At 41.5% G+C, this 121,896-nt stretch overlaps 2 protein-coding genes across 2 annotated transcripts; one reads left to right on the forward strand and one right to left on the reverse strand.

Moving 5' to 3' along the window:
• The first annotated feature begins 10,658 nt into the window (after window positions 1-10,658).
• On the forward strand, window positions 10,659-93,264 carry LOC308130784 (metabotropic glutamate receptor 7-like). Its single transcript, XM_080497238.1, has 10 exons — window positions 10,659-10,903; window positions 46,783-46,999; window positions 54,428-54,563; window positions 55,147-55,301; window positions 61,978-62,115; window positions 63,973-64,173; window positions 73,560-73,699; window positions 79,731-80,666; window positions 87,433-87,685; window positions 92,139-93,264. Exons 2-10 carry the CDS (start codon window positions 46,888-46,890, stop codon window positions 92,186-92,188), a joined length of 2,121 nt encoding a protein of 706 aa, XP_080353364.1. The 5' UTR covers window positions 10,659-10,903; window positions 46,783-46,887; the 3' UTR covers window positions 92,189-93,264.
• Window positions 93,265-105,463: 12,199 nt separating this feature from the next.
• On the reverse strand, window positions 105,464-118,036 carry dag1 (dystroglycan 1). The gene is made up of 3 exons (XM_080496333.1): window positions 117,836-118,036; window positions 110,641-111,219; window positions 105,464-108,805 (listed from the first exon to the last, which is right to left on the reverse strand). Exons 2-3 carry the CDS (start codon window positions 111,073-111,075, stop codon window positions 106,496-106,498), a joined length of 2,745 nt encoding a protein of 914 aa, XP_080352459.1. The 5' UTR covers window positions 111,076-111,219; window positions 117,836-118,036; the 3' UTR covers window positions 105,464-106,495.
• Window positions 118,037-121,896: the final 3,860 nt, after the last annotated feature.

The raw sequence follows: 121,896 nt of genomic DNA on the forward strand, positions 1-121,896 counted from the left end.
TTATTTCACTCTCTGAAGCTTTGGGAACTCTGAAAGGATTTAAATGCCCCTTCAGTCCCCATGTCTTTCTCCCATTGGCTTTGATTTATAGATTTGATTTTCAGCTTGAAAGCAAGGAGGGAGAAATTCCAAAAGGAGAAAAAACACCATCATGACACGGAGGAGCTTAAAGCGAGCTGAAAGGTGGGGAAATAGGAAGGATATAAAACTCCCATTGCCAGCTCCACGGATGAAATATGAGGAATTGTCGGAAATCATGTAACAAAACGTGATATGGAGCAAATGAACTGGGCTTTATTCAATCCCAGAGCAGCCGTAAGAAGCCCCATTCTGCTACGTATGTATTGTGCTGTGCCCTGTGTCGACAGGACTCACTTTCACTTGACACTGTCGGGCACCCATTAAATGTTACAATACACAATCATTCCTCCTCCAAACTCTGTAAACATAGCACACTCCCTGCTCCTTCCTTTCACTCTGAAATCTGATTCCTCAGCAGGAGATGACACCCTGACTTAACTGTGACTCCCCTTATCTCCGCAGCATATCTTAAACAAGCCGTGGCAAATGTAACCGAGTCGATGGCTTTGTATGAATTTATGAATTTCCTCACCTTTCCTCCTCTATATGGGAGAGATCAGCTGGGATCCTAACCCAAGGAACCCTGTGTGCTGACAGTGTATCCACCCCGGGGAAAAGGCAGCTTCTGTTGCCCACAGTTGCAGCCACAGCGTTCCTGTGGGACCACTGGGCCATGGGGAGTCTAACGGGAGACAGACCGAGGCCAAGAGACAGGGGAGGGGTAGGGGGGGGAGGGGGGGGATGTTGGTGGGGGTGGGGGGGACTTGGGGGACCATGGAGGCGTTGAGCTCCCCTGAACAGATAAACCCTGGGGATTACCGTCAGGCTGCCTCTCATCAGGCTCGCACACGGTCAAAATGGGAAAGGGTTTAACTTGGACCTGTTTTAATTGTGTACGGCCTCAAGCTAAAGGAGGTGACATGAAGTGTGCAGCCACTAAACCCGAACCCTAACCATATGGCTTTCAGACATAAAGGCAGTGATTTATGATCCCACCTTATGTTATACTCATGCACAATCATTTGTAACACCGTTAATTTCCACTTAATGAGTGAGAGAAATTAATTCATGTGCATGATGAATTGCACAGTTGCAAGCATTCAGACTTTTTCTCTTTGAAATGTGTGTGTGTGTGTGTGTGTGTGTGTGTGTGTGTGTGTGTGTGTGTGTGTGTGTGTGTGTGTGTGTGTGTGTGTGTGTGTGTGTGTGTGTGTGTGTGTGTGTGTGTGTGTGTGCCTTTGTGGATGCTTTTCATACTCTGGTGAAGACTGCAGGGGCACTTATCTGAAATAAGTAGGCCTGCCCTCCACCGTAGTCCTCGCTAGCAGCTCCATATGGTAATGAGCTGTATAAGATGAAGAAAATATGTTTTTCTTTTTTTTTTGTTTTGTTTTTGCAACCCAAACAGCACCAGAGTTAATTCAGGGAGCAGAGGCATAATCCACTCTCACTGGTTTAATTACAAGAGCACTCTTTCAAAATGTAAAGTTCGTGTGAAAAATGGAACAATGAGCTAATTTGTCCAAAATGACATTTCTCAATCCAGGAAAATAAAGTAGTTGGATGTGAGATGTGTGCAATGCAAATATGCCGCACATTATCTGTCTGTACAGGGCTGTGACCAGCTGCCAAAACATAAATTGAAATGAATAAACGAGCTGGGAGGCTCGTCTGGCAGAGTAAAAACGCTGATGATGGGGTCATGACGTCCATCTGCAGCATGTGCGGCGTCTTCATTTACATGAAGATTGTCTTAATCTACCAAAATTGGCCTGTTTGAACCAGCTTGACGCTCAGCAGCTCTGCCGCTTGTTGAATTCAGAGAAAAGGAGAGCGAAGATTCAAAGTGTAGCTCTGCATTGTGTCAACCCACAAGTGCATTGGGACAATTTATTTAGAGCTACTGTATGTTCTTTAAAGAGCGCCTGTACTGCTGGACAGTGTTTACTGCAGGGAGAGAAATCAATTTCAAACAAGGACAAGCCATTGTTGAATACAAATGGTAATCATAGATCAAAACAGTGGAACCACACTCTTTGTACTGAGGGAATGTCCTGGTTTTCATCCTTGTGCAGGTTTTATGTCTCGCTCTCTTATCTTTTTTTTTTTTTTGCAGTTCTGTCTATTTTTTATTTGTGAAGAAACAACAAAGGAATCCCACGAAGAAAGGATGAGGCGTTAAACTATTTAAAAGCCACCAGAAATGGTAAGTAATTCTGCAGTGAGAAAGATATGAAGGAACTTTTATCTGCTCAGGAAGTCACAAAATAATGATTGGTTATCGGCTAATTGTAATTTATGAGTTGGAGTTATCGGTTTCCTGTCAGTCAATTATTGATTCAGAGCAACTTCGGAAATATTTAGTTTAACAAGCTTCAGTCAGTACGTTGATTCCACTATGATAATGAGCTAATTATGAAGTATAATGTCATTCAAAAATTATTCAACCTCTCACACTAGTTAACTTTATTGCAAATGAGAAGACCAGTGATGAGCATCAGCGATTGGTACCCGACTTTAAATTGCAGCTTTTCTCAGTCCACACACACTTTCTGCAAAAACACATCAGAGGATACAGAAATCAAATGACTGCAGTCCAAGACTGGAGACGCTGTGCTTTAACCCTTAAACTCATGGATATTTTTATTTTCAATATCTGAATGCGATTGGTGAAGTTGGTGAAATAATTGACAAATAAAAAGACAAAAATTTCTGTGCAATTTAATTTTTAGTCTGAATGCTCAATTGAATAGTTAAACAGTGTTGTTACAAAGTCCATGAAATGAAAAATACTAATATTAATTATGACCACAGTTTTGACCTTGTCTCTGTGGTTTCATTGTTTTGTTTTGTTTTAATTTCTTAGTTTATTCTTTATGAGAGAGGCTGTTTTAGGATCAGAGAGGACTGAAGACAATCCCTGCTGACCCTGGATGAAGGCACAGAACAACCAGTGAAACAAACGTCAACACACACTCACACCTAAAGGCAATTTCAACTCACTATTTAACCAGAAACATGCTTCTGGAGTGTTTTTTTGGCAATCTCTCACACAGAGAAAATCCCCCCCACACACAGGAGAAACAGACAATATTCTCACTGTAAGGCAGGAGCGCAAACAATACCACCAATGTGTGAACATACTGAGTCAAGTATCACTCTGCTCTTTAAATTGTGTATTTTTGTATTTCAGGGGATCATGGAGATGTTGTTTCGTTAACAGAGTTTAGGTTTGTGAACATTCAGATGAGTGTGAATGGATCCATTTGGCCGTGTTAACTAGTTTATGTGGAGAATCCTCTCCAAACACGGTTCTGGTTTGAGAACTGAAATGAAGATTTTTGTCAGCTGGAAGAGGCTTGTGTTGTCTCGCTTCCATCTGCTTCACAACAGCTGACTCCCAAAGTTTTCCAACAGACTGAGTAAAAGTCTTTTGGCTTTTCACTCACAACTCCATCCATCTTCTTTACCTGCGTTAGCCAGAGCAGGGTCATGGTTGGCTACGGCCTGTCCCAGCCAACCCAGAGTACAGCCTGGACAGATCGCCCGTCCATCGGAGGTTTAACACACTATCACACACACAGGGTGCAAACTGCTGATGTGTGGGATAAATCCCTTTCTGGTATGTGTATTCCCTCTTCTGCTGAATTGGTTTTACTCAGGGGTGCATGGTGGTTAATGGTACTTCACCATCAGACGGGACAAACATTCATCGTATATAAAGATCTAAATGAAATAGAGCTGCCACCTCATGCAGTTAACTCGAAACTGAAATTCACTACATGCAGTCAACTTTTTTTTCTTCCTCAAATAAGCATATGGGTATGATACATACAGTATTCTTATATTGTACAAACATTTTGAATACCAGCTTAGTAGGAAAATTAAACAAAATGAAACAATAAAAAAGACCTCTCCATCCTCTTCCTCCTCCCACCTCATATTTCTCCTATTAATATAGTCTTTTGTCTTCAATAAAATTACCTTCTCAATTTACAATTTACAAGGCGAACCCTCCATACAAACAACCGCTCAGTATTGAAGGTCTGCCAAAAATCCTCCCTCCAAAGAAGAAAAGGAAAAAACAGAAAGAGAAAGATGAATGCCCTCAATATCCTTCCTATACTGTGTTTCTACTGATATATGTATTTATTTTTTCTCCCCCTTTCACAATCTGCCCCGGCACCAGATACCAGAAATTTTGAAATAATGTAATGAAATGCTACTAAAATAAATCAGATTAATACAAATATAAAAGGTAAATACATTAGTTACATGAGTTCAACAAACAAACAAACAAAGATATAATTATTAATACAAATAGCTAAGTAAATAATCAAACAATATGTTAATTGTGGTGAGGTTTATTTTGTAATCTCTATTACTTTTCAGACTTGGCACATCTCTGATGCAGTTGGCGCTAAACTTATACTCACATGCATCATGGCAAGTAGTTGATATTGGTTAAGTTCTGTATGCCCTGTATGTTCAACATGAAATATAATTGTATTGGCTGATTATAGACAAAGAAAAGCATTTTTGTTTCACGTGAAACTTACATTCCAATTTTAAAATAAAGGCTACATAAAGTGCCTGCAACTGACTGACCTGTAACATATTTTATGGACTCACATCTTATATTGTCGGAACTTCATCCTGACACCTAGAACATGAAGTGGTTAAGCTTGAGTGTAAAATTCTCATTATTTCTCATCCACCTCATCGAAAACATCCCCCTTCATTTTTTTTTTTTTATCACACATTGCACGCTGCCCACACAGCACAGTTCACACCTACAGATACTTTATATGCACTAATTAATCCAAGAGACATGTCTTTGGTTTGTCACAGAATGCTGACGAACACAAAGGAAGCCCATTTTATACCATTTATTCAAGAGTCAAAGTCAGGAAGGCCGTCATGTTAAATCCTGGAACATTCTTGATCTGATGTGACAGTGCAAACCACTTCTCTACCGTGTTGTTTTCCAAGAAATTTGAAATAGCTGTTTGTTAAAGGAGCATCTTGCTTCGTTGTAAATAGTCTTTAAACTGCTGCCTGGACATTATCTTGACCCTCGTAACATCAAGAGGAACTGTTGCTTTTCTTTTCATTTTGTGCTTTTAATCAGTAAATTAATCAGTGCCATGAAAACTATCTCCTCTCCTGTTTTAAAATGCTCTTCATTAACCTAACAGAAATGTGCATGGAGTACAGAGAAGTTACAGTGTAAATAACCTGATATCAATATTTTTTTTTTTTTACCAATTTTTGTTACTTGATTGCAGGACAATGTCCCAGTGATGAGAAGCCCAGCAGACAGATACCCTTAATCTGGAGAAACAACAAATGAACTTGTTTTCTTTACATTTCAGCTTTTTGTGTGGACAAAACAAATGAGATCCAATTGTGTATTTGTCAGATTAAGTGGAGCTTTGGGACTTTGTTACCTTTGGACAGAGTCAAACTGGCTGTTTCCAGATTTCATGTTGTGCATAGATGGTTTCGTGTTTCAGCGTACACACTCAACAACAGTATCGACTTTCTTATGTCTTAACAGCAGGTAAAAAAAGGTTATTTTAACTGAGCATCTACTTATTGATTAATAGTTTATGCACCATCCTCAATTTAGAGCTCTCTGAGATTCATAGATTTGTTTTAAATTGCCATTCAATACCTCAATTGCTTGGTAACTCTCATTGTGTACAGTTCAGATTGTTAATGAAATAAATGAAAACGGTATATGCCATTGGCGCATGATAGATATCTTTGAATATTGCTTCCCTTTTCCTTTGTATATAAAGAGCATGATGATGGATAGTCTGGTGAGCAGTCCTCATCGCTCTGCCTTCATACGGCCATGTCAGATCATCCCCGCTCACACACAAACACACACTGGGAGGAATTCAGCAGGACTCTGGATAAAATCTCCTCCCTCACACTGCACTGTGGAGACACTTGAGATAAAATAATTCGCAGTGGTTCAGGGCTGCTCAAAAGGTCAGCTAATTAACAGACACAAGGCGGGAGGCATTCTCTATCACAATCAAATTTGTGGCTAAAGTCCTCCTGGCTAACTAACACAGCTGCACCCACTTATCATGTGTGCCCGGTGGAGCGCGAAGTTCGCCATCAAAACAAAGACCCAGTCACCCTCTAATAGGGTCTCTGGAAAATTCCAGGACTGTTGGGTAGGAGGTCAGCACCGTTGGGTCCATTACTGTCATATATAATACCGCTAATCATTATCAGTACCCCAGTGGCTTCCAATCAGGAGCAGGTACATGTCAAGTCCATCGGAAAGAAAGCCAACAGCATCTCTGAGGTAATATTTTCTGACATTTCTTTTTCCCTCTTGAACTTCTTTGCTTGTCTCAAAGGCTTCATCCCCCCCATAACTTATAATCCAAGTGGACTCTTTGTCATATAACCCATGCATTTCAAAGATAGCCCGAAGAGGAATAACCTCTTGTTACCAGGCTACCCTCTGCAGTTATGTATTCCAGTGGTCACTCGTGCATTATCTATCTATCTTTCACATTTCAGAGTGTGAATGGGGACTGGGCTCACAGCAGCAGCTTTACAGAGACATAATTAGAAGGGAGAAGGTATGACAGATGGATTACAATCGTAATTGAGAGTGTGGAGAGTCTATCGTGGTAGCTGCAGTGCACCTGCTTTGTCTCTGGCATAAACAGCAGAAGAGGTAAGAATTTGTCTTCCCATACAAGCATGCCCATGGAATTACAAATGCTTCTTTATTCTCCTCCTCACAGACACGATTCTGCTTGCAGATAAAGAAAAGCTTCGATAGCTGATTTTATTATTCCAAAGCAGATGGTACAACATGAGACAAGGGGGCCCAGCAGCTCACTGACCTTCATGTTACTAATCTAACATTGCCCCTACATTGATCCAACATTAACTCTTCACCTCTTGCAGAATATGCATGACTCCAAACAAGCTGGTGGCCTGTGCGGCTTCGAACAAATCACCTCGACATGCAATTACCTCCTGCTCCGAAGTTATTTCTTTGCTGTGGATACACCCACCTTTTCATTTAAGTCTGGGAATTAAACAGGTTTCCAGGTTAATTAATTTGACAGACAGAGCCTATTGTGCCTAGTGTCAGCCCAAAAGGAAACCTTATTGCCTCTTGTCCTGCAGGTTGACTTTTTATTGTTGGCTGATGTGTCGTTCTTTAAAGGAGCTCCCAGTGCCAGCCCTGTAATTGACTTGAAGAAGACCGCATCGAGTAGACATGTTATTGAATGCTTGAAACAAAAGGTCTGGCTCTTTCATAGGAGACCATCATTTATCTAGCAGGGTGCCTTTAAATGCTGCACACCGCTGGCATATGGAAAATATGGCTGTATTTGATTGTTCGGTCAGCCTTAGATTACAAATGAACGTCTTGCCGGGTATGTCCTCACTCCTCCTTCTTCTGCTTCATCACATGATGAGATTGAAAGGGAATTTCTCCGACTGTGTGTGCGCACGCGTGCCTCCGTATCAGAGTGAAAGTGAGGGAGGAGAAAGAGAGAAGACCCAAACCAAAGTGTAATCTCAGTCTAAATCAACCGCCTCCCTGGGGGAAAGGCCCCTCTTCCTGGGGTTAGTCAGTGAATTAAATCATGGTGAGGGCCCCATTTTTCAAAAGTAACCTTTCCGTTGACAGTGTAAGTGGGAGTCAGGCTCTCGCTGCAGTCCGAGAAGTGGAATTAGTGTTGTGCGTTGCGACACCAGTCTCTCAGGGTGTCATTTGTTGGGGGCTGTTGCTGCATTTTTTCCGGGCCTGCCTGTCTCTCTCTGTGCGCTCACAGCGGAGGTGGCCATCTGCCTCCCTCTCCTCTCACGTCCCTGATTTCGCTCCTCAGCAGTCTCTTCCCAGCAGTTCCCTCACACTTTTCAATGTATTTTTAGAGCATCTCATGAATTCTGGCCCCAGTGTACAGTGTGTGCGCCCAAAACCATATAATCATGGTTTGAGTTGGACATGCACGATTCGCCTGTTGAAAGATATTCATGTACTCAGTGTGGCTAATGGAGATAAATACAGTACATGGTAGGATTAGGCTTGAATTAATCTCTATTCAACTTAATTAATTAGAAATTTGTCCATCCAAGCCTGTAATGTCAATAGGACAAGTTTCAATTAGAGCTGCATCGCCTTTTCTAATCTTTTAATTGAACAGAAACTAATGAAATGAACATGTTAATAAAATGGCATTTCTATGCCTCACAATCATTTTTATGATAAAACTACTTTCTGAGGCTGCTTTTATTCAATGATCAAGCAACCCAGATAACTTATAAAGTAATCCATGTTCTGTTTCCTGTTTGGCTTTTCCCAGGGTGCATCTTCAACAACTACAGTGTGATGAATGTGATTGTTAGATGCATTGTTAGATGATAAAACTCCTTTGAGACAAAGTCTTGTTATCAAGACTTGATAAAACCTAAAATCTATAATCCAACAATAAAGAAAAGGTTCAAGTCCAAGTGATCTAAAGACAATGTAATATTGCCAGTTGCCACTAATTTCAGCTGGTCTACTGGCAGACTGAGGGGGAAAAACATTGTGTTTGCTTTCAGTGATTGTATTAGCTGCTCTGCCTCTTTTGTGCTCGTGTTCAATCATAGTGGGCATATAGGCTTTCAGAAATCGGCGCTCTGAATCTGTCATTGAATGAAATGTAGCAACATCTAGCTTAAAACAGTTCTGCGGTTGTTTCTGGTGTTTATCTATTGGTGTGGAACATTGTTCCCTGAAATTAGGTCAAAGCTTCCACAAACATTAATGTAACAGCGGCATAATTGAGGAGATGAAACAAGTCCGGGATGAATTCAATGATAGCAAACTTCTTTCAGATCTGCGTCTGATGTGCAAATGTTTAATATTAATAATTATTGTTGTGTGGCTCTGTGAGAAGCACAGTTTGCTACAAGTTAAATGACGTACACAATACACATCCAGCTGTCTATTTTTTTTAAAAGATATTAAAGATACACACGTGTTTATCATGGGAGGACAATTAACTTAAACCATATATCCATACTGCTTGACCCAAATTAGGGTTGTAGGGCTCTCAAACCAATCCCAGTGTACTGTGGGCATGAAGGCAGGCTGTAGCCTGGATTACTAACTGCTACTAAGTAACCTGTCAGGAAGATTTAAAACAAGCTCACATTCCCTGTTAGTGAAACACACTGACACAGTCATACCATAAATCATTTATCTTCCAATAGTTGTAACCACTGGACAGTAGAGGTGACATTAAGAAACACTGTAACAGCTGATTAATTTGACAAATTCTTACCTAAAATAATTTCTCATTTGTATTTGTTTGTGCTTCATTTTTCATTTTTTTTGGAGTGTTTTTTATGAATTTTTTTTTTTTTTTTAGAAATGAACAGTTTTTATTTTTTTAATTTTTTAAGATCTGGTCAGTTTCTAAGGATACATGAAAATTATGGCTTTCTCATGAATTATGTGTTCACAGAAAGCTCAGCTGGCAGCTTTTCTCACACTGAAACAAACCCACCAAACGTGTATTCATTAGCACACTGACAATGATCATTGTTTCTTTATTGAATATGATCTTTAGTTTGCGTTACAAGCAAAAACTCACTTCTTAATGAATGCCTCAAATTGCCAAGTGAGTCCCTCGTTAATGCATGCCCAGGAATACAAATTATCATAATCTGCTTGTTTGTTAAAGAACCATCTGTGCAATTAAATAGTTCGGTGATGATGGTGTTTTGTTTGTGAGATGCGAGGACTCCCTGCTCCTAAAGGTGTGGTAAATTCTCACCGAAACCTGTGTGTGTGTGTGTGTGTGTGTGTGTGTGTGTGTGTGTGTGTGTGTGTGTGTGTGTGTGTGTGTGTGTGTGTGTGTGTGTGTGTGTGTGTGTGTGTGTGTGTGTGTGTCTTCTGAAGGTGGGTTGCCTAGGAGACCAGTCTGGACCCCTCCAAACGAGTCTGCTCTGCTCCCTCCGTCAGTTCAGTTCTCTCTGGTTTAAGGTGCATCAGTAATCAATCGAAAACTATTTCAGGGGGGGAAAGGCACTTCATTCTTCATACCTGCAGCTCCTCTTCTGTTTGCATAATGTATGTAAGGACGACTCTGCCACCACAAAAAGCACAAAAAAAGAGAGAAATACTCTCGACTTTTTTCCCCACTGTGCTTGTGTTTGAGGGGAATAAAGGAGGGAGGAGACAGGGATTATAGAGCTGAGATGCAGCACGCTGAGAGGCACTCAGAGGAACGATTGTCTTTATCATTCACGTCTGTAAGTGCATTTGTTCCTCTTGTTTACCTTCTCCCGTGTCTCCAGATAGAGTGATAACTTCCTGGAAACCTTGCCATGAAGTGGTGCTCATCTCTTTTCTCCTTCCTACCAGCTGAATGACGTCTGGCTCTGGAAAAAAGAAAAAAAAAAAAACGGGGGGGCTGAAACTCGGCGCACACAGTGAATCCTCGCTGTGACTCATTCATTTTGTATAAATGCGACCGGTTGCGGAGGGAGAGAAAGAGCTGGGGATTTAATTAGCTTGCGTTTCTCAGCTCTCTGCTTAGTGGTCGCACATTTGCGTCCTCGCTAATCGTTTCTTTTTTCTTCTACCTCCCCCTTTTTTTCCCCCTCTCCTCTCTTTTGGGACTGTGGAGATGATTTGCACCCCAGGGAGACAGACAGACGCCGTCCCTACGTGCGCTCCCCCGGAGTTGTTCTGGACCAGAAGAATGTCCCCCACTTCTGCCGGTCCTAACATCTGAGCATCGTTCGGAGTCGTCCCTGTGATTTGCTTCGTGTTTTCTTGGTAGGTGATCGCGGTGTATACGGCTGTGAAGATATGCCAGTTCTCAGCAGAGGCTTCATTGTTTCCTCCCGCTCCGTGGATCGCGCTCTAAATGGACACAATTAGGCCAGTTCATCTGCGGCGGGTGTTCGTCTTTTCTTTCACTAATACTGTCTGACAAATGGATGTAGCCTCCCTTTTTCGGGGAGCCGAAATATCGTCGGGGGCTTCACCATTCAACAAGCTGCACCGCTCACTCCTGGCTGCAAGACGATGGGCGCAGTTTCCCTGATCCTTCTGCTGCGTCTCGGTTCTCCCGCCCCGCTTGTTGAATCTGCTCCCTGTTGACGAGAATGGGTTCGTTTTAAACTAACTTTGTCGTTTTATTTTTTATTTTTTGTCATTATTATTTATTTATTTTAATTTTCTACACTCGGCGGATTGCGCGTTCCCATCCTTCCTTTCAAACTTGAGCATGGCTCATCCCGGTGTACGCGTAAAGCTGAGCTCCGTGTGGAGGCTGTTCTGGCTCATGAGGACTGTGGTGGATTTCGCGCTGCCTCAGGAGACTTATGCGCCTCATTCAATACGGACAGAGGGACACCTGACCCTCGGTGGACTCTTCCCGGTGCACGCCAGAGGGGCGGACGGCACACCGTGTGGGGATCTGAAGAAGGAGAACGGCATCCAGCGGCTTGAGGCCATGATGTACGCTTTGGATCAGATTAACCAGGACGAGCAACTCTTACCCAACATCACCCTCGGCGCTCGGGTGCTGGACACTTGTTCGAGGGATACGTACGCGCTGGAGCAATCGTTAACTTTCGTGCAAGCCCTGATCACGAAGGACACCTCCGACGTGAGGTGCACTAACGGGGAGCCGCCAGTATTTGTCAAGCCTGAAAAAGTGGTGGGAGTCATCGGAGCCTCGGCGAGTTCAGTATCGATCATGGTTGCCAACATCCTACGCCTCTTTCAGGCAAGTGTTTGAGCCCCTGCGCGAGTTTGCGCTTTTAAAATAGGCACGACATTGTGTCGTGTGTGCGTGTGTGTGTGTGTGTGTGTGTGTGTGTGTGTGTGTGTGTGTGTGTGTGTGTGTGTGTGTGTGTGTGTGTGTGTGTGTGTGTGTGTGTGTGTGTGTGTGTGTGTGTGTGTGTTACAAAAGCTCCCGTAAGAGCCAATAAAATGCTTTAGGGAAGAGTGAAATTGTTGCGCCTCCTCATTGCTACCCACCCAGTGTCAGGAAGCAGGCGCAAAGGGCTGCAAAAAGTATCGAGGGGGGGGGGGGGGGGGGGGGGCAACTTGGTTCACATTCATTATTGGGGTCATGGATCTATTTCCAGACGATGGAATTCGATTTCATATGTGGATCCCTGAGTGTGTTTCCCTCAGACCTCTCTCCGTCTTAAGACATGCGGCATAAAAGAAAGGTAAAGTGAGTTTGGGTGTTTTTTCCAATCCACTACACTATGTGGATGAGACAGCTCAGTGTGCTGTTGCTTGTCCCCGGTGGTGCTGAAAGAACAGCTCCCGTCTGTTCCAGTCTCACTCCGGAGTCTGGATGAGTGGGCACTGACAGCCTGACACAATCACACCCAAACTCAACAACCCCCTCTTGAGAATAACAGGCCTGTTCCATGTGATTGCACATGATTATATGAGCCTCTTGTATGGTGGAACTGCGGGGCGATTTTCATGAATTGTTTCGAACCTGAAAGCCATGATTTATGGTCCAGTTGGCCTGCCTTCCTCTACAGGGGGGCCCTCTCTGCAAAATCAAACTTGTTGAAAGTCTTTGTAACCTAATTGAGACTCATGGCTGCAAGTAGATTAAATCAATCTGCACTCCTTATATGAAAACGTCTAAATTTGGGGTCATGGGAACTCTTTTCTAGTCTTGATGGCTGTGAGTCAACTGATACTTTTGGCCTACTGCTGGTGGTGCAGTGCAACAGGCACACAGGGCACCAATACAGCAGATTAATTATTTAAAACACATCTCCATTGCAAAATATCTAATGACTTGAAACGCTGCGTGAATGTTTTTGTAAATGAGCAGTTTTCTGCACAGCGTCCTGTCATGTGAGGACAACCCGAGCTGCACTGTGTTGCTGATAATGATTTGTGGTTTGCTTGTAAGTCACTGTCTTGTCATTAGTGTTCTGTTTCAGTTCAATTAGACGAACCATGGTCCTTGCTGTAAGTAGCTGTTTAACTGCAACTGGAAGACCATCAAAGTACTTAACAAGCTTTTAGCCTTCCTCCTCTTCCCCCTCTTCCTCTTCTTTCCACTCAGTAACACTTACACACCGCACAATTGTTTATTTATTCATTTTTCTTTTTTACGACAGTTATGCTCTGGGGTTTTGTGGCTCCATTGGCTCAACAGTTATACTGATTGGCCCGCACCACAACCTTCAGCCTGGCTTTGGTTCCTATCCACTCTTTGTAGGCTGAGTTAACATATTAAATTTTCATTAATCCAAGTTGATAAAAAAAAAAAAAACCTTCCAGTTATGCTTTGAAGCATCCTCACTACACTCATTATTTTGTTGCAGAATGCAAGCGTTCTAAGGCCTCCTCTTTTTCATGCAAGCCGTGTAACATCACCGTGTGTGCATTGACAAAAATTCAGGAGGTTTAAGGAAGGCGAGATTAGCCCTCAATTCTCTTTATTCTCTCCTCCTCGCACCAGCTGTACCAGCATGTCTGTACGTGTCAAGCTGTCAGAGTGTAGGTGTAGTTCATGCACAATGTGGTGCTGGAGCTCAGGCGTAATCAAGCTAGAGGAATCTGTGGATTGACAGCAGTTGTCATGCGGCTCTGTCCATCACTCTGAATTCCTTCTCATTTTCCCCAAAAGTGCAGAAAGATAGATTTAATCACTACTTTCAAATCTGCACACCTGAGAGGAGATACATTCAGTCTTCATTTGAGCCTATTTGCCCCCCAGGCACACTCAAGGTTTTCAGTGATGGATGTGCTGATGGTATTACTGATAGTAAAATTACAAAATTAAATGTGAAGCCGCATGATGGTGTGTGATCAATACATATCAGAATCCAGAGCTCCCAGCCTATTCACCTCCATTATTTTGATTGGTGTGCAGCAGCAATTACAAGTTTCTGAGGTTGTTTTCAGCTGCAATCTGTCAACTTTCAAACTGCTCCAGTCAAACGCTTTAAAGAGAACACCTGGTTGGACATAGTTAAAGAGAGGAATCAGACGTTTCTTTTCCTCAAGTGAAAATGAATAGACATTCGAGGGCTTTTGGGCAGAGTGTTTAACTTCTTGTCATAGCCTATTATCGGATATGCTCCATAGTGAAGGAATTCAATGGCCATTGACGTTGAATCATTACACTTGAAGCCTGCAGACAGTGACCTCTCCCTGAGCTGTCCTCCTGGCCTACTTCCCACATTGTTCTCAGTGAATATCACCAGGTCATTTCGTGTCTCTCTCCTGTGATAAATGAATCATCAGGGAAGCTAAATAACGATTATCGCAGTTATTCCCTTATTCTAAATATCATGGCTGTCTATCGAAGACATGAAGAGCTGCTGAACTGTTAATGCTGGGAAATTGACACGAGGGATAGATTTTTCTGAGGACCCAGGAGAGTTGATCAATACCGTTGCCATGGTGAGGCCGATTTGCTGCTAAGATGTTTTTATTTCAGTGCCTCTCATGCTGTGTTGGAAATGAGAAGCAACAATGCCACAGGAGGGGGAAAAAAAAATCAATCAGCCCAAACTTTTTGAATAGTTATCAGGAGCCATGATGTGGTGCAATATTTTTGATGAAGCATCCAGTCGTCACCCTCTGTTTATGAGCAGGAGGAGGAAAAGAAGGAGGCAGCTGCTAAGAAGATCAGGGAACTTTGTCCATTTGTACATTTGGGACTCTCAAATGTATCATAAATTGATTTTTTTTCCAGATGACATTTACATCAGGGAGTGTAACCTGGTATTCTCTGTCGCGTCTCTTCTCCCACAAGGCGAGGCAAAACTTTGTATTGAATGCAGGTGAACTCTGTCTTGTCCTCCTGTCTGGGGAAGCGGCCCCCTCAGACTAGCTGTCTAAGTGAGGCATTGACGTCCTCTGCTCTCACAGCCCTGACAGGCTCCGGTCGGCTTTTTATCTCTCCTTTCTCACAGAATCATCACTGTGACTGATTTGAAGGAGATTGAAGCCTTGCCGTGTGATCTATTCAGCTGACAGTGGTAAAGATGGACCCCAAAGGAATATGAAGGCTGCATGTGTGAGTGTGTGCATACGTTTGTGTGTGTGTGTGTGTGTGTTGTGTGTGTGTGTGTGTGTGTGTGTGTGTGTGTGTGTGTGTGTGTGTGTGTGTGTGTGTGTGTGTGTGTGTGTGTGTGTGTGTGTGTGTGTGTGTGTGTGTGTGTGTGTGTGTGTGTGTGTGTGTGTGTGTGTGACAGACCAAGCACTAAAAGTGACACAAAAAAAGGGGCTGTCATTTGTACATAGATGCATAGAGCAGCTCAGGTCAATTTCTCACATCCCTATGACTGCACTGTGATCAAAAATGATGCAGTCGCTATGTCAAGTATGCCGCATATGGGTAAAATCACACACATATCCACATAAACATATATATATATATATATATACTGTGTATATATTTATATATATATAATTTGTGCATGCACACAAATAGCCCTATTACCATTGCTGAGAGAGTGAAAACCCAACTGTCTTGCAGATACTTAATGATCCACACCAGTGGTTTCTGTGCCTGTATTTTCTTCTCTCCATCACTTGCTAATTGGCTTTTGTTCAGGCTGTGACATGGAAACCTAACTCACTGCATTTTAACTTTATAACAAGTAACTGAAACATGGATGACAAAAAAACCAAAACTGCACTTCGTTTCAAACTTAAATTCAATATCTGAGTCACCTATAAACTTTTGCCAACTCCAAATAATAAGGCCAAACTTGTTCTTGTATGAATATCATTGAATAGGTCAGCCGAGTGAGTTTTGTTGTCTCATTACAGCACAGCTTGTTATACGTGTGACTACTGAATATAAGACAGGAGACGGCAATTTCAAAAACTGATCCTTAAGAACATTTATAATCGCTGTTATCAGACAAGAACAGAAAACAAAACATTTTGGACATTCTGAACAACAATGTACAGATACAAATCAAAAGTTTGTATAATTCCTGTTTAACTATTTCAATTGCTTATTTTTGCCAACTTCCATATTTCACAATTTATTATTTCACAAGTAAATAACAATCAAAAGAATACATAAATAATTGAAGTGCCCACAAAAGTCAAGGAATTGGTGTTGGTTCCATGTTGTGACAAAGTTTTGTGGCCATAAATCTTATAGGATTTTTTTATTTCCCTGCCAAATATTTAAGGAAGATGCATTTGTGGGATGAGGAGCAGAATTTTGTTATGCTGTGGGATAGATCCCATTTATCAACCAGTATTTGTTGCCAGTCAGCCAACATGGAGGTGTTGGTCACTCTGCCATAAGCATCACGGCCAAGCTGATCCTAAAAGTGTTTAATGGAGTTGAGGTCAGAACTGCTGGCAGGACATTCATCCTTTTTCACTTCCAAATCCTGCAGCTCGTCTGAAAACCTCTGCTCTGTAGGGGCGAGCGGCATCATCTCAGAGGAGAAAGTTTGATTGCTTATGATGAAGATATCCGTTGCAAAATATCATCTTGACACTCTTCTGTATTGGGAACTAACAATCATACACTTGATTGTCAGTATCTGCCGGCACCAGAAGCCTCAATCAAGAGTCGACAGCAAGAGGAAAGAAAACCTGAATGAACCCTGTGGCTTTTCATCAACTTTGCTTTGGCAGAACATCTTATTCCCACCTGAGTTCACCTGACTGATGCGCTTCATTGAAAGGACTCATATTAAGGGTGTTTTGTGGAAATAAAGCATGTACAGTATATTATAGGACAGAAGGACCAAGCCATGCAGAGGATGATGCAATAGGACTGTAAAGCTTTTCTGGAAATCCAGTATGAAGAAAATTACACTTACAGAAAATCAAATTTGTGGAAAGTTGCAACTAAACCAAATGCAATAGTTGGGCTTTTCCATGCAAGTGCCTTGAGACCCTATGAATACTTTTATTGTACATATGAATGTCTCACAATGGTAATCATTTACCAATGCAATGCATCTTTAAATGTTCTCAAAAGTAGAAAAAACATCCAGTGAGTTTTTTTCAGTTAGTACCCTGTAAATAGTTAAATAGGCTGTTATACAAACCAGAAGATGGACATTTTCTTTAAGAATCATGAATTATTGAAAAAAAAAAAAGAACGTAAACAACGAATTGACCACTTCTGCTACTTCTTCTTCGCAAGATGTATTTTATTGCCATTGGCAACACTACGGTTAATGGTCATGCAGACAAGATGGGCAACAACTAGTTGGCTTTGAAAACTGGGAAAAAGTACCCGGATATAAACACGCTGTTCTGCTGCAGATAGCAGAAGTAAATGCAACTCAAATGTCTAACGATGAATAGAAAATATTTTCCCTGAAAGAAGAAAAAAGCCCTGTCTTTATAGCAGACAGGCATGATGAGGGATAATAGAGAAAGAAATGATCCAAAACACTGTGACTGAGGTCCAAAAAGACTGCAACATAATTTTCAAATAAACTCAAAACCACAAATTAGTTTTCTTACAGCAAACTAAGACCTTCTCCAAAATCTCACCAACACTTTTCAGTGCCTAAATCAAACCAAATAGCAACTGTTGAGAATGTAATGAACATATTTATTCTTTGTTATTGACAAAAGTCCCGTACAGCTGTCACTGTTATGCTCTGCCAGTCATTAGGTGTAATGACATGTTGGTGCTGAAATGGGCACATATGGTGATATATGTCATTTTGACATCTATTATAGTGGGTAGAAATCGATCTGTTTTGTAGTTTGTACATTTAGTTGTCTCAGAATAATGATCTGTGTCTCTTTTTCTCACAGAAATGTACCCTCGTCTCATTAATGCTTGTAGAGTTGCACTAAATACAAATGCTATAAATATACAATTGTAATTCCTGTCCTGTGTTCGTTCACCTGATGGACACAAGAAGCCATCTTTCCCTGTAGAGTTCACCCACAGTGTGTGTGTGTGTGTGTGTGTGTGTGTGCGTGCGTGCGTGCGTGCGTGCGTGCGTGCGTGCGTGCGTGCGTGCGTGCGTGCGTGCGTGCGTGCATGCGTGTGTGTGTGTGTGTGTGATATTGGATGAGGATTGGCTTTCAGACAATGTGTGACTTCATGAATCTGCTTCCAGACCCTTAAAAATGAGACTCAGCTCAGAGCTCAAACGTTCCTCCCTTTCAGAAGACGAATGTAAAATCGGCCTCCCACTTTTAAACTCAGCACAGCGAAGCTCAAACACTCAACAGAAGGAACAAGGAGAAAAACACATTTTTGAGTAGAAACAGGACTTGAAGCTTGATCTCACATCCTCTCACCACCTTTTCATTGTTTATTGAATGTCGGTGTCGTTTGCAGTTGATGGAAATTTAAATCTGCATGGAAAACACGGTTGTATTTATAGATGAGGTGCTTGGGCACGTCTGTGAATTTAATCATTGATAAACTATATGTGACGAGAGTGCGTCTAATTATTCAGTCACTTGTCACACATGTAGAAGTCATGACAAGTTGCCTCAAAGAAACACTTCTTGGGTAAAACATGCCATGTATGTGAGGAAAAAAATAAGGATTAGTACAAATTTGAGGAAATATAACTATACCTAGAATATATAAATATTTCGTGTGGATCTTATTGTTTTCATTCAACACAAAGGCCTTCAGAAGAAGAGTGACTCTTCAGACATTTCCATTGCATCATTATAATTTATTCTTACTATAATATAATCCTTTAAAAAATAATGTAAATTGCCCAGCAGACTGTAAAGTGTTTGTGAGTCATCACTTACACAAACACAATTATGCAGATTTTATAGTAAAGTGCAAGTTATCCGGTTCATGATCTAAATTGTGAGTTTCTGTCTCACGTAAAAACAATGGAAAACAAATCTAAATGGACAAAAATGCATCTGGAAGTAAGTAAATGAGTTTATGCAGCATATTTTTTGGGGGGATAAAACGACACATATGAAGTATGTCTGCATTTGATTATCATTTCAGTGTTCAACAACGTCATTAGTAACAGCGACATGAACATGTGCATAGAGAATTGTGTAACTTGAACCGATTATGGGACATTTTTGATCTCACTTTTTTCCCCCGCATGAACATAGTGAATATATTACCTATTGTGGAGTGAATGTCTCCTCTGGTCCTTGAATGAGAGGCCTGCTGGTTTTCATTCCAGCCATGTAATCACATGCTGACTTACGGCCAGTTCAGACCAGAATTGCCAGGGTGAAATTTACTCACACGCTGAGGCAAAATGCTTGTGGGACGGGAAATAATGTGGGCAGGGTTGCTCGCATCAGCTGTGGGTGTTAACGTCACTGAAGGGCTAACAATAGCATTCCACAAGTTGAGAATGATACACCTTTTTCTTTTCTTTTCTTTTTTTTTTTCTTCCCTGTCCTCCATTCTTGCACTCGGGACCAGCCACACAACACAAGTCTGTTTATTGCCTCTGTTCTTTTAGCATGCGGTTATACAAACAAGGATCCAAACGATCAATATTTACTCAAGGAGAGGTCAATCCTACCTGCTCTTTCAAATTGGCTGGAGATCGGTGAGCCTTGCCATTTCTCTCCTCGGGGTTCTGAACACATTGACCTCTGGGAGAAGTGAGCAAGGCCTGGATCAATTTTTGACAAGGACCCAGTGTGTCTCATGTTTGTGAAATGCCAGGCGATGATGGGCGGTGAAGGTGATTGCAGTCACCTGAAATTATTTGTTTGAGTGGCAGCAGCTGGCGATGGAGAGCCGCCGCTTCTGCTGAACGACACTGTGCCTGGATTTTCATTTTAAAGTTGTATTTTCCCGCTCATACTGTTGTGTTTACAAGATGAACATAGGGCTGCTTTCAGAGAATGAGCTGTACTTGAGGAAAATGTGTCAAGCTGCTGTAAAGGCACAAGTGAAAGTGATAACCACACAGAGGAATGTTACCTAACAGTCTGACGTTCTCGAATCTCCAACTTATTTTGTTTTCCCCATTTGGAAGAAGCAATGTTTTGAGGGAACACTGTTCATTGGAGCGGCTATATATTCAGACACACAAACACAACATAGCATGAGTTACTGATGCAATATTAATAAAATGAATAAAATATCTGCGTTAGACAAGTCGTCATTGCTGTTGACATGAGGCCGTTAGGTCAGCTGCCTGCCACGGAGGGAATTTAAGAAGCCACGCACGCCTGTCTCTGTTATTCCCTCAGGCCTGGAGCGATGGTGCACTTTATTATTCCCTGACATAATAGTTTGCTCTACGCATAAATGTTTCTCAATGTAAACATAGATAACATATTCTTATTCCCTTCGTAATTTGCTTTCAGACATTCGGCATATTGTTGTTGCATTGTGATAAAATATATAAGCGGCAAATGTTGATTTGGTCCTTAATGAGGTGCTATCCTTCACCTAAACATATGTATGGGCTGTCTGATCCACAGTTGCTGCAGCATGACTCTCCGAGTGGGTTTGTTATCTTTATTTTATCAGCCTTATAATGGTGGCGGGGGGGAGAGGGCACCTGCTTAAAAGCTTAGCCCCGCTCATGTTGAGGTCACAGTCGTGTCTCCGGGACAGCTCATTGTCAGCATGACTGTAAAATGTGACAAGAATAGCACTCTTAGACTTTGCTGGAAGTTTTCTCCAGTTTATCTTGTGAGCAGAAGGAGCCATGGAAGAGAAAACCCCATTACGTCCGATCCTCTTACAGAGATGAGTGGAGAAGCATGAGGAGGTCTCTTCTCACTCATCCCAACAAAAAGGAAAGAAATGTCCTCATGACTACAGCAGAGAACAACTCAGTGAGGACCGAATGTCGTCAAGACGGGGCTTCAGGACAGCATTTTAGTTTGTTTCAACGCTGTGACCTGTGATCTGTGATCTGTCAGGTGGGATCTGGGATCTTGGACCTGGGATCTGTCAGGTGTGATCTGGGACTTGTGATCTCTGATCCGGGATCCATGCAGCACTGCAGAGTCTGAGTCACAGAGTCAGCCAGCCACGGTGGACTTAAGTGCTGCTTGACTAAATAACATCTAAGCCAGTTTCTGCTTCTGAAAACTCACACGAGCTCAAAATGTCTGCAGAGATCAATAAGAAATTTGCCTTTTAAATATGATCTGTTTTTCCTCGCCACTTGTCTTGCAGTTCCTCAAATCCTGGTAAATGAGTTAAGCGAATTTGTTAAAAGGCTGCCTTCGGTGCTGCCTGTGAGAGTGTCTGCCGCTTCAAAAGGAGGCATGTGTTGTGGTTCCTCCCAGGCCTGGATTCAATGCTTTGTTCTCTGTTTTATCGCTTTCTCAACACTTTCCCCCCATCCAGCCCTGAAATCACATGGCACCTTCGAAATTATATTGCACTTAGGACTAATGCCATGGATTTACTTGTCAGGGAGAATTCCCTCTCATCACATAAGGGATGCTCCATTTTAGGGAAATGAGTGCAAACCGAAGGTAGTGAGGGAGACACTTTTCTCTCAGTATTTGCTATTCATAAGCAGCATACAAGTTTTAATATATTCTTTATAGCACTCTAAAATCGATATACAGTGCTATATTTATGAATCTGTTCATCAAACTCTTCCTATGGTCGCCTATATGTATAGGGTCTTACTGGTATATAAAAAGAGGAAAAAATGACTGTAATAAGCACCTAAAATTGTCATTACATCTGCCCGCAGTGCATCTTGTATAGTGTGTCATAAAGCATTTTTTTATGATGACTACAAATAGCATATCACATCATTTAAAGTAGGAGCAGCTTCATATTGCTGGGAGCAGATTTTAGCCATGTTAACATGCAATCATTAAAACGAAAACCCACTGCTACAGAAGTAAAAAAAAAAAAACCATTAATTCTATTTTATCATTTAATACATGAGATGAAATGTATGTCATCAAAAAGGCTTTAAGAAGGATGAAAGGACTGTACCTAATGTTGTGCTACCATGGGAAGTTTTAAAGGGGCAGGACTGATTAAGTGCTTTAAAAAAAATATAAAAACAGAACTGCAACTTGTCTTGTCTTGTCTAACTAATCTTGACCTCAACTATTCACATCCATGTAGAGTGGGATTCAAACAAGTGAACCTCCCGGTCACAGGCTATTTTCTTTCACTTCTGAACATATTGGTGGAAGAACTTATCAAACATCTTAGTACTACAGCAAATATATCTGAATATTGGAAAAATATAAACACAATATGGAAGATGATCAGTCACAAAGTCAAAGCTGAAGGTAAAACTGAGAGCAAAACAAAAATCTTCAGACAGAGCAAGTCATATTGTATATTTTCTGTTCGCATGAACTCCTTCCAGACAGTCCACATGAAGGACAGCTCTCTTAATCAATAGTGTGTGTTATTGTATGATACATGTACATGGGTTATCAAGGTTGTGTTTTTATATGCTCAAATCTATAAAATCAGGCCCTTAATCTCATATCATTTACATAAGACATAAATGTAGAATAATCAACTTCCCTTTAATTCTTATACATACTATATTTATAAAAAAACATAAATAATTTATCATAATGAGCATTTGTATTACAGTACATGACTTTGTTGCTTTACATTGCATAATCACTTCATTATTTTCCATTCAAGTATAAATAAAGGATCCAATTAATTCTGCAGACAATTTCTTCTGTTGTTGTTCTTTAATGTTTCATATTAGTGGTGTCAACCTCAAGGTAAATCCAATATAACAGTGAATATTATGTAGCCCACAAAATATATATATATAAAAAAAAATCAATGTTCTGAAGCAAAGATATATATTTCCATAAATGTCTAAAAGAAAGATTGATGCAGAGGGAAGTTTAATCAAAGGCTCAAGAACACAGATATTACAATACTTTTATACTGACAATCAGTGAGGAGCTCAGCATCAGCATTCATTGAACAGTGACCAAAATTAATCTAAAAACCATAAAACAATACCATATTTATTGGCTTCGATTTAAAAAGAAAATTCAACAGTTTTCTGTTGAGTAGTTTTATTTATACAGCTTCTTTCTGTTGTGGCCACTTCTCTCTGAGGGGAATCATCATGTCGATGGTGTGATGTGTGGTTGACACCCTCGTTTTGTATGCGGTGAATGGACATGACTTCTATGGTGCATTTTCACCACTTGAGAAGCCTCAAAGTGCTTTCATCCATTCATGCCAGCACACACACACACACACACACACACACACACACACACGCACGCACGCACGCACGCACGCACGCACGCACGCACGCACGCACGCACACACACACACACACGCACAGACACGCACAGACACACGCACACACACGCACACACGCACACACACACACACACGTGCACATGCACACATTTGCTCGACCTCCATTGGGAGGACAAACTCAGGGTTCAGGGTCTTGCTCAAGGACACTCTAACATATGGGCTGGGGGAAATGGGGGATGGAACCACTGATCTTGAGATTGGAAGATGACTTGCTACACCAGCTGAGTCACAGCCACATTTATCATCCTGGAAAAAGAAATGTCCAGGCACGTCACTTTCGGGACCAAGAAAATGTGAGGACGATTTCATAAACTGCTTTAATGTTTTACCTTGAACCAAATCTGTCGACTGACCCAAATTAGATTCACACAACCAGTCAACGAAATGTCATGAAATATGTTTGTCTGCCAGCACTGACAGAAAAAACATGCTGGTGGGAACCTCCTCCTATCTCTGATCATAAAAGGTTGTTTTTGCTGACCTGATGAAGGAAAATATCATTAAAGTTTATTGATGTTTTTTTTACTGACCTGAAGGAGGCTCAACCAGCAGCCAAATGCATCGACGCAGTTGTTACATTTGGCTTTTGCACATTTTCACAGTCTCCATTTCACGGCTCAGTCTCATTAATGCAGAAAGGCTAATGCAACAATAGCCTTAAAGTAGAATACACTTTGTGCGGCATGCTTGAAACTTAAAAGGGGACAGGAGGTGCTGTGCTCACATGGCTGTCTCGCTGTCCCTGGAGGCTGGTGGCACGAGGCTCTGCTTAGACTGCTTGCCCATGTGAGGGCTCTAATGTAGGCTTGCCACTGAAGAGCAGCAAGAAATAGACAGAGACACGCCACACGGCTGCTGGAGCTGCAAGAGAGGGGAGGAGGAAGCACCGCGGCCCTTCTGTGCCAGTGTTTGTTATCTCCCATTCCTCTGGTGATGTGGAGTTATGCAGATACAGTGTTGTGTTTGTTTTTTATTTTCAGAAAGGAATGTTTGTTTGGGAACCTTTTTTTTTTTTTTAGAAGCGTTTAAAGCAGTCACTTGTTCTGTATCGGACTTCTTGGTAATTCATTTTCTTTGTGTTGGGGCTGCACAGCGGTGTACCTCATCAGCTTTGAGCCCTTTCTCTGCAGAGTTTGCATGTTCTCCCTGTGTCTATATCGGTGTTTTTTTATGCTTCAGTGTACAACAGTCTAACGGTAACCTGGCCATAAGTAAAATGCACATAATCTATCAGTGTTATTCCTTTTGTTTACATAATTATTTATTCATGATACATACATGGCTACAATTAATTATTCTAATTAAGTTATCACTATGGTGTATTTATGACAAATGTTAAATGCCTCCTCACTTTAGTCTGGAACCAATTGTAACTACTTAATGGACTCAATTTGTGCACGTGTATTAGGCTGATGATAGATTTTATATCTAACATTATTTATGTAAATGGTAATTCCAGCTGTTGAATAAAAACAGCAAGGTAAATTTTCTTTGTGTAATGCCGTAAAGTTGAATTATAAGGTAGCACAAAATGAACAATTGGTTCAAATTGTATTCAGTGCAGCACTGCTCGTAATAAGAATAATAACAATAATAACAATAATAATAATAATAATAATAATAATAATAATAATAATAATAATAATAATAATAATAATAATAATAATAATAATAATAATAATAATAGCAGCAGCCGTGAATATGTTCGGCTCGTTGTGACAGTAGATGTTTAAAAACTTGGCGGATAGAATCAAGCGGAGATATCCTCAACAAGCAAAAAATATATATAAATAATTGGACACCTGTGTTTGAGAGCACCTGTGTGCTTTTTGCTGTGTGCGTTCGCTGTTTGTATCTGGGAGAGGTCGGGAGGCCAGTGTGCTCGCTCTCACAGTATACATAATAAACTGTCATCAGGATTCATTCCTTGTCCTTCAGTTGTGTTATTACAGTGGGGCCCAGGGGCGCATCACAACGTTCTCAAACAACAGGCAGTAATATACAACCATTATATCAGCCTGCACAGTGTGGACCTGTACAAGGAGACTAAATTATTAGAGTGCAGCTTGGGCCTCGGGTAGTTAAGCTAAAATACCTGTTGATTTTACATGTGAAAATGAACGAGAGGAACTTCAGTCTTTCATTAGCTTCAATTTCATTTGGTCTGTATTTCCCTGGAGATAATGTTTGGTGAGACAAATTTTCTCTCTCTCCTTATGTGTGTGTGTGTGTGTGTGTGTGTGTGTGTGTGTGTGTGTGTGTGTGCGTTTGAGCTTGAAACGTATTCTGAGCCTCACTCAGAGCATACATGAAGAATCAGCTGACAGGATTACTGTTTTCACATGCAAATCCGCCGGGATTGCTGGAGTTCTCTGAAACGCCTGCGTGTGACAGTTACATTGATTTGGGGGAAGACCTCAATCACTGCTGACATTTTGCAAATGAGGGAAGCTCTTTTCCTCTCAAACAGGTTTGCTTAAACCACAATTGACTGCTGGACAAAAGCTATTGACGACACAATATAATGTTTTTTAACTGCCTTTATCAGTATGGAAGCACTCACATCCTGCTCCTAATGAGAACAGGAGGATCAATCGGCGGGTGTTTATTAACAGATTGTTTCCAGCCATTGTGGCCTTGCTACCTGTAGGTTGAAGGCCACTGAGATATGATTTTTTCCTGCAAATGTAGTTTGCCAATCAAAATTACCTGTGTGTTGCATCATCCAATTCTTGCTGCATTGCTGCCAGTGGGTACAATTAAAAAGTATGTATAATATTGAACGGCTCTAACGGTATTTTACTTCAAGGTTACTATTGCAGAGAAACCTGCACAAATGAAATAATTGGATTGTTTCTGTATTTTCAGGGTTAAGCCTTTGTATAGGTGTTGTATGTAGTAGTTAGGATTGAGGTACCATAGAATGGGCTTGCAAGAAATTGAGCGCGTCAGTCACAGCATTTGCCGGTAATTACCAATACGATAGCGGCCTTGAAAAGTCTAATTTGTGCTGCCCTCGTATTGCAATCAAGAGAAAATATCGTTCCATTTCTGATAATAACATACAATTTTATGTCTTGCACGTGCACATTGTCACCTGCAAGCCTCCCCCGTCTGCATGTGCATGAACATGCACACACCTACACGATGCTGGACTGCCAAGTCAACACCATCCATTTACAACACTAATCTTTCTGTATCCACTGTGGACATGTGTTGTTCTACACACAATTATACGAATAACAAGCTAAGACTCATCCATCTATCTTCTACACAGTTTTATCCAATTAAGGTCCCAGCTGACTTTATGCGAACGCAGGATGCACACTGAGCAGGACGACTGCCGATCACAGGGAAAACATACACACTTATGGACACTAGAGTCATCAAATAAGCTCACATTTCAGGACGATGGAAGAGAAATCAGACAAAACCCACATAGGGAGGTCATGAAAACACAAAAGTGTCCTGAAACCCAACCGAGACTCGAAGTTGGGGACTATCCTGTTGAGAGGGGAGAATGTTAACTACTTGGCTATTGTGGGGCAACTAAAGGCTGCTTTCACACCAGAATAGTCCGGGACTTGGTTTGCGCTATCACGCGAAACGAACATGAACATTGACCAGAGTGGAAATAAAGCATGATGAACAACGAACGGAAAATGGGAGCAGTGGTTTTATTCCATACCATCTACAACTTTTTCAGTGGAAACAAGCAAAAACTTGTCCCGCACCACCCCGTCCAGGCACAATAAGTGCGGCAGCTTAAGTAAAGTTTAAGTCATCGTACTGTTGTACACAGACTGGGGTGTTGAGTTCGCACCAATCGGCCTCTTGTCTGGCTTTCACAGTTGTAGTAGTTGTAGATTTTAAGAAAAGTGTAGATTTTTTTTTATGTCCATAAGACCAATTTCTTCAATTATTGACACACAGTAAACATGTTTTTTTTTTTTTATATCAGTTGGGCTGGGCTAAGTTAGATAACTTGTTAACTTGCTGACTTTGGTCAGTATATCAATGTTACATCACATCACATCACTGTTGTTTTTATGCATTTTGGCAGGTTTTTATTTAATTTTTTAATTTAGTTCGGACTAATGTTATATATTGCACCTTTGAAATGGCACACTGTTAAATTTGCTGTGTTTTTGCTTTTCTCTGACTCAGGAAAGTCAACTACAAATGCTGCTCACACATCCTGTGACGTGTTTATATCCCTCAAAATACAACTGCATGCTCCAAAGAGTGAATTATACTGCTGCCGTGAAATCAATGGTCAGAGAGTCTGACTGGAGTCCAGTAGGTCGTAGGCTCGATGTGCAATGCAGTGGATAAAAGTGTTTGCCAAATGAAATCCACTTTTACTGCTGCAGTTAGTTTTAAAAGTAATCGATGTGGAGTTGCAGCTTTAAGATAAACACAATTCTCCCTCTGGACCTGGATGGGACTGCCTTTTTATGACGCCATCATTTAAATCTTTTAATGTCCTCAGTAAGTAACAAAGCATTGGGGTGTGAAAAAATAAAGTTCATTAAAATTTCCTTCTTTCCGTCTTCAGAGCAACAATTGAAAACACCAACAGTGTTTACTGTATATTTTTAGCATTGATATGATGCTCAAACCATTAAAACGTGAAATCATGTTGCTTTCACCTCCAGAGAGGAAAGGAAAAAAGAAAAAAAGGCTGCCACCTGTTATAAATAGAAACCTGCACCTGTATGTGTTGCCTCAGGTCTTGATGGGTCAACAAAAGCCTCAAACCAAACTGAGTCACAACTCAATTAGCTGTCCATCAGAAGCAAAGGAAGAAAAAAAAGTGTCTTTATTGTGGAAATTCTCTCTCCTAATGACAGTAAGCCAATTTTTATGAACTCATGACTCAACAATGTTAATTCAATTCAAATTTAAATGATTAACATGTTTAGTTTGTAGCTTTAACTCACAAAATATCAATGAACATAAAACTGTGTGGAATAGCACCTGGAGTTATTTTCCGAGTGCCTGATCCCTGAGTACCACTATGAGTTATGGAGGATCATTAAAGAGGCATCATGTTGTTTAATTTGGACGTTCACATCTTTAAGAGGTCCATGTATGTTGCCTTGAATTAATCAGGTTATGGAAAGGGGTGCAGGTGTGCAGTTCCCCTCAGGGTCAGATTTATTTTTGGTCCAGGTTGGGGGGCGAGGGCTACGGTTAGACATGTGGTCGTTATTGTGAAGGTTGGATTGTGTCTCCACGGGAGCCTGTGTGCGTCAATGCAGTGTCTTTCTTGATAAAGAAAAAAAAAAAAACGAACAAAGAAAAACATATGTGCGAGTCAGTGTGTTTGTGTGCTTTACTCTCTCTGTGGGGTCCAAAACCAGAACAAGAACTAGAGATTGGTTTCAAATCTAAGTTTACACAGATTGGTGTGTGTGTGTGTGTGTGTGTGTGTGTGTGTGTGTGTGTGTGTGTGTGTGTGTGTGTGTGTGTGTGTGTGTGTGTGTGTGTGTGTGTGTGTGTGTGTGTGTGTGTGTGTGTGTCCGAGTGGCAATAATAAAAGTGTTTAAGCGATTTTCCAGTTCCTGTGCGCAGTTGAAAACACATCACACCTTTTTTATTTGAAGAAACCATCCACACGGAGGTTATGATGGTGAATGTGCTCGACCGAATATGAAGTGCATAAATAAATAAAGACTGAGCTCCTGAAGCGCTCGCTCTGCTGGTCATATATGTGCTACATGGTTTACCTCTATGCCTCGGATCTGTTTTTATGTTGCCGCTCACACGGTAAAAGGGATATGTATGATTTCACGTCGGAGGCCATCTACAGTTCATGTTATCCTTTTCCTTCTCCGGTGCTGTTTTCACAGCTTCCACCTTCAGAGAGAGTGACCCAGGGTTAGTTTTCCACTGTGTGAAAATCAAATATGGTGGTTTAAAACTCTTGTATATCCTGTGAAGGTGATTACAGCTCATTTCATAGATAGTGTTATCAGCAGGGATTTTGGCGCTCCCGTTGAAGATGAAGATAACCCTTCAGTGGTGATGTGTGACACTTCCATTGTACTCGACTGGGCTCGCTCCCGTTTCGGCTGGTTAACTCGTCTGAGGGTAATTGTCTGATCTGGCGTCTGTTGTGCATCTTTGATTGTGGCTCTGAACTGCATGTCAGCGTGTAGCCTTCTGACACTTCGTCTCACTGCGAGTGGAAGCTATGTGAAATGTGAATGTCACCAAAACACATTCCACATAAATCTCCCCGCTCCATTAGGCGAGACACATTGCTTTGATGAATCATGATCTCAGTAAGAATGGGAGTCTGTTTACACTGAATAGCTCCGTCTGAGAGACTGTCCAGTCCTTCCAGAGCTGGCAGGTTATTCAGTGCAGCGCTGGAAAAAGCTTGTTGTGCTCACTGAGTGGACGATTGTCCATTGTTGTGGCTCTACAGTGGAGGCAGTGTGTAGATGACAGCACGGTGAGGTCAGATGCCCTCTGTGATTCACTACACCAGCAGAGCGGAGCCAAACAGGCAGCCCGCCGGCCGCCAGGTCACAAGTGAACACCCGATCAGTCTCATCAAAGTGTGCCGCTGGGTGCGGAACAGCAGACATGCAATTAACGAGCTTTGCTTAAAAGTAATGCCTGTTGTTTAAAGCTCCAGCTACTCAAAGCACATCACAGCATCATCGTCACTTTTTAAACATTTTGCTTGACTTTTACTAATCGTTGTGGCAGCAGTATCAAAACACCCTCAAAGGTTAAAGATGCATCCTCACCATTTTTTTTTTATCTGTCACTATGTGACATTATCATTTTTACTTCCTAAGGAGCCAATCGATTTGGAATATTTACTCTGTTTGAATCCTCAGTCGATCTTTCATCTGGAGGATATTCCACATCCAGAGTGATATTTAAAATCCACTAATGAGCTGGTGGCCTGAATGAAGTATGGCTGTGAGTGACATTTTGTTACCCGTTTAATCATACAAGCGCAATGCACTTACCAGAATCTCACTCCTGTCATTGACATTTCTTGAAAAGTTAGATAAATATGAATACAATAAAACTTCAATGTGTAAAATATTTAACATTTTTTTTAAGTCTACTCTGTAGATCCTTTCTCAGTATCTTACACAGGTTTAGAAGAAATGTTTTATGGCTCATTTGTCATTAAAACCTCTCGGTGTGAGTGTTTGAAAGGTTGCAGACGTAAAACTTTCTCTTCTCAGCTGGAGGATATTCAGAATCCCTCTCCACTCGTAGATTTTACTTGCTCACCGCACACATATCGCAGGAATGCAAATCAGATGATTTGCCTCCCTGAAGTGTACTTCCCCTGGATTATGTTGTTCCTGTGTTTTTAAAGCTCTTCTGCCTTTGACTACATGGGCCAACCCACATGGAAAATTCATTCAATCAGTCTTAGTTTTAGTTTCAGATTTTTACCCGGATGTTTGAACAGCCTTGCACCGACATGCGATGTGTGCATTAACCTTTTTCCCATGGTCACATTAGATGCACGGCCTCATGAATACCCTGTTAACACTTAAAATTAATAAGCAGGAAAAGCAGGTTAGAGCTGTGGGAGGGAAATTTGCTATACCTGTAAAAGACCAACACATGTACAATCCACAAAGCAAGAAGTGCTAACCACTGCACCACAATTCCCTCCTGAGGCTGTACTCAAAGTAACTATGGTCTGGACAAGATGGGGTTCATGGAAATGTCATCAATATTGAACAAGTTATTATAAAAGATTGACCTAATGGTGGCATGAGATAGTGTAGTCTAGTCAGGAGATCACAAAAGTCATTACATTTCATCCCGAGGGAGCCATGAATGTCCGTACAGAATTTAATGACAATCCATCCACAACATTTAATTCAGATTTCAGCCGCTAGTGCTGCTCCAGGAAAAGTCAGTGAATCAGCAAAGACTCAACCTCTGAATCCACAAAAGTGCCCTTGCAGACATTCATTGAGATTCTGTGGTCGTGAGCAGGATTTTGTACAGACAAACGAACAGACATGTGTCACAACTATGATTTGAAACTGATCTGGGATCATTTAGGTGGAAAGCATAAATGGTAACGCATACTGTAGCGTACGCATCATTTTTTCATATTTAATCATTATAATTTGACTATTCTTTGAATCGGATGTGTTTTTATGGATATTGTCACAAACTCAAATAGATCCATCCATCCGTCCATCCATCCATCCATCCATCCATCCATCCATCGGTTTAGCAGTCTTTATGCAGGACCTGAGTAAATCACGCCCAGTCCCAAGTACTGAAAAACATTTTTTTTATCTAAGTTGAGCGCAAAAGTAAAATACAATTAAAACTTGCAACTTTTAAATTAGTGTTTTTTTTCCCTGTAATTAAGTAATCCAAATAAATGCATTTAAGTCCCAGGGCTAATTAATCCTGATTAATATAAATAATAGTAATAATACAATATGAAATCTAGTGGTTGGAATAGTGATGAAGTGGGTGTGCGTGTATATATGCGTGCGTGTATATATACGTGCATGTATATATACGTGCGTGTATATATATACACACAGTATATGATTACTATTGCAACTACACAACATCAGTAGGGTAAAACTAACCTGCCTTTATATATATAAAGCCATATATGTAGCTCATTTTTCTGGTGAAATCAAGTCAGTGGGAAGGTCAAAACATCTTTTCTAAAATTACATAATTTGCTCATACAGATAGACACCTCTTCTGTTTCTGCTCCCTTCAATCATCCGAGCCATTAGAAAATCAGCAGCTATGTCTTTTAACCATTTAGAGAGAGTGCATCCTTTACTTCAGCTGCTCAATGCCTCACAGGACTCCAGGATAATCTCTTATTGACATCTCAGTCACATTGAAAGCATATAGCTGCGGCCTGACTCCCAGCAGAATTTTTATTTCCTCATGAGTCACACGCAACCTGAGCTCCTCGGGCTGTTCTGACTGTCTCCTGTCTAGACAAGAGAGGAAAGGTGACTGGGGTTTTGCCATTATGACCCGGAGACTGCTGGAGAGATGGGACTTTATTGACCTGACCCGAGCCTCCCAGGCAGCGGCTCTGTACCTGCACCAACAAGTCCCCCAATCAAATGCATGGTGTGATGGATGGTTAATGTGAAGAGGAATGTTATAGTCAGCAAGCCTCTGTGATAGAGGTGAGATTTGTACAAGGAGCCCGGGTGAAAAGTCTTCATGTGCAACTAAACACCGGGCGAAAATGTCCCTCAGTCAACCGCAAAATGCTGCCCCTTGAATACCAAACTCACTGTTGTCCTTTAAATCACTTTTATTATCGGATTTAGATGTTTGGGGATTTTGTTCACTTTTAGTTTTATGCATCCATATTCTCAACTTTTTATCTGCGTCCGTATTTGTTTGCTCATCTATTCCTTCATTTGCTTTCCATTTCATTTTAACTGCGTTTCTTGTGTTTATGCGTTTTTATTGCCTTTTCATAGATTTTAATGTTCACTCTTGTTTTGTGAAGCCTCCGGTCGATGGGTGCAAATATCTTGGTGTGAGTGGCTGTTTAAGAAGCTAATTGTGTCTATTTCCTGCAACACAACAGTGTCAGTTCTGGGTAAATTACTCCACACACCACAACCGCATGCATTTATCAGTGCACGCCTCACGCTGCAAAGCACGGCAGCTTCACAATGCACTGAATAATCCGTGGAAACAAAGCAGCAGGTATTACATCCGTTTGAGGTTCTTAAACATGTGAGAGAGACTTTTTGTGAGAAACTGCACTCCACTCCTGCTCACATAAGTAAATTCTCTGAAACCGACAGTGGATTCGGTACGTGTTGTGAATGTAGGTGTTGCTGATAAGATAGTCCAATCTCAACTCTGGGATGGTTCAAGGCAGCACTGCAGGCAATGCCTATTAAAATGTTCTCTTCTGGATCTAAACCGGTACATATGTCTCAAGTGCATGACATCAAGTAGATGCTCAGAAGCACCAACGGAAAGAATCCGATATATGTGATTTTTATTTTCCACTTCTGTGATCAGTCTGTAATTACACGGCCTTGCAAAAAAAACTTTGTGAGGAAGAGACAGGAGAGATACGATCGAGGAGGCTCACCAGCATTGTCTGCACTATTAGGGGAGAAATGGACCTGGTGATGATGCTCTGTTGAGTCTGAAGAGAGGCGAGATAGCAGAGAGAGAGCAAGAGAGAGAGTGAGAGCGAGAGTCATTGGGATGCAGGTCAGAGAGCTGCAGGTGCACAACTGACAATGCATGTGTCAGACCGGGCCGGCTCCAGGTGTAGGTGGGGAAAACAGGCTCCTATACTCGCTGTTTAGTGGATAATATGTCAGCGCACGATGCGGACTGGACACAGCTGAGAATCAGAGCACAGATCGACAATTCCCACATCCCAAGCGCCAGTCTTCAGATGGTTTTACATGTTTTTCACCCCAGGCATGTAAAAAAAATTTCTATTGAATTTTCATAATCTTCCAGAGAGAGAAAAAATAATAAAGTTATCACATGGGCTGTAAAGAACACAATAGAGAAAATAAAGCTGCGTCCAGTGCACTTTGCAGTCGGAAAAAAAAAAAAAAATCAATACAGCCAACTGTAATGTGAGATCCTGTGGACTTAAAGGAATGCATTTGATAACTCTTAGTCATAAACCCGCAGGCTATGTTTTATTCTTACTGCGGAGTGGAGCTTGTGTCACACCTGAAGGGTGCGTGCGGCAGAGCCGCCATCATCAAGGCTGTTGTGCTGAACCTCATTGTTCTCTGCAGGGCTTTGCTCTTTGTGAAGCCCAAGTCAAAAGCTTCAAGAATTGACTTGAAGAGATGCTGTACCTGCACAAAATAACTCTCAGGAGTGACAGAATAAAAGCTCCACTGTTAAGCCAGCTTGAAAGGCGAGATCTTAAAGATGGTGGGTTCCATTTGTGACGTGTGTTTGTAACCTTCACACACGCTACGCACACGTGCCGCCTGTCCTTGATGCACGCTCCGCTCTGATGAGGTTTCCAGATTTATTTGGTGTTGGGAAATGATAATTTCTTTGAAACACCAGTGGAGTTGAAATAGCAGTCTGTTTACCAGATGGGAAGATGGAGGTCGGTTGGGTTCCCTTTGTGAGCTATCCACACTTTCCTCCCACGCCTCGGCTTTACTCTACTGTGTGGCTCTCCTGGTCAAATATCTGATTTGTGAGTCATACCTAGCCTCTGTACCCATGGAGAAACATGCTGGTTGTCTTAAAATACACTCTGGCAGGGCGGCCATGCAGCGCTCGGGCCCGCCACAGAGCGAGGAAGCTGCCCAAGGGACGGGCACGAGCGAGCGGGAGAGACAGAGGCTGAGGGAATCGACTGGGAAAAGAGAAGTGGGCGGAAAGAAGGAGACGTTGGAAGGTCGTGCTAGATAAAGGATTATAAAAGCCCAACTTTCTGTCATGTAACACCCAAGCTAGCTCAGCAGTGTGGGCAACTCGGATGGTGTTTGTGATTTCTGTACCACGAAAAACAGCTGCAACCGTTAACATCTAGAACAACTGCCTGGGAAAAAAATGGCAGGGCGATGTTGTCGGGGAGTGATGTGCAGGTGGCCTTGGTGAGTGGAGAAGAGAGAAAGTAGGAGGCAGTGGAAAGGAGTAACCTACAAAACACAGCAAACCTCTAATTTTCTTTGGCAACTCTGATGTGGCGGAAGCAGGGCTGCACTCAGCTCTTCTTCAACGGTAATAAATCAACGTATTCTTTCAAGCCAGAAGTGTGACGTATACAGCAGAGCGAGGAAGGACATTGGGGTGGACATGCTTGGGTGTACGGAGCATGTAAATGAACACCATAAAGGTCAGTGTAGAAGTTGTTCTGTTTCAGTAAGACTTAGCAATGCGACAAGGTTTGCTTGTGTCCTGCATTCAAGAGAAAAGATTATAAATCTGAACTCCTTCAGCTGCATGGTATAATATATAAGCAGTTAGGTTTGATTCAATATCCTGAGATTTTTTTTAAATCTTGTTTAGCCTTTTCCCTTACTTTGCATCTAATATCTACAGTTCAGGTGTCTTGGTTTTAGGAAGCTGAAACTTCTGTGACAAATTACAGCTTTGAGTCAATATGAAAAAAGTCAACAGAGGCTTTCAGTGAGAAGTGACTGTCAATATTTAACCATGGCTCTTATTTTCCCTGAATCTTAAGGCTTAGATAATCAATATTTTAATATTAACACTGGGTCAAATGACAGACTGTATGTGAGAGGTGCTGCTGATGGTGATGAATCCACAGAGAAATAAAAACCGAGCCTCCAGTTCCCCTTCAGCTCCACAGAGCATTTTAATATCTTTCAGCTCAATTTGGTTTTCTGGCCCACAAATTCACTCTTCTGCTTTCATTGTTCTCATCAGCACAGAGCGCAGCCTCAGCAAGCACATTTTTGTGACAATAAATCTGCAAAAACCCACAGTGTGCACTGAACACCAGACAGGAAGCCGACAGCGAGCTGGTGAACATACACCTACTCACCAGCTGAAGAAACAAACTCTCCACTCAGGTGTTGGTCCAGACCAGAGCTCGAGCAGAGAGAATCAATAACAGACCGAGAGCTGTCAGATGACCATTGTTACAAATGGTAAAAATGAACTTCAAGAGGAGCATTTGCACTGCCTCAGTGGTCACAGTTTTACATGATCAGTCACAGTCACTCAGTCTCCCACCTTCACACAGCAAAGGTAGCGGCTGATATTTACGGTGCTCACACACCAAGGACATAACTGCAAATGGACAGGAAGAGATTGGGCATTGGACCGCCAAACTTGGAACTAGAGGATGACTTTTTACATCCTGCCTGGGTTGTCATGAAGGATTTTTGTACATTCATAGAAATGTCTGGTTATTGTTGTGATTCATGTGCCCGTTCAGGTTGTATTTACATCTGGTGGCGCTTCGCACAGAATAATTGCAGTATTGCGTTTCATGTGATATTAGCTCTTCTGTTACGGTCATGACCAGTGGTTTAAGTGGGCCTGTATGCAGTACCGGCACTTAAAATTTTTACCCTTCAGCGTACCGAGATATTTTTCTACCGTATGGCGCCTATCGGGACTTTTCGTAATGTCTGGACCGCTACTTTATTCACACACTTTGAACTCAGCGGTTTAAACAATGATGCTAATTTATGAATTTTTACAGGTAAATGAGCTCCATGCCAAGATACATGGATGATGCGTTTAGGTGCATCATGTAACTCTGAACTCCGTGGCCACGCTCCAGGCTGACCAATGCTCTCCTCACAATCACGATCAGCAAATACTTAATGAGCAGAGATGAAACCATCAGTGTTTGTATATTTTTGCAGTAATTCACCTCCCTTCCCAGAGACAGACATACTTTTCTGACCTTTTCTGGCATAAGGTGGAGGCATTCATTGAATATTGAAAGTATCATGATGATATTTTAGTATAATTTGACTATCTTGTGGGAAGGCCAAGTGTCTTGTATTGGAACTTCCATATAACTAAGCACTTCAAGAATCAATACAGTAATGCAGAGATTGATACTAAAATGTGTTTTCGATTGAGTCTCATGTTCAAATATCAATTTGGATAGGACAATAACTGTTTTTGAAGAAACATGTTTTGGTTTAATTAATTAAATGTAAAGCTTATGGTTGTATTTAAGTCCTTCTTTAATGCGTGGTTGGTGGTGTTTATACAGCTTTATAAACGCTTAGCACTTACTGGGGATTAAAATCTTCACGTCAGAGGATGAGATGTGTTCATATGATCACTAACTGAGTAAAGAAAGAATGACAAACAGCACTGTTTGCTCTGTGTCTTTTAAATAATTATAATAAAAGAAGAACGTTTTTTTGTTATTGCTACATAAGCTTCATGTTACCGTCACATGTTAGGTTTTTGTACAGACTAGCAGTGTTATAACAGTACCAAAGTTCATTGGTATACACAAGTACACAACATTTGTTCAGTAGTATTGCAGTTAAAAATACATTTTAGTCTTCAAGTGAAGATCTTACTTCAAACTGCAGAAACCAAGTGAGCAACTTCTAAAATGTCTGGCTAATAGCTTTCAATATGCCACTGTTGTATTTTTAGGTTTAATGCCAGGTTAACAAATTGCTCTTATAAAGTCATTATCATCTCTTAGTTGCCACAAATTGATATTGTTGTAAAAAAAAAAAAAAAAAAAATTGAGGGCCAGCTGTCAGGGAAATGCTCCACACAAATGATTTTCCATCAGTAGCAAACAGTTTGCAGATGAATTTTCAATAAATAGTGCAAAAACATAATTTTGGCAAATCTATTTGCAAACGCAAATCACTTGCACGTGTATGTTTGTTTTGTTTTATTTGGAACGAGTAGCGAAAATGGAGAATAGGAAACAAAGCAGGGAGAAAAGAGAGAGACGGCGAGGACAGAGACGGGGAAAGTTGGCCGGCATTTGAGAAAATGACTGAGGGCAGATTGTCTCGGCTTGGGAGGAAACTGGCAGCCCGAGGACCTCTCTGGGCAGGAAGTGTCTGCTGATCATCTGTGTGGGCGTGTCTGCTTTCAAACAGATGACGGTGAGGGGGGCATGGGGGGGTGGGGGGAGGCCCACTTGTCTCTCGTGTCCAGGTCTGAAACACACAGACTGAAGGAGGGGCTGAAAGTCACAGGTTGTGTGAGGGCACAGTGATGAAACGCAGCTCTCACAAAAAGGGAGTTTTGAGTGAGAATGAGAGACACAGATGGGCAGGAAGAGAAGGGGGGGGGGCGAAGAGTGACAGAAAGAGGGAGGGAAAGCTGTCGCCCCCTCCCTTGCCCTCCTCGCTGCCTCCTCGGCTGTGTTGGCAGTGCCACGCTCTGGTAAAGAGAGATTACCAAAGCCCAGCCCGAGGTTGCATGTATGGACACAGTCATTACCTCTGCCCTGCTAACAAATGGCACTGCTGTCTGAATACAAAACCAAAGTCTGTCTGATCTCTGTTCCAACAGTGCTGCTGTGGCTCAGTTCAGCCGGAAAGATGTACAACTTGATAACAGCTCAATATCTTCATAGGCCAGTTTATTGTACTGTATTTTGTTTATAGGATATCGACCGCCGCTGCTTTACAACACCAGCAAGTGGAGCTGCAAATAAATCGTGTGACAAGAGATTTTTTTGGGAGCAAAATTTATTCTCCCGGGTGTTTGGTTTTTGAATTGCTCTCAACAACGGCTTCTTGGCTAGTGCGTGTGATCGTGCTTGCTGTGCGTGTGTCATGGTGCTGGTGTCGTGTGGACAATCTGTACGTCGGCTTTCAGCCACAAACAGCATGGGGTTGGAGCTGGGTCTGTCAGAGCCCGCTGTCATTTCTGCCATCATGGTGGTGAACTGTTGCAAACAGCCGAACGGAGCTGACTGATGTCGAGATATACTTAGAAGCTAATCACGCTGCAAATAGAGGCACAGGGATTCCTGCAACAAGACCTGCCTGGCTGCCCTCGCTCCAGTTAGAGCCATTCATGGGAAACATTTCAGCTCTGCCACTAACAGTCCGTCTGGGGCTTTGCTTTTTTGAGAGTTTCTCTGGGAATAATGGATAGAAAATCCAGTATGGACCCCTCCAGTTTGTGGTGCCTTAGTTTTTGACACTGATTGACTCTTTTCTGTGCAGAGTTTTGTCAAGAAAAGCTCATTGTTTGAGCGACGGCCTTTGTTTTTATTTGGAGACTTTGTTTGAGAACCCATGGACTGTCATTTCCCTCGGATTTGTATGGAGACAGCACGCCTTTTCACATCGCCAGAGCTCACTCTTCTGAGATGGCAGGAATAGATGGTTCCCATTACTCTGACTGAGAGTTGTGCGGTGCCATATGCTACATATTTTTCATCAAAAAGCATTTCTTTTAATTTGAAGCAAAGCTAAGGGAAGAGAGAGGAGCCATACAGCCCGCTGCATCTGCAAGAAAGCCTCCGAGCTCATCAGAATAATCAACTTCACATTAGCAGAGCAGACCAGACCGGTTTAAAGCACAAACATACCAGTAACTCACCTTCCTCAGAGCTGCCCATTGCACCTGTGGGCTACTGCAGGTGGAAATCCAGCAGAAAGGCCAGGAAACTCTAATTAACTTCAGCTGGCATTCGCACTAACTGTGAACATGTCTAACCTTTGCACAACCTCTCTTAGTCACCTCTCCTCTTAAACACCTAGGTTGAAATTCTCATTTAACGTCAGTAAGCAGATTACAGCATGCTCACCTCCACCCCACCCAACCAGCCATCACCTCTGTCTTCTTTTTTTCGCAGCCTTCCTCAGACTTCACCAACGGATTTTTATTCAAGGCGGCCGCAGCACTTTGTGGTGGTAAATCAATAGAACAGTGTCCCCTATAACAGACCTCTGTGTTTTCCCTCCATCGATCCTGTCAGTCCAGATACATTCAAGAGCAAGCCAGGCGATTACCCTCAGCAATCCTAACTTTGATCTATACTGTAGATGACAGGTGCCAGACATCAGCTTTGGGTAATTGCGATGCTGAAAGTGGGCATCGTAAATCATTTTCTCTGGTCGAGGCTTCAGTTGCTCATGATCAGCCCGTGTTTACTATCCACATCATTGACGCTCTCAAGCATCACTGTCACCATTTCACCTTGTTGCTGCTGCAGCAGAGACCATGTTGTTTCAGGTAATGACATGTTTTGCATGTACTGGCTTGAAATGTCACATTGCAACATGTAAATTGTAAGAAGTGGAAACAGACAGAAGCAATTTAGATGGAACGACTGAGAATAAAATATTCTGTATTCATTCCAAGGTTGCTATTTGCAGAAAATGAATCATAATGTTGATAAAACATCTATTCTCCTCGCCCTATTATCTCTGCATTATGAACTGCTTCAAAGACATTAAAGTCTGCCGCAATTTGTTGTAACAAGACCTTATTCCGTTGATGGATCTGGGAATTAATCATGTAACTGTGACCAAACTGGAAAAGCCAAACTTTGGTGCTTATAATCTAATTTACAGTTTGCAGCGAGCAAAGCGAGAGAGAGAAAAACACAAAGGTGTTGCAATCTAATCAGTTAGTCAGCATCTCCATATATCATAATTCTAGCTGGTTTAATCCTCGCATTGCAGCTTTTCCCTTTATCAAGGTTCAGCTCTGTTGCTACCTGGAGGTCAGTGTGGTGATTAAAAAAAAGCACGGCCAGAAAATGTGAATGTTTGCACTGCAGGAAGGTGAGGATTCATGCAGGAATAATGTGAGGAGGAATCACATTAGCAGGATACAAGCCAGGGACAAAGTAAAAAGAAAGTGCCATCTTAAATGGTTCCCTGCGGCAAATAAGCTCCAGAGAGACGAATGTTGGAGCAGCTTTTTGTCCCAGCTGAGCGGAGGGAGGTGGCGATTTAACAAACCTCCAACACCTTTTGACTCCACTGGATTACCCACAGCAGCGTTGATAGATAGACCCCCATCAAACATCTGAAATAGATGCTAAAGTTTGTTTTTCTTTGGAAGAAGGTGTCTGTTGGGATTTAGCTCACTGTTACCATGTAACTTCATCACTTCGCCTCACTTCATCTCTGACTGTGTACATTGGATTTAGGAAGCGTAGAGGGACTTACACATTCAACAACCATCCTCACCTCTACATTAGCTTAATTGCTTCACCAATTGGGTGTGTGTTGATTAGTTGTAGATGTTATGTTCCCTCTCTTTGGTGAGTTGAAGCATATTGAGTTGTCTTGATTCTGACCCCCTCCGTGAATCTTCTATTTGTCAGCTTTGCGCAGTTGACCCCCTTTGAGTTGTGGGTCAAAGCTATAACTCACACTCTGTGAGTTGAAGCGATCCCATCAGCAAGCCACAGTGTCCTCATTCCAGTGTTTCTCCAGTGTCCAACTGCTTTTGATCACTCTAACAGAAATGGATGGCATTCATACAGCCCGTATATTAGACTGTGTGATGGGGTTCTGTGCAGAGTTCAAGAGAAAATGATGTATGTCCCTGCTTGTGAATCCACTTGTCCAATGGGATGTGGACATTTTGAACCCCGATGTGCCACCGGGGGAAATAGCAGCTCGGCTGATGGGATGTTTACAGTGTTGTGAGCAATCAAGTGCTCCATCTCTTTTTCGATAATTGACCATTTTTCTGAATGCATTTGTTACTACATGTGTTATAGAAAAATAGGATTGGAGCCACTAAGATTAATTCCTCTATTCCAAATTCACTGGTTCATCTGAGTGCACAGTGAATGGATCAAAGAGGTGGAGTTTAGTACCGTATTTTAACTTGACATTATGTTAATTTTGACCAAGTTAAAAAACAAACAATGCACAAAAACAAAGCAAGTCAGAAAAATATCCTTCAATTAGTTTATGAAGGTTTTATGCCCTAATACAAAATGATCTTAGATTGTGGGGTGTTTTTTGGTGTAGTGCTAGGAAAAACTACCAGAGCACCATTACATATTCCCTTTAAGAGCCAGGTGCACATGTGAAATGAGATGCTTTCCTCTTAAGAGAAGAAATCTTAACAAAACTGCGCAGGTAACACATCTACCTGTTCATGGAGAGAAAGCAACAGTTTATGTGGAGTGTAACTTTGAAGACATCCACCATGTAGTGGATAAGATGCCAGTGTGACGCCTCACCGCGCTGAAGAAAAGAAAACTAAACAATCTGAGCGGCTGTTAGATCCTGACCCATGCTGTGTTCTTGTCTTCAATCATTTCTAAGAAAACAATAAAGGTACCTCTGTTTTGCCTTGTGGGCACAATCATGAAACAGCAATAACTGTACTATTTGCAAATATAAATTTGGCAGTTATTTGTTGCTGCAGATATTTAATAACCTCAGAGTGAATTCTCTAACAAAGAGCTCAAAGCAACTGAACAAAAGCAACAATGATAATTTTATATAGAGCCCTGGTGTGTATCCAGCAGATTGTAAACAAGTTATGTAGACACAGGCTACTCTGCAGCGTTAATGGAAAACACTTCACTGGTGACCTGTTTTAGTTGGTCAACATCGCAACCACTTTCTGCCGCCTAAAGATAGCAATTTTATGCCGAAGCCTTCATTTAACAAAGCGATCTCAGTTAGATGGAGTTCTCTTTTCCAGAGGAGGGCAGGCCAAGATCACAACAACAGCCATTTTGAAAGTAATATTTATAAACATTATATTACATGCAAACAATAGTCAAACCTGTTTATGTCAAACATTTACAGGCAATTTTATCTGTGAGACTCATCGCTTACATTGAAGTCAGTTGAGATTTTCAGTGTTTGGTGCAGCAGAATGACATATAAGGACTTCAAGTATGAGTCTGGTAATGAACTACTAATAAAACAACAATCCCCCTGACCACATCTAAGATCACCCCATCAGCTCAGAGAGGAGAAAAGGTGCATTTGCTATTGAAACAGTGAAGATACTGGGCGGTTAAAAAAAAAAGAAAAGAAAAGAACTGCATCATTGAGCTACTGGCAAAGACTCCCATCCTGCTCCTGCGCTGCTTTGTGCTGGACATAAGATAGAGTTCTTTGTCTGTGCAAGATTATCTGTCCCTCTCTCTCCCAATCTTCTTTCCTTTTAAAGGCCAGGGATACAGATGTGTATTTCCATCAATTTGTGCCATCCGAGCCAACTTCTTGACCATTTCTGTCCAGTGACTTTTTTTTTTTTTGCCACCACATTTCTTCTTAAAGTCATTTCAGTTTCTGTCTGAACAAAGAGGAAGGTGACTGCCATGTCTAAGACTGCAGCAGCAGAGAAGGATTTGGTTATAATAACATTACTGGAGACCTTAATCCCCTGATGATGAGGCTCGATCAGTGGTGTCTCCAATTCTGGTCTTAGAGGGACACTGTTCCCTAGTTTTTAGATGTTTTTCTGCTTAAACACACCTGATTGTGACAAGGAATCAGGCTTTCTGCCGAGCTCTGATGACTCATTCATCACATTCAAGTGTTTTCAGCCTTTTATTTCTATCCTGTCACTCTTGATAGGTTTTGGCATGCACACTGCTCATAACCATAACTCCAAGACCGATTATGATATTGAGAAAAAAAAAAGAAAGAAAGAAAAAGCAGAAACTGGCAGAAAGCAGACCATTGTCATGGGCTTCAGCATTTGGTATTCAGTACCACTGTCCAATCAACAGCAAGTATATTTTACCAGGGTAAAATTGACAGAATCACTCAATTGCTTCACATTTTTGACACATTATAATTAATCCAGTTGCTGTCGCACTAAAACGATATAAGAAAAAACCTGCAGCACAGCAGCTTTCCAACACTATTCAATTATCTCAAAGTCATCCTGAGAACAAATGCAGTTAATTCATTATATTTGAAGCAATATTTGACAATAAAGGGAGCTGCTATAACTCAGTGAGTAGTTGTGTGTCTGATGAGTTGTGCTGGAACTGCTCCAGCGATGAAACTTGCTCCATAAGTGGCTCCATTTACCATTTCCGAAGATAGTGCGGACTTGTCAGTCAAAGGTCCCACAGCACAGGCTCAACCTCACGATCCTGTGAGACCAATCACCAGATCAGTAGGACTCACTGTCTGGGAAACATAAATGTCTGTCAAATATTTCATGGTAATTCATACAAGATTTTAGTTTTAATAATTCACTCTGGTCCAGAGCAGTGAGCTGACTGACAAATCAGCTTTCCATCTTCACAGCCATACTGCAAGCGTGAGTGAAACCCTGAACACCTTGAGAAGGTTCAGAGATCACGGAACACCTGCAGCCTATTAACAGCCGTCCAACCGTTAGGAAAAGTGGCTATCTTGCATCTTTGAGAAGAGCATGACTGATAGAGTCTTTTTCTTTGTAGTCATATGAGACACTCTTTTATCTTCCTTCATGCTTACGAAATTGCGGCATGATTGTAACACTGATAGTGATAATTAGGTGTGATTACTCTGCTTCCTTTATAGCGGGAACAGAGCACGCAGGTAGGGGTAAACAAATGCAAAGTCTTTTCAAACTCTTCCCACACATAACTCCATTGCTGACCTTGGAAACTGTGCTCTGACAAAATAATCAAATCTTGCTTATTTTTGAATGGAGAAAATTTTTTTTTTTAAAAGCACTTGACAGATTTAATTAATTCAGTATTTTGCAATTCAGCTTTTGTCTCCCACTGGGGTGCTTCATAGTAAGGTCAAGATCTTAGAGTAAAACAGAGAAACAAAAATTCCACTATTCCCACATGAGCTACCGCGGGAAGAGAAACTCCTTTAATAGGAAGAAACCTTCAGCGGAATCGGTTTCAGTACTTTGACGGCTGTCTGCTTTGCCCGATCGGTATGAGAGGGAAGATCAGCACAGAGAAACAATCCACAGTGGGCAGGTTGGCCAGCCCAGTAACCACAGATCAGATACCTGCAGGAATGGAGAGAGCGAGAGGACGGAGGGGAAAAAGCACAAACTGCAGGAGAAAAGGGACAAAGTGAATGACCTGTAATGGTGGCACATAAATGCATGCAGGTTGGAAGTGAGGAGCACGCAGGAGAGGTGCCCGGTGCATCATGGGAGATTCACCCGGCAGCCGCAACCCACAGAAACATAACTCAGGGACGTGTCAGGGTCACCTGAGACGGTCCTCTCTACAAGCTTCATCAAAAAAGGAAAGATTAAAGTCTCGTCTGAAACCGACAGATGCTCTCAGCCTTTAGAACCTGATCTGGGAACCTTTTTCTCAGCTTTTAACCTTTTGTAATTCAAGTGACTATTTTGGATTATCTGCTCACATTGCTTCACATTTTGTCAAAACCAAGTATTACAATTTGATCACAGTCATAGAATATATAGTCGTTGTGCTTAACATTCAGTTAGGGGTTATTCATGCTGAGTTTCCCAAAATGTACAATACTGTACATGCTAACAAAGTGTGTTTTGCTCTTCACTTTGCCAATGATCGTTTACCCTCAGTCAGTGCACAAGTGCATCAAAACAATGCATTTTACTCAAATATTAACAAAACGAGAATCTATGATTTGCTATAATATTACTGTGAGGCAAAACTCGGGCGGATATACTCAGTCTAACCGACTTAGTAGACCGAGAACCTTGAAAATAAAAATAAAAAGCAGTTGGGCGGTTTCCAGGTCTGCTTTGGATTTCATCAGTGTCTTATTGTGTTTTGTTTTACATTTGCAAATCTAATTCAAGCCTCGGGCCCTCATTCCCCAAGAGGGTCCCAGACCCCAGGTTGAAACCAACTGATGTAAAGATGTAGGTCAGTTTCCAGCCTATTTTATTTTATAGAAACAATGGTATTTTTTTTCTGACATCCTTATTTCTTTCATGGGTTGCACATTATTTTATTTAATTTTTTTTCAAAATAGAATATTGTAGCTTGAAGTTCCAGCAAACAACAACCTGAAAAATGAACATATGAATTGGAACCTTGAGGATATTGACAAGAAAACCCATCATTGTAACATTTAAGTCATAGCAGCTGAACTGGATCTCATTAAGTTGTATCTAAACATAATACAAGTGCAATGCTGGGCTCCTTCACTCAGATGTTTGCTGCAGGGCGATGGAAAGAGATTAGGTTCTCATCAGGTGGTAAGTCTACCCGAACACTTAAAACGATCTCTGGCTGCAAAAAAGTGATGCAACGTGATTGTATGCCCTGACTACTAAAGAGTTAATGTGACAAGACAAAATGTGTGCAATATTGGATGCCTTAAAATATTCTGAGTTGACCAAGTGACAAGGTAATAAGAAATATGTGAAAAAATGTTGTGCTCATTTTGTCAACAGCAGCCAGTAATCTACCTGTGAGGCAGTGAGCAGCAGAAAAACAAAAAAAAGAAAAAAACATAATAATGTTTGTATATTACAAACATTTCCTCCTCTACTGCCTCAATTCCTGGTTAATTTGATGGCTTTAAGGAGTAGTTTGACATTTTGGAAAGTGCGCTTACAACCGATAATGTGTTAAATAACCTGAGAGGTTGCTGCTAGGCAGATTGTGTTAGACGGAGCCCAGCTGTTATCAAGCTTTTCCTGGTAAGCTGTGCTAACCAACTGGAAGCTGCTTTGTGTTCAGCATTCAGACCTGAGAGTGTGGTATCAATCTTCAAATGTGTTTGAATTTCTTCAGCCCCAAAATATAGCTGATCGTGGTAAATGCTGTGTCTAACGTGTACGCCACACCGCTCAATGGAATTGGCAGGAAAAAGGAAAAAAAAAAAAAAAAAAAACCTGTTTCATTCCTCGGTGGGAATTTTTCAAAGCACTGAACTGAGAGTGTACGGAGCATAAATTTCACACTCAGAATACTAAATTGAGAACACTCAAGTAAAATGGCAGACAGTGAATGTAGTGCACAGTACAGTAAATAGGGAGCAATTTTGGACACAGCCATTCAAAAACATGCTTTTTCAGAGCTTGTGTTGCAGCTCGGGAAATAGCAACAACACATGAGTAAACGTTTCTTTTCTTCTCTCTCAAGATCCCGCAGATTAGCTACGCATCAACGGCACCGGAGCTGAGCGACGACCGGCGCTACGACTTCTTCTCTCGTGTGGTTCCTCCAGACTCGTTCCAGGCCCAGGCCATGGTGGACATTATCCAAGCCCTGGACTGGACCTACGTCTCCACCATCGCCTCTGAGGGCAGCTATGGAGAGAAGGGGGTGGAGGCCTTCACACAACTCTCTAAAGAAGCAGGTGTGGACACCAAATTGAATTATAATTACCTTTTATATGCCTTAAAAATACACTTGCACTTCGACACACACACAAACACACCCAAGAGAAGATTAGTGTTGCATTTTCAATTCATGGTGAAATCTGTTTGGGGCGGATGAATTATTGATCTGTTTGGCATCTTGTGCTGTAGCTCCCCAGTGAGTTGTGGAGTGTTCCTGGAAATCTAGACAGAGAATCAGCTTGTAGAGGGGATACCATGTTACAGTAATGAGCATATCCTGTACCCATGTTGCTCTTTTTTTTTTTTTAGACGTAGCCATTTAGTGGTTTTTAAATGCATGGCCAGATGTGGGGCTGTTTGAAAATGGATGTCTAATGTGTTCTCACTGTCCAAAACTGCTCATTTGGAGGAGGTTTGTTTTACATTCCGGCTTTTCTGTTTCAGTCAGCCTCATGTGTTGTCACAGGGAGCGAGAGTGCATCACCGTGAGGATAATAATGATAGCCAGTCGGGTCAGGCTACCCTGGTCTGCCTGCAAGGCTGCAGCACCACTGTTTAAATACTTTACTTTTTTCCGAAATGAAGAAACCTGCTTATTTGGTGAACATGATTCACATAAACAATAGGATTAAACAGAGAGAGTCGAACCAGTGGGAGCTCTTTAGGCAATCTGTTCAAATCAGCCTTGCTTGTGAGCTCTTATAATGCCACATTAATTGTGATTATTTGAAAGAGTGATGATGTTTTTTTTGTTGTTGTTTTTTTTTTTTTTTTAATTTAACTGCTACTCTCATAATTTAGTTAAGGAAGGTAAAGGTAAGAGTCTCGACGAGCGCTGTAAAAAAAAAAAAAAAAAAAACATTTGCTCTCAAACAATGTGTTGTGGTTTTGTTCCTGGCTGAATATTGTGCACACGCCTGACTCACCTGTTTTCTTCCACGCTGATGCGGTTGCTGGCATGTAGTGGTACGTGTGAATCAGCAGTCGCTGCTGTCGCCAAGAGATGTTCGGTTGGTATACTGTACAATGGGTCACCAGTTTTATGAAATCATGTGGTGTGCTATGCTGTGCTACAGAAATTCAGTATAGATTTTTCACTGCAGTTTGTCTGCAATGAGGATTCATTATTCCAGCATGCTGTATCATGAGACAAACATTGTTTGCAAGGAGGGTTTAAAGCTCGGGTGAGTAAAACACAAGCTAGGTATTAGTTTTAAAAACATCACGGCAAAAAAAATAAATAAGAAAGAAAGAAATTAGATGTTCCTGTAAAACACACATACGTACATGATCTGCTTGACTACTGTTGGAGAAACAGTGCTGGCAAATACAATAGTTACTTTCAACAGTAACCAACTGTGTCTCAATCACATGTAAGACCTCTTCAAAACAAACCAAATAATTACCTGTGCAACAGAAAAACAGAAAACTGGCTCCATCTTTGTTCCTCAGTAGTTGCTGTCTTTAAAAAAAAAGGCTCTCTGATATCACCTCTGGTTTGACCCCGTTTCATTGAAACTAGATTAGCTCGGAGCTTCTTCCAACTCATTTTTTCCAGCTTTGTGATTCAGTGTAAGCTGATGTAGATTCAGGTGGAGCCTGAAGTTTTCATTGCTTTCTCTCCCATTTCTCTGTGAATAGCTGCCAGCTATAGCAATAATTAAATTCAGTGTCAGTGACACTGAGCGTCAGTGCTAAAATTAGTAATTATATTTACCAATTGCGCCTTTTAACGGTAGTTGGAGTACATTTCCCGGTCGAATTAAAGTAGATGAGCAGTGAGTCTAATAACAATCACATCAGTAATTTTGAGGAAGGTGCTCCATAATGTCATTGTGTACCTGTACATGCGTGAGTAGATGGACAATAACAACAATGGCGGCCTCCAGAGAGACATGACAGTCAATGTCCTCCTGGTAGTTTAAAACTTGAGAATCACCTGTAACACCAATCCAACTTTGTGTTCTGTTCATACAAATGTCTTTCTACTCGCTATTGTTAACGTTTAGAGTGTATCATCCTCTGTTTTCACGTGTGTGGTTTCATTACAACAACAACCAACAGTGCTAACCTGTGGTCTTACAGAAAAAGACCTTGCTTTCAGGGTTTCTGAAATGTCCATATAAATGGACATAGTTTTGAAAATACACGGTGAAATTCTTCTGTGAAGAAAAGTTGCTTTTTTTCACTTGAAATGTTGTATAAAAGGAACTCCAAGTATTGGCAGTTATCCTGTAATAAATGCACTAATAATTCACATTTTAATGTTGACGCAACATAGCTAATGTCCTTATATATCACCGTAAATGTAGGCCAATATTAATGTTACTAACAGTTGGAAATCTTCCAAGTTGCTGTCAGGAGGACTTGTGTGCTTATTCTTCAGCAGTTTAGTGAAAGAATAACAAATTACAGTTACAGTTACCTTGTGTGCAGGAAAGAGACGGCAAGTTTTATTTCTGACACAAATAATGACTAACAAGCCTGCATAAACTTCACTAATTGTAAATGCATTATTGATTTTATATTAGTAATGAAGTGATTACACTGCCAGGGATACAGGCAAGTCTGCCATGCACACACTTCCTCTGCACAGTGATTGTACAGGTTTATTGTAACCCTGCCTTAGATTTATTATTTTTATCGTCACAGTGTTTGATTTATTGATGCCTTTTAGGATGTGAACAGAAATTCAAAGAGTATCTGTAAAATGCATCACCTACTTCAACTTTGATGCACGGTGACTGAGAAAATCAGTTTTTTTCTGAACCACAATGTCTTTTCCTCCTTTGTGCTGAGATCACTTTAAGAGGACTGTCACCTGGCCTGAAAAGAATTACCCTCTCTTCGTGGCAAGAGCGATATTTCACTTCTTCTTTAGCTTCATCTCAATGGATCCCGATACGTTTCCTACGGGGAGTGATCTCTGTGTCTTCTGCAGATAGACTAATGTGCAGGCACCTCCAAAATGAGGAAAGCTAATGAAATCCCACAGGCACTGATCAGAAGTCCAGAGTGCATGAATATTTTATCTGTGTGCATTCATGTCCACTGTGATCACTCATTAAAAGTTAAAAAAGCTGTTTGTGGCAGCGTAATTTGCATCGATAGATGGAGAGAGAAAGAGAGAGAGAGAGAGAGAGAAAGAGAGAGATTAGTCGACATAGGGAACAAATAAGAGAAAATGTCCTGATTCAAGGGTTTTTGTGGAACTTTCCATTCATCTTATATCCTGAGATAAATGCTGTTTCTTCCAGCTGGTTTTCTCATTTCCTACTGATGATCCGTTTTTTTTTTTCCTTGTGCAAAGAGCAATAAACACACCGATATTATTATGGCTCCTGAGCAGCTACACAAAGGCTATAGAATTATAAGCCACTTTTGTCGCTCCCTCATCCTGTTGCCACTGAGCTCCAGTCACTTTGCAATATTTTGTATTCATATACAAATGGGAATTATTTCCTCTAAAGAAAAGCTCCCAGTTTGCAGGGCATCTTATCTTTGATAAACACATTAATTATGTAATACCAGAGCTGTACAGTCGCAGGATTCATTGAAAGGCACTAATTCTGAGCCTAAGCCGACCGGAATGGATTGAATGAAAAAAAAAAATGAAGTGAATATGGAGCAAAGTTATGGCGTAAATACTGTAAGTGCGCAGTGGGGCAAAGGCTGGGATCAAGGTTGCGTTGGGTGCAGCAGCTGGTTCGTGAGGCCTTGAGACGTTTCTCTCTGGCTTCCCTGTTCGGTTGCATTGAAATGTCAAATACATTATCCGGATTCTCGCTTCACCACTTCAAGGAGAACCATCTAGCGGACTAATGCAATATGGCTGCCCATTACCCCAAGCTGAGACTGGAATGATGGTCAACCCATATTGATCTGTTCATTTTTTTTTCTCGACGTTTTTTTTATTTATTTATTTTTGTTGTTTCATTTTCTCCCCCGTTTAGGCACTATCCCATTGTGTACCTTCATCCTGGCTCCAGGTGAATCTGGCAGAGATAAATCTTGTTTATACTTTTCTGTCTGTCTGGACTCGAGCCAGAGTGATGGAGTTCAGTTTTCCCATTTGATAAAAAGACTTGCATTTGAGGAAAACCTCCCACAACGTATCACTGTGGAATTGATTGCAGGACGTTGCCAACACAATGCGTTCTCAGATGTGGTCAGCGCTGACTGGGGGTGGGGGCGGGGGTGGGGGTGGGGGTGGGGGTGGTGATGCGGGGGCCCGCTGGCAAAACGTAGCTCTTCTGTTCAGCAGCAGCAGGGAGCTGAGAATTGCGGATGGTGCATCTCCTAATGGCGTAAAATAATCCCAGCTACTTCCACAATGACCCCTTGACATCGCAAAGTCCCAGACCAGCGGCACAGAGTGGGTGAGATGCACAAGGACACACTGATGTCAAATTTGAATGTCAGCCTGTCTCGCTGCACTCCCACGTGTTCAGGCGTGAAGGCTGGAGAGGGCAGGTCCGCCTTTTTGACTGTTGAGGTGATAAATATAATTGCAGCATTATGGATCCCCTGGAGGTTCCTGTTTGGAGGGTGTTGAGTGGGCGGACGGGGGGTAGAATCCATCAGGAGCCTCTAATTTAAAGGGATTTGTATTTCACAAAGCAAAATGGCAAAGCTGAATTGCTCGCCTCATGGTGCATTTTCAGAACCGAGGGCATTGAGGATGAATAATTGAAGCAGTTAATGCAGTGCGTGACCTATGGCACTCAGACAGATAAGTGGAGAACTTCCAGGGGCCTGATGAATTTGGCCATCATGATCATTAAGCTGCCTTCGACATATTAATCAAACGTGGAGCAGAGGGTATGAGTTCATCCTGCATATAGTTTTGGTATTGCGTCGTAAGATCGCACTTAAATGAAGAAGGTGCAGCTCTCAATGTCACGACCCAGCTCATCTCACCTCTCCTCTAAGAACGCATTTGGCATTGTGAATATTTGAAAATATAAAGCCTTACTTTCCATCTTCACTTACTTTCCTCACTGGCTTGTGACAGCTTGAAAGTGTTGCGTTACTATACAGTTCCATTTCTTGGAGCGACTTCAAGAAGTTGGGATGAGGCACTTTCTTCTCCCAAAGCTTGACATTTATCTGTCTCACATCACAAATCTCCAACCCAGACAGACACCCAGCGCTCCTTTAAAGCCACAGCGCAGGTTGACGACTCTTTAAAGTCCACACAGAGCCTTCAAGTGACAGGTGAAGGCGGGCCAAATCCAAAAGCACACCGCTCAGGAAGAACTGATACAACACTTGCATTTTCATCATGTCCGCCTCCTCCACTAACTGACTGACCATCTGAGTGACAGACCGGCTTTTCTGCAGCCATTCAATAATTTAACCAGCAGTGCTGCCTGAACACATCCACCCCTCCTACTGCTGCCTGTCTGTCTGTATGCCAGTCTCTCTCTCTCTCTCTCTCTCTCTCTCTCTCTCTCTCTCTCTCCCCCCCATATCTTCATCAGTGGCTCCTGTGGTTTCAGTCTGTAGTATTGACTGTGTGACCTATAATACGTCTCTGTTCGAGACTCTTAAACCGCCGTAACTCTTCACACAAGCCCGCAGGGTTCGTGTCATAATGGAGTTCATGTATTTTCATGAGAAAATGAAAAAAAAAAAAGGTTCTCTCTCTTCTTTTGCTCTCCAGATTTAAACTATGCACACCCCCTTGTAACAAAGAGGTGGCGTTAATATGAGTTCATCAGATTTTACACTACACTTTACTTGCGTTCAAATAGAAACCTGTATCGTACTGAAGCCATTGTGGCCTAAATTATCTGAAATCTCTGTGCTGAAACAGAGCTTTAGCCTCTCTCCTTGGAGACCTCCAGCTCTAGCTGCTCTGCACAAATGACACCAAGCACGTTTCACTCTAACAGGATACCAGAAACCCTTAAGCAACAACTAGGCCATTGGCGGGATCTCCATTTTTATGTTTAGTCCACTTAGAGGCGGATAACAGCAGCCATCCCAGAGGTCTTTTGGCACATGCTGAATGTGATTCTCGCATCAAGAGAAATCCCCCATTCGGCTTACTGATAGTAGAAAAATGGATAGTCAAGAGGAGTTTCAGCAGTCGTCATTTTTTTCTTTTCTTCTGCTTTTAGAAATGCCACAGTAAACCGTGACTGAAGACGTGTGATCTGCCAGCTAAACGCTGTTTGTATCAAAGTAATGAGCCTGGGGAGAGTGGCAATTAGGAAATTCCTTCCATTTCTCCATCTACTCCAGGAAACTTGAACCAAAAGGTTATTGGGAAGACTATTAAAATGCTTGAGTGGGAGACATTTTAATTGGTTTGAGTAAAGCTTTGCTGTTGACTTGGGACATGGGCTGCTGCTTCCTTTTGGATCTACAGTAGTTAGAATGTTCTCTCACGCAGGTGATCACATTATCTGTTTATTCAAAGTGTTTAACAGGTTGGCTTGTCCTCTGCGCCTGTAATTACCAATGCAAAGTAGAACGAAGCACTTTATTGTTATTATTATCATTATCTTACTTTTTTTTCTATTTTGAAAAGGGGGAATTTTGCTTCTCGGTCCAATATGAGAAAACAATGTCTGGTAATCTGACAGGTGATCATTTACTGCGGCAACCATGGTATCTAGCAACTATTTACTGACTGACTGACTGACTGACTGATTGAAGCAATCAATACTGTTCATACTGTACAAACCCATTAGGAATGACCTGTCTCCATGTGATTTATTGTCAGTGTTAATATCATCTTTGTTGTTTCTTACTGTCGGCTTGTGCAGTTTGACTGGTTCAGGTTCCAATAAGAAATATTTAATCATGGCTTTTCATGAAAAATCAATGAAACTGATAGATTAAATTTCAAATCCGTAATGTAAAATCTGTAGCCCTATACCCAAGGTGCAGTGTGGATTATTGGATTTGTTAAAGTAGAGATGTTTATAACTTCCTCTCACGCTGTGAAGCGGTGCTGCAGTTCAGTCAGAAACGTGCAGTTCGAATGCTATATTGTACACAGCTATGTTTTGCACATCATTGCCAAAATGTAAATGTATATCCTGTAAGACTATCATTTAGACTCCATAGCAGGCATAGCAGCTATGAGATTCATCACAATCTCACTATTGTGTTCAGATGTGGGTTGTTTTTTTTGTTTTTTTTCCCACCACTTCCATATGAGCTAGATTCTCATAGAGAAAGAGAGAAAAAAGAACTATTGTGACCTGAGGCTTTGTTCTGTCTCTGTGTGTGTGTGTGTGTGTGTGTGTGTGTGTGTGTGTGTGTGTGTGTGTGTGTGTGTGTGTGTGTGTGTGTGTGTGTGTGTGTGTGTGTGTGTGTGTGTGTGTGTGTGTGTGTGTGTGTGTGTGTGTGTGTGTGTGTGTGTGGATTGAATGAATGACCGAGATCATCCCCGAGGCCTCACTGATTCTCACTCGTCTCCCATTAAAAAGGTGGAATCTGCATCGCCCAGTCTTTGAAAATTCCCCACAACCCCAAGCAGGAGGATTACGACAAAACCATCCAACAACTGCTGGAAACGCAGCACTCGCGGGCAGTCATCATCTTTGCCAGCGAAGAAGACATACGGTGAGGAGCACACCACACTCTGGTTCCGTCTACGTGGTTGGGGCGTGCTGATGACATGCCACGTTGAGGTCTTTAATCTCTCAGCAGCAGCTCCTGAAGACAGGCTAGAGGCACAGATTTACCATCGGTACAGGCTAGGCCTGCTACACAAACACACCTATAACAACACAAACACAAGCATGCCTCAGAGAAGAAGTGGGAATACGGATCAGAACAAAGCAACGGAGATATTGTTTCATTTACAATACCCCATGGGTAATGTTTATGTAAAGAAACGCACTATCAAACATTTAGTGAGTGTAAATTCAGAGTGGGGATTCCTGAAGTGGATGAGCATTGCGATTTAAGACGAAGGAAAGGAGCGAGCTTGTTTTATTCTGATGCAGATAAAAGCAACATTGCTGAAGAATGTGTACATATAAACGTCAACAGCCGCTCGTCTTTTCCCCTCATCGTTGATGAGATAAACCGAAGTGCTGTACATGTGAATGCTGCAGCGCTAGCTGTAGCTCTCTGTAATAGATATTAGATTGCACATACCTCCAGCCCTCTCTCCTAATAACACACACAAATGCCCTTGCAGGGGAGTTCTCAATGCAACCAAGAGGGCCAATCAGGTGGGTCATTTCCTGTGGATTGGATCTGACAGCTGGGGGGCCAAAAGCAGCCCCATCCACACGCTTGAGGATGTAGCCGTGGGAGCGGTCACCATTCTGCCCAAACGCTCCTCCATTAAAGGTATGAACACACACACAAAGCCTCGGTACACCCTCTGTTACACACCTGAAGGCTCTCCTGTTATGAGATTCATTTCTTTAGGTTCTCCTAATTGTTTGTTTATTCATCATCAAACCAAGAAACCATTTAAAAAGGATTTGCCATTTCTATGAAAACAAAATAATCAGCAATCGTGATTCCTGTGTCACTTGGGAGCAGTGAGGGGAGCTTTGAACACAGCACGATCATTATCGTCCTTAAGTCGAAGATTCAAACTTGTTGGCAAGCAGTTTCTGTTTTATACACAGAGCACAACATGGACAACAACAGTGTTCATTTAAAAGCTTTTTTCTATTGGCCTCCAATCAAATTTAGATCTAGCATTTACTCTCTTTTATGTCATATTAATCAAACAGACCTTTAATTAAGTGGTCTTAAAAAGAGATTTCGTTAATGATTTCAGCTAGCCTGAAGACGCAGTATGTACTGTGCGATGCAGACATGATGCTTTTCTCTTTTTATATTTTAGAAAGATACATTTGCTCTTTAGAAATGCTCATTTTAGCCCATTACCAGATATTTAAAGAGAGATATGAGAGGTGGATGACATTCAGCTGTCTGGGTGTCTAATTGTTTGATACTTAAGTATAGTCTTTTGTCTGCACACTGAAGGGGACGTATTTCACATTTACATCTGTCATCCTACCATCACTATAAATATACATTCAAACTGTGAACTGCAGAGACTGGAGTTTCTCCGCAGTGAAACAAACACCAATTTATGCAGACATTGATCTGGGCAGTGCGCCAAAACAGTTTCAAAGTGAACATATATTGAATTTCTCTTTTTATTTAGTTAATATTGTTTTTTTTTGTTTGTTCTAATAGGCACTGTAGCTCGACAGCCATCACCACCTTTACCCACTATGAATGAGCCCCGTTTCCACCTGCTGTCACTTAACACCTGTACATCCACACTTGAAATTCCAAGGAACTTAATTTGAAATGAGATAAATATGATAAACATTTTCATTTAGTCACATATCTCACTTTCATCAGTTCCAACCAATCTTTTAAAATTATGTCAACATAAACTAGAACAGTCGGATCAGTAGAACTGAACTATGATAAATCGAGATACAAAAATTGGAAAAATTCACCATATTTAATTACTTTGGTGCTTGTTTATAATGTTTATAATGTGGTGCAAAAATGTCAAACAAAAGAGAATTATTGGCCATATGAATATGGGGTTTCTGCTCAGATCAGCATAATTCTGAAGCTGCTAGATGGAAACTTCTACCTTGATGAGGACCAGATATTTTTGATTTCTCATTCATTCTTAAGTGATGAGATGCTTTAGTTTTTGTATCTTTGAGGGCAGTGACAGGCTTTGAAGATTGGCCTTTAAAGACCTCGAGTCACTGCTCAGTGTGTTTGTGAACTTCACCATCAGTCACATAGACGTGGTTGATTATTGACTCCCCTTCCAGCTACGTGTTGGCCTCCATTAGCACCTTCATGTAAATGTATTTCTGTTGTGATCGCTGCTGATGCAAAACGCTCCACTGTTCTCGTATTGATGTGAAAACAAATCCACAGAACCGGAATTAAAACCAAAGCTGGTCTGATGACAGCGAGATGACACTGAAACTTTGTTCATAATATTAGTGTGTGAAGATTTCAAGAGATTAAACAGATTTAAAGGAAACATGTGGAGAGAGGATAATATTTATCCCCCTCTCAGTGATTAAAGCCGCTCCACCTGGAGATAAGACAAAACATATGAAATGATTGAGTTTTGGAATAAAGGAATGCATAAAGATAGCTGTATTGCATATAAAGTGAAACTTAACATTAAAACTCTCATATCTCCAGCTAACAAGAAAACCTTGTTTATTGTCTTTCTAGACATGTTTACAATAACAAAGATTCAATTATGGGGGAATATAAGCCTGGAATTGTTGCCTTCTACAATTGTGGTTGTTAACAACATGTGATTCTTGTCATTTTATTTAGTCCTCATCACATTCACGTTTAAAAATGTGGATTTTAAATATAAAAGAATTGATATTATACTTATTCCCTTTTCCATTGTGATTAATTGTTAAAATTCACAGGATACTTGCCATACAGTGAAGAGAAACATGTGTCTCTTTACTATAAAGCCTTCTAATGAATTGACACATATAAATAAACTTCTTTCTGATTTTGATTCAAAGCATTTCACTCTTTTAATATGACAGGCGGGAAAAAAAATACTTGGGAATCTAAGAAGAGATCCTAAAATGTGTGGAAATCTTGAAATGGAGAATAAACAATAAAATATACACATTATATTGAACGTTTCTGTGAATCCATACCAAATCTACTTATGTTGCCAAATTTGCTGTGAATGCAGTTGTATTGGTATGGCAGACATGAAACTCCCACAGTGAAGACCTGGAGCCGTGAAGCTGAAATAAGTAATTAAGCCTAAAGATGCTGAACGGAGCAATGGAACTCACTCATAACGCTGCGTGTGTTCATCACAATGAGCGACATTAACCAGTTCATTCACTGTTACTAGGAAAAATTGATCAACGCATGGGCTGTAAAACCCGAAGAAAGCATACTATTCTGTGGAAGAATCTGTGATGTTTCATGTATTTACCTTTTGTGGTACCCACTTCTCATCCCTCCGCCTCATGTATTTCTACGTCAGTAAGCAATTTCTTCCATTTCTCCGGATGACTTTTCCCGGTCCTCGGAGATCCGGTATGACCTTGTTATTGTGTTCAGCTCCGCGTTGGACATGACCAGACTAAAGTCAAAGGCTTTTTTTTATGTTGTACAGTGAATGTAAATTATTTCACCTTCATCAGACATTTTAATCTAAAGCATGACTTCAGTGGTTTTAAAATTGAAAAATCTCTTTTCTCTGTCTCATCCCTGGAAGAGGCACACAATGATAGGATGGAGAAAAGCTCTAATTTAGTTTTCCTATAATAAGAATTTATGTTTTTGACCATTTTTACATTTCTTTATCATTTATCTCCAAAAAATCACCACCAACTGTTTCCCTTTAAAACTTTAAAGCTTGAATAAGGGTGAGATAAAGAGGAAATTATAGAGCTGCCTTTGCTGGGTCATGCAAAATTCACCACAGAAATATTCTCAGCGTGTTCCATCTATTTTAAGTTCTGTCCAGTGTCACAGTCCTAATAATCACCCATCATCACAATTGAGGAAATTTCAAGTCTGGCTCTTATGAGGCTTTGCTTAATTAGGGGAGGTCCAGCCAGGACAAATGTACACTCGGGAGGCAGAGGGAATATTATTAATCCTCCATCTGTCATTAATGGTCTTTTGTTAGGAAAATCAGCTGAGTCATTCAGCTCTGATTAGCCATTACCACCTTTACCCACCACTCAACAGATAGGTCTGCAAGACAAAGAGGAATTAAAATGTGAAGTTCAGATTATCCCACAGACATAAAAGTGTCTGTTCTGAAATAAAATAGAGAGGATAAAGAAAACGCTGCTCTACTTGAATGCAGCAGAGAAGTTCTGTCCCGACACCCCCTGCTGACCCACATTGGGTGGTAAACTTACAGGAGGAGGATGAAAAAAACCCAGAAGAAATATACAACACAGTTTTTCTTCTTTTTTTGTTCTGTTCTTTGGTATCAGCAAGTAATTTCTCGCAAAGCTAATGTTTCATACAGGCAGCCGACCCGCTTTGGAAACAAGCGTGAAGCCAACACGTGGCTCTCTGCTTGGATCGAAAGAAAACCTGTTCAGGACTGCGCAGCCCGAGGCAACAGGCTGTGGCACCACTTACAACCCCTGCGTTATTTATTATGCATCCTGTTTCTTAATTAATGTCATTTCCTAGATGAAAGAAGTGATTAAACTTCCATGGGGCTAGGGAGGAAGGAGAACCACCGTGGTCAAAGTTTGATGAGGTGGCAACTTGGTGGTGAGCTTCCCAACAACTGGCCGCCAACTTCTCCACCGCCACACATTCGCCAACACCTCAACAGTTTATGATCTCGAGAAAGATCAACAAAAATGACAATTCAAGCTTGGTGCACATTTACAAGTCATCCCAGGACGTTTGTGTTATGCTCATCAAATCACAGAAAAGATTCACCAGCGTGTCACATTTCTGACATTTCTAGGCTTAATATCAAAGAGATGCAGTCATGTGAAGTTGTTTCTAATACGAATCCAGAAACACTCACTCGTTGCACATTTTGTTTTGACAATTTTACAATCAAAATAAATCCAGTCTGGTAAATAAGCATCTTGCAAAAAAGCTCTTAAATGAACCAGCTACATGTATCAAGGTTATTGCATGTTTTTTTACAGTCATGACTAATGAGCAGGGGGATGCTTGTCAGCCCCCCGAGGCACCTCCTCTGACTATCAACACGACACTACCTGACTAACAACGTTTCAAAATGGTCGTTTGTTTTGGCTCTTACACAGATTCCTGCAATGCTCATCACAATCTTATCACTGTCACTTAAAATGTGTATTTACTGCTCATTTGAAAATGTTTATAGTTGCTAATATCATACTAGAGCGTCAAGCTATCCAAGCATGACAGTTGGTAAGAATTATATTCAGTGAATATTCCAACTAACATTGTAAAGTGGTGACACCACAGAAATGACTATAAGGACATTTTTACAATTTGTGAGTTTGGAAACAAGAATAATTTGTGTTAGTACTTCTGCATTGGCAAACCACATTTTAATTAGATTTATTGTGTCAAAATTCTTGTTTGATTTTAAGATTTAAAAAATAAAAAGTTATACAATGTTACAACACCAGATTTTGGATATGCATCCTGCATCTACAATAAAACGTGCATGTGACCGTATGTTCATTTTTAACCGATATGAATAATATGCTGCTTCAGACATACTGGTGCAAATTACACACTGTTTATTATTATTAGCATGACTCTCTGTCACATATGCAGGAATGTTCATAAACAAGATTTTTTTTTTTCCCCCTTTAAAAACATCTTTTATCAATACTTTTTGAGCTGTCCGCGAATGCAGTCAAAGACTTTACTTTTAATTGCTTTGTGTTCTTGTTTTGCTCCAAAACCTGACTAATGTGCCTGTTTGTTCTATTGATAATTATAAAAAGTTAGAAAAGGGTCAAGTGTCTGAAAACTAATTTCCCCAGTTGTTGGTAATTTCTTTGGTGCTTGGAGAGAGAAGTGATAGTCGCTGGTGTCCTTCCACCTCTCCGACTCGTTCTTTTCTACCTCCAGCACAACTCAAAGTGCTGCTGCTGCTGCTGCTGCTGCTGCTGCACTTTGGTCAGAAGGAGAAAAGTTTTTGTTTGATGTCTTTTACTGAAAAAATCTGCAATAGTTGGATTCTTATCACTGTCACTCAGGACCTGTTTCCATCTACTCGTCTTCTATATCAGCCAATATAATTGGCTGGAGCAGCCTGCACCTGAGAAGGTACAATGCAGAAAATATCTTATAATAAAGATTTTGATAAAGGTTGTTGGGGAGGGGGGGTGCTGAGGAAAAGCCTCTCACCACAATAACTGTAGATTTACACCTCCTCTTCGGACACCTTCAAAATGGACACGTCTGAAACAACACAAATATTTTTAGATGTTGTGAACCACACTGCGCAATACATTTTTTTTGTTGCAAGAACTCCTCCCGATGTGTGAGACCGATGTTCCACATTCATGAAAGCAAACCTGCTCAATCGAGAGTTTGTGTCACTTTAATGTCACGTGATCTTCAGTTAATCGATCAGATTCAAGTATGGATGCAATATCATGTCTGTTACGTGGACAAACCACCAGTCAGCCTCAACATTCAGTAACTCACACATTTCCTTATAATACAATGTAAAGTTTTGATGATCACAAAAGTAGTCACATAAAACTCAGACGTAATTTCTGAGTTGGGAAAATGTATATAATTACATGTGATAATACTTCGAATAACAAGGGAATTGCTGTTGTGTTTTCACTCTCTATTGGCAAAGTACCTTTTAATGTAATTTATTACATCTGAATTCTTCTTTGAATTCAAGAAAATAATATAACAACCTCTGGAAAGTCACAACATTGTATTTTACCTGCACTGTGCACTTAAAGCTGCTGCATTTCTCACCATGAGCATAATATGTTGAGTAAGTTACGCTCTATTATTGAAATGACTTTGTCTTCAATTAAATATGCAGGAATATTCATGAACAGGATTTTATCTCTCTGTAAAGAAATGTTGTCTCTTATTGGCTTTAAAATGCTTCCCAAGTATAGAATAAGACTTTGTTCATGTATTTGCATTTTCAGTTATATGAATCTGAAGCTGGAATTGGTTAACCTCTGCATTATTCTTCCTCTTCCTCTAAATTGCTTTTGTGCTTCTAGCAGAGCCTCAGAAATCTAGTAATTTGACTCCTTGTTCAGTGAATATCTGTCTAATTTAGTGGTGTCGTATTTTTTTGCGACTGGTTAAGGTCTTTGGGGCTCAGTAAGAAGAAGTGGTGTACTTCCAACATCTAGCAGCCCGCTCTTCTTCCTCCTCCTCCTCCTCCTCCTCCTCCTCCTCCTCCTCCTTCTACATCTTGCTGCTGTGGCTGCAAGTTTCACTTCATTTCCTCCAGGTCTGGACTGGTTGATAATTGGTCCGGAACTGAGCCATTCTCCTCTTTCCTCTCTCGCAGGGTTTGATGAATACTTTACCGCTCTCACCCTGGAGAACAATCGCAGGAACGTGTGGTTTGCCGAGTTTTGGGAGGAAAACTTTGACTGCAGGCTGCTCAGCGCCTCCAAGAGAGAGGACACCAGCCGCAAGTGCACAGGTACTCTGACATGAACTAATTAGGAACATGTGTGTGCATTACACCAAAAGACGACGTGCACACAGTCTTGTGCCTGACTGATGCCAACGTGACCTTTCATTCGCATTAGAAGCTGCAGGGGGACCGCTGGGGTTTCATACTACCCTGCCTTTCTGCGGCGCAGCCAGAAAGTCTAACACCAGGTGTTTCTACCCAGCGGGTGTAGGACAGGCAGGGTTTATTATTAGAATAATAATGCACCACGTGTCTTAGTCATATACTACAGTTACAGACCGTCTGCTCCTGTTGCAAATGTCCTGTAACTCCGATGTGCCACATTCCCCTCCGTCCCTTCTTGACCCGGTCACCTTGACAGCTCAGCACACTCGCCACACAGAGCCGGGAATATTTTATTCATTGCTGGGGAAAGACACAAAGCTCAAGCAAGTAGCGCTCATTCCCCCATTCAGTTTTAGCACCATCTTCGCATAGTATTAATGACGGCAGCGTTGTTTCCCACAGTGACGCCTGCTCATATTACCTAAACTCTGGCGTATGACAGTGTGACAGGCATTGCGCTGCATTTATTATCTACGTGGTTGATGCCTGCGATGTGGGCTGCTGTATTAATCGCGCTTCCATACGTGATGACGGTAATAACGGTGTGACACAAATTGCTGTTTGCTGGAGGATTTTGTTTCCTTCATAATCTCCTGTTTGCCGTCTTTTATCATGCGTCAAAGACAGAACAGAAGATGTTCCTCCTCTCGGTGAGTCCCACAAACCCACTGTAAAATGGCTGTGAGGAAGCTTTTATCTTTTCTACAGATCCAACGAAAGTGGCTGCACAAATGTCTCCACGTCGTCTTCTTTTTTAAACCCAAGCTGATATTTCTGAATTTTAAATATGAACAGGAGGCTTTTGCATTCAGAGACTGCCCAATGACAGCAGCCCTATGCAGAGCAGAGAGGTTGTGTGTGGGCTGAAAAGTGTGCTTCGTTCTGAGAAATGGGCTGAAATGTCAGCACAGATTGCGTTTGAGCTCCTTCGGTTTATGGTAGTCTGCCACTTTCTTATATCTGTCCTATTAACATTATCACCGAGCTCTGCTGCAAACCCATTAAAGCATCTTTCAGTGATCCGAGTTTATGTTCCGATGGCGAGGCTTTTTGTTGATTGGGAGGCAGAATCTTATAATCATGATGATAATGATGATTATAATAGTTATCATTATTTTTGGTGGCGTCAAAGACAACAGTAGTATTTCTGTTATAATTCTCATCCACCCATTTGAACTGCAGCTTTTAGCTTCTGGGCGAACAAAACAACCAATTCAGTTCATAAGAAAAACAAAAATCCAGCGGGGGCTGTACATTAGGTATTCACACAGTGTATCAGCAGAATGAAGCAAAACCTTTACTGCAGCCCGTAGTGAAAGGGCAGTGCACTGGGAGGATGATATAAAAGAGCAGGAAGCCACTGTAGGAGGGTGTGTTACTAAAGTTCACGGTGATCTTCATCACCTTTCAGATGGGACAAATGGGGTTCACCGTTAGAAGCCTATTACTTTGTAATACAGCACAGTAATTCAATCTGAGCCTGCTGTATTTGTCACAAACGCTCTTGTCTCTCAGCTCAGCTTGATATTTTCCACTTGGGAATTAAACGCATCTTCTTATTTTCCATGCCACGTTGTCAGTTTACGGGTAATTCCTTGAGAGAATCGCAACTGAACTAATAGCAGCAAAACGGAGGAATATAAAAAGACAACGAGAGAGAGAGAGAAGAAAAGAGAGAGAAGGAAAGAGAGAAGAGGAAATGTAATGTCTAATGGCTTTTGATGCATTTGGCCATCAGTCCTTCTTTTCTTCCCTCAGGCCAGGAGCGCATCGGGAGCGACTCCAAGTACGAGCAGGAAGGAAAGGTGCAGTTCGTGATTGACGCCGTCTACGCCATGGCCCACGCTCTTCACAACATGCACAGGGACTTGTGCCCCGATCATCCTGGCATTTGTCCACAGCTAGAGGCTGCAGAGGGAAAAACTCTGCTGAGGTACATCCGCAACACCAGCTTCAACGGTGAGTGACACTTTGTGAAGTTTTCACTTTCAAACAAACATGTTCTTCTTTGAAGGCATTTGCAAAATTCAGTACAACATTGACAGACGCAGATATCGATTGGAAATACATCACTGTATTATGAACACATTTTATGGTGAAAAGTATTGAATTGATGAGTGTTGATTAATGTAAACTTAGAGCCACACAGGCGGTTGTTTTCAACACATATTTTAGTCAGAAGCTCAGATATCTTTGTTATTACTATGTTAGTAGTCATCACTAATAAATTGGCCCTCTGGTAATGAGGATCTCCCCATCCTTGCTTTAAAAGTTTGCTGATGACACAGAAAATTCAATATTAGACTAGCATCTAGCAATTTTGACTGTATTCCAATTCTTTACATACTCTTTACATAGTAACCAAAATAAAAATAGATTTCCAGCTACATGCATTACTGCCCTTCCTTCCGTTGTATCATTCATTAGCATGAAACATATTTTCCTCACTATGTTTCAAGATCTATTTTTGATCTAAGCAGAAGAAACTGCCACATGGAGCAAGTGAAAAATGAACATTTATTGAATGATGAATATGCCTTTAATCACAATGCAGTCGTTGATGACTTCAGGTTTTCGCTTTCGTCAGTCAACAACTAACCAAGAGTAAAGGTTTAACTGGTGCTCATGTATTCAGACATTATTTCAGATCTAGAGTGAATTTCATTAGTTACAATAACATGACCACATCAAACTCGTCATTTTATTTTAAAACATTGCTTTATTACTATGGTATACCTGTTTCCACCGTTACCTTTTTTGATCTGCCACCCAACCAATTTGTATTCATGTCACATTTTTCAGACAGACACTATATGTGCGTGAATGCGCGTGTCTGAAACTATTGAATACAATAAAATAGACAAATACAATTGTGAAAATTCCTGAAAATAGCAAAAATATGCATAACGCTTAAGTATATTTACATGTTTTAACCAAATCACCTCACAGCTCTTTGCATGATGGTAAAATACAGAGATGAAGAGTACTACTCGCAACACTCCCACATGAGCTTTAGCGTCGGGGAAGGTGGAGAGGAAAGAGATTTTTACAAGCAGACAGCCTCCCAGGAGCCGTCTGCCTCCACAGGTCAGGTTCAGACGTTAAAGAACAGGACAGAACTGACGAGATGTCGACGGATGGAGGGAATACAGGCTCAGATCAGGAACTTTCAGCTATGCAACACAAGTTCCACCACACTTCTCATTGTATTTCTCAACTTGGCACTGCGTTAAATGTCACTTTTTGTCATTAACGAAGTTTCCCGCTGAAGTAAAGGAAATAGTTTTCATGCCAGAGAAGCTGATGAGCACCAAACTCATTTCATAAAAACCTTCGTCTATCAACAGCTCGAGGCCCTTCAATTCATTTTATTTAATCTGTTCAGAAACCAACTGGTAGTAATGACATGTTATTTCTCGTCCGAGAGCAGCGGTTTCATGAAGTCACGGATTGTTGCTTAGCAACAGCTCGCTATGGCCAATAAATAGCCTGCATATAACTTTCATATAATGTGAAATAGTCACCAGGTTTGTTTTTTTTCATGTGCACTTGCTTGATTGCATGAATTAAACAAACAGGATGTAAAGTGCTTAATAATTAGCTTCCCAGGTGCTGATAGGAGACACCAAACAACGTTGTTTTTTCCCCCGGTGTTGATATGAACCCGAACTAACTGACTCCAGTTATTTATTTACTACACAGACAGAATATCAGGTTTATCATGTGAGGATTGTTCTACAAATGTCAAACTGTGCCTTTAACTCCAATTTTTCCAGAGTACTTTACTCATAGATGATGTGTGTCATGTCATTGTGAGAAAAACACAAACATCCACATGAAAGCCAGAGACATTTCAGAGTGTTAAAAAATGAGAAACTGTAATAAATGTGCACCTCCTCCTTTGTTTTATCTGTCATGTGCAAATTCACCTTGAGCTCCATTAATATGGCAAAAAGCATTTGGAAAAAAGGGGTAACATTTTCAATAAATATGACGGGTCTGTCTGCACTTGAACCTCTGCATAATTCAGCTCTGTACAGAAAGTGGGGGATAGTTAACAATTAATGGCAAACAGCTATTAATGACAACTGCTGTAAAATGCAGGCGGGAGTGGAGGCAGGGAGCCAGCTGGGAGACGACTTTAAAACAAGAGAAACCTTTGTCATTACAAAAGTGTCTGCATGTATGTCAGCCACTGATCGTTAGAGGCTTTTCTGAAGAAGACCGTGTTTTCACCAAATGTTCTAGATAAGATTCAGGGCGATTCTGACTTCAGTGTCATCTCCTCATAAAATTCACCCACACTCTCATCGTCTCTCTTTATACCGACTATTAAAATACCATTCAACTCCACTTAGTTTTGCATGTAGGATGTGGAAAGTGTGTGTTTATCTTTGTACCAGATAATTGACATGAGATCAGTCTGTTTGATTTCATTTCCTGGTTTCTTACCGAACATAGTTTAGTTGCCAGCTACAATAGAAAATATAAAACTAATCAAACAAGCCTACCTAATGTTCCTCTTTGTAACAAACTAATCATAAATGCATATTTTTTTCCCTCATTTCTGTCATTAAGGACATTCATTAGTCGGGAAAAGATAAAACTCATGGCAGCAGAGAGCAAGTCATGCTGATTTTTCCATCTTTAATGCCGTTATTAATTCATGTGGTGTAACTGGAGGAATTTGAACAATTACATTTTTACTGCAATAATCAGACTAAATTTCCATTTCATTCCTCATCTCATTATTCAGTCAGAGATCCTGTTGTTCGCGTTCGCTGCTCTCTGTCTGAGCGGGGTCGTTTGTTCTGTGGAAAGTGACATATCCATCCCGCCGCAGTCACTTTCAGTCACAACACAAGCAGTGGGAGCGGCAGTTCAGGATGAGCTCACAGTTTTCACAACAATGCAATAATTATGTACTTTTATAAGTTGTTATTTAAGTTACATGAAGCCACACCGCTCGTTATTCATGTGCTTGTTTTTTTCTTATGAATTGAGCTTTTTTTCATAGGCTCTGGCATGGAGACGGCCCCATTCTTAATCTTGCCGACAAAGCTCTGATTTGCTATTTTAATCCAAACACACCAGACATATTTGAATAGCTGAACAAAAAACATGAGAGATGTGGGCAGTGGCTCAGAGGTCTGGAACCAGCCATTAAAATTTCCACCACACGCAAAATGCTCCACTATCAACAAGTTGATATATTCTCACGAAAGGTACACATTTTTCAAAAGGGGTCATAATTAAATGTGCTCCCTTTCTCTTTGAGTAATTTGACAGCTGGTCATCGTAGTTTGGGGGAACGATTTCTCCACAGGAATAAATTGTGTAGTATTCAAGGACTATTATCAGTTGCAGATTAATTGTCATTTACTGGTTTAGTGAGTATTTATGGCTGCAGGTTGGCAGCAGGCTGCTGTACGAGGATTAAGGTTCATCAAAATAACATATCCACTGCAGTAAAAATAGTTTTTGGACAGCACTGGATGCCTGTGGCACAGGGGATCAAATATATTATGGTATTAAATTTACGATTCCAGAGAGCACACACTGGTGTGTGTGTGTGTGTGTGTGTGTGTGTGTGTGTGTGTGTGTGTGTGTGTGTGTGTGTGTGTGTGTGTGTGTGTGTGTGTGTGTGTGTGTGTGTGTGTGTGTGTGTGTGTGTGTGTGTGTGTTTAATGTTTTAATGGGATTTGTTGACAGTAAAAAAAAGTATCACCAGAGATTTCGAGTATATTGAGTGATACAATCCCCAAATATGCATCTTGAGCCCCAGAGAGCCACTTCTATCGGTGCATATTTCATATCTGTTGATACTAGTGCAGAAACAGAAAACTTTCCTCCATTGGCTCCATGTGTGTTTTACAGTTTATTTTAAGTTAGTTTGTAAGCATGGTGGGATGTGATTACATCATAGATTTCAGAAGGGACGTGAGATCAGTGTGGAGTAAATATTGACCCTGTGTTGTTATTATAGACGCTTTCTAGTTTCGTTTCAATGTTTTGTCCTTGGTCTGTGTTCTTGTCTACATGTGCAGTATTCATAATGTGTTTCTGCCATTTGTGTGCTTTATGTTGCCTCTTATTGGTGTTTAAAATATGTTAGCGCAAAAGGAGTTTCTCTAGCATAAAGTGTATCATAACATCAGAGGTGACAGAAAGCCTTCCTCGACTACAGATTCAGCTACTTATGTATCCAACTGAGTAGACAAGAGATGCGAGGCACCTACAATCTGCTCAGATTACACAATCCAATACGAACGTCTTTAGCTTTGTCCAGAATGTAATATTTGAAGACATTTTCTCTAAATGTCTTCACTTACCAAAGAAGGGTGTTTCATTACAGTCAATAAGATATTTAAACGTGTTCATCTGGCGTAAAACTGCTATTTAAAACATTGATTATCAATCTGTGCCTCTGCTTCCCTGTTGGGGCTGAACACACAGATGGAATTAATTTACCAGTAAAGCTGAGATTAATAAGAATATGAAGTCAAATATTTGCTGTAAATTGTGAATTTGAGCTAATTTAATTGAAAATGTTAATACACGTTGATGTGCCTCTGAACTGTCGGTAGACTCGTATCATCAGGTGGGGCTGAAATCTAAAGCTGAATGAGGTTTGAATCACTTGTTGGCTTCAGGTTATTGCACTTTTTTTTACCTCTATTGTCCATTGTACTTTCACTTGTTCATGTAAACTGATTTGATCCTTCTGGCTTTTCTATTTTTTTCTTTTCCTTGCAAGTTCATTGATGTTTACTTTATTAGAATTTTTGTTGCTGTTGTTTTTCTTTTTCTTTTAAAATTACATGTTGTTTGCGTCTTGTTTCAAAGGATAAGTTCCTCTGCACTCCGTTTCCTTGTGAAAAAGTGTAAAATTGTGTCGGTGCAGGAAATGAGACTCCAGCCGCCTGCATCTCTCTCACACTGTCGCTATGGCAGCAGTGCAGAGATTCAGCAGGCACCAAGCCCTCTGATTTTAAGGTGGAACTAAAACAACATCATCGCATTCAGTCGCCTGAGCTGTGCAAATAACTGGAGGAGACCTTAACTAAGTACACATTTGTGCATTGGATCAAGGATCTGCGGTCCAATCTCAATAACCATCTGGGCCCTTGCTGACTTTTCACAATTTTCAGCTTTCAAAAAATATTTACCTCCTTGTACTGGCAGAGAGGGAGGTTCAAAATCGCTGGAGACAAATACAAGATCTCCACCCACTCCAACTCGTCTACATCTCCCCGTTCTGCTGTCGTTTTCTCAGACCTGCCCCCTCCCGCTCCATCAGGCTTATCTCACTGCCCCCTGATTGCATTCAGAGTGGTAGCACGTACATTATCTTGCGTATGTGCCTCTGCTAATGTATGTTTGAGAGTGAAGGAGTGTAAGCCTCCTTTGTTGATCTCCCCACTGTGCTGGAGTCACAGAGCTGTAGAGCGAGATGCAAAGGGAAAAAAAAAACAGGGAGAGAATAATGATGCGAGAGAAACGCAGCAGTGGATCCCTGGTCCACCCACACTGCTCAGCACAGCAGCAGTGCACTTTTGTCATGTCTTAGTTCAGAGCCACATGCAAATGCATAAATCTTTCATCTTAGACAGCGCTCCCACTAAGGAGTCTACACAGGCCATTTTGTTCCCTTGAAAGTATCAGGCAATAGAAGATTGAAATGAATTTTCTAATGCCTTTTTTATCTGAACACACAGAAACCCCACTTAATTATTTGCTCTAAAGCTGAGGAGAGCCAAGTGCCCAATCACTCATGTCACTTTCCTGAACGACTTGAGTGTGTTGGTGTGTTGGTGTATTTGTGTTGATGTTTTTGTACTCAGGAGGAGAGTCAGGATAGTAACCCCACCACAGTTTTTGCTCACAGGAGTCAATAACTTGTCAACATCTTTATACACTGTGTCAACAATTATGCGCACTGTTTGGTGGAATCGGAAGTGACAGCACGATGACTGCCACCCACCGAGTCTTAGTTTGCTTTTCACATCCACAGGAATGGGCTTCACGAGTACTCTTGAATTCCTTCTGAATACCTTTCCTGCTTCATTATCCACTCTGACACAAGAATACCCATAAATTAGTGTATTGAATTGAATAATGAAAACATTGATGGGACAAATATCCCGTTGTAGTGCCAAAGCCTGTATTGTTCATGTGGAGGTTTCATGATGTCGCTTTACATAACAGCAGATCAGAGATTTGTAGCTGTTGATCAACATGTAAATGGGCACTTAGTAGTCTTACAATCTGACATTTGTATCACACAATGGTGTCTCAGTGTCAAAAATGGAAATTTAGGTGCTTGTCTATGGTGTTTGGTGGTATGAAAAACGTCTCATGTTCTGCTGTCTAAAATGAGCTTTTTCTCCTCTTTTTTTTCTGCCTTTCTTGTTTTACAAGAGACTTTTGGCCTGAAACTTTTGTTGAATGCTCAATGACAAATGTCCTTGGAAAAACTGGAGGGAGATGAATTCCCTTCTGGCTGCAAACTAAGGAGAAGGTGCAGTGGCCTTCCATCCAAGAGCCACAAGCTCTGTTCTAGATACAAAGACAACATGTTCCCAAAGTGTTGTGGACATATGCTCGTGGTCCTGTCTCTACACTTTTTATAGCCACAGCTATTAAAGGACTTAATTCCCATGCCTGGAGTCATCAGATTCCCCCCGTCCCATTTCAGAAATGGTATCTCCAGTCGTGCATGTCAACCGCTGTATGCAGTGCCAAGGTGAATAGACTTGTGAAAGACAGCAGTTTTTCATTCTCTCGCAGAATAAAAATGACCTCATGAACAATGCACACCTCATGTATAAAAGAAAGTACAACGGTTTTCTCCCATTAATGCCATCCAACATTCGCCGGTACGAGGCGCTGACTGACATCTGCATTAACACACCAGCTTACGCGCACTCATGAGGCTGAATTACCCGGTGACGTGCACAAATCCGCACGAACACCGCTGCAGACACGACTGACAGGCTGGAGAGCTCGCGCAAATAGACATTTAAAAAAAAAAAAATGTTTTTGTCATGCATAATATTTCAGGTGTCCGGGGCCCGCCAGAAGTTAATTAGTGAAATCTTCGGGGCTCTGCTTGAGACAGGCTGCGACACACTGCGAGCAGATGGGGACCAGATGATGCTTTGGCTGACCTGTTTATCCTCCTTACATCTCCTGTTGGTGACTGCCATGTGATTGAAATGCATTACTTTTTACATTTAGCGGTGTTTCCAACAGCAGCCCGTCCCTGATATTACAGCAGAGATGAGTGTCCATGTGAGGGAGCGTGTTATGATTGTGCTGGTATATTCCTCAGAGTGGCCGCGGAGCAGCCGTGATGATGCGTAGGAAGCAGGAGACGAGGCTTTATGGTGGTCAGCTCTCTGCAAGACCAGCCCAGAGGTCACACTCCTCTTTCTTGTCTGTCATTTTGATGAACGGGGTTATATAAATTCTGACAGAATAGTTTGTTGTCTGCCACTTGTGTTTCTTTTTGATATTAAAAGGACAGTTTATGAGGCTCAGAAGAACTGGGGACCATCACCATGTGTATCACGACACATCAGAGGGCTTTTAATAGCAGTGAGAATGCGAATGGTGAATTTATAGTATATATAGAGTTGGGAACACGCCGAGTTATACGACTAAGAAAATCCCATTTTCCAGTTTGGAGCATTCACTCAGTAATAGATTACTGCAAACATGTCTGCTCACAAAAACCTGCAGATAAATGGCCGACAATATCCTCATCACAAGTCAACACGTAGATGAAATTGTGTTGTAAAATGACTGTAAACAATAGAAGTTTTTACACATACAGAAATAAAGTGAAATGACGTCGGGCTGTTTTCATATTCATTTTCACTGCAGTAAGGTTTGTTTATTAAGAAGTCCATTGCATCACTGGCACTATCTCTTATATATAATATGCACTCATTCTACTGAAGCTCTCAGAAGCTTCCTAACTTACCCGCTGCAATTGTTTTCCACCTCCCAGTTACTCATGACACCCCTCGACATCTGCTCACAAACCTCTGATGACATCTATGTTTACTCAAAGATGTAAAATGGAAATGTGCAGTTAAACTTACTTTTCATGTTTGTTTTCCAATTTGTTTTCAATTTTACATTGTAGTTTTATAATACACCCATAGAAACTGTGAGAGAACATTTAGAATCATGTTGTAAACACACAAGTGTTATTAAATAAACAGAATTGATTTTATTTATAAAACTCTTTAGGGTAGAAAACATTTTGCTTTAATGACACTTCTTCGTGAAGGAGCAACTTGAATGGTTTTCAGAGAGCATTGAAGACTTGTCACAAGCTGATTTGTGGATTATCTTTTTTTGCCTTGTTATTCTGTAGAGGATGGTTGGTGCACAGTGAATTGTCCTTTTAGACAACTGCTCTAAATCATACCATGGCAAGAAAATACTCATTATAATCCATAAAGGTCAGTAATCCCGGAAAATATAATAATGGAAGTATCCTCAAGTGCATTTGTAAAAACCATCCAACAATATGATGAACCTAAAGTGCCTATATGATAATCATACCAGGGTTTTTGCCCCAAAAATGTTAAATGTTATCATGGAAACATTCATCATAATATGAGAAGGTACCCCACTTCCATGTTCTGTGTGGTGGCTATAGCTCATTGTCACAACAAGCGAGGGATTTTGAGTTTAGGATATTTCGTCCTACTAATTTTCTAATATGGTCATGTTTTTTTAATGGGGTAAGTGACATGCTTTTGTGGGATTAGAAGCCCAGCTAAGTGTCTATGTTGTATCCAGAGAAAGTTTGTCAAATCTTCTCTGCGAATGCAAATTTGCATATTCTGCTGTTGACTCTTGTTTGGTGGATTTGAAGATTTAAGTCTGAATGAAGAAAGACACAAATTTACTGACATGATGTTTTAATGAGCCAATTGAGGGATCCACAGATGGAAAAAGATTTGAAGCATGACGATGTATAAATGATGGTCAAACTTTTCATTCTTGCTTCTTTGTTGAGAAGAAATATATAAAAAAAGGTGTCTGGTGTAAAATACAGTTAGAATACAGGTCAACGTGCTCTCTGCACTCCCCCCCGTCTGAGCAGGATTATCATCAAAGGTTCAAGATACAGGTCATTGTCTTTGAGGTCTGATATGGGAGGAAGTGACTCCCACACTCTGTGTTGTCCTTCGAAGCCACCGAGCATTAAGAAACAAGGGGTTAAGAGTTCACGTTTTTCTCTTGTTACACGAGGTCCCACCAGCGTCTGACACTTGTTTGATCCGTCTGCCCTCTCTCCTACACTTCCCATCCTCTCTGCACAGGCAGTGCCGGCACTTCTGTGGTGTTTAACAAGAACGGCGATGCTCCAGGACGCTACGACCTGTTCCAGTTCCAGATGACCAACTCCTCCACCCCCGAGTATAAGATGGTGGGACAGTGGGTGGAAAGTCTCCAGCTCAGGGTACGATCACTTACCGACCGTCAAAGCACAAACTGCTGACATATAAGACGTCTTACTGCATATCCTGAACACTCTGTGGGTCTGATTTATTAGAATCCTCTCCAAAGCTGCTTAGTTGCTTTTTCTGTTTTGTTTTGTTGGCAATCAACTCAGAATAACACCACATGTGACATCACATGCAAACAGTCACATTGAAAAAAGGGTTTTGGGTGCATTGGTCCTCTTCACACAGGAACAATCTGCTGGAAAATGTATTAAAGGGTTGTTTTTTTTGGTTTTTTTGCTTGAGTTTGTCATGGAGGGATTTAATAAAGTATTGAACATCCACAAGGACACAATATTATGTGTTCCCTTGGAGTTGGGTAAGGACAGTATCAAGCATACTGGAGAGTTACAGCAAAAAAAAACAAAAAAAAATCAGCTGAAGAAAAGGAATTTAGCAAAGTAATGTACAAAAGAATTATAGAAAATGATCGCTTATAAAGTCAAAGCCTTTGAGAAAAGAAAAAAAATGACATAGAAGACAGACAAATTGATATTTTAGCATCTGTACTGCTGCTGCACCATATAGGGTTTCTCCATCATGGAATTAATGTAGGAATATTGGATCTCTTCTCACAGAGAAAGCTTCTCATAATAATAAAAAGTCTGCATGTAAAAGCCATGAAAAAGTCAGCTAATTAAATGCCTCCCACCACAATAACTGCAGCATCTTCTGATCGTCTGAGCAGATACAATTATAAACAATGAATGTGATTACACACGCCTTAAATCACATTGCATATTGTAGATAAACATATTATTATAAACTCCTGCCAGCATTATAAACACACCTGATAATCCACATTCATGGTGTGCCAATGTTTTATCTTCCGTGTTTTTCAGACATAGATCTCAATGTGTCTGTTAGTAGAACAGCTTCCTCTTGTACAGTATGTGTGCATGTAATATTTATTCACTATTTTTCACCCATATTTTATATCTGCAGACCTTTAATTGATCAGGACCTTTATGTTTTCCTCACAAATGTGGCTCAGCTTGGATGTGTATTTGTATTTGGGGCATGGGGTTTTTTTGCATCTCCAAATTTGCCAAGAAGCATTCTTTTAGTTGAATGCCAGACTTACTAACACACCCTACAGTGGTTTGTTGTAAAAAAAAATATAAAACTGTTGGCCGCTTCCAGAAGCTTGCGCCCTAGAGCCACAAAATGTCTTAATTACTGCTCAGGAGCCAAATTATGACCAAGAACTTCCACCGCCGGTGTTATGTCACTAAATTTAAGTTTAATAAATCAACACGCAGGCATTTGGTACTGATTTATTTTCCTTCACAACAGTGAATATTCCGAATGATATTTAGTTAAAAATCAACTTTCTGACAGCACTTTTGTACGTTCCTAACCCACCGCCAACCTCCAAATGGCACTGCACTGTTGATCTGAAGCTGGTGTCCGTGGATGTCAGTGTGCACGCTCTGCACGTTGAGCAGTGAGTGAAACCAGGTGGAGATGTGCTCTTTTCAGTCTAATTGGTGCGTTTTCGGTGCAGGAAATAAATCTGTCTGTGCAATTCAACAGAAAAAAGGAAGTGTCGCTTTTTACTCTTTAAGTGTTTACAGACTCTCAGCTGCTATATTTTCCTTCAAAGGCGAGAGAAACACACACACACACACACACACACGCACACACGCACACACGCACACACGCACACACGCACACACGCACACACACACGCACACACGCACGCACACACACACACACACACACACACACACACACACCTCAGTATAAGGTGTTAAACCAACTTATTAAACTTAAATAACCACATGTTCGTGTCGATAAGTGAAGTATGGTCTCGTTAAAGGTTATTAAATGTATCCGCAGCCCCTGATAAGAAGAAAAAAATACACATGCTGTGAAACAGGACAAGCCTGAAACCAGTGTGTGATGAACGATGAAAGGATTTTAGGCGGTCACATGGAGGATGTTATTAAAAGAAATCCTCATGTCTGGATGAGCCTAATACATCAGAAGGGACTCGATTTTGGAGTTCAACATGAAAAGGAAGTAAAAGAAGTCAAAAGAAAACAGTGAGGTGAGCTCTGACTGTTGGTGGATATCATCATTATTCTACCACCGCAGCTGTTGGAGGACTGACGGTGAAGAGTGGGAGGAAGAGAAAGAACATGTTTTTTAACCCAAGTGTCAGTCCATATACCGAAGCTATGTTCAGTCTTTGGCAGCATAGAAGCTACAGAATCTGTTGATGTTGTTGGAAACTGACACCTAAAATACACGTCTCCCCTGTTCCTCCTGGAGCTCGTTAGCTTTCCTGCAGGTTTTACCGCACATGACGGAAGGCTGTGATCACATTTTACCCCATGAAATTTTAGGACGAGGATGAAAACCTCGGGGTGCATCAGAGGGGAAAGTGAAGGATTTAAGTCTAAAAATATGTGAAATGGTAATTTATTCAAGAACTTTTGACACATCCAAACTGTAGCATCCCTTGTTATTGCAATAAGGATAAGCCATTTTTCTTTCCATTGGAGCTTTAAATAACTTTAATTTACCTGCAAGAAACAGTGTCTGTGATCAGTTTCAGGTGCAGAGCTGAAGACAGATGCTGCTTTGGTTTGTAGCCACTGTAATAGATTTCACTGTCACAGCACGAGAATGGGCCTGGGTGATTCATGTGGACAATAAAGAAACTGATGAATTTTGTTTTATTTCAGGGCAAACATATCTCGGGATTGCCCTTGCGATGGGAAAGAAGCCCGAGCAGAAATTCTTGTGTATCCATGTAATTCAGATTACCAAAAAAACATGACATTTACATACAGATGAGGTAACATTTGCATAATGGCTCTCCGGATCACAAGAATTAAACTCCACCAAATGGATTTGATAGCACAGGTGGAACAGCGTCTGCTACTGGAGATTTGAGCTGCATTCTGTTTTAGTGTGATTACAAACCAAATGCTGTTGCTGTATTCTGTAATTTTGTTTCAATGCAAGGGGCATTATGTTGCTCAAAAACACATAAAGACACATGTTCATTCAAAGGTTTCCCAGGAACAGGCATTCTTATAGCACATTGTGATCATCCAAGTTCCTTGTTATGCTGTTTAATCTCACAAAAGCTCAAATTGACTGTGAATTAACAACTAAAGCAAAAATCCCAAAAGGGAAGTACAACAGCAGCTTCGAGTCCGCGGTGTCAAAATCTTGTTTCTGGTCTCCATGGCAACAGAGCTGTTGGTCTCATTACCGTTTCCACACAGTGTGTGATCGGGAGGTTTTCCAGAGAGCACCATTCATTGTCCAAATAACAAATGGCACCTTCATGCCCCCTGATAAATGGCAGATGATAATCTATCCAGACAGCACAGAAACAACACATTTGTCATACAGGTACACACATCACAAACGCACTGCAGATGTGTTTGGCTTGTGTGCGTGCTGCAGGGGCACCGCTCTGTATCTGCCGTTATTGGCAGTTGCCACATGTGGAGGAGGTGAAGCTATCACCTGAGGTGATGCAGGACTCGTGTGCGTGCGTGCGTGCGTGCGTGCGTGCGTGCGTGCGTGCGTGCGTGCGTGCGTGCGTGCGTGCGTGCGTGCGTGCGTGCGTGCGTGTGTGTGTGTGTGCGTGTGATGGTATTTTCACCTCACTGAGTCTTTTTATCCACTCATGTTTATGATAAAACATGACTGTGAGCGTAACTACCAGTGGTAGAAGATGGTAAAATGGTGTTGAGTCTTTCTGTCAACTTCTATTTGAGACCAGATAAAAAATAAAAAAATGTCTCTCTCTTGTTTCTTCAGATAAGTGTTTGAAAGTCTCTGTGCAGACAGACGTGTGTGTGTGTGTGTGTGTGTGTGTGTGTGTGTGTGTGTGTGTGTGTGTGTGTGTGTGTGTGTGTGTGTGTGTGTGTGTGTGTGTGTGTGTGTGTGTGTGTGTGTGTGTGTGTGTGTGTGTGTGTGTGTGTGTGTGTGTGTGTGTGTGTGCACCTGTAAGTGAAGATGGTGTTCACGTTCATCTGCTAAAAGAAGAAATGTTATCTGTGCTCACCGAAAATCAGAATTTAAGAACTCAGAGAGTTTTCAGGTCTAAATCAGTGAATACAAGCACAGCACTGAGAATGAACTTTACCTGGAGTATGTAAATGAAACATGAGGAAATTGAATGCAGCATATTTAATGATTGAGAAAGGATAGATGTCATTTTAGATATTATTACTCAGTCATTGAGACTAAAAACCTTTATGGAAAATTCTCAGACTCAAACAATTCACCATGGAGTATTTTTACATTTTAACAATGTCTGGGGAGCTGTCTCTGAACTACAGCCTATTGAATCTCACTAAACAACACATTAGATCTGATTTGAATGTTCAAATTATAAATACAATGCATTCCATGCATCTATGCATGGTTCTACTCTTCCAGTAGAGTAGAAATGATTTCTATTTTTAAATGTGCTGTAAGATTCTTTGTATTTTGGGTTGCAGCCTATTGCCAGTTGATGAAAATACTTACATTCCATTTTCTGCATAGAAAAAGATAGATGTTCTATTTAAATTGGAATAAAAAGAGCATGCACGTGTTTCCATCCATCTTTGATACTTGTTTCATTCAACGGTCTGAGACAAAGAGATGGACAATCACACACATTTAAAGCAGAATTTCCATGTCTTTGGCTCGTTAATGGAAGTCCGTGTACCTGGAAAAACCCACGCACTAAAGATATTTTCAAATGTCTTTTCACATATAACATTAGCCATATTTCATGTTTTGCATTTGCTAGCTTGTTATCTTCTTCTACCTCTCGATATGAAGCGAAAGCAACGCCACCGACCAAACAGCAATATACTTTTGCACGTACATCCTCACCAGCACACGTGAGACAAACAAAAAGGGGGGCGCGCTGCACCACGGAGCGGGGAGAAGACGGAAACTCCACAGGGAGCCTTTAAGTCAGGAATTCACTTTACATCAAAGCGCACTAAAAGAATAATCACTAAAATGAACTCCTGTTCATTTCCAATGCAGTTATACGCTTTGTCGTTTCGATTTTGATGCAGGTTGTTCCCTCATCGTCCACCAAAGCATTTGTTTGGATCCAGCAGTTTAAAAGTCCATTTAGTCCTGAGACTGGAGACTGAGGGGCTTCTGTGTGTTTTTTGTTTGCAGCAGCTCAATTGATTTAGCTTGGTTGTCTGATGCTGCAGATGATACTGCTGTGAAACCACGTTGGTGTATCTTTAATCTTCTGGTGCTTTTAAAGCAGTGAATCACTACACTTTCATAATAAATCAAAAGATCTGCTCAGAGTACTATGGAAGATTTTTTTTTTTTTTTTACACTCTAACAAAATATGTAAGAGCCTTAAAAAATTCTGTTTCTTCATGGCTTTTATAGACTGACTTGTACACTGAGACTATAGTTTGCACTTGAATCATAAAACACCCCGAGGGTCTTGCTGGTTTGGACTTTCACATGGAACGTGTGTGTATGGCACTTTTCATTTTCATGACAAGATCATAAATAGAAACAGCTCCGCCTAGTCAAACATTTTGCAATCCCAAATCCTATTCTCCTTCTCTCTCATCATGTATTTCATACCTCACTGGCTCCTGTATTAAAACATAATGTCTTTTGCATTTCACATTTCTTCATTTTTATTTCACTGAACAAAGGTAGGCTCTGTTGCCATGGCGATTTCAATTACTTCAAGTATTAGAAGAGGCAATCCCTCAAAGAATTGGCACGAAAGATCGACTGTATTAAGTTCAATGTTTTTCTTCCAACAGTTTGCACTGTAGCAATGTGCTTTTTTTTTGCAGAGAAAGCAACTTTAGGAGATTTGTAGAATAAAAACATGTGTGAAAGTATACTCAAGTTATGGTTTACCCTCAGGATTCAGATGCTTGTTATCATCCATGTGGTTTTTCATCTTTAGTCATGCTTCTTGCTTATCTCACTCATGCTGTCTCTACTTCTGGTGCTGTGTCACGTATCTTTCAGCTGGAGGAGCTTCAGTGGCCAGATGGGGAGCAGGAGGTGCCGATCTCTGTGTGCAGTCTGCCCTGCAAGATGGGAGAGAGGAAGAAGAAAGTAAAGGGCATGCCATGCTGCTGGCACTGTGAGCTGTGTGATGGTTACCAGTACCAGTCCGACGAGACTTCCTGCAGACTGTGTGCCTACAACATGAGACCCAACTCCAATAGAACCGCCTGCCAGCCCATCCCTATTGTCAAGCTGGAGTGGCATTCCCCTTGGGCGATCATCCCCGTCTTCCTGGCCATGCTTGGCATCATCGCCACCATCTTTGTCATGGCAACGTTCGTGCGCTACAATGACACGCCTATCGTGCGGGCATCGGGCCGAGAGCTGAGCTACGTGCTGCTAACTGGCATCTTTCTGTGTTACATCATCACCTTCCTCATGATCGCCAAGCCAGATGTAGCTGTGTGTGCCTTCAGGAGGATCTTCCTGGGCCTGGGCATGTGCATCAGCTACGCCGCGCTGCTCACCAAAACCAACCGTATCTACCGGATCTTTGAGCAGGGCAAGCAGACGGTCACGGCCCCTCGCTTCATTAGTCCCACCTCCCAGATCGCCATTACTTCCAGCCTGATCTGTGTGCAGCTGTTGGGGGTGCTGGTATGGTTTGCCGTTGACCCGCCGAACACCATTGTCGATTATGATGAGCAGAAAACCATAAATCCCAAGCTGGCCCGCGGCGTGCTGAAGTGCGACATCACAGACCTCCAGATAATCTGCTCACTGGGCTACAGCATCCTGTTGATGGTGACCTGCACTATCTACGCTATCAAGACACGGGATGTACCAGAAGATTTCAATGAAGCCAAGCCCATTGGCTTCACTATGTACACCACTTGCATAGTCTGGCTGGCCTTCATCCCGATTTTCTTTGGCACAGCACAATCAGCAGAGAAGGTGAGTCATTTTTCTCCTCCTCTCTCATTGTCACCACCCTTTTCTTTGTCTGTCTCCCTCCCTCGCCTCACAAATTTCCCTTTTATTTCTTCTGCCCTGTTTTTATCTTGTCCAAACACATGCACACATGCATATTTGTGCAAACACGAAAATGAAAACACAAACAGCACATAAAAAGGCAGCCCAAATGCACGCACACTCACACACATTTGGAGACTACATAAGTTATGGATTGATTTCTTTTTTTTTTTACAAGCTTCTGACGTGCATGGAAACCCATAGCAGGACCACCGCAGACAAAAATAAGCATGTGAAGGAGGAGGAAGGGTTGGTGTTAAGCAGCAGAATCCCAAAATGCCGGAGGAGTAATATGGATGGGGGCAGCCAGCATCTCCAGATGCCATTTTTTCAGCTCTAACACCTTGGGCTCAACATTGACTATTATGCCTTATTCTCGAAAGGGAGACAAGCAGGTTGAGGAGGTGGAAGGAGAGGATGATGAGGACCCAGAGAAGAACAAATGAGCAGAAAAATACAAGGAGTTTGATTCAACACATTCCATCTCTTGACAGCTGTGCTCTACTCAACAAAGCATTTGACATTGTGTGCTACTGGAGTTGATTGAGAATATGACATTCTGACCTTCTGAGCTAGTCATTGCTTATCGGGCGAGCGATGGGTAGAATACAGATGCATTCATCTGTCCAACTCACGTGCTGCTTGGCAGCCCAGCGCGTATAAGATGGAGCGAAGGGGAAGTTTTCCACTGACGGAATATCGATGCTGACAGGAAAGTGTTACTCCTAACCTTTTGTGAGGCACACCGTTCAATATCCTTCCCGCTAAGCTACAGCATGAGATGGATCAGAAACTGATTTTCCTCATCTCAATTTGCTGCTGATTTCATAGATGAATTACACCCTCAGCAGCGATTAGGAGTTCATTATGTTACTTGCGGCGACCAGCGAAGCAGTAATGTGTTTATCTTTCCCCTTTATGCAGTTAACTCTTTGTTCACACTCTCTGCCTCTCACACACTTGTGTAATGGCCTGGGTGCAGTGTAGTCCCGGGTCGCTGCTGGTGAGGAGAGCCTTAGCATGTCTCGGTAACATCCTTTGCAAATGCTGCAGTGAATCTTATTCATCATTTTGTTCTACGAATACTTTCATTACATTTTCAACATGCAAGCACAGCCTCTGTTTCTGTCTTTACCAACGCATAATATAGCCACATCAATTATTTGCTGGAATATAGGTAATGGAATACCAAAACAGTGTCAATAAGAGAAGAACTGGATTAATTCATCTGCACAGAAAATGACTGTAGGTTAAATGCATCAGGCTATGTTCTCATTTTATAAGTGCCTCGCCTTGTAATGCTTATATGTGCAGATGTGGCCAAACACCCACTCAGATCCGAGTAATCTCGCTCACCCCAGGTTGTCCAATATCAAATGATTTATGAAAACACAGTGATTTGACGCGATGCCAGCTGCCACTGATAATCCCCACACAAAATTCAGCTGCTCCTGTTTGACCTGATGTTGTTTGGTTGTATTGTCTTGTAGCAGGGCGTTGTAGCAGCACTGAGTGGAATTTTCTTTAATGCAACACCACTTAGATGCCCTTATTTTCTACAACACCTGTGATTGCACCCCCCCCCCCCCCCCCCCCCCCCACACACACACACACACACACACACACACACACAGACACACTCCCTCTGGTCTGCCCATTCACACTCATATTGAAGGAAGCCATGCGAAAACAGTAACAAAAGATCACAGAGCATCTCTACGCCTTCTATGCACCTGCATGTGCTCAGTCACCTACTCGACACTGTGAAGTTAATGGCTGCGAGAGGCACCAGCATCCACATTCAGGCGTCCTCAGGTCCTGCAGATCAGCCGAAGCAAACTTCAGGCCTGTTTGTCACAAAAAAGGCAAACACTTCAAAATAAACATCAAAAAGAGTAAAGGAGTTTCAAAAAGTGCAATTTTTTTTTTCCTCACTGAAGGAAAAACTGAATGCACTGTCTTTGACCATAAAACGGACCATTTTTTCCAGCTCAGAGGAGCTGGATGGTGATACAATGAAACATTTTTCTAGTAAAACAACTGCAAGGCTCAGTCAAGCTTAAAAGTGAACTTAATGTCACGGAAGCTTACATACCTCAATACATGTCGGGAAACCACTTAGGCTCGTGTAAGATGTCACCTCTACCTCAGAAAACTTTCTGGAAGACAGATGGTGCTGACAAGCATCATTAGCAACGACTAACTATTCTTAGGGAAAACTTTTTCATTCCTGCTTTCAACAGTTAAAATGAAATTTGCAACTTTTAATACTCCCACTGCACTTAACAGGATTTGGACATGACACACGTTTCAAAGATGCAGAGTGGAGCCTTTTCAAAAATAATATGTGAAACTCCCCTGCCGATCACTTGTTTTATGCAGGAAACCTTGAGCAGTCTTCACCAGAGGCACACTGCAGGCTAAAGCTAAAACTGGTCAAGTGTAATGGAAACAAAGCAAGGTTGTAGTTTTGATTTAAACCTCAGCCACTGTTTACTTATCACGGAAAAGAAAGTGTGACATCGGTTTTACACCACTCTGAGTTGCAAAGCAGAAATTATGATGACCTGCTGCAGTTTTCCTGACTGCTGCAGTCTGTAGTTTCAGATGAGTGGAAAAGCTGAAATCCAGAAAATGGCAGGACAAAAGGAAAGTAATAACCCTTATATCTGCCAATATTTAGTTCTCATTCTGCACTCCAAGTTAATTTAGGGAGTCACTAGCCACTAAAACATAAATGTATATGCAAATTAAAACAGAAGGTGCGGTGACCCAGTTGCATGAATCTTATCACATTTGCGTTGCAACCCCATCTTATCACAACACCAGTCAGTAATGTTATATCATGGCTACAACAGGACACAAGGCTCATCGAACTGTCTGTTGAAACGGAGGCAGAGATTTGTGGCATGGGAATATGAACACATCTCCCTCTGATTGCAGTTCTCCTGTAAATAAGATCAAATCTAAAATACGGCATCAGATTGTGGACCGAGTATTTCAGTTGAGATAAGTAAGCAGTCAGCATGCAGAGCGCGCCGCCTCACACTGAGGAACCTTGTTATGTGCGTTATCCTATGGTACATGATCAGAGTTTGATTGATTTGGTGGAAGCTGCTGGTTCTGACAGAATCATCACTCAACATCAGATTGAGAGGAGCTGTGGAGGATTGTGAGCTTCTCCTCTGCACCAGCACAAAGCCCGTCCCAAAAACCGAGGCCTGTTTTCTGGTCAAAACAGTATCTTTTAATAGGCTTACTGTCTTCCAGCATTTCTCATTTCTTCCTGATTGTTTCTGCTTTATCTCTTGTTGACTGCTGACTGTAGAAGACACCTCTGGAGATCACTTAAATAATGGCTAAGGCTGAAGTAATTTCCTGAATGAAAAAGTTCAAAATGGGACATTAAATGTGTTACTTTGAATTGTTGCCTCATCAGGGCTGATTTTCTTCTCTGAGACACTTAATAAAGCTGAGTCCTAATTAGAATTGCATATCGACCAGTGTTAGGCATTGCTGCACTAAAAAGTCTAAGTGAAACCGAAATATCCCCAACACCCCCTGATCGTTGCTATAGAAATCATAAAGTTTGGAAAGCACCTTGAACATATTTTCCATAAAATGTTTTAGGCATTTTTAAATTTTTATTAGAACTGTTAAAAACAATCAGGTAAAACGTCAAGTGAGACAATTGATCCGACTGTTTTTCTGTGAAGAAGTGCAAGCGTCTGGTCAAAACGACGATGTTCAATCATTGCTTGCACCGACGACATTCATATTGTATCAGATATCACCACATATCATCTGCCAAATGGTATAGCCCAGAATGGGGACCTCCTGTTGCCAGTGACAGAGAGGGGAAGACCATTCCCACAGAAACCCTTGTCTCCAATATGGAAGAGCGCTTTGCAGTACAAAGCCAGACAGAGTTTATTCATGATGGGAGCCGGGCTATAAAGTAGGCCACCCAAAACAACAAGAGACATCCAGGTAGTTGAGAGGAGACTGCAAATCCCCTGGATTCATTATTGAAGGTATTCTCTAACGGGGCAGAGAGCATCCTAATTGTCACTTACTGAATCAAGTCCTTATCGTTGTGTGCATTTATAGTACTCAACCATATCCAGCTAAATTGTGTGTGCAGTAAGTATATCCCTGGTGGGTATAATTATGAGAATTACCCTCAACAGCTTTTTGTCTAAATGGAAGACACATAGTTTGTTGTGACTGGATGCTGGCATTTGGCTTGTCAATGAGATGTAAAATTCAACAGCAACCGTTTGATTCCTGATGAAGACTTTAATAAATCATTGCCACTGCTATAAATAGAGAGTTGCCAAGCATTTGTGAAAATGACTTCATGTATTTATTTATGTTAAAGCAACAGAAATTAATTATGAATGTTCAGTGACGACGTTCAAGCGGTGGGTGAGAGGGGCTTCGAATTTGGGTCAAGCTCACAGAGAGGCACAATGAAAAACCCTGTCTCGATAATTAGAGACAGTAAGAAAAAGGATTTGATCGGCTGTGTGTGTGTGTGTGTGTGTGTGTGTGTGTGTGTGTGTGTGTGTGTGTGTGTGTGTGTGTGTGTGTGTGTGTGTGTGTGTGTGTGTGTGTGTGTGTGTGTGTGTGTGTGTGTGTGTGTGTGTGTGTGTGTGTGTGTGTGTGTGTGTGCGTTAGACGGAGCAAAATCCCAAATACCTCCACGTCGTGTGCGTGTGATGAGTTTGAGTAAGCACCTAATGCTTTTTTGTGAGCTCGCTCCTGAATCAAGTCTCCTGCATGGTCAATAAATCAGTGCTGATAGGGTCAGCATTGCAGAGTCTGAGGTATCAGAATCTCATTAAAAGCTTATTCCAGGCATGTTTAGCTGCTTGCACCAAACTCGGTAGTGTTGCTATGGATACCAGACAGGTTACCAACCACCAAACATGGAAGCACAGCGCAGAGGTGGAGATCCTCGGGTGATTATGTTTGATGCCATGTGTGCTCCCTGCAGTGCTTGGACTGCCTGCCCTAAAATCTAATGATAAACGCTGCAAAGTCACAGCACAGTCTTCCTCATACCCTGCCACTGCTCACAGTGACACAGAACAGAGTGCACCGAGAGTATTGTGATATTCATACAGTTATTAATGCATGGTGCACCAGCCAAATCACTGCGTCTGATGCTGCTCCACAGAGAAACAGGAGGGGATGGAGCGAGTTGAGCATATATTGGCATGTTGATGATATCAGGCATCGCAATGATTTTTGAAGATTGGAAAACAAAGGCATGACTAGCATGTAAATGACTGTTGCGTGAAAAAGAAATTACCCGGTGCCGATACTCACCAAGAAAGATTGTATGCAAATGGTGACATTTCTTCCTCTCGCTGATTCAGTGAGCATTTGGCTTCTCTGCAGATACACTGTGCTGGATAATGTGTTTACAATCGTTTCCTCTCTCCGGGTCCACATTACTAGTGACTGACTGAAAGGCAGCGTATAAGTGACATTTGATGCTTTGAAGTGCAGTAGATTAGTGAGGAAGCTCCGGCAATCCGCTCTTGAAACAATAATGTCCCCTGCTGAAGTAATTCTTTTTCTTCCAAAACCCTTAAACGAACACTCACTGACTCTGCTACATCTGTGGGAAATCTGGACATTTTAATGAAGCCAATGTTTGAAATTGGTAATCCTTACCACAGTGTGGTTATATAAGCTCACAGCTACAACAGAAGAAAGGGAAAGGTGTTATGTAACCTCCAGAAGTGGGGGCCGCGCAGCACGAGTTTAAGTGCACATACCTGTGTTCATGTCACATGAATGGCCATGTTATGAATGATCCGACCAGTTTAAGAAAGGATTCTTTCACAGGCTGCAGGGAAAACATCAGTCGGTGCTGTGTTCTTGGTTCATGCTCACTACTCTACACTTAAAACCACAGAAACTGTCAGTGGGTAAAGCACATTTGATATAAAGGGAGAGGTGAGTCTAACAAGTCAGGAACAGATCCTCATCATCCGATAGCGCGGTCCATCAGTCTAGTCAAAAGTAAGCAGATGACTAGGACGGAGGCCATGTGAGGACGTTTTGATGAAGTCCTGGTAAAGCTGTTGTCATTAATACGCTTGAACCGTCTTTGACTTGAGTGAACGGCTGCAGGTCAGGCTTTAATAAATACTGCTGGATTCTGTTTCTTAACACATGACTGCTCCTTTGCCTAAAGCCACACATAATGAATATCTGCATCACCTACATATCTGATATGTAATCCTAGGTCAATTTGAATTGTAAGTTACAATCCAAAAAGAAAACCACAGTAATACAAAACAGAAACATATTCCCCCGGTGAAGCATTTCACCATTTTGAAGGCTGAAGAATGGACAGAACAATGAACTTTCTTTACAGACGCTCACATTGTGTCATCAGGCAGTGGTTATTTTTAGGCTTCGCCTCATCTCCACGCTCAACAGTGTAACTACTCTGTAATTGGCCACAGATGTTTAGCCATCAATGCTGTCTTGTTTCCAATTTTTCTTTATAAAGGTTTAAACGCTACTCCTCCTAACATATTTATCTGCCTCATAGAGCAGCCAAATCAAAGCTCATCCTGCATTCAAAGGAGTCGCCCATTTTCATTATGCATGCCTCTGTTCTCGTGTTCATTAAAACCGCTCTTTACCTGCCTGTGCTTCCTTGCAGCTGTACATCCAGACAACCACCCTGACCATCTCCATGAACCTCAGTGCCTCCGTAGCACTGGGCATGCTTTACATGCCCAAGGTGTACATCATTATCTTCCACCCTGAGCTCAACGTACAGAAGAGGAAGCGGAGCTTCAAGGCTGTGGTCACAGCTGCCACAATGTCATCTCGTCTATCCCAGAAGCCGAGCGAGAGGCCCAACGGAGAGGTTAAGACCGAGCTGTGTGAGAATCCTGCTGCTGACCCCATGAGTAAGTACCATCTTAGAGTCGCACACATGGCAATTCATCCATGAACCACGGTTCACTGTAGGAGGAAACCCCTTTAAATATACAAGATTGTCCCTTAAACACACTATTTAACTTTTATAAGCTGTGTTCAAATACTTAATGAAAGCTTTATAAGACCCTGTAATGTCTATAGACATTTTGAAGTGTTAGTTAATGCATAGTATGAGCATACTTTATGAGCAACAGTAATGCCTCCTAGAAAACATATTCAATATTTATACAACTGTCTTTTACTATATTGTCATTCTTTATGGCTTCATGCACAGATGTGCCCCCAGGACAGTTCTAGTTGTTGACAAATTCATTAATAGACACTTTCATCTTCTTACAATTACATTATACATTGATAAATTATTAATTGGGTGTTTCTATACAGGCTTGTTGTACAATCCTGAATAGGAAGGTTGCACTTTAAAAAGGGAACAAATATGTGTATCTAATTAGGCAATTTTTATTTTATCTAATTTGTACAGGATTATAACCAGTGAAATTTAAATGAAGCCGAATCCAACACTGTGCAAATTGTTTGAATGGGGCTGATGATTGAAAACAGTGGAAGAACATCTGACATATTTGCACTATTTATACTCATTTGAATTAAATTTAGGGTGCAGCCATTCATCGAATTATAATCACCGCAAGTTTAGTTGTTTGTTTTTTTCACTTTTAGAGACTCTTTCTGATGTGCCTTTATAAGAAATTGATGAGGGTAAAGACTACAAAAAGATTCAGGTGTGAGAATCAGTGTAATAGCTGTAGATCATTCCAAGAAACAGCCACAGGATCTATTTTTCATTCTTTGTTCACTTGGTTTCTTCATTGCACTTAAAAGTCCCTTCCATCAATTTAATTGGGTGGCCTCTTGGCGAAAATTATGTATAATGTCCTCTGCAAAGGACCCTGTTATCTTGTATCTTGATAAATGGTTAGCCCTTTAGCCCAAGTGCATGGCAGCGAGTGTGAAGAAGATGGGGGAACTCTGCCTGTGAAGGGATTTGACGAAACAGGGCTTTGTCGCTGTGAACGGAAGGAGCTAATCTGTCTCTGTTGCTCTGTTACTCATACCACCCCTCATCTCAATCTGTATGCGTGATCCTGTTAGCAAAGATAATGCTGGGTATTAGTACGTGAGCGGGGAGCCTACAGACTTGCATGGTTATGTGACAGAGTATTTTGTATTTGGTGGGAATGGCAGAACGAGACAGAGTTTCAGAGAGGAACAAACTGCACGAGCACTATTTTAGAGCGACGTTGCCATGGAAGCTTTTTGCGCCTCTCAATCTGTCAGGACCAAAAAGATTGACAGCTCATGCAAATCACACATCACAGCTTCCAAAGACCTCCTCTCCCACAACGCTTCTAATCACATAGAGCGATCATGGCACCCACAGGTGCACCAGCCCCTCAACCCCTCCTTGAGTTATAAGATGACAGATTTTCCTGGGAATTTCTCCAAACACCCAACAGTTGTCACACTCATCTGTCGTGAGCCAAATGAGCTTGTTTGTGTGCGTTTCTGTGTGTGTGTGTGTGTGTGTGTGTGTGTGTGTGTGTGTGTGTGTGCGTGCGTGCGTACGTATTAGAATGTGCGTGCGTGTCAGAATGTGCGAGCAACGCACGTGTAATTCAGAGAGCTGATGCGAGTGTATCAAGGGATGGAGGAGCATATCCTTGCCTGTCACACATGTGGCTCATTGAGCAAATGCATACTCTGCATAGAGGGTAAAACCTCAACATCTGTTCCAGCGGCACATCAGAAGTCCCCCAGCACGGCTCGCAGTCTCTGGGAGACCCTCCCAAAAGCGCACCGAGTCATCTGCTCAGAGCGTCTCTCACCTTCTGTCTCCTACACGGATGTCTTCTCGCCTCGTCTCCCCTCTCCCCGAACACTCTCTCCTCCCCTTGCCCTTCTTTTTTAGCAACAGTGGAAGTGACATTTATTAATGGCAAATTTATGTGCATGACCGCCCCGAAACCTGAACTGTGCCTCGACCATCCCCGGAGACTGTCCGTCAATTCCTGCAACCATCAGAGCGCCAAATACTCCCTTTCAGGCCCCGTCGGCCCTGTGTGAGATGACTCCCAGTGATTTATAGGATTAAGAGCATTAGCAATTTCGCAGATTTACACTGGTATTGATACGGTGTAATATCTTCATGATTACCCCTCTCAGACAAGGGGATTTACCCTGTATTTCATAGACGTGAAATTGATTCACTGTCTTGCACTGTTTTTTCCCAATAGACATGCACATTGGACACCTTAATGCTGCTTAGTTTGAACATGTGTAATTAACAACAAGCAGCGAGGTCAAACTAAAAACAGCATTCCCCACAAACAGGAAGTAAAACGGATATTCAGGTTTGTCTTTTTAAAATTATGATGAAAGTGCAAGAAAAAAAATTTACTTTGATCTTTCAGAAGACTGTTTATGGTTACCGACGAGATTCTCTTGTACATTCACTAATGTTTTATTCATCGTACTTTCCGGCCAAGACTACAAAATGCAGCTGTAAAGAAATGGTGCCACTTTAATTGCAGAGCCCATGGGAGTTGGTCGCCATAGCAACATTAAAGCAGTTGAATGAGAATTTATAGCAATGTTGGTGCATTTACGTCGACTTTTTCCCACCGTCCAGACAGAACAACGTGCATGCAGACATACTTCATTTGTTCTGTACTGACTCCACTCATACCACCACCCTTCATAATACCACAAAGGGCTGAACTATTCCCCCTACTGCATGTGGCCCATTCCCTGTTTTCCTGACCCACAACAGGGTCAATGAGACATTAAAAACTGAATGAAAATGACATGGTGTCATCTTCGATAGCTCAATATCATCACCTACGTAATATTAACTGCATTCGCCCCTCCCTCTCACCCAGCAGCACCGCCACACTAGTCCACGCCCTGGTCACCACCCGCTTGGACGACCTCAACTCCCTTCATAAACTCCAGCTGGTCAAAAACGCTGCCGCCTGCATCATCACCCGAACGCTTTCAATTTATCACATTACCCCAGTTCTTCATACACTCCACTGGCTACCTATCCAACAGCGGTATCAATTTCCAAATCTTAATCCTGACATTAAAGGCCCTCCATAACCTGGCTCCTCCATACCTCACTGACTTCCTTCACCTCCATTCACCCGGCCGCATTCTCAGATCTGCCTCCTCTCACACTGTCACCCCCCCCCCCCCCCACCCCCCCCTTATGGAACTCCCTCCCACCAAACATAAGAAACATGGACTCTTTTAAAACTCACCTAAAAATGTATCTTTTTCGACAAACCTATGCTTCCTAAATCTATTTCAGTATATGTTTTTGTTTTTGTTGAATGTATTTTGAGGCAAAAAATTTTAAAACAGCAGACACAATAAAGACCATGCTTTTCACAGCAGGAAGGTTTCTGTCCTTGACTCTTACTCCATCACCCAATGAAAGAAAAAATTAATTGAAAAATGTCTTCAGCAAAGGAATAACAGACATGAATGCATATTCGCACTTGCTGTGATCAAACCCATCATTCAGTGAAGCGTGACTTTTTCCTGGTTTTACATTGCATTGATATGTTATTAGAAGGAGATTGCTTAGATTGCTTGCTATTAATTATTGTAACTCTAAATACACAGAGGCTGATTAGTTCGAGGTCTCAATGTTGTGTCGGCTGCTAGTTCTATGAATGACCCACAGTAAAATAAATCACAGTGGTTGGCTACTTCGTAATGTTTTGAAAGGTGCCAGATTTGACCCTCAGGTGGGACAGTTTTCACCCACAGACCATATGTTTCACACAGTTATATTTGCACTTTTGTGCATAAAATGAGGCCCCAAGCACAAAGAGCATCCCTACAAACAGCACACGTTTCCAAAAGGGGCCGTCCTGCTCGAGATGTAACTCCTGCCATAAAACAGCCTTTCAAAGAAGTCATGACAAGCCAGAATGACCTCAGCTCAGGAAAAAATGCTTTCACTCCGAAGGTTTGAAAGTGAAATGGGCTTTTATAACCAGAGATATACAGCAGGACACATAAACACACCCAGGCACTCAGCCACGTCCTGATATGTTTCCATGGCAATCCAGACTGGGATCGTATTGCATGCCCTAGCATTTGTTCGGTGCCCACTTGTGTGATGTTTGTGTTTTGTTTTTGTTTGTTTTTTTATCACTAGTTACCATCTGAAAATAGAAACTAAGCCTTTACACTAGGGCATAGTGAACTGAAATGATACACGAGGCCAAAAAATATTGCTGCTGATTGCGCACAGCTGGTGATAAGAATGCAGGGCGCGGTGGGAAGACTTTTCCCGAGCAGATGATGTCTGTTTACTTCCGTAAGATGCTGTCTTTTCTTTCTTTCTTTCGACAAAGCTCAAAGTAATCCTAAATGTTTTTACTCTGTTTTCAGGTCAAGCAACCAAGAAAACATATGTGAGTTACAACAACCTCAGGATCTGATCTGCTTGGAAACCAGTGCTGTTTGTCCTTCATCTGTGATTGCTAAAAAAAAAAATTAAATAAATAAATAAATAAATAAAAGGAACGGAGCTGTAGAGGATCAAAGAAAGCCGGAGACAGGAGGGAGACTGCTGGCACCCCAGCACCACCTGCAGTACCTATGCACTCCAGGACTGTGGATAGCGTCCAACCTTCATCCACACATGATGCATGAGTCCTGACAGAGACTAGCACAGCTTTAGGCCAGCGTGGTTAGGGCGGCCTCCCGAACCCAACTGTAGGTTTTAACGTTGTGTTGTGGCCCCTTTGTTTCTCTGCCAGAGAACAACTTGCCTGCTGAAAGGGGGTCACTGTGAACGAAGACAAACACTTAAAAAAAAAAAAAAAGGACAGTGGATCTGCTTTTCCAGATATTTTCTTTTGAAATGTCATTAAAGCCATATTCTCTTGGGGTTCCCATTATCCGATTTCTGTTTTGTATTGTTTAGAAGTGATTTTCTTCTGTGCCTCTTTTATTTTTTTTCCTCAAAGTTCATTTAATTACATTGAACAGCAAGCTCTGCCACATACAGTATTTTGTTTTAAAGAAATCAACTCAAATCAGTCCCAGATGATTATTGCGTTAGAGTGGGCATTGTAAGTATATTTTTTTTGTAAATATTTGAGAGTATTTTCATGTTTGGAGTACAAAAAAAATAGATATCCAGTCTTTGTTCAATTGGATTTGGATGGTTATGAAAAGCACCACAAAGTGTTCACTTTGCATGTGCCAATGTATGTCTGTTCTATTTGATGTAAACTAAAAAAAAGAGAAATAAATTCTGAAAATGATACTGAGCTTCAGCATCCTTCTGCAGTTTGTTTTCTTTACTGGAATTGAACTTCACTGAATGACAGAATATGGCTTTAATCTGTTGTTGAACTGACCTTCCTTGTATCTGCAAGCATGTTTGTTTTATATAGTTTCGTACTGGGTATATTCTGCCTAATTATGGTGTGGAAAGCATTAATATCAGAGCAATCATGCAAGTATGTTGTGATGTCTGTCAAATTATGATCATGTAATAAAAATCATTTTGTTATCTTTTATACAATTAAACCAGACAGCATATCATAGTTATTTATGTGCATGTGCTTGTGCATGTGCATGTGCATGTGTGGTTCTGATTTTTTTTTTATGACTGGGCATGTTCATGCTTGGGAGCAGGAGACATCATGTTTAAGCTGTTGTATGAATAAGTAGAATTAATTCCGATGTAGTTTCTGGGCTCCTGTGAGCTCGTGGAGATGGCCGGTGCTGGTTTTCTGCCTCACCCCATGACGGAGCATATTAGCGAGCTCACTGAGCAGTGCTGTCGTGCAGAGGAGATGAGACCCTGCATAGGAGAGGATTTCCACTTGCTGACTCCTTTGCTCACCCTTTGCTCTTTCTGTCTCATCCGTTGTTTCTCTCGCTCTCGCTGTTGCCCCTTCCAAGCTTCCACCACCAATCCCTTACATGAATAATATAACATGTCAGATCAATTTGTCCTGCTGATGACCGAGCCTTTACGAGCTAACCGCTCTTTATTCCTGTGCCTGCCTACAAGCATAATGTTACTATTTTCAATATTGATTATTATATAAAAACATGAGTAGGCCATGCATGAGAGAATTCTTTTACACCCGCTAAGCGTCTCCCCCCAGGCTGTTACACGGGCAAATGATATATGGCCAGGAGATGCCGATTCTTCTTTTCTGCCTGTGTTTTTGTGCGTGAGAGAAAGGGGGGAAACGAGGCAATGATATCCTTCCCCACACAGGTTTTCTGTTGTTTCTCTTTCCATTTGTCTGGCATCCCTCTCTGCTCCTGTGGGACCAGATGGTCTTTACTTCTCATACACACGGTCTGTCATTTTGTGTTGCACACAGCCAAGAAAAATCCCACTTATACCCAATTAAGACTAGCCTCTCCCCACCAAATTAATTGCCTGTGTCAGTGTCTGTGTGCAAGTAATCAGTAGGGGCTGAACAGAGTTTAGATTTGCAGCTCAGCAAAAAAGAAAAGAAATACCAAACAGCTCAAGGAAAAGCTTTTTGGATCTTCATGTGAGGAGGAAAGAAGATCACAGACCTTTGAAATGCAGAGGGGAGTTAAAAAAGCAAGGCATGTCCAGGAATGTTTTTTTTTTTACCTACCAAAAATAGTAAGCGGTATGGAGTGCTCCATATCAGAGCTCTCAAGACTCCTACGTAAGGGCCCACCTGCTCAGTATACACCTGTTCTGTAGGCAGCACTTTCCTGTGAGAATCAAATGGAAAAACATCAAAGGGGGGAGACTAATCACAGTGGACTGAGAGCGCAGCACACTCCACCCACAGGGCTTCAATGTTTCAGACTTTAAGGACCCATCGGTCGCAGATTATTAGGCGTGGAACACTCCAAGCTGAACAATAGTTTTTATAGGCTCTTTAAAAATGTACACAGCCTCGCCAAGAGCTCTGGCTCCTAAGAACTGTCTTCTACAAAGTTGTCAAAACTGTCCCCAGCATCTGAGAATTACAAGATTGCGTGACCCAATTTGGATGACAAGGTGACATAGCAGCTCAGTAAAATGTGCATTTCACTGCCGCATCTCGTGTGACGTGTAAAAGTCGGAGCACCAAGAGACTCAAGCTTTCTACTATCTGAGTTTTCGTGTCACTTTGGTCCAGCTCCGCCTTTGAGGAAAGCCTTCTTTATCTTGTCAGAACTCCTGATGCGCTCTTTCACAGACAATTTACTGATGCTGAGTCTAGATTAGCTCTGTTTCATGGCTCCTGGGCCCTGGGCTCTCCTATCTCTCCATAAATGTCCAATTATCCAACTCCAGCCAGAGTGAAACCTTATCTGCTTCCAGTCACTGACCAACAGAGGTCTGATATAACATAGGACCAATGAAGACACCCTTCGCTCTTCTTAGTTTTGCCCTGCTGCTTCTCCAGCCTCTCTTCTGTATTTACAAGCATCTTGCACTTCCTCTGCGTCCCTTTTGTTCTCAATAAAGCAGGTCAGTTACTGTTACCAGTGCTGTGTGACACACAGATTTCATAATTAGTGGTACAGTGAGATAGCCACTGGTAAGACATGAATCACGACACCCACCATTCGCACACAGGCACTAATTATCATCTGAGGGAAGATCATGTGTATGAATTTTGTGGCTCCACAGCTGAAGCGTTGTTTGTTTTTCTCGCTAGTGTTACAAAGGAAAGATACAGTGTGTCTTATTCTGCTTGAATAAATTAGTCCGGGGTCAGTGGATGCCATTTCTTATCTGTGGGTCCACACAGCAACCCCTCACCCCGATCAGGCGGCACAGTGTGTGTGTGTGTGTGTGTGTGTGTGTGTGTGTGTGTGTGTGTGTGTGTGTGTGTGTGTGTGTGTGTGTGTGTGTGTGTGTGTGTGTGTGTGTGTGTGTGTGTGTGTGTCACAGAGTTATTGCATTTTTAATCAGCGGAAGAGACCAGGCATCATTCTCATCACATTAGTGTCTCCTGGTATTTATTCCCCTCCCTCTCTCCCTCTCTCTCTCCCTCCGCCCCCCTCTCTGTCTCTCTCTCTCTCTCTGTGTCTCTCTCTCTCACTCTCTCTCTGCACTTTTACCCCTGGGGGGAGTTGGGTGGGTGGAGGGAATACATTTGAAATTTGCTCCTTTGACAGTTGTTAGAGATATGGATTCTGACAGTACACAATTAGCTCAGTCACCTCCTTCATCTTCGCTCGTGTTTGGCTCTGGGATTTAGTCTATGTTTTCCTCTATTGTACCTTCTGTCACCTTCTCCCTGTCAGCTCCACCCATCTCTTCGATATCGAGCCTTTTAATTCCAGCTAATGATTATTTGAAAATTTCATATCTGACTCCCTGGATTTAATTGGCGGCTGTGTTAAAGACGGCTGAGTGAGACGAATGCGCTTCAGAATTTGCAGCTGAGTAGGTGCACTAATCTGCCGCTTTTCCCCGATTTCCCCTGTCATAAGAAGGCATTCATGGAGAAAAGATGTATGAGAGCTGGCATACATCTTGTGACGATGTTGCATATTTGTTCTGCCTTGCCTGTGTGAAAGATGCATCTCACTTTTAGACGCTTGTGGAAGAAAGTAGCACCGTTTTTTCGCCTCTGAATCACAGCTCAGGTGGAGGGCACAAACAAAAGCCAGCAGCAGTTAAACCAAGGTAGATCATCTGAGCCTTAAACAAGAGTTGACAGAGATAAGTGCTGGCTGGCTGTGAAATTTATCTGGAGAGTTGAGCCCTTGATTTCAAGGTGCAGGGCATCAACAATGCACTTCCACATCCCACACATACCGCAGCTATTTCAAATAAAAGTCAATGCTTAAACAGAAACAAAATACAAAGATGGAATTGAATAATTGGAGAGGAATGAGAGAAATGTGACTCAAACAAAAAGGAATGGAGAACCTAAGAGATACAAAGGCTGTTCTTTTTGTCATTTTATGAACTCGTTCTTCTTGAGCCTCACCCTTATTCGAGAACATAAATCTCTCGTGAGTCCACCTTTAAAAGCATAAAAACCACAAGTTGCTCTTTGGGTATTGTGCAAGAATTGAACAATGAAGTGATTATAAATCAATTCAAAGACTGAATTAGAGTCGTACCTCATGAACTACATAACTGAGGATTGTGTGTCTCATTTTTCAGTTGGCGGTGGTGTGTGGAGCACTCTCCATTTGATTAAACTCTACCCAAAGGCTGCATCAATTATGTATCTTCACAATGGAGTTAATGGACCGCAATAGCAGTTGAAGATGACTTGACTAAATTTCCACATGACGTGGCAAGAAAAATATCACTCCAGTAATATAACCATCCTGAACAGCTTGTCTGGAATGATAAAAGATCAGGTCTGCTTCTGGCATATTTAATAAAACCACAGTTTCTTTTGTTAATTCTTCTGTGGATGGGTAAAACAATGTGCCCTGTGACAGAACCGTCTCCTCCAGGAGAGTGTGAAATATCCAGCACATGCAGGCGAGCATGCACCAACACTCACACGTGCACCTGTGTGAGGTTCGTGAGTCTGTGTGCGCGATGAATGTCTCAGCTCAGCTTGCAATCCATCTACCTTATGATCCAGCTTCTATAATTCGGTTCTCTGGGGTTTCAGTCCCAGGAGTGGACCCTTGCAGAGAACAGAAGGGGCCCGCCAAGCCCCAACTACACAGTCACTGACCCATCTGGCCATAAGGCCAGCGGGGAGGCCAAAGCTCTGCACACATCCTGTGCTAACATGAGCCTGGCAGATCACACAATGTGTGTAAAAGGTAGAGATGGTGTAGAGCAACCGCACACTGTGTCTTCCTCATGTTTTATTTTGAGATGCTGTGTGTTGTCTGGGCTGCATGTAATAACAGAGGGCACAGGGTTTCCGGCTAAATGCATAGCGCACGCAGGAAAGTGCTGCACGCTGCAGAAAGTGACAGCGATCCTGCTGCTGTGTCCTGTATAATTCAGAGATGAAACAACATGTTGATTCTTATGTGATCTTCACAAGTGAGGCGGGGGGGCTGTTTCAACACGACAACCCACAGAGCAGGGGGTTTCAACCCTGACCTCAATGCTGCTGCTTCTCCTCTATGCTCAAATGCACAACCATGTAAATGTTTCTAAATGACCCCTCACACGACAAGTGTCTGCTGCTGCCCTCAGCCCCTGCAGTAAGCCGAGGCTTAACACGCAGCTCACACCATTAACGCTGTGCAAGGGGAAAATCTATCATGTTTTCTCCCCTAGTTGGTTGTAAAACTTTCCCTCCAACTTCTTAGCTTTGTCATGCCTCTACAAAATCCTCAGCGTCTGGGAAAGTGGCTCCTTCCATGACTGAAGACAAGGATTTCCAGCCCAGCACTGGAATGGATCCAATTTTTGAGATAAGGGGCAAAATGCAATTACTCCACACTGTCTAAATCTGTGACTGAATGATGGAGTCTCATAGTTGTCCTAAGTTATCTCACTTTCTAATTATGAGTGTGACTTAAGTGAAAGCCAGGATGGGGTTTTTTTTTTTCTATTTTATTTTATTTTAGAGAGAATAAACTGAGGCGCTCCTCTTTGCTGGAGCACGCTTTGATAAATTGGATCAAATGCATTAGTGATACTTTCATTGATTCACATGGACTCTCTCTCTCTCGCTCTCTCTCACACAAGATAATGAATTGAAACAAAAACAAATATCTAATAATAAGATCTTGTTGCTAATACACGCACTATCTGAGAAATGATAATTGCAGTTTGTTTTCTCTTTGCCACAGCTTAAGGCTACTTTTCATTTCTCTGCAAAAAATGTGATGGTCTCATGCAAAGGGCAACGATCAGACCGTGTGCCAAGGTGTGATGCTACTGCCATCTATTGATGCTGCAGGGACATCTGTCGTCTCCACCAGCTCTGCATGCACAGAGGCTCAAAGCCTCACCGGTCGCTCTCAAAATGTAAGATCTGCACAGCCAGTCGACACATGACAAAGTGTAGTTGTGAATAGATTTGGTGCTCAGTGTTCAGGATGAGGAGGAAGCACACTGTCACCCTGCTGAACAGCACTCGCATGGACTTACTCCAGTCTCTCACAAGATGGCGCTGCAGGCATTGCGGATGAGAGGAGCAGCTGGAGCTTCACGAAAGAACAGGAGAGCGCCATGTCAGACACACTGCACCGCATGTTTTCCTTCACAGCTTCAAGATCTTCCTAGGAGGATAAAAGGGCATGCACATCATTATTACGAAACCCCGACATGCTGAGTCATTACATATAGTTTGCTACTGTCATTATTTGCAAAACATATATTATGATTTTCATAATTCTCCATTACATCTATAACGAATTGAGCAAGAAAAGTGTGTTTGAATGAAGTCATTCATAGTGTTACATTTCAATTGTTTTGTTTTATTCGGATTTCTACTCCAAAAGTTTTGCGTAGAAAAGATTATTTTGTATTGTAAAAAGAAAACAACCCACACATGCACTGGGAGCACGCGCAAACTCCTCATAGAAAAAAAAGACCTTTCAACCTAAACTCAATCTTTTGTCATTTGAGTTGATGATGAGATTAGGAACCATCCATCCATCCATCCATCCATCGTTACTGTCTCTTCCACTTTAGGCCATTTTCAACCAGTTTAGGGCAAAACGTATAATAGATCTCAAACTGACATTTACCGGCATGATCAATCAAAATTCATTGTGATTGCAAGGAGAAAGGCATGCAGGCAGAGAGGGAACATGCAAACTCCGCATAAAACAAAGTGTGGGGAAACTGAACCGATACTAATAATGGTGACAAAAGCAACTACTGTATATCTCTACTATGGCAAGAACATCAATGATAATGGCAAACCTAGAAAATACAACCACAGTCTACAGCAGGAATATCAAACACACTTTAGTTCAGAGGCCACATGCAGCACAATCGAATCTTGTGTGGGCCGGTAAAATAGTGGCATACCAACCATTGAAGTTGAACTTAAATTTTTTTCTGTGTTGTAGTGCAGAGTATAAGTGATGAAAACGTCTATTGTTTAGAGGAACCAAAAAATTACCACAATCTCAACATAAATTCAATGTTAAAATCTTCCGATGCAAAATACAGACAAATCTCCAAAATGTCACTGCTGCATTGGTGCTGCATTGGTGCTGCACCCTGACTGACCCCTGAGGCTAATGCGAGATGGTTAATGAGGTCGCTGTCTTTCATGGCAGCATCATCAATATCTCAGCTCGGGTCTCAGTGTTGCGTTGTGTCTGCTATTCTTAAGAACTTTGTTGAAAGAAAAAAAAACAACCTCTAAACATTCTGTTTGACATTTCTACCTTTTGTTTGGTGGTTTGGCGGCCACAATGACGCCTGGGTTTGACACCCCAGGTCTACAGGAAGACATCTAATTTACAATGCATCAGAACTGTAAATGTGCATTAAAAATGAAATTAATGAAACAGATTGTTGGTATAGCTTGTTTACAGGCTCATTAAAGTAGAATTAAAAAGTAAATAGACTGACGTAAATTTCACAGTTGAATAATCCATTATCACTGAATATGAAAACTCACTTACAGCTCATTTTTCTTTGAAAAAAAGCTGAAAAATAAAGGCCTGTCTACAGTAATAGTTAAGAAAATAAATTTGCATCTGACAGACGCACTTTAGCCACAAGAGAGCCATCAGTCTGAACCCAGCAAGCCACAAGCACTTACATTTCATGAGTTCCAGAAAAAAGGTTCCCATTTCTATTTCGCATAATGTTTTCAGAGAGAAATTTGGTTTTTCGATTATTATTTTTTTGTCCTATTATGAATTTAAAAGAAAGTGGTTGTAACAATAAAGTGATGTCCCAGCACACCTGGTAGAATCTAATATCTTAATATGCAAAACATTAGTTTATAGATTACTTGTAATAAAACATGAAATATATACCCTTGAAAAGTACCCTCCATCGAAGTATGTATTTGTCATTGTGCGTTTGGCTCAGAGGTCTCTAACCTTTATAAGCAAAACAGCCATTTTTGTGAATTTCCATGAAATCAAATTTACCTGGAGCCACAAAACACATTTAACCTTTAAAACGAGGCTGACACAGCTTCTAAAGTTTCATATATTCAGTAGTTTTGACACACACACACAAAAACAGTGTCTTATGTTGCATTTATGAAGTTTCAGTCACAATTTAAGATGGTAAATGTTTTTTTTCCATTTTCTTCTGTTTTCATACCTGATTTTAGTGGTTTCATCCTTCTTTTCCAGCATTTTTCATAAAATCTGGATATTTAAAATAGAATAAGAATACTTTATTAATCCCAGAGAAATTCCTTTAACCTTTCCTTCACACGGGATAGATACAAATAATTGGAATATCGAATAAATAAAATTGGATAAGAATTAAATAAGTAAATTCAAATAACATGTACAAGTTGTGTGCAACTGTCTAACAACAGAAAAGATTAAATTAATCAAAATATAATAAACACTATTTACAGGGAGGAGGACATTTCAACCATTTGATCTCTTTTCTAAACAGTTTTTCTTGTTTTGTTCACCATTTTAAGCTTATTTTCCTTTTTAGAAATACAAGTCATTTTGGCTTTTCTTTCCCCCATGTTTGTCATTGTGCCTTTTTTAAAGCCTTTTTTTTAATCCAAGAGATACAAGTCATTTTGAAAATAACTGGCATTTAAATATAATAAGAATAAGATGAAATGTTTATTGAGGCATAATTAAGTGAAAGCTTCATGGAGCTACAACAAATGGGCCAAAGAGCCGCATGTGGCTCCAGAGCCACAGGTTTCAGACCTCTGCTTTAGCCTAATGACAACGAGTGCCACATTTCTCTGGCATCTAATGAGGCCTATTACTGAATACTGATCTGTCTACATCGTTCCCTCGCTGCCTCCTCCAGCATTAGAGTGCATACGATCATGTCTGTCCTTTAACAATAAGCAGAAAAGTTTGTGTCAATAATACAGTGGGAATAATTTGCCTCCTGTTGGCAATAAGAGCCTCAGACCAGCCTGGCGTGACCACAAGTCTAATTAGAATTAGTTATGACCCCAGGAAGTGTAAAGACACTTATAAAACACCAGTTTTGATTAGTGCATTCTGGACGTGGTTGGAATAGCAGACAGACGGCAGGTGCTGCAGAAACACTGAACGTGCTCATGGTGAAATAATCATACAGCAAAGCATTGGCATGGCTCTGCATCCCTGTTTACTATGCTCATGTATATGAGGAAAGAAGATTATGTTTTCATTGTGGATTGTTTGTTTGTCATGAGGATTATCCCCCCCCCAAAAAAAAAAAATAAATAAAGAGTGGCGGGGTGTAGCATGGTGAACAAAGATGTTAATACTTCCCAGAGGACAGATTTTAACCTTCATCAATCCTGTGGGGTATGTTAATAGTCCACCCATCCATTTCCTATGTTGTTTTCATCAACCACTGCACTAAACGTGCAACACTTCCTGTGAACCAAAGTCCGTGTTCTCCACTGCACCGCCGTGAGCTACTTCCAGCTAACAGGTTTCCAGCCCATCACACAAGTGAAATCCTGAATGCACGGAGCATGGAAACAGGATTTTTTTTCCCGGTGGGGCGACGCGCATCAAAATGTTTATATCATGAGGATTAGCGTGTAAAAAAAATGGTGCAGGCCTTCTGCAAACCATATTAAAGCAAACTTTGCAGAAGTCAGTGCTGTGTTTATGGTAGGCACAGAGTTGGAAAGGTTTTCAAACGTCCATCAGACACATCAGCAGCTGAAAGGTCAGTTCTTCTCACTGATCCTCACAAGGTTATACATTTTTCATCATCACATACATTAACTTTCCCTTTCAATACATAATTAATAAGCATAAGGAGGGGCTGAAGGTTGGTGAAGTGAGAGACTGGCAGGGCATAAAATAGCCTCAGCTCCACCTCCCAATGCACCATCACACTAACTGCTCGCTGTTATTGATCAACAAAGCTCCATTTGGAGATTCAAACTACGCAACTGCTGGTATGGCATTTGGAGAAAACTTCTCTGGGTATTTATAGCAAACACATGGCTCACAACAGCCACCGATGTGTGCCAGACTACACAACTTTTGCAGCGAGATAATGAATCTGATGCATTCAGTGGTTTTGTGCAATTTAGCAAATACACTCCATGCTTTTTTTTTTTTTTTTCTTTTTACAGGTCACGGCCTGAAACGAGCACCTGGAATTTCAAATTTACACATGGACGCTTTTATTCAGACTTTAAAATTGGGAGTTTTATACTATCTGGATACTCTTAAATCTCAGCAAGACTCTAGGAAACATACCCGGCTCTTTATCAACAGACCCAGATTCTTCAATCCAGATCTGGAAGTAGGAGATTTAAGATTAAAACAAAACTCGGGAACCTTAAATACCAAACCTGGGTACCATTAGAGACACTCGCACTCTTTGATATGGACATTAACTCTTTAGGCTACACTTCAGATTGAGGTTTTGTTTTTTGTTTTTTTACAGCAACCTGGGTTGTTTGAAACAGACTCAGACTATCCAAGTTACAGGTGGACTCTGAAGTAACTACATACTCGTGAAAATAAACTTAACTAAATAAACAAGTACAAAGGTTGTGTTAAAACACAAAACATGACCTACCAATTGTTTTAGCAGCACAATAAAAGGTTCAGTAGTTTTCTAGTATATGTACTTGCATATGTATTTTTCAGGCATTCCTCAAATTCCCACAACTGGTATGTTTTACCTTTTACAGATAACGACTTAATGAGAGAACCGACCATGACGTACTGTCAAGATACCACATCTCTTTGTGACCCATTTAGATTCCCCCATGAACAGGAGGTCATGAGCAAAAACAGAAGGAAATCCATTTTTCTTCCTGCTAAAATCAGCGGACTGTAACAGTCATGAAGATTTTTGATAGGAACCTGCAGGTTTCTGATCTCAAATCGAATCTGGGACCCCGTTTTCTTCTCTCCTTTCTACAATCTCATTTGTCCAGATAGGGCGGCATCTCAAACCAAACTGAATCAGGTCAACTGGACTTGGTCATGTGATAACAGGGCAAAACGTCCAACACTGGGTCCGGATGACATGATTTAATTTGCTTCTTTAAAATAATTCCAAAGGTTTGAGCCAACCTGCTGCTGCCATGAATGTCATACCTCCCAGTGTTACAGCTGTTTAGTCAACATTAGATCTCACATGTAGGCAGCGGCTGGCAGGTAACAATGGCCTCAGGTCAATAACAGTCTGGGGTTACGTCATATATTTACCCAACAGAGGGGGAAATGTCTGCAGTCTGTCTACACACAAACAATCAGTGCTGTTTTTAATCACAGTCGACAATTGTGCAAAACACTGATTTGATAAGCGGTGTCACTAATATCCTGTGTAAATGAGTCAAGTCGCCCACAGTTGGATGGGTATTTGCTAGCTGATAAACAATTATTAGCTCCAATCTGCAACAAAACCCACTTCATAATTACCAATTACGAGGTATAATAAAGACTGAGACAACAAGAGCAAGGTGGATAACAAAGTTAGAGCTCTGACAATAAGGGATTTCAAAATGTAGTTGTTAGTATTCACATGCCCTCGACAGAAACCAATATTCTTTCTTTACTCTAAGAATTCAGAGTCCATGAAAGTCAAAGAGTTGGGATTTCTTTTTTCCTCTTGCGCAGCAGCTAAAAGATTTTTTTATTCCCTGGGACTGTGTGAAAACAAATCAAATACCTAGTTTAGTTATTTGAAGGTAGAATTTTATGAGTGCTGCAAGATGTCACTAAATGAAAGTGAGTTTGACCTTTCTTGAACACGCCATTATAAGAAGCTCAGAGCAGATATTCGTCACACTTATTGATGTTTGTCCAAAAGATGTAAGAGCATAGAGCCAAGAAAAAAAAGAAGTGCCCGTCTAAAGCTAGAGAAAGAAGGCAGTTCTCTTATTGGAGCACTCATTTGCCTGAAAGGGGATCTTGTGCATCGCAGGTGGGTCAGACTGTTGCAAGGTCTTGCAGGACTCATATCAGGTGGCACGATAAAGAAAAATAGTTCAGGACACTTTAAAAAAATTCAAAACAAAAAAAAACTGGCCATCCAGATCTCAAATCCCATCCAACACATCACATTTACTGAAGCGTGTATTCCAATTTCTCAAGTTCATGTGTTGTTTTAATAAATGAGACTTTACACCATTGTTGAGGCTTTACAAATAGTATTACATTTTATTAATATATTTTCATAAAACAAGTTTAAGACTGTATCAAAAACTCAGTAAAAACATTAGATTTTTAACCATTTTTTCGTATGGTGATAGATATGAAATGTACATAATTCACATGTTGTGGTTTATTTGTTCCCCCATCACGCTGAGATAATGCTTTCATTTTTTGTGATGGGCAAGTAAATGTTCTTTTATACCCTCACAAACTATAAAGTCTATTTTTTTTTTTTTTTAAACGATTGTGATCATAAATCTAGACATACAATTAAAAAATAAAATAATTTCCCACTCTGGCCCTCCCTTTCCACCCCGACTGGTTTTACTGATAAAACACTAACATTATGGAGTCATTTAAATTCACAGGCACACAATTATGTACATCCCCTCGTCCCCATGCGAACTGACAACAGACGGTGCACTGAAAACTGCAGCAGCTGGAGGCAGAGCCATGACGATACAGTACCAAGCCCGCCCGCCCACCCATCAGACCAAGAAAACCAGCCCAACATAAAGACAGTGGATCCAACTTATTGGCGATGTCTCCGTTCCTCCGCCCGCTGTGAACCACAACACTCTAATGGCCTTTTTATTATTGTTGCATCAACCTAAGGATACCCCTCTGACATCACCTTGGCCAGAGCAAAACCAGACATCTCAGAGGCAGGTTTTAGTGGCACGCATTAACCAAAAGAAAAGAGAGAGAAAATAAACAAAAAAACAAAAAACTCAATTAGGCTACATCTACAACAGGCGTGGTCAGTGTAATGTCCTTTGTGATCAAGTACCAGAGGAACCTCAGTCATGTGGTGAGTTGAAGGATACAAAATATTTTTTTTTCTCCTTAACCTGGACCACCACTTAATGCTTTCAATTCTGCGCAAGACACATAGTGCAAGGTTTAACAAGAATTTGCATAAGTGCAAGGTTTGCATGTTATTGTCGAGGGGGAGCAAAGCATAGAAGAGAACAGAGAAAGATCAATGTCTAAGAAACAAACTGATTTCTGTGTAAATAAAATGCTCCATGCTCAGTTTGGCATTTGTATTTCATTCCCCTCTAGAAATAACAGGTGCAAAATCTTAGTAAACCTAGCCAAAGGACAGATAAGAGTGATATAGAACTCAAAGATTAACACTGTGAGGGAGAGCCTCGAGTCTGTTGTCATGGTGACATATGCTCGAAGGCCCTGTGGGCTCCAGTCTTTCCTGCTTCTTTATTATTTTCTATACAATAGAAATAGTACATCGTTGAAGATAAAATTGACTCCTCGTGGCAAAAACAGACAATAAAAAAAAAAAAAGAATATGCAAGAAGTCAAAAGCAGATCTGAAGGACAGAAAAATAAGAGCTGGAATCACAAAATGTCTTTTATCCATTTGCCCTGTGCCAGTAGTAGAGTTGTACGATAGTCTTATCCATGATGGTCAGATATATGTGTATGGTTGCCTGCTCCTCTAAAGTCAAAGCGGTTTCATTGAACACATGTAAAATTACTCCTGTAGTTTGTGACAAGCATCCCTACATTGCACCTGCTTTCCAATCTGAAAGCACCAGTGTGCGTTAGGGAGGCACGTAGGGGGGTGGTGACCGGTACGAGGTCATGTTCTTGGGGCGAGAGCCTTTGCCTTCAATGGGGACAGTAAATGGTGGTGGGGGCTGGTAAGGGGGAGCATTTGGATCATCATCTTGATAAACTGAGTACTCCTCCAGCAGATCCTGGTTGAGCAGGGTACTGTGGGGGCCGGCCATGTTAGGGTACTCTGGAGGGGGGAGAGGGGGCTTCTCTTCCTGAAGGATAAGAGGGATGCTGGAGGATGGAGGTGATTTCGAGTCATCCAACTCATCAGCAAATATTATAGGAACTCCTTTCTTGATGAAGGTGGCTTGCTCCTCAATGGTCATTTTACCTTTGCGCTTCTTGCGGTAGCAGACCATAGCGATGATCCCAGCTATAAGCAGCAGGGCGGCGACCACAACAGCAGGTATGACCGTGTGCAAATAAACATCGTCACTGCTACTGCGGCCTGTCCCAGGTGAAGGTGCAACTGTGGGAAGGACAGGTGGTGGTACCTCTCCAGGTGGGATGAAGATGTAGCTCTGGCATTTATTAGTACCACGAATCATAATGTTAATGGGCTTGAATTCAGGCTCCATGGCTTTGATGAAGGCTAGTTTAGGTGTTCCTTGTGGATCCGAGATCCTGTTGCTCAGAGCTGTTATCTGTTCTTTAGGACAGGGACTCTGCTGCAGACTGTTATTGGTCCATTCTACTAAGATGGAGCCCTTTGTGATGCTTCTCAGCGTCACTGTGCTGCTGTTGCGATCCCCAAGAGCATACGCCAACTTTTTTGTCAAAAGAATTTTCTTATGAACATCGTTGCTTAAAGTTTTAGGATCACCGTGAAAACGAGCGGTAAATACAACTGATGGCTTGTCATTTGTAGACCAGCGGTTGACTCGAACCTCAAATGCATCCATGATGCTCTTTCCACCCTTGTCAGTAGCCAACATGAAGTACTCGTGATTTCCCTCATGCTCCTCATCTGGAAGGCCGTACAGAAGCTGGATGGTGCTGTTGAACTGAATCCACGATGTTTCACTCACTGCTTCTTTGGGGGTTCTCTTCAAAGTCAAACGCAGCTTGTCGGTGGTACCATCCTCTTTGTCGTAGAAGGCATCCGATGCTATTTTCACCTCAAAGTAGGTGCCAACCCATGCAGTCACCTGGTCAATCGGGTTACGGATCTCTGGATTCTGATTCAAATCTGGAGCCAGGGAGAGAGGAGTTGTACGCTTTGTTGGCTTAGCAGTGGTGGACTTTGGTTCACGAGGAGATGGGGTGGTAGTCCTGGTTTTCTTGGGTTTCCTAGTGGAAGTCGGTCTGGGTCTCTTGGTGGTGCTTGGTGGCGTTGGCACAGCAGTTGCTTCCACAAATGTAGGACGAGTCATAGTAGGCTGAATAGGGATGGTACTTGTAGTTCCGAGTACTCTCGTAGGTTGAGGAGGTCCGAAGACAGGTGTGTGGGCAATCTGATCTCTGACCCTCATGGTGGGCTTTACTGGCAGAGGCAGAGGACCTCTGACAGGGGGAGCAGAGTTGTCGGTTGCTGGGGCAATAGAGGGTGAAGTTGGAGTGGGAACAATACGTGAATGGGGCTCTTGGTGGACAGTTGGAGGAAGCAGGGAGGGAACTGGGGTAGGAGTATTATACAACTGCCGTCTGACTCGTTTCACTCCGTGAGGCTTCTTATTGACAATGTGCCAGCCTACCACTGGGTATCCCAGCCTGGCTGACATGTTCCCATCCTTTGCAGAGGTCTGGACGCTGCTAATGTCAGGGATGCTGCCCTGATCGAGTGCACATCCAACTTTCCATGACAATAGTGCCCCATTCTCCACCACCTTCTTAGCATTTCCTGGTCCCGCCATGAAAGCGGACATGTCAAATAGACGGTTGTTGACAACTGGGACCACCCTCATATGTTCCAGGGGCACATGAGAGAATTTTGTCATAATGCTCAGTAACTTGACCCGCTGTTCTGCATCCATCTTTGTCAAGTCGGCATCCAGGATGACAGTGAGGACAGTGACAGGCTCCTCAGAGCCGCAGGTAAAAGGCTGCAGGCCATTGATGTCAGATTGTAGAGAGAGCAGGGCCGGCTCAGTATCGGCCCGTTCTTCAAGGTATACTTCAATAGAGAAGACTGTACTGGGGAGCGCTTGGCTGCCGATCTTCTCAGTTATCCCTTCACCTGACACCATTATATGATACACTCCTTTATCTTGCTCCAGAGCCAAACCTCTGAGAATGCAGTTTTCTCTATCCCAGTACAGCCAGGACGGTAAAGTCTCCTTTCCCATTTCGGTGAGCTTCAGAAAAGAAAGAGAAAAACAACCATTACTGCTTTAAACTAGAAATAAAAGGTTAAAGTAGTAACAAAATGACTGATCTGAAGAAAAATGGTCACAAGACATATTGCAACAAATTACCGAGACTTCAGTGAAGCACTCAGCACAACATGTCACCCAGAATTTACGACTTAAAATCGGGAATCACAGGTACATCTTCTAATATGAATGAGAAGAAAATTGGTTCGTTTGACTCAATTATATATTTAACCTTATTCATTTCCGTCTTGGAGAGAGCAAAAGTGCTTCAAAAAATCTCACACAATAAATATGAATTCAAAACATGAACATAAGAAATATATTGAGAAAGCACAGCAATGCTTTCACTATCTCCCCAACCCTCATTCCCTTCGCCCCCACCCCTCTCAAATCCATTCAGTTTATCAAATCTTGCAAAAATATGAACAGGAAGCAGAGTGAGCTTCTATTCATAATAACGACTGTGTGAGTCATCACTCATCATTTTGAGTTATTACTGTATGACAGGATATCATTCTGCATCACCACTTGGGCCAATAATAATCTCATCTCATTCATAAGTCTGACTGGAACAAATTGCAACACAGTCAGCTTCTATCAGCAGTGATACAGTGATCAAAACTGAGCAGATAAATACAACATATGATGCATTTCTGCAGTAATAGACAATACTTTGGCTCTCGCCTTCACTGTGGTCTACAGAGAAGACACAACAATAATAGTTCGTTTTTTTTTACCTTTTCAGGACTGATTGTGTCAAGGGTGTTTTTCATTCTGTGAAAGTTTAAATGCGGGATGCAATGTACAATTTCCTTATCCCCACATTATAACTACAACATAGACAACACATCAGATACAAACGGTAAACAATTTGACCGTTTCATGATAAAATATTACCTAATTTTAGATTCACTCACAATAATACATCTCAAGGTGGAGACTGTTTTATCACTATGTATCAGTTTCTCCTTTAATAAAAAATATTCTGAGGGCCAATGACTGTTGTTTTACTCCTGTATGACGGAGGGTTCCTGCGGCTAAAGTTTTAGTTTTACGACGAGTTGAATGCTGTAATCAGTCCTTCCACTGTAAAGCCATACTGTTCTGACAGATATAAAGTACAACTTCCTGCACCGCCTCGTTGAAATATGTAAACCTATATTTTGACGGCGCCTCTCCAGATGTTTACGAGGCCTTCCCCTTCATCTCCACTAACACAACCCGACATTAGAGGTGCTAGTTGACGTGTGTTAACAGTAATGCAGTATGGCTGCTGTCCTCTTTCAGAACGGTTTAATATTTAGCCTTAGTCGATTTCAAATGAACATTTGCCCAGTAAAGACTCTTAAATTTTGTCTACATACAGCTTCTTCTTTGCTACAGGTTGAATTTGCATTTGTGCATTGAAATGCAAACTGTATAATGATTTTTGAAAGTGATCACGAACTCATGCAGTGGATTCTGTACATCATGTCTCTATGCAGATTAACAATTGCAAGCACCGAAATGTTAACTTTGGTTTTGCCACTTGTAACCCTAAACCCTAAGTAATCACAAACTTATGTTAAAGAGCATTTTTCCATATGTTGTATCACAATATTTAGACATAGTAATCTGCATTTTTATGTCTGCATTTTGACACACTGTTTCTATGTTACGAATTATTTTTCTTATTCCATCACTGCATCTTCAGTTTTGTTTGTGTTGTTTCAACTTTTCTTGAGATACCTTGCTGGCATCAAATTAGAATCATGCCAATATTCCTAAAGAAATGACAGTTCAGCCTAGTATTATTCGGTTGTGTCAAATATACTTACATGAAAATGACAACCCGCATGCGCAGGCCCGTGAGGAACCTTTAACTGGAACACCTGGCCAACGATCGCAGAGGAGTCAGGGATGCCAGTGTGCACTCCCCCATTCTTTGCAGAGCTATCTGGGACAACTGCGGGCGGCCCTTCGCCAATTGAGGACGCTGCGGCGTGGAGCTCAGAGAGCACAGAGGACTGCATGGAGGCCTCCAGCTCCACAGGTAGCATCTCCGGTATCATCTCCACCAGTGTCTCTTGCTGCTCCAGCATCGCACCATGCACCAGGGCGGCAAGCAGTCCTATTACGAAAGGGACAGTCCTGCAAGAAAGAAGCCGGCTTCTTCCAGGATCCCCGCCCCTCATGTCTCTCGGTTTACAGTGCATAGCAGCAGGCCTTTGGGCTGCCCAGCAGATGTCGATGAACAACTGGAGAGGCCTCATGCACTGAAGTCAGTCTGATAATATGCTTGTGGGTCAGACCCCCTAATGATTGGCTATGCTCACAAATGCACCGGTTTCTCTTTGTTGTCCTCTGCGATCCATGAAGAGATGTCTGGCAGCCTGTTAGACAGCCATGTCAGCCCGCTGTGGGAGGAACAGAAAAAGAAACAAACAAGTGTCACTCATGGATCTACACATCAGCTCGAACATGCAAGCAGTGCTGCTGAGAACATTCCCGTCGCTGCCTCCGGTTCATACTCAGCGGCTTCCTCAACTCTCTCCACCGTAGTACTATCAGTGGGGACTATACATTAAGCTCTAACTGGAGACTGCATTACGCAACGAACATCATAATCTGGAGCGTATGGCGCTACAACAGGATATGAAGCAGCATTATAGTGAGGCATTTAAAGTTCCTTTACCTTTTCCAGACCCGATACTGAAACGCACTGTTCATAAGGTTAAAACTAACCTTAATATATGAAACCACACACATTTTGCTGACATAAATATCCAAATGTGATTAAAAGTTATTTTCTCAAGGGGCTAAAATTATTCACATCATCTATCTTTGTTTGACTCATAGAGCAACAAAACAGCCTACATGGCTCATTCAATCTGCAGTCCCCAGAGAAGCTGTTTAACACGAAACTTAAAATTAACGACATATTACAGAAGAAATGTATAACAAAACAAATGCACTCAAACTACCTCAGCAAATTTCTGCCAATCAAACCATTCAGTTTGTGCCAACAAGCCTAAAATGTGGTTTCCTGATTTTTATAGACGTTAAATATACAGCCAAGCACCACTAAAGCCGTCAGTGATGATGCAAATTGACAATAATTTACAAGTTTGTATAAATCATTGTCTTGAGATATTAAGTGCCTGACATCTCAATTTACGACTCAATCCTGAGTAAACTATTATCATGCAGTGTGTGTGTGTGTGTGTGTGTGTGTGTGTGTGTGTGTGTGTGTGTGTGTGTGTGTGTGTGTGTGTGTGTGTGTGTGTGTGTGTGTGTGTGTGTGTGTGTGGTTGGGGGGGGGGGGGGGGGGGCAAGGAAGCGATTTGAGCCTCAGACAGGAAAAAGGGCTTGTTTGTAAGTACTAATAATGAAACACCAGCTCCCAAAACGCAAATACAATTTTCTAAATGTTAAACAGCAAATCATCACCTGCAAACACATATTACTGCTAAGTTATGCCAACGCCATTAAACATTTCATCTCCTGTTTTGATTGCAAGCTGTTTTGAATGTTTAATCGAATAAACATTGTTTGGAAACACAAAGGAAGAAAGGGCACAATGATTGCCGACTGATTTCCATTTTTTTTTTTTGTCGTGGCATTTGGAGTTGTAGTGATTCTCATGAGATGCAGCAGTGTCGGGGGTTGTTAGTCCTGGTTGTAAGTTTTAATTAGGTGCCCTGGGGGTTGGATTAGAGTATCCATTGTGTTGACCTAGCCAACCCCAATCCTGTAGCACTCAAACGGGCATCAGTGGGTCGGCCATTTGCCTGGAATCCAAATGCCCGGCTGCTACGAGGCTGTGACGTCAACCTAGCACTCTAAAAAGATGTCATTCACTGGAAAGCCTGTAGCTCGATCTCTGCCATGAAATCAGCCTATTGAGACTGAAACTGTCCATCTAAGAATGTTTTATGCCGTTTGAAGTAACCCTTGTAATATTTGGATGATTCATGAGAGAGACGGACAGTTAAAAACTGCAGCGGAGAGGAGATCTCTGAGGAACTGACACAAATCACAAGATATACATGAATATTGTTTAGTTCACATAGGTGCAAACACACACTCAGCCCAGGGGTTTTAGAGTAAGCCGTTAAATTTAATGAATGTAATCAGAGCGAGTCATTAAAGAAATCCATCATGCATGAAACTATATAGTTCACCGGTAAACTGTACGTCTCCAAATGCACCGGCAAATAAATCTCACTCGGCGACTCATTCTCTCTTTAACTGCTGCCACAATTAATTCCATAAACTTTGTTTAAGCCTGGACAACTTCAAGAAAAAATTACCATTCCAATCTAAATCCTAACAATAACACAATCGCTGCGGCTCTGACGTCTGACATTCAAACATCTGCTTTATCTCTGCACCAATAGGGAAATTACATCAAGTATCTGAAAAAACAGGACACAATCCAAAAACGGCTCGATTCACTTCGACTTCCTACTGCATGAGGCTGTTTTTGTCAACCACTGAAATCTATTTAATAAGGCTTGTTTGCGATTGGGGTATTCTGAGGGAGCGTATTAAAACAGCTGAATGACTGGATTTTCCCTGCTGGAAAGATCCTCAATAGATAACAGTGTTTGCAGGTGGGAGTGATCAGTATCTCTGTGGGCACTCGAAGAGTAATTCCTGCCGATTATGTGCAGACCTACATCCAGCAATTCATACAAGTGTCAATAGTTTATTTTATAATTTTTTTTAAATCAGAACATCGCAAAAACAACACATTATCCACAATTTCCATTTACAGTGATGAAACATCTGTTCCCAAATTATGTTGTAAATAACAAGAAGGAAGCCTAAATTCGATCTAATCCTTTTATTGGCCAATGGCTATATTTGGCAACTTCCTCATTTTATTCCCATTGCTTCCAAATGAACCACAGTAAGTCAATAACAATCACTGAATACATGATTAAAAAGCTTTGCAGTACACAGAGAAAGATGGCGCTGGGTGGGGTTTGAGAATTTAAGAAAATGTCTGATAATCACAAAAATAATTGTGTCAAGCATGTCTTGACTGCTTTGGATAGAAATACTTTAGAGGGTAATTCGTTGTAGCATCGCTCCACACCGAATAAATAAAATAGAAAGTTACCTAACGAATGACACTGGCTGAAAAATAAATAAGTAAGAATAAATATTAATATGTACAGGTTGAAGGGGAGTTGTATAGTCTATGTGGAATTAGTTTGCAATACTATTAAAAATTGATACTCAAAAAAATCATTACATCTGTTGGACTTCAGTAGTCTGTTACCTTTCATAAAAATTCAACAAGAATCCCATCATCTGATAAGTCACAATAGCTAAGGGGAAAAAATAATGATCTTTCCATGAAACCAGAGTTGATTATCTCAATAAATGCTGTATAAACAATTAAATGTTGGGAGAATGGCAACAAATGTGTGTTGACTTCATATCATCTCTTGTTAAAGAAAAGTCCATAGCACTGTAACTGTTTACGTCATTGTATTGTTCCCTCGCTCAATGATCTCTGTGGGCTTTCGAGCAAAGCTTTGACAAGACTTCTGTTAACCTGTAATTGCTAACACCGACAGACGTCTGTTAGGTTTCAGTACACTCCCAACAATAAGCACATATTACTTAATATTGTGTTGGTAAAAGCTCTACAGTCATGTACAGCTCAGCCGGAGATGCTGAGACAGGCTGGCCCATTCCTCTTTCACAGAAACATGATTCATCCCTACCCATAGTTCCACATACAAAAGGCAGTTTGAGTTCATTACTACAGTCTGCCAGGAAACTCTGTGCTGCAACACCTCATGTCGGTGACTAATGAAACATGGAGGCTACAGTCTTCGGGGCAACACAAACAAGTATTCTGCATATACATTTTGTTCTCCTCACACAGTAAATCTCAGAGTAACTAGACTGCACGCTGGAGGAAACAATGATACAAGCTATTCAGGACGACGATTCAATGAAAGAATGCATGGAAATGCAAAGAAGTTTCAACTATAAATAAAATTTAGTCACAACAATAATGACACAAAGGATCTGCCTTTGTGATTTAATGTGTGCCACCCACTCACAAAACACACAAAGAGTATACTGACTCACGTCTCACCTATCCCATTAACTAGGGCGAGACAGGAACCCTATCTTGGATTTTCATCTGGTGAGTCGCTTCACTGGGATTTCTACCCCCATTCCCCCTTCTCACGAAAAAATATCTTGCAAAACACACTCGTCTTCAAAAACCTACAATATGCAAGCTGAGCAAATCCGTTGCTTGATTCATGTAGTCCCGTGTTTAAATGTAGAACATTAACATGAAAATAGGTTTTTAGTCATAAGTGTGATTTCACTGAGGAGCAGTCACACTCACCTCAGGCTGTTGCCACACACGAGAAGGAGAAAAAAAAAAAAAAAAAAAAAAACAACACCCCAGCATCAAAGTCAGCTCTCCACACTGTGGCCTAGATTTGATCATGTTCTCATTTCGTTGTGCGAGTAATTCAAGTCAAACAACATCTCATTAAGATACATAAAAAGCTTTCAATATGTTGACACGCTCCAACATGTACAAAACACAACGGAATCATTTGAAAGTGTGACTTAATAAGGTGTGTTTGAGCAGCAGTAATGAAGTTGCGTGTCATCTGAGGAGAAGCCCAACCATCAACCAACAGTTTAACAAACGGAAGAAATCCGTTTGCCGCAAAGAGAATCGACCTTAAAATCCTTGCTTGGAACTAAACTTCATCACAAGCGCTCAGTCAAAAGCGAGTTCCTTGAAAAACACTGTGCATTAATGACATTTCAAAGTGCTCACAGGGGGAATCATTTCCTGTCATAGTTACTGACAAAAAAAAAAGTTCCCTGGCATCAGCATAGGGGCCGTGCTGTATGCCACTCTTTAAAATCTTTAGAAGTGGGAGTTTCAAAGATCTCAGGATGACACCAAGACTTGTATCGAGTTGTTCTTTTTGATATACTTTGGAGATTTAAACCCATACGGATCTGTTCATTTTCCATCTAAAGATTCATCAAAACCTCAAGAGTTTCACTGAAAAAAAAAAGCCTTTCTGTGGGTGGTAAACAGTGCAAGGACGCAGGCTGGCGTGAGGGTGATCTCTGCTCATTTCACACCGAGGCCTGCGCCGGAGGGTGGGGGGTGGGGGAGACAAAAGCGATTTACAACCACGGCACCCATACAGTCTGCAGTTCAACAGTAGTTAAAACTTGAAAACCATCAAAAATAATTAGGACTCGGATGCACAGTGGCACTCAGGGCCAATTGAATTGACGTACCACATCCAGCAGCCTCTAGATAGTGCATGAGCTGAATAACAAACATATCCACAAGACAAGCTTGCTTTGCAGTTGGATGTTTCCCTTGCGTTGCCCTCCACTCTGTGCAACAAAGTAATGAAAAATGTGGAGAGAAAACACAAAATCGGTCTCGGCCGAGTGAGAGTCTAACCTGGCATGGTGACCTGAGAGCAACTCGTTTTACGCTACAGGGAAACTACTGTCTGCTGTCAAACCCCAGAGCTCAGAGTCAAGACATCATTTTGTATAGTGATTTTTTTTTTTTTTTTGTGGGTGGGGGGGATTGAGCGCTCCATCACATGCCAAGGAAAAACGGAGCATTAACTTTAATTGATCTTTCCAATCAAAAGTGTTTCTCCCATGTTACAGACACACATAAACAAACAAAAATACACTGACTTTGACCAGTGAGTAACAATCAATGTATACAGACTGATAATGCTCATGAAGCTTTTGTAGAACAAAAGCAGTAAAAACAGGACAAACCACAAGGAGGCTGCAATTCCCTATAAAACTAAAGGCTTATTGGCATTGTAAACTTTAGGTGTTGAAATTAAAGTAATCTAAGATGATAAGAAACTTAGGCCAGACACAGATCCTTTGAATAATCCCAGTTTGTTGCAAAGTAAATACTGATTTATATTAAGCTTATTAGCCAGCATGCAAGAAGATACCAAGGCTGTGCAGGCACGGTTGATTCACTGTTTGGATGAATACAGTTTAATCTAAAATCCAACAGCTGTTCTTTGACTTTATTTAGTCGTGTGAACTGATATACAGATGCAGCTGCTCGTGTTTGTGAGATTAGGGGTTTTTGTTTTCTCCCTGATACAACACCAGATTACAAGCAGAGCTAATGAACTGCTGCAGCATCTAAATGCGTTTCTATACTCACCACAATTAGCGTTAATAGGAAAAGAAAAAAAAAGCCTAAACAACCCTCCCTTTTAAAACAATGCATCGACACACAACGTGCAGTAGTAGATGGACACAATGTGTGGAGATGGATGTGAAAAAGAAACTCTAGATGATCGAGATTAGCCGATTTTTTTTTTGGTGGGGGGGAGACAATAGCGAGCAGTTTGTTCCCCTCTCGCTGGTTTACAGCTGGCGTTAGCTCCAGCGTTAGCCACCGGGCCCGCTTCACATGCCCCGGTTTTGTTGGACTCGGTGACGGAGGCCTTTGAAAATGATGGAAATCAACCTTGATAGAACATCCAGTCCCGCACTGACGATAAACTCCGATTTTATGGAGGTTTTGTTGCATAAGGCGGGGGAGTGGGAGCAGGGAGAAGCTGGTTGCTATCCGACCATCGCAGAGATGCACCTGTTTTATTCTAGGCGGAAACAAGCGGCGAGCTCCCGCTGCCGGGGCTTCGAGACCAAAATGCTCCCTCCGCTCTTGTAAAATATCCGCCAAACAGTTCCCACACCCGAGCAGTAAAGTCGAATAAAATGTGAGTTAATGTGATTCGGCTCGGTTTCAAGCAGCGGCGTTAACCGGAGCCGCGGAGCGGGGCTAACTAAACAAGCTAACGGCGGCGGGGCAGGCTGCAGACAAATCCGCCTCTTTACCTGTCCTGTCCGCGGAGGAATGCCCCGAGACGACTCCAAAAAACCTGTCCTCACCGCGCGGGGGTCGAGACGGGCATTACTACTGAGAGCAGCCATGAGAGAGCGACAAGAGCCAAAATCCAAACTGACCTTGTTAGCGAGCTAACGTTAGCTAACCGCGCCGTGATGTCTCCTCTCGAAGCCCGGAGAGCGCAGCCGAGGCTTCCCATCCAACACCCGCTGCTGCCCCCTCAGAGCCGCACACACATGTGGTGGGGAGAAGGAGGAGGAGGGCACCTGGGCTCAGGAAGCAGGAGGAACCGGAGTGTACCCGGTCCGGTTCATGTACAGGTGGTCCACTCCGCTGCTGCTGGCTGCTGGGTTGTGTACGTGTGTGGACTTGTGTGTGTGTGTGTGTGTATGTGTGTGTCTGTATGTGTCTGTGTGTGTGTGTGTTCTCCCAGCACACAGGTCTACAGGTTGAGGCCAGTTCAGTGAGCTCTGTGCGGGGCAGGGTGACTCCTCCTCTTTCCTTTAGACACATGCAGGTGAAAACATCCACCTACATACCTGCTTATTCAAACCCCGGCTGCAGCACTTTGTCTAAACCAGTGTCAAACATAGCTCGGATATATGAACATGTTATGTAGCATTTATGAAGTTTCAATTACAATTTAGGATAGTGAACATTTCACTACATAGTCAGTTATTTTTTGTAAGGTTTCAAGCTTCATTTTCAGCAATTTTGAGACACTTTCCTCCTTTTAACAGTTTCAACCATTTTGGCAATCTGTTGAGCAGATTTGTGCGTTTTTGCCTCATATTTCAAAGCACTTTTTTCTTTTAGAAATCCTAGTCATTTTAGGGTTTTATTTTAAAGCAGTCCCCCCACTCCATTTCTTGCGGCTTTAGCTATTTCCCCACTTCTAATCATATTAGTTTTGCCTTATTTCAAAGCCTCTTTTTAGCCAGGAGTTCAAAGTCATTTTTGAAAATGATTGTGTGTGTAAATAAAATAAAAGCCAGTTGCAATGTTTATTTAGGTATCATTTTGTTGAAAGGTTCAGGGAGCCATGAGAGAAGGGCCAAAGTGCAACACATGGCTCTGGAGTAGCTGGTTGCAGACCCTTGGTCTGTAATGAGGAAGTGACCCAAAAACAAAGATTGGTGGATGAATGAGATACTCCCTTAAACACATCTTACATCTATTGGTTTGGATGAGGGAAATCTATTTGAGTATTCCTGTAAGGCTTCCAGCACTCCACTTCATCTTATTTAAGAGAGCATTCAAAACCATTTAGCAGCCCTTAAGTTTTATATTTAAAAACCTTCAGATCACTGGAAGAATTCATTAAAGGTTTTAAAAATCGGTTACGTTTGGAAATCTCATATAAAAATTTTTAAAAAAGGACAGTCTGTTTAATGTTTGACATTTTGTAAGAAAACTCTTTGGATGTCGTATGCTGGGCACAATATTTGTTATGTATTCAGGAGGTATTAAAGGGAGACGACAAACATACAGAAAAATACACACCGAGTAATGTCTCTGCTGTCTCTCAGGGCTCTAAGCCAACAGATTCTCACACAACTTTTATCGCCTACCATACCGATAGATTTTTTTCAGTTTGGAGTTTTACAGTAAGTATTGCAAGAAATATAAATGAGATCATTCATGTGTGGTGAAGTGTTGGTGTAGTGGTGAGCACTCTCAGCTCATCCCTGCTGTCTGTGGTGTTTGCATGCTCACCCTATGCAGAAATGTTTGTTTTTTTCAGATGCTTTATTTAACTCCCATATTTCATTTTGGAAATACCTTGATATTGCCTCTGTGCTCCGTTGTCCTGTGATGGACAGGTGACCTTTCCACAGTGTACTTAATAATGATAAAGCAGTATAGTTGTCAAGGTATACCCCATCATTTGACCATGGAAAACAAGGAATTCAACAATGTGTGAATGTTTCTTTCTTTAATTATGTCAAATAAAACCTCTGTGTTTGATTCACATCGTCCCTTTCACTGGATCATTGTACACTTGAGTGGACTGTGGAGGCATTGACTGTTTCTTCCAAACACAATAAAGTGATGCAGGGCAGTATGCCACAAAAGGGATTTTGTTATGGGAAAGTTGTTTGTCTTATCAAGAATAATGTGCAAGTTTGGAGTCTGTGTTTCAAGGATGACCTGTGTCACCTCTTTTGTAACCTTCAGTGTCTGGAGAACAGACATGCACCTGGCATCTCAAAACAATTCAAACCTTTGAAAAGCCGCTCTCAAACTTTTCTGTTTGGGCAAATCTCCCAGACATCCGTTAAGGTTGTACTGTGGCACTTGTCCCTTCATGCAAAAATAAACCATTGAAGTTCTCTGAGACTTTAAGTGCTTCCAGTCTGATTCCGAGGTTTTAGGAAATTCTCCTGACAGAAATACAGCTACGCAAATGTCCATAGGGTGTCCTCTTACCTAACAGCACAGTCTAACTGGACAACGCACTGCAAAGTTTGTTTGATCTTAATAGAAGTGTGTATTTTTGATAAGTGCACTCACTTCAACTCACTTTACTTTCCAGTAGATTTGCTATGTGAAAGCATAATATACATGAATTAGGTTAGCAGATTAGTGAAATCAGGTTAACTGCTGCTTGTTTAACAAAGCAGAAAGTCTTGTAAAGGGGCTAGAGAAGGGCTCATGGTCTAAAGGTTATATTTTCCCAAAGAAAAGATTACCAACTAGCCGTTGTTTTCTGTTTGCACAGACTGTAGAATTGGTGTCAGTTCACAACACATTGCCGCCTGTTCCAAAACACTGAACCCGTCAATATATATTGTGGTATTTGGAAAAAGGACATCACAGGTGCAAATCAAATTTCAGAGGAAACCAACATCAGCTGCTGGGTATGTTGTGGAGCTGTATTAGTGTTTTGCAGCAATGTGCATCTGCGTCAATGCATTGGAGAAGCTCAGTGATGTTAGTCACAAGATGCAAGCATGTGGTTGTTTGAGGTCAAATGTTGAAAGATGAAACGCTGTCTGGTCAAGTCTGAAGTGTGTTTTTCTCAGGAATCTTATTAATGCATCAATATGTCAAATAATCAGAAAAAAAAATCTTAAGTAAAATTGAACGCAGTCGCTGCCTGTTACTCAAATTTTAGTCATTGAAGTCCGGGAAAAGTCCGTATTGATTTTGTGTAGCTGCCATTGAAGTGGCTTCTGGATTTCTATCATTGCAAATGATTCCTGGTGATCATTTTTCTTCACCTTGACAACATCTGATTATTCTCAATAAAAGTGCTAAAGGAATGTTCAAAGAAGGCGACGCTCCCTTGTTGAGATCTCTTTGAGCCTATATGAATGACTGCTTACATTAGCCTGCATTATTAAAGTTTTAAATAGGGCAGGAGTCCTGTTGGGGAAAATACACGAAAGTGGAAGGAAAAGTTTAAAGGAAGAGCACGTCTGTGAGACTGACAGCCAGTGGTGAAGAGAAGACAAGCAGCCCAAAACAAAGCAACAATCAGACACTGCCAAGTAAAACCGGCAAATAACACCGAGAAAAAAAGGCATTATTGTCACACGCTTTGCCAACAAATGATCAGACATCATCCCACAAAAAGGTTTGTTTGAAAGAGCTGTTGCCATTTATACGATGTCATCATCACGTATAATCACGAACAATAAAGTGTGTAAATATCTTGGAGCAAAAATTGATGTGCTGTTCGTGGCAACAAAGACCGGTCCTTCATTTACCAATAAAACCTTTGGCAGGCATGGGTGGGATTTTACAACAGAGAAATGGAGCCTGTCTGTAACAGTTCACAGAGCTGTCAATCATTCCAATCTCTCTGACTCTTTGTTCACCCCCACAAGCCAACCGTATGGAAAAAAGGAGCATGTATGTTTTATTAACATGTAAAGCTGAGGGTGTATATCGCAAATTGAGTATCTGAACCAATCTTTTATGTGAAAGTGGAGCAGTGAAGAAAAAAAAAAAGGAGCTTAGGAATTGGCTTCTGAATATGTGTAAATAAATGTTCCAGGAGATTTGTTTTTTCAACTGCGGGCTGCTTTTACTCATTACATAACACATTCAGGCTAATGATCTATTTTTTCCCTGTAAATTATGTTTCACCTAATTGTCTTCAAATCTAATGAATACAACCATCTGCACAGGAATCATATGTAAATAATAGATCTGTGCCAGCTGAGAAAAATAA

The sequence above is a fragment of the Blennius ocellaris genome, assembly GCF_963422515.1.
Source record: "Blennius ocellaris genome assembly, chromosome: 5".
In the NCBI taxonomy this organism is placed as follows: Eukaryota; Metazoa; Chordata; class Actinopteri; order Blenniiformes; family Blenniidae; genus Blennius; species Blennius ocellaris.

Bases quoted from the DNA above. Each gene is read 5' to 3' on its own strand.
- LOC308130784 (XM_080497238.1), top strand. From the start codon at position 46,888: ATGGTGGACATTATCCAAGCCCTGGACTGGACCTACGTCTCCACCATC. The intron at 47,000-54,427 runs GTGTGGACACCA...CCCATTAAAAAG, and splicing joins ACAACTCTCTAAAGAAGCAG to GTGGAATCTGCATCGCCCAG. The intron at 62,116-63,972 runs GTACTCTGACAT...TTCTTCCCTCAG, and splicing joins CACCAGCCGCAAGTGCACAG to GCCAGGAGCGCATCGGGAGC.
- dag1 (XM_080496333.1), bottom strand. From the start codon at position 111,075: ATGAGGCCTCTCCAGTTGTTCATCGACATCTGCTGGGCAGCCCAAAGG. The intron at 108,806-110,640 runs GTAAGTATATTT...TCTTTTCTGAAG, and splicing joins ATGCGGGTTGTCATTTTCAT to CTCACCGAAATGGGAAAGGA.